Source organism: Tasmannia lanceolata, unplaced genomic scaffold (assembly GCF_043159265.1).
Source record: "Tasmannia lanceolata isolate RefF3 unplaced genomic scaffold, GAP_Taslan_0.1 ptg000006l, whole genome shotgun sequence".
NCBI classification, from domain to species: Eukaryota; Viridiplantae; Streptophyta; class Magnoliopsida; order Canellales; family Winteraceae; genus Tasmannia; species Tasmannia lanceolata.
Window position 1 is genome coordinate 8,335,618 of NW_027518683.1, and position 144,179 is coordinate 8,479,796.

The 144,179-nt window shown below is 38.7% G+C and overlaps 7 protein-coding genes and 1 pseudogene across 13 annotated transcripts in view; 2 read left to right on the top strand and 6 right to left on the bottom strand.

Annotated features, from left to right (window-relative positions):
• LRL1 (LJRHL1-like 1) overlaps positions 1-2,203 on the bottom strand; it is a 3,077-nt gene extending 874 nt beyond the window's left edge. Inside the window, exons 1-6 of one of the 2 annotated variants that reach the window (XM_077381966.1) lie at positions 1,333-2,203; positions 1,060-1,158; positions 784-951; positions 550-615; positions 221-286; positions 39-107 (exon numbers count right to left, since the gene is read on the bottom strand). In XM_077381966.1, the coding sequence (XP_077238081.1) occupies positions 39-107; positions 221-286; positions 550-615; positions 784-951; positions 1,060-1,158; positions 1,333-1,878 (1,014 nt within the window). In that variant the 5' untranslated portion in view covers positions 1,879-2,203. The remainder of the gene's footprint in view (positions 1-38; positions 108-220; positions 287-549; positions 616-783; positions 952-1,059; positions 1,159-1,332) is intronic. The other variant, XM_077381967.1, reaches the window with a different exon arrangement.
• A 9,992-nt stretch (positions 2,204-12,195) lies between these two features.
• On the bottom strand, positions 12,196-52,743 carry LOC143879538 (sister chromatid cohesion protein PDS5 homolog D-like). Of its 4 annotated transcripts, none has more exons than XM_077381968.1 (17): positions 52,587-52,743; positions 52,215-52,386; positions 47,364-47,567; positions 47,054-47,235; positions 40,203-40,329; positions 39,913-40,110; positions 29,122-29,172; positions 28,063-28,998; positions 27,840-27,950; positions 27,609-27,701; positions 27,370-27,462; positions 23,452-23,537; positions 15,102-15,153; positions 14,916-15,002; positions 14,805-14,833; positions 13,281-13,355; positions 12,196-13,201 (listed from the first exon to the last, which is right to left on the bottom strand). In XM_077381968.1, the coding sequence occupies exons 2-17, from the start codon at positions 52,314-52,316 to the stop codon at positions 12,385-12,387; spliced, it is 3,243 nt and encodes a 1,080-aa protein (XP_077238083.1). In that variant the 5' UTR covers positions 52,317-52,386; positions 52,587-52,743; the 3' UTR covers positions 12,196-12,384. The 4 variants fall into 4 exon arrangements, with proteins under 4 accessions (XP_077238083.1, XP_077238084.1, XP_077238085.1 ...); XM_077381969.1 differs by having other exon boundaries at positions 52,215-52,326; positions 52,587-52,739; XM_077381970.1 differs by lacking the exon at positions 52,587-52,743 and adding an exon at positions 47,921-47,988 and having other exon boundaries at positions 52,215-52,292.
• Positions 52,744-57,609: 4,866 nt separating this feature from the next.
• ALDH11A3 (aldehyde dehydrogenase 11A3) lies at positions 57,610-66,583 on the bottom strand. Its single transcript, XM_077381973.1, has 9 exons — positions 66,283-66,583; positions 65,400-65,593; positions 65,157-65,285; positions 60,087-60,206; positions 59,767-59,903; positions 59,499-59,654; positions 59,002-59,380; positions 58,168-58,284; positions 57,610-57,974 (listed from the first exon to the last, which is right to left on the bottom strand). The coding sequence occupies exons 1-9, from the start codon at positions 66,425-66,427 to the stop codon at positions 57,861-57,863; spliced, it is 1,491 nt and encodes a 496-aa protein (XP_077238088.1). The 5' UTR covers positions 66,428-66,583; the 3' UTR covers positions 57,610-57,860.
• Positions 66,584-74,460: 7,877 nt separating this feature from the next.
• On the top strand, positions 74,461-75,323 carry LOC143878168 (NAC domain-containing protein 68-like). Its single transcript, XM_077380470.1, has 2 exons — positions 74,461-74,674; positions 75,175-75,323. The coding sequence occupies exons 1-2, from the start codon at positions 74,461-74,463 to the stop codon at positions 75,321-75,323; spliced, it is 363 nt and encodes a 120-aa protein (XP_077236585.1).
• Positions 75,324-79,667: 4,344 nt separating this feature from the next.
• LOC143879540 (formin-like protein 18) lies at positions 79,668-114,606 on the bottom strand. 3 transcript variants are annotated; one of them, XM_077381974.1, is made up of 17 exons: positions 114,176-114,606; positions 112,449-113,152; positions 111,725-111,946; positions 109,799-111,633; positions 109,540-109,666; positions 107,063-107,134; positions 106,607-106,705; positions 106,418-106,459; positions 98,489-98,569; positions 98,343-98,393; positions 98,165-98,246; positions 92,867-92,961; positions 87,756-87,827; positions 87,545-87,661; positions 85,840-85,908; positions 85,670-85,736; positions 79,668-80,450 (listed from the first exon to the last, which is right to left on the bottom strand). In XM_077381974.1, the coding sequence occupies exons 1-17, from the start codon at positions 114,246-114,248 to the stop codon at positions 80,263-80,265; spliced, it is 3,996 nt and encodes a 1,331-aa protein (XP_077238089.1). In that variant the 5' UTR covers positions 114,249-114,606; the 3' UTR covers positions 79,668-80,262. The 3 variants fall into 3 exon arrangements, 2 of the variants coding, with proteins under 2 accessions (XP_077238089.1, XP_077238090.1); XM_077381975.1 differs by having other exon boundaries at positions 80,279-80,450; positions 85,868-85,908; XR_013251316.1 differs by lacking the exons at positions 79,668-80,450; positions 85,670-85,736; positions 85,840-85,908 and having other exon boundaries at positions 87,603-87,661; positions 87,756-87,833.
• Positions 114,607-119,146: 4,540 nt separating this feature from the next.
• LOC143878169 (PTI1-like tyrosine-protein kinase At3g15890) lies at positions 119,147-123,126 on the bottom strand. The gene is made up of 8 exons (XM_077380471.1): positions 122,679-123,126; positions 122,164-122,196; positions 121,944-122,090; positions 121,700-121,843; positions 121,066-121,281; positions 120,782-120,903; positions 119,681-119,896; positions 119,147-119,338 (listed from the first exon to the last, which is right to left on the bottom strand). The coding sequence occupies exons 1-8, from the start codon at positions 123,124-123,126 to the stop codon at positions 119,147-119,149; spliced, it is 1,518 nt and encodes a 505-aa protein (XP_077236586.1).
• Positions 123,127-126,727: 3,601 nt separating this feature from the next.
• Positions 126,728-130,315, top strand: LOC143879541 (omega-6 fatty acid desaturase, chloroplastic-like). The gene is made up of 7 exons (XM_077381976.1): positions 126,728-126,878; positions 126,985-127,039; positions 128,731-128,853; positions 129,014-129,191; positions 129,403-129,521; positions 129,640-129,754; positions 129,840-130,315. The coding sequence occupies exons 3-7, from the start codon at positions 128,822-128,824 to the stop codon at positions 130,110-130,112; spliced, it is 717 nt and encodes a 238-aa protein (XP_077238091.1). The 5' UTR covers positions 126,728-126,878; positions 126,985-127,039; positions 128,731-128,821; the 3' UTR covers positions 130,113-130,315.
• Positions 130,316-131,835: 1,520 nt separating this feature from the next.
• On the bottom strand, positions 131,836-134,164 carry LOC143878309 (BTB/POZ domain-containing protein At2g24240 pseudogene; annotated as a pseudogene).
• Positions 134,165-144,179: the final 10,015 nt, after the last annotated feature.

Consider the following 144,179-nt stretch of genomic DNA (forward strand, 5'->3'; position numbering starts at 1 on the left):
AGATTTTTAAAAATATATATATATATAAATATTCTTACTTCAGAGGAAATATCAGCCACGAGGGGGGCAACAGCGGCTGCACCACCCAGCCTGCTCATACTCAGAACCTGGAGATACAAACAGTAACCAAATAAATCGAATGAAAAAAACTCAAAAAATAATTTTATAATAAATAATGAAAAAAAAACAAAGAGAGAGAGAGAGAGAGAGAGAGAGTTGCCTTGACTTGGAGTTGTAGGAATTTAACATAGTCGATGATTTCGTCGAGCATGGATGCCTTGTCCGTCTGTCATTCCAACAAGGAAAACAACAAAACGGGGTTAAGAGACAGAGAGAAAGAGGAAAAAAACAGCTAAAGACAGAATTACCCCTGGACTTTGTATAAAGGACAAAATTCACATCTCTTGGCTGAGGGTTTTTCTTTCTTCAGAAGATATAATATTGTCTTTGAGCTACTCAAGAAAGGAAAAGGATAAAGCCCTTTTGACCATAATAACCCCAACTGTAACTCGAAATGACTAAAATCCCCTTGGTTGTAGAAAATTATACCTTGTTCGCGTTGGGCACCAGCTCTTGCAGAGCTTTCATTCTTTCTGCGATTCTCTCTCTGCGTAACTGCAGAAAAATACAGTAACTAAATCAAAAACAGAAGAAAGGAATCAGAAAAAGAAAAAAAACACTAGGCTTGAAATATACTTTTTTTTTCCTCCATTTTTTACATTATTTGAATTAATTACAGGCGGAAAAAAAAAAACTAAAAAAGGCAATCAAGCAGTAGCTTACTCTTTCAGCGATGCTATGGGGATCAGTGGCCTGACCTCTCCTTGCCCTAACTCTCTGCCTCGCCGGAGCCGTACCACCTCCGGTAGATACCGACACCGGCACCGGCGCCGGAGATTGATTGATCGCTGTCGTCGGAGTTCCGTAGCTTTGCGACTGAATAGAACCGGTTTATAACATGTAAATAATACAAAAACATTGCCATTCAAAAATAATAATAATAATAATACAAATATATAAGAAAATTAAAAAAGAGAAATCTGGAAAAGATTCCTAAACCTGAGTGTGATGAAAATGGTGCTGATTTGCTGTCTGAGAGTTCCGTTGCAGAGATCCGGTGAATCCGTTGTACAGACCTTGAACAGAACCTTCTCCCCCCTAAAATTCAAAAAAAAAAAAAAAAAAAAATTGCAAATCTTTAATAATCATAGAATGAAATCTTGATAATTATAAAAAGGAAACAGTTCTAATTCTGATCAAGTCTACTTTCCTAATCTTTCTATCTGATGAGATCTCACATATTGTAATAGAGGAGAAAAGAAGAAAACTTACAGTAGTGGGAGATCTGAACGGAGGTTCAACGTCGGAAGAATCTGCGCTGCCTAGGCTGAGAGGGAGATGTAGAAGGCCGGAATCTCCGGCAGCCGGAGATCTGTTGAGGCCACCTCCGGCGAGACCTCGGGGAACGAGATGGTGCTGAGAGGAGGTCCCGCTTATCTGATGCTGTCTAAGGCGTGATGCAAGGAGAGTAGAGTCATCGTACGGATAGTGGAGATTATTATTATTATTCTCATGAGAATGAGAATGATCATCGGACAAATCTATGTGTTTGTTGGAGAGAGAGATGTTGAAGAGTTTATTGGAAGGGTTGAGATCCCAAGGGGATTTAGGGTTTAGGTCTGACCAAGAAGAAGGGAGGGTTGAGAGCATCTGGTCAAGGAAATCGTCGTGGTGATCGAAATGAGAGGGATTTTGGATCTGTTGTTGTTGTTGTTGTTGTTGAGTGTTTTGGAATTCTTGAAGAGTGATTTGTGAGGGGTTTAAGCAAGAGGGTATTGACTCCATTCCTTGCATTTCTCTACTGGAAGGTTGCTGCATCGATAGACGAACAACAAAAAACAAACGAGGGAGATAAAAGAGAGTAGAAAAGTAGGTTCGTTTTCTTCTTTCTTTGCTGCAACTATTTATAGGAAGATATGATTTTCCGAGAGAAATCCGTCGCTTGAGCGACGGAGATGGGATTTTCGTTTTGGATTGCAAGATCAGAGAGAGAGAGAGAGAGAGAGGATTTGTCTCGTACAATCCTGTATTTTGCTCTCTTATTATAAAGGGGAAAGAACCAGTTGCCAATCAAAAACTACCAACGCACCAATCTTTGTTGGCCGTTTGGCTACATGAAGTTTATAATCCAGGATTGTATAATCCTACATCTTCCAAGTTAAAACATGGATTGCATAAGCTAAAACCGTGATTTTTTATAGGCTAAAACTAGGATTGTACATTTTCAGAAATTTAAAATCGAAGTTTGACATATAAAATCAATGCTTTGGCTAATAATAGACTAATTACTCTTTCTTCCTTAATTTTTTTTTTCTCATTTTTTTGTCCAATTTTTAAGGTTTTTATAAGCCTAACAATCCAGCAAGGAGGTTGAGCATAGGGGGGAATAAAATTGGGAAGAAAAAGAAAAAAAATGAAATATAACAAAATGAGATTTACTAGGGTCAATCACACACGGCATTTCGCAGCTGATCTGTAGCATGTCAGACCCGCCAACCCGTCAATGAAGACAACAACAGCTTTTGTCTCTATCCACAAGGTGTGTGGTCTGACATGCGACTGACCAGCCGCGAAATGCCTTTTGCGATAGATCCTAGCAATTCCCTAAAAAATACTCTAAAAATAGTGATAAAAGAAGAACGAGAAAATGGAAAAGAAAATAAAAATAACACAAGAAACTCCTAAAAATTAAAGAAGAAAAAAAAAATATTATAGTGTGACATCCTAATAAGTGCAAATCCCTTGAAAAAAATATTAACCCTTAAATAAGAATATTTTTTTGTCATTTTGTTAGTCTTAATAAAATTTCATTAGAGATTTGGTGAGGCAATTTTTCAGAGATGAGTAAAATGAATAAAACAAAATCTAGGAGGTGTCTTGTCTCTCCTGAAAAAGTGAGCCCCCAAGTGCCTTCCTCAAAATTGTGTAGCAAATAAAAAAGTAAAAGCCTATTTGTTTTAGATTATGAAAACCCATTGCGGAGTGTACCGACAATAATCGGTTGGGGACTCCACAATAGGTTGTCATAATCTTAAAACAAACAGAGCCTAAGTAATTTGTTTTCATGAATAACGCTTGTGGGGACAAACCCTTTTCCTGTATTAAGCAAAAGAAACTCCCATTTTCACATGAAACAGGACGCATTCTTTTCTCTTCTTTCATGTCGATTGCTATTTCTCCTTTGCCTGTGTCCTTTAATGCTTATGCTTCACAATTCGTAATTTCTCTTTTCTCTGTGCTTGTCTGTGGGAGTATAGGAAGCTTCATCCTGGCCTACCCACAAGTGATTTCAGCATGTTCCCAATCGTGCGTCTGTGGGCCATCATCATGTGGATGCCACATTTGGAAAGTCACTTGATCAAACAATCCTACCCACTCGATCGAAGTAGTTGAATGTGGACTGTTACTGAGTATCTTTTAACTGTTCATTTGTAGGCAAAAAAAAAATAGGGTTCAAAATCATAGGGATTACATGTGGGTGAAGCGGATGAAGATTCTCTCACCATTGGATCAGACATCATAAAAAAAATAATAGTTTTGTTCATATTCAATGGTCAAAACTCAAAAGTCCTACCATTAACTTCCAATTTCTCTTGTATTATTGCATCTATTTCCCGAGGAAATAACAAACCAGAAATGAATGCAAAAGTATAAAGTCAACTTGGTTTTAAGAGTAGGTAAAGTTGAGGCGTATGAGAATCGAAATATGCTTTCACAGCTGGTTAAATAATAGAAGGCAAGGTGGGTTCGTCTAATTATTGAAGCATGGAAATATCTGGGGGTGAAGGTTCGTAGTTATTAGAAACTTACTTTTTTGCCGAGATCAAAATGCCCTCAGCCAGTTTCATCGAAATACAGAGCCGAGAGATCACTGTTTAGTTGCTTGTTTTGGGGGGATTGTAGGAGTTTCAAACGCATGAGATCTCTCAGAGATCTCTCGAAAGCATGTTTGGTTGTCGTTTACACATTTGACCACTAGACAACTTCTAGACATCATTATTGGTTTTTATCCTAGGTGGTGCCTGCCTGGCGGAGATGTTCCCCCCGTAATCTTCTCCCCTTTTTTCACCAAAATAGAGAAATTTGTTGGGGGAATTAGGAGAAATTCTTGTCTTATTCTTTTTCTCTCTTCCACCTATATTTTGATAATGACACCCTACATCTTCCGCTAATTTCCTCGCACAACCAAACACTACTCGTAAATCTCCCTCCTAATATTCTCCCCATCTTCCATTCTCTTCCATTCTCGTCTAATTCTCTTTGACTTATTTTTCTCCTGTTCTCCCAGCCATCTACAAGCAACCAAACAGAGCCCTAGCCGTTGGTTCGATTGCCGGAGTATAGAATGATCAAGAGTATACATTCTATTGGGAAGATCACACAATCGGATCATCCGGTTCACATTCATCAACATAGTCGTCTACTAGATCAGCGAGCAAGGTCCATCATGTATGTATGCTGATGAAGCATATTAATATATTTTATCGTTGATTTTTAATGTGGAAAAAGTACAAATAATTAGGATTGGCAATTGTTAACATAATCTCAATAGCTCGTTTATAAGTTAAATAAATGTATTTTATATTATGAACTACAATTACGACCTTCAAATGAACATTATATTATGGAGACTAAGATCAACACTCCCTTGTTTTGACTTCAAAACTCCTTATCTTACACTTTCATAATTGGGTGTTAGAGCCTCTTAGGACACTAGATAATTAGGATTGGCAACACATGATGTTTTCATATTTTATAAGATACTAAAAAGAGTGATACCGATAGTAACACTGAATAGGCGACCGAACAAATGGGGTCTCGCCACAACATCACAAGTGACGTCAACCACCCCTTATGTTTAGGAAAATCAACAAAAAGTAGATTTTTTTGCACAAAAGGCACATTCTCATTGTTGGGCTCTCCCATTTGGTCATATTCTCATATCATATTCCTATATATTTTTTTAAAAAAAAGGAATGAAATTAGGGGTGAAATTTGGGTCGGGTTGAAGCCAACCCTAGCCCAACCCGAGGACCTAAGACCTAAAACCTCAAACCCAACCCAAGGATCCAAAACTTTTAAATCTAACCCGACCCAACCCGAGCCTTTTGTCAATAAAGGAGCAATCCTATCCTAACCCGCCTTTAAATCTCTCAACCCTAACAATCTTTTTCTCTTTTTCAAATTGGGCCAGGATGGTTCGGCAACGTACAAGGCAAAAATAGAAAGAAAATATAAAAGAATAATGATATATGGAAACCAATTTAGGAACCTACTGTGGAACAAGCAACAACCTGCTTTATGCCATTTCTTAAAATGCCAAGACAATCTCTCTATGCCATGGAGTGTGTAGGGATTTGTTCGGTTCCACTCTCGGTTAGTTGGAAGCCGGTTCCCATAGCATCACACAAAAAAAAGGAAAAAAATAAAAATCCTAAGATTTTGAAATTACGATAAATTCATGGTTAAGTGCATGCATCTGCTTGATTAGGATGTGAGTTCAGATTTTGGATGATTTTCCGTGGGATTTAAAAATAATATATGTGAAATTGATGAGCGACTAACCGAGATTTGATTCCTATCGGCATGCTCGAAACCAACTCTTAAATACAGAATAGAAATTATTAAAATTTTCATCGTACGAAGACGTTAACTGTATTCAGACTGAAATACAGGACATAACCTTCTTGGATTAATCACGTTGATTATCTAAGCAGGGTCAACATTGAGACACCACATTTAATAGGTTTTTTTTTTTATAGAAGTTAAATTCATTCAAGCAAATTTTATACTAGGGACATTTAAATATTAGACAAACTAGCAGCCAATATGATTAGAGTATACTTATTTTGAGGGGTTTTCCAAAAAAATAAAGATTTTGAGTATATTTTAATTATAATTTTTTTTTGAATGGTAATGCATAAATATTAAGAAGGGAGAAAATTTCCCAGAATCGGATTGAGAGGAAAAAAAACAAAAAAAAAAGGAAGAAAAACAACTCCTTATCGGCCGAACCAAATAAATGCTATTGTTTTTCTAGTATTAGGTACATAAATATAATTTATTGCGTAAATATGTTCCATAATATAAATAGAGAAAAGGGTGACTATGGGCTAATTGGCCATCGATCCATCATGGGAAATAGGTGCCACTTCAGTGAAACTTTAGGAGACGATTGGTGCAAATAGTGCCACTTCTAATCTCCAGCTCATCTTGATTAGATTTACCCTAACAAAATTGGGTAAAGACGATTGTTCAGTGTTCCTAAGATGGGTTTTTGGGAAAACAATGCGAGGACATGGGCCACAAAAAGTAAGTAGTACGTACTCTTTGATTGGTCACAGACAGCGGGCCTACGTGGACCCGGCCGCATAACCCCACATGACATTTTGGGTCCAATTTGCGTGTAAACTACAATCTAAAATACATTTTTAGATTGAAGTTCCCACACAACTCTCACCCAAAATCCAATTGGATTGCTCACATAAGCTGACATTAGCTATTTTGGTTTGCATGTGACTCATCATGCAAAATCTAAAGCTTATAGAGAAAAAGATTGATTAAATATAACATGTATATTTGCATATCTTCCTAATTGTTATCAGGATATTGCAAGAATCTGTAGATAAGAGACGTGGAGCGCAACCATGTCTTTTATTTAGAGGAGATTTCTTTTGTTTTTTTGTTTTTTTTTAAATACTGTCCAACGTTAGAAAAAAATGGTAAGACGGTGCTCATTTTCAATATTTCATGAAGTTTACGCGAAGTTTCAGATTTCTCTCTCTCTCTCTCTCTCTCTCTCTCTCTCTCTCTCTCTCTCTCTCCCAAGGGTTCATATCTCATTTCTCGTAGCTCTTTATTCATCTTAATTGAACTACAAAAATTACAAGCTCTTCTCTCTCAGTGAATATCACAGTGTTTCTTCCAATGTTTTGAAGTTAGAGGTGTCACGTTAAAGAGTTTTTCAAGTACTAGTTTCTAATAATTTTTTTCAAGTACTATTTTCTAAATTTTAAAGTTTATGAAGATATTAAGGTTAGCATTATTTCACTGTGCATATATGTAACTGATATTCCCACTTCCTATAGCAGCATTTCCACTAATTACTCTATCATTTTCTCAGAAGAAAATTCGAACAAAAAGAGGGAGGAAATGTAATCATTTTTTTGTTTTTACAAAACTACAAATAAAATGACTAAATGAGATGAAAATGCATTGATGAACAGACGTGCGCGCAAGGGATGAAGTGAAGGGCACCCTTGCAAAAACATAGCCGCCTAAAGGGCACCCTATTGCATCACCCAACGCCATTTATAAAGACATTGAAAATATTAAACTAAAGGATTGACAGATGTCATAGATGGGTGACGTGAATCCAGTGGGGCGCCCCTGCAAGTGAGATTTTCAAAAGACTCCATTCAGATTAGCATTCTTCCTATAAAGAAAGGTTAGCATTAATAGGAAAGGAATGCTAAACTGAAGGGCACCCCCATTAGATCGACATCACCAGTGAGCATTTATATAATGACACTGAAAAAATGCAGAAGTAAAGAATTGTCCTCAATTGATGATGACAAACTGGCCAGCTTGCCAACTATTAATGAATCCCAAGATTACATAACTTGCTAATACAAACGCAACGTTAGCTAGTTTGATTTTTTCCTTAAATAACAGTTATTTTTACTTAATTGCATGGTTTAGCTATAATTATGTTTTCAACAGCCTGTTGTTGACTTCTAAATATTCTGGGTTTTTTTTTCTTGCCATGTTAGTCTATCTTGAATCAGAGTATTCTGCTTACAACTAAGCATGGATTTGGTGATATTTTAGGAATACATGGTATAAAATAGGATTGCGAATTTGTAATATAATCAGTAGGGAATTTTCTAAATAAATGGCTTAAAACAATTGAATAATTATAATAGATTCTAGATTGCGTATCTCTATACAGTATTTATTTATTTATTCCCTCTAGAAAAACTATAATAGATTCAAGATTGCTTATCTCTATCATGGTTTTAAATTTCAACCGAAATCCGGACCGACACCGAAACCACACAAAACCGAAAGGGTCATTTATTTCGGCCGAAATTTCGGAATGTCGGTCGAAATTTCAGTTTTTCCGAAATTTGACACAAAAAATCTGTTTTTTTAATATTAATTTAATGTTTCACCGAAATTTCGACCTAAATTACCAAAATTTCGGTAATTTCGGCCGAAATTTAATAATGAATAAAATATTGTTTTTTTTTTGTACCAGATTTCGGTCGAAATTTTGAAATTTCAAGGTCCGAAACCGGTACCGAAACCGAAATTTTAAACCTTGATCTCTATACAATATTTATTGCCAACTGGGGTTTTTAATAAATAAATGAGTGTATAAATCAGGTATAACATATAATAGATTGAATGTAGTAGTAGATCAAGTATCACAGATAATAGATTCAATGTACTAGTACAATTTTGTTTCAGACTGGGAGATTTTAAGCAGTAAATATGAGAAGTGAAGGTAATTCAATAGTCAATTGGTAAACAAGATCCCCAGCCAGTAATTCAAGAATATAGTTAGATAAGGCGAGGTTTTTTTTTTAATGAGGAAACGTGTCATTTTGCTGCTTTGGCCATTAAGGTTTCTTTTTGGGCTTTTGTTATCTTTAAATGTGTTCTTAATAAAACCCCTTAAACACTGTTTACTTAGTGACTACTTAAAAAGCTATATAGCGAAACAAAAGGAATCAGAATGCGACACCCAACACCCCATGTATGCGCGCACAAACGGGGAAAATTATTAAACAATAGAAACCCAGCATTAGGCTAGTGATATTTCCACCCCCTTATTGCAAAGGTAAATGATATTTCCACTCCCTTCCTAAGCATCTCCACCCCTTTTGTTTGTCATTTTATGAAAATGACTTTATTTTCAGGAGAAAGACAAAACAGAAGTGGGAATGAAGCCATTTTTAGGGAGACAGGACAGACAAAAGGGGTGGTAATATCATTTTCCCCAATGCAAAAAGGAAAAAAAGAAAAAAACACAACGTAAGTACTTAAATTAGGCTAGTGATATTGGCAATACCATGTTTTGATAATCACACTAACTCACCTGTCTTTTATTACTTATCGTATTGCACTCCCTAAAAGCTCGCATAAGCAAATTAAAACGGAAAAGACAAGGCGAGTTAGTACAATTATCAAAATATTCATGATATGGCATGTACAGAATGAAAACTCCATCCTAGAATCTACGAGAAATTTTATGAAAGCGTTTCACATGGTAGTGCCAATATCAGGAGCCTTAAATTAATATAAAGTATACTTTATCCTTATTTTTGACATGATATCCCAAGCCCCGTTCTCTCATGACATGATTTGAATGTAAATGTTGGTGCGCAATGTGCATGGGGAAGAAAGGAAGGAGACACAAATATTCGGTGAGGGAGAATTCAAGAGTAGGGAGATGAGTCTCTTTAGCTTTGCCAGGAGTAGAATTAGCTTTACAAAAGCTGCCTATTCTGAGCAAAGTTGTAGGTATCTGTCCTTTGTCTCGGATCAATCACATCGCAACTTTTTTCAGGTGAACACTCTTTAGTCTTTACACCGCATCATCCCATATTTATATTGTATTGAAAATCTATCTATTCTATTATAATACAGCTTAGACAGGGGTTTCACTGTTCATGATGAACTGGAACTCCTCCCCATCTAGCATTCAATCCTAAGGTGGCATGCGAAATCACTTTAGATTACTATTCGCAAAGCACTTTCTCTAAAAATTCGGCATTAAATCCCCAAAGAATTTCTTACTCTATCAAATAAGGAGTCGGTTTCCTCTTTCACTGTAGTTACCAGTTACCACCCATTTTTGGATTAAAAAACTTGAAAAAGATAATTCTATTCTCTCCAAACCTCTCCTTCCCTAAATCTCTCCTCTTTCCAAATGTTTAGGGTGGCGAAGGTTAATTAAAGCCTTAAAAATGCTAAACTCTCCTTGACCGAAATTTTTTATTGCTATTCCCTAAATCTCTCCTCTTTCCAAATATTTAGGGTGGCCAAGGTTAATTAAAGCCATAAAAACGTTAACTCTCCTTGACCAAAAATTTTTATTGCTATTGAATCTCCCTCCCTCCTTCGTTTAGTTATCGGCGATCTTTTTAAATTGCAAAGATTTCGAGATTTTATTTATTCACGATTGTTTGGGATTTGTCACTGAAAGCAACTCTTCCCACTTCCATTTTTTAAGATATTAGTTGGATCATGTACATCCTAAATATGCTGTTAGACTTTGTCTTTCCCATTACAACAGAGATATCATGCATTCCAGTTGCTAAATGTTTAGACAGGACATGGCAAGAACAATTACTTGAGACAGTATTAAAATCTAATATGATTTCCCACCTCAGTCTTAAACGCTATCAAAGTAACATGCTCTGAAGAAGGGAAATTATTGCAGGAATAATCGCATGATACCAAATTAATCACATTTTATGAGAAATAAGAGCAAAATAATTTAATGTGAATTGCCAGTGGCTCATTGGATGTGATGATGTTAGGCTGCATATTATTACAGATTACCCAACAACTGACTTCATCAATAGAATGATTGTAGGAAGTTGTAGTTTTAAGTTTTAACCATAAATTCAAATCTCAAAATCTAATTTGTTGTTAAGCTGGTCTTCTGAAAAGATAAGAGGAAACTGGCTCTCTCTATTCCATGAACTTTCTTTCTCGGGCTTCTATAGCAGGTAATATCTGTAGGAATGAGTAAAATTCAAGTTCCAACTTTTTATGGGTTTTGCACATCTTCATTTCATGTTTCACTTATAATTTTTCACAGAGAGGGCATGTTCTATATACAAATTAAGATTCTAGGCATGTTTATTTAGAGACCTTTTTTACGCTACTTGACGGTCGGGCATCATATAAAAACTCGTTTATTTATACCTTATTTATCATATCACCTGTACATGATGTCGTTTACTTTTTTTCCTTCTTGTCCTGTGCATTGCACGGGTTCTCTCCCTAGTTTATAAAGATAGAGAAACCTTGCTCATAATCTCGAATTGATTATCCTGTTTTCTAAAATAGTAACCAAAATGGTCTTCTATGATAAGGACATACCTTACAAATAAGTAATTCTAGGATAAGAAAGCCAGTGCACCCATGGTTAGATTCTACTAGCCCATTTGGTATCCCTTCGTCGTTAAGAAATAGAAGAGCACAGGATACTTGTCAAGTGCCGAGGTAGAACAAGAAGATTACGCTTGCTATAAGTTATCTCAAATTGCAAGCCCAGGAGCTATTTAAATTGGGTTTAGAACAGAAGAAATACAAGCGGTACGTCATAGATGACCATGACTCGAAAGAAAGAGAAATTCAAGGACCTAACGAAGACTTTTGCTTAGGGAAATTGTTGGAAAAGGGATGGAATAAAATACTCAGAATCAAGATAAGGAATGATGATGAGCTAGAGTGGCTGTGTTAAAATATATTAAGACTAAAGTATGAAGCCCTCGTGGCAAAATGCTCTGTTGAAACTCTGCTTGTCACTCAATGGTAAGAGAGAACAAAACTCACAATGTACAAAGATTTGAAACAAGCTATTCAAAAGAAAGTACTAGCAATACATAAAGTGGCGATTATGATTTGTTTTCAATCCTAACAACTAGTAGAAGCATTACAGCTTAATTCCACCACACGTCTGCATTAAGGCAAGGATTCAACTAGGGAAGAGGATTCAACTAGTGAAGCACTCCAGGACACAAATCAATGCTACCTAACAATTTTTGGGTCCCATACGGAGACATGATTGTGCAATCGAGAAGGGACAACCCATCCATTAGAGTAGGAACTAACAAAATCAAGGGTTTTACATAACTAGGGAGAATCCCAAATGAGGATTGATGGACCGTGCTACTAGGATCACCCAATTAAAGTGTTCACAACAGCAATTGACCATACTTGCCTAAAAGCCATCGTCTTCTTTATTACTATTTTCCTCCATTGAAACCATAAACCAGCTAAGTGTTAGGTACCATTAATACTAGGAAAGAGGAGTAAAAGCATCATGGGAAGCCGTATTAATATGACTTTGCAACTTCAAGACAGATATATAACCTAAGAATTGAATGCCAAACCTCACAAAAGCCCCATCATCAAATTTGAGATCACTAGCCATTCATGGTTCTTGGAATGTCAACATGAAAGTGCCAACTATTTGGCCAGTGAAGAGCGGTGCGGCTGAAACAACAGGAGCATGCCTCCCAAGCCAGAAAAAAAAGGATGACAAAAATAAATATATTAACTTGAGGATGACAGGACAGACAACTATTTTCCACTTTGCCGTCGTCGCTTCTTCCCAATTTGAACCTCACTTTCCCGGGCCTTTCCTGAACTTGATTTCCCTTCAGAAAGATCCTCAATTGCCTTCTTCCCCTTCCCATTTTGCACCTCACTTTCCTGAGCCTTTGCAGAACTTGATTTCCCTTTAGCAGGATCCTCAATTGCCTTCTTCCCCTTCCCACTTTGCACCTCACTTTCCATAGCTTTTGCTGACCTTGATTTCCCTTTAGCAGGATCCCCAATTGCCTTATTCCCCTTCCCACTTTGCACCTCACTTTCCATAGCTTTTGCTGAGCTTGATTTCCCTTTAGCAGGATCCCCAATTGTCTTCTTCCCCTTCCCACTTTGCACCTCACTTTCCATAGCTTTTGCTGGACTTGATTTCCCTTTAGCAAGATCCTCAATAGTCTTCTTCCCCTTTGACGAGCCTTCTTTCCCCTTTGCAGAATTAACGATCAAATTGGATTTACCGGTTTTTGGGGTATCAACCTTCGATTTGCTGCAAGCTTTTGAGTCCTTGTGTTTGCCAGCAGTTTTAGGTGAATCAACTTTGGATTTAACGGCGCCTTTAGGTGTGTCATTCTTAGATTTACTACTGGTATCATCTTTGGACTTGGGACTAATTTTAAGAGCATCCTCTTTGGATTTATTGCCAGAATTGGGAATGCCATCTTTAGATTCACTGCCAAGTTTAGCAGTGTCACTCTTCAACTTACAGTCAGATTTAGTTGCACCATCCTTCACTTTGGCACCAGTTTTTGTACTACCACTAATGGATTTACTGGCCAAAGTTGCTGTCCCCCTGGAATAGCAATTTACATTTTAGACATCTCTAAAAATTACTGCAGAAATGAATACCGAGATAAGAATGCATAACTTACCTCTTTAATGGTGTAGATGTTTTTGCTTGCTTCGTAGATGAATCCAAGTTTCTGTTTCTTTTCCTTTTTTGTGGCCTGTACATTAGATACAGGCATAAGAATAGCCAAACAGATTTGTCAGAACATAACCATCTCCACAACAATGGAAAGCCACCCAGTGAGCTCAAGGATTGAATTTCAGAAAGTACAACCATACACTTCCAAGCATGCCAATTTCATTTTTTTTTTTTATTAATTATAGGCTCATTAAGAACCAATTTTATAAAACTAATTCATAATTTTTTATTGTGAATTGTGAGAATAGCAGGATAAATTTGGCAGACGTTTTAAGTGGTAAAACGTGTGCAAGTATTTTTCACTTTTTAAATTTTTTAACAAATTTTGTAGTATATTTTTCGAAACGAAACACAATGTTCAATCCAAGGTTTTAAATTTCGACCGAAATCCAAAATTTCGGGTTTCAGTTGACAACGAAATCGAAATTCATGATACTCGAAATCGTAATTTATTTCTGCCGAAATTTCAAAATTTTGGTCAAAATTTCGTTTATCCTAAAATTTCGTCTGAAATTTAAGGGATTTCACCCAAAACCTGGATTTTGATAATTAGTTAATATTTTCCCGAATTTTCGGTATTTTCAGTCGAAATTTTATAGGAGAAAAAATAGCCGTAACTTTATTTCGTCGGATTTCGGACAAAATTTTGAAATTTCAGCCCAGGGGTGACTTGAGCTCCTCTGTTTCTGAACTGGCCTTTTGCAGCATGAGGAGATAAGGACAAGTTATGAAATTGTTCTCACACTTATCCATCTTCTCGAGCCAACAGCATATAGCAGCAGTCCATCAAATATTGGAAAGAGTCCCCGGGGCACAAACCAAATTATTCAATCCGGTTCTCTCGTCAGATTGATTGATTGATCGTCCCAGAGTTGCCGAAATTTCGGTTCTAGAAAGGACCGAAACGCATTATGAAACCGAAATTACCTTGGTTCAATCTAGGATAAATATGAAATGACAACGACAACAAAGGGAAGCATTCTTGAGACGGGGGGATGAGAGAAATAGAAGAAGAAAAACAGGAACCATTTTGAAACAGCAAGATAATACAATTTTTCAAGGAATTATGTGTCATTTTATGACAACATTTCATTTTCCAAACAAAAACAGGAAGGGAACTAAGACCACGGCTACGTAACAAAAGCAATTAAACCCCCATATTAGCCTTTCAAAAGAAAACTATAAGACAGAAAGGTAAGCTCCTTGTGTAAGTCCTACAGAGAAACTCGACAAGTTAACCACAAGTACGAAGTTATGAGGCAAGGTAAGCTCCTTCTGTAAGTCCCAAAGAGAAACTCAACTAGTTAACCACAAGTATGAAAGTCATGAGGCAAGGCAATTCCAATAAAGGTGAAAATATTCAGATGACTGCTCAGAGCCCAAACGTAACAAATCTAAACATATCAATAACATCCACCAAATGGCAACTGAAGCATCACATGGTTTGGCAAAGAAAGTAGACACTCACATTTCAGAAGAGTTAGGACCTGATGGAACCTGAAAACAAAGTCCATTAGCAGAGAGGAAGAATATTAAGCATAAGCCAAAACTAATCAAGAACTAGGCAGCACAAACCAACCTCAGCCTTGGCAGTGAAACTTTTAAGAAACTCCCATTTCTCATCTTTGAGCATCAACACCTCCTCCTCATCATCAAGATAGTGAATCTATAAAAATGATAATAATCAAATCATGCAGAATAACTTTCGAAATAAAATTAAAAAATTATAGCAAAGGCAATCCAGCATCGATGTGACCCATCTTACTGTGTGCTTTCCATTAGATTTATCAAAAGAATCAACAACACCTTCATAAAACCTGCACAAAAAGGTTTTAAAATATGAGAACAACATGAGAATCATTGAATTAAAAATATTCAATGTAAGTATTTGATCAGGATATAGTTCACAATACGTGATATAAAACGCTAAAGCATAAATGGAAGCTGAAGAACGGGGGAAAAAAAACAAGGCCATGCATAAGACGCAAATGAGCTCTCACTACCAGGCTGCCTCGTTCGCTAATCTTAGTTACTATTTGTTTTGGCCCCAATGCCCTTGGGAGACAGTAAATACAATGATTCCAACTTACAAATAGCAGATCTACATCTCGTGATGGTCCACAAGATCAATGGTCTCAAACACCACACCCGTGTGTTGCGCAACTACGCTCGGCACTAATCCAAATCTATAATTGTCATGTGCATTATTGAATACGAATATTGGAGATACTACTTCGAAAATTATGCATATATTATTGTTTTATTAGGTTATGAAACTCCAAATGTTGTACTGGGGAATAGATGCGTGTATGCCCGTGTCTATAACTGTAGTACATTATATCATACACTTAGGGGTGCAACTTGGGTCGGGCTCAACCCAAACCCGACGGGTTCAACACGATTTTGGCTCGGGTTGGGTTGCTTTTCTCTCGGATTGGGTTGGGAAAAGCCAACCCGATTTAAATTTGGGTTGGGTTAGGGTTGAGGCCTTAGTATCCCGACCCGGCCCGAACCCGACCTCCATCCTTCGATTTTATCATGATTTACTTAGGGTTATGTTTTTTTCTTCTTTTTGCCATTTGGCCGGTAGATGAACCCGAACCCAACCCACTTTGGCCCTAGATGAACCCAAACCCAACCCAACCCGATTTGGAAGCGGGTTGGGTTAGGGTTGACCATCCTCAACCCGATGCTGGGGTTGGGTTGGGTCGGGTTAGGGTTGACAGAATGCTATCTCGGGTTGGGTTAGGGTTGGCCTCAACCCGATCCAACCCGACCCGAGTTGCACCCCTACATACACTTTTATAATATATCCTAAGCATGAATCTTTCCTTTGTCATTCATTTTTCAAGGAAATTTTTAATTGAAATTTTTTAATTGTGGATTTTTCACACCTCACACAGTAATGGCTGCAACTTGGATCGGGTTTGGTTGAGCAATTGCTAAAAACTAAAAAGTGAATTGGGATAAACCCGAACCCAAATTAATTTTATGGTAAAAGCTCAACCTGAATTCCAAAAAATCAACCGGGCTGCACCCCTAGCAATCGGTGAGGCCCACCATTTTCACCACATGTATTGATAACCATGCATAGAATCATAGGCGGGGTGGAACTTACCATTATACACATCATGTTTTGATATGGTAGCGCCACCATTTTATCCCATTCTTTGTGGCTGGGGCGGCCCACCATCTCCACCCAAAGACATACATTTGGTGAGGCCCACCATTTTACACCCATGAGTGGACCCACCATCTCCACTCAAACCCATTCATGTGGGGCTCAACATTTTACACCCATGTGAGGCCCGCCATCTACACCCCAGATCCATTTTACACCATGTTTTGATTGGGTGGTCCCACCAACTCCACTTAAACATATGCATCGGGTGGGGCCCACCATTTTACACCACGCTTTGATGTGTCTGTGTCAACAACAAATCTCATGGCAGCCCTGTCCAAATGTGGCACCCTCAGGATGAAATTGTTTTGAACTAGAGCGTGAGGTAGACTAGTACACAAAACTGACTTTACAAAAATAAAAATAAGATAACCCTACAACTCATCAATTATTACGTGCAGAGAGAGAGAGAGAGAGAGAGAGAGAGAGAGAGAGAGAGAGAGATGCTGGTGATGATATGAGACGAAAGTGTGGTATCCAATTGTTACAAAAAGGGCCAATGAGGATGCTCATTGTGCATTCACGTGTATTCATCTCAGGGATGTCTTAATCCACAGTCCTTGTAGATTGTCCACTCCTCATCGGGGCTTAAGTACTTAACAGAGACTCCAGGGACTTCTCAATCCACAGTCCTTGTTTTAAATCTGACACTCCACCATGTGGCATCCAGTTATTTGCAACTAAATCCAAAAGAGACTCAACAATCAATCATGGCTTTAAACCTAAGGTAGAAGCAAGCATGACGCAAGATGTAACAATGACAGCCATTACAACGACATATTGGCAGATAATCAAGAGGGATATAGAACCCAAGGGAAGAGGGAAGAATGATGACCCCGGCAGGTCAAAGAAAACCAACTTATCTGGCTTCCAACCACAAGAGGGATGCAAGCATCTTGCAAGATGTAACAATGCCGGCCGTTACAATGACATATTGGCTGAAAATCAAGAGGGATGTAAAAATTAAGACAAACAGTAATTCTGAAAACATATTGTGGCAACTATAACAGGTTCAAGAAAACAAACTAGTCTAGTTCCCACCCACAAGCAAAATATCCAAACCCCTATTACTACTCCTCATCATACACAGCTAAGGTAATCAATTTACCTAGGCAGTCCTTAGTGATAGCCACCACAATATATCTAGTGGCATGTACCAAGAGAACAGGACCAGGAAAAAGAGGAACATATTTAATGGAAAATATACTTCATTTGCACACTAGCTTTCTACACACCCTGATGCTAAGCAACTGCTTTCGGCAACATTGTGGATGAAAAGTCAAAAACAATTACCACCAGTCACATGGACTAAAATGAAAGATAGGTAATTGAATATGGGCGTTTTTAATATTATTGCAAAACTTTGAAGAAAGATTGCTTTAGGTAGTATTTTTTTTATTTTTTAGCATTTTATTTAGTCTAGATATGGGGCCCATCCTAACTCATTTATCCTACTGGTTGAAACTTCTAGACCCCTTATATTTATTTTTCGTCCACTATAATGAACAAACTAGGGTCCACCAACTTAATAAAAAACGGGTCTCTATATAAATACCCATCACACCCACCATAAGACCCTAATCTAGGAAAAAATGTGAAAACGAACCACACGTTGGTCGACTTTCATCCCTCTCTCCTCTCCCCCCATCTTCTCAATTTCTCAACCCCACTTTCCCCTCTTTCTTCTTCCCTCTTGGTCTATGCAGTCATATTTCTCTTTTCCCCACGACTCCTCCCCTTCCTTCCCACCCCCTCTCGAATGGGTTCATAAACCGCTCCCCCTCAGTTGTGTTCATAAAATGCCCCCATTCTACTAATATATTTCTTTTTGTTTACCTTGATCTCTTTTCTTAATTTGATCTATTTCTTGATCTCCATCTCTTTCCTTGGTCTTAATCTCTTTCTTGTTCTTGACTCCATATTCTTTTTTCTCTTTATCTTGGTTGTGATCAGTCACTTACCTCTGTACTCTAGAGGCCCAATATGCCATCTCAAGTCCAAAATAGTAGCCCAAGCCTCGTCAGAAACCAAATTAGATTAGACCTTAACCTGGCCAAAATTCGAAAACGTGGGGAAAAAACTAAAGAAAAAAAAACAAACCAAATTGCACCCCTAGCATAAACTATACAATTAAAGATGTCACGCTAGTCATCCTAAAGAAATCTCTATATATACTAACTTCTCAAAGTCCCAAATAAGAAAAGGCCATTAATGATCACAAGAGAAAATAATAATAACAATATGTGTGCAAAGAAATCGATGGTCCCATATGGCAACAAACGAACGCATGATAAACACAAGATGCGGACTTGATTAAAAGTTAGAAAAGAAAGAAAGAGAAAAATAAATAAAGAAATGAGGTTGGATACCTGGAAGCGGAATCTAGTATCAATGGGTGGCAGAATAAGCCTTGTTAAGGTGGTGCTAGCGAACATCCCAATCTACCAATTGACCATTTTCAAATGTCACATACGCATAGTCAAGCATTTACAGCAAATTCATCGAAAACTACTATTGTGAGTTGGGTGGGGGGTATCTCAGATGAGAAGCGAAGTATCACCTTGGTTAGTTGGGAGGAAGTATGCAAAAACCTATTAAGGGCGGAGGATTGGGTATAAGAAGATAAAGGAGGTGAACCAAGCTCCTCTAGGAAAATCGCTATGGAGGTTTGGTGAGGAGGAAACACAGCTTTGGGCCAAAGATCAAGTATGGTGCCACTCCAGATCAGTGGCTTTAGGCAACCAGTGGTAACAATGTGGAGATACACTATGCGTTTCATACACAAGTTTGCGGAAGGAACACAAGTTTGCGGAAGGAGCAAGATTCAGAGTTTATTCAGGGGATCGGATAAGGTTTTGGCAAGATAAATTGTGCTCTCAGCTCCCCTTAAAGGATCTATTCCCTGACATGTTCCTAATAGCGGTGCAAAAGGAGGTCCTAGTGAAAGACAGTTTTGATCGGAGAGACGGTAGGGTCGTGTGGAGGCTGATATTCTTCAATAGAGAACTACAGTCAATGGCCAAGTTTCCCGAGACGCTAGAAGGGTGCTACGTTAAGCAATCCGGAGTGGATAAAAGGGTTTGGAACTAAAATTCTTCTGGGGTGTTCACTATCAAATCTATCTATCACCACATTTGTGTCTTGCCATGTGCTCTCCAAAGTAGCTAGAGTGTGGACTACCCAGGCACCACGCATGGTATGTACGTTTGATTGGACTACTCTACTTGAAAGGATCCACATGATTAACTTCCTACAAAAGCGGGAGATGCCGATCATTGATCATTGTGCCCTTGGTGTAGAGGTTCGGGCGTCGGTTGACCACATTTTTATTCATTGCAAATTATCCAGGGAGGTTTGGAGTAGCATCTAAGTAAATTTGAGATGTCTTGGGTGTTCACATCTTAGCTTGCAGACTTATTGGATGGATGGTCAGCAATGCCATGGAAGAAAAAAATGAAAGATCCTTTGGAATGTTTCTATCTAGCAACCATTTGGGTGCCATGGAAAGAGAGGAATGCTAGAGTTTTCAAAGGATTTTCAAAGTCATCGTCCTTCCTTTTCTTCAAAGTGATCGCCCTAGCAATTTCCTGGGAGAAGATTCTACCTTGCTTTAGGTTCGTGTATGCTTTCGACCTATGGAATGCATGGAAAGAGGTTTGCTTTAGCGCAGAGCAATGTCCTGTGACATTGCAGGATTGGGAGCCTCCAGCCCATGGCTGTTTGAAGCTCCATTTCGATGGATCCAGTACGGGAAATCTAGGTCCCGCCAGTATTGGAGGTGTTCTAAGAGATGAGATTGGGACCGTGATTTGGGCGTTTGCAGGCCCCATAGAGGTCACAGATGCCAGCGAGGTGAACGTGTTCGTCGTACATCAGGAGATAAAATTATTAGATAAAAAAAACTTTGAGAGAATAGTGGTCGAGGGGGACTCCCTCAATGCGATACGATGGCTTAGAGGCTTCCATGTTTATCCCTGGAGATTCGCCCAATTCTTTGATGAGATCCAAGAACGAGTGGGAGTCTCGTCGATCGTCTTCCAGCACATCAGAAGGTCCGCTAAAAGATGTTTGATTACCTAGCCCTAGAAGTTTTGCTTTATCTTGTTTATGCTCTCTTGTCAATATGTTAATTGCTTGTGTTAGTTTTATGTATTGACCATCTCGGTCTCACCTTTGATTTTAATGAAAATTATTGCCATTCAAAAAAAAAGTATGAAAAACTATAGGCATGCAACATCCACTCGGCACAACATATAGAAAATTGTCAAAATCATAATTACAAATGCATAAAAATAACACAAACACGAGGACCCAGCACTGATACTATAAATATGGTTAAGAAGTTTGAGTGTAACACCAGTATAGGACTGGTACGGAATTAGCGGAACGCCGATAGATTTTTCCAATTTCATAGGGATGCATTTTAAGTATATTAATTAGTATTATTAGGTACAGGTTGGTATAACATTAGTTCAAGTTTAGCTGAGAATATGTGAATATAGTGGTCTTAAACTGACAAAATGTCCTAAAACTTGAAATGGAAGAATGACAGATAAATGTGGATAGCAATAGCATGATAAAAGAAGGCTACTGATATTGGCACTACCATGCTTTGATAATTGCACAAAATCACCTTGTCTTTTATTATTTAGCCAGCTGTCAAATTTTATTCTAATTCCCCAAAAAAACTCTCGGAAGCCAATAAAAAAGAAATGACGAGATGAGTTAGTGGTGGTGCCAATATCAGTAGCCTAAAAAATACCACATCGTAGTGTAATCATGCTATTGCTATCTGATATTGGCACTACCATGATAAAAGAAGGCTACTGATATTGGCACTACCATGCTTTGATAATTGCACAAAATCACCTTGTCCTTTATTATTTAGCCAGCTGTCAAATTTTATTCTAATTCCCCAAAAAAACTGTCGGAAGCCAATTAAAAAAGAAAAGACAAGATCAGTTAGTGGTGGTGCCAATATCAATAGCCTAAAAAATACAACACTATAGTGCAATCATGCTATTGCTATCTGATATTGGCACTACCAGGCTATTGATATCCACATTTAGCTGTCATTCTTCCATTTCAAGTTTTAGGACATTTTGTCAGTTTAAGACCACTATATTCACATACTCTCAGCTAAACATGAACGAATGTTATACCAATCTGTACCTAATAAAAGAAGGCTACTGATATTGGTGTTTTGATAATCGCCCTACATCACCTTGTCTTATATTATTTACCCAGCTGTCAAATGTTATTACAATTCCCCAAAAAACTCTCGGAAGCCAATTAAAAAAGAAAAGAAAAGATGAGTTAGTGATGGTGCCAATATCAATAGCCTAAATAATAGAACATTGTAGTGCAATTATAGACAAGATCATAGTAAAAAAAACATTAACATCTAGAAAGCAAATGATGGGGACATCAACAACAACAATGCGAAAAAATTCAAGGTTTACAAGCGCAGACGTGGACGAAACTGATGGTGGAGACTCTATCATGGGCCACGGACATGGGCGTCCTTTTTTTTATTATTTATCTTCTATTTTCGTCATTTTATTTGTAGCCTCCTTTTTAGGCATCAAATCGCATCCATTTGACGTGTTGTTGGTATTATTAGAAAGGTTTTTCAATTACCTATCTAATGAGCCCAAGATCACATGATTTGGATGTGATTTGAGCAAGTTATGAGTGCTTTTAGGAAGTGGTACAGATCTATTACGGGATTACTATTTTAGGTAAGTTTTTATCTTTATATAGTTTTACTTTAGATTAGATGAATGATTGAGATTAGTTTTTAACTTTAAGTTATCTTCTAGGGACTTTTTTCTTATAAATACATCTTATGAAAGCAATGTAAGAGACTTTTGAATATTGAATAAGGAATTAAAGTTTTTGCAAAAGAAGCTATTGAAGCTTGGACTTCTTCTCTTCCCTCTTCTTGGTGGCTTGGAGCCATTCTTCTCAATCCCCACTCATTTTCTCATTTCTATTCTCCTCTCAAATCGCCATAAACAAGTAAGTCACTAGTTCTTCAATTATTATTTTTGTGTTCTTAAACCCTAAAATACAAAAATCCAAATATCTCCTATATCGTTTAAGATCTCATCTTGAAACTTTGAAGGATTTATTTTGGGATTAAACCTTAGCCATAGCAATCAAAATTCATAGTTTAACAACCCTTTTCAAGGCCAATCAAATTTTCACACCTTTCAATCCCCAAAACTTGCTTTTGGAGATTGAAAGCGTAATCGGCCAACGTAGCAGCCCCCTAAACCTGAAAATCTAATTTATTTCATCATTTAAACCTATTATCTTTCAACCCACAGCAGTTTACCCAGAATTTCCAGATCTGCAAATTACCAAAATACCCTTTTGGCCTAAATTGGACCGATTTGACCCCGTTTTGTTGCTGCAGAAATTTATTACTGTTTTTCATTGGATTACTGCTGATTTCTCATCTTAAATAAGGTTTAATTCATAGGTTTTGGTACTGTTTTAATTATTCTACCTGGTCGAATTTTTAAAACCCCGTCCATTATAGCCTAATTTTGCCCTTAACTAGTTGCCCGAAAGGTTTTCTAAATGTTGAGTACTTTGTGCAAGGTTTATTTAATTGCTAATTGATATTTTTCCATCTCTTATTGCTGTTTTAAGCCTTGATATTGCTGCTGTCCGCAAAATAAATTCACAATAAATCAACCTAAATGGTTCCCGTAGGTGCCTTTAGCCTTTAGATTCAGCACTAAGAGTTCCTAGAGTCTTTAACCCCATTAGGAGTGTAGGATTTTCCCTAATTTAGGTATTGTCCTGCATCAGCAATTATAGGCAAGATTACAGTAAAAGGAAAAAAAGAGCCTTAACATCAACAATCATGACTTGTAAATTTAATAATCAAATTGACAAGAAATTATGAAAGGCATGCACGTACTTCTCATCGTCTGGCCACCAAACCTTAATCTTCGAACCAACAAGGCTCCCATCAAGATCTTTAACACGAATAAGAGCTTCAGAAGTCTGAAATTCAAACAAACAATGAATCAACAAATTACAAATCCAGCAGATGGAGAAATATATAACGGTGACACTATATTTACAATTATACACACCGGGATAAAAAAAAGCCTTTCACGACCCTTACAAAGCAAAACATTGAAAGATTATTTTGTACAACAAATGCAACAAACCAAAGCTTAACAAGGATAAGAAGAAAAAAGAATATTGTAAACATCAACATTCAAAAGAATAAAGAAATAGAAAACTAGTGAAACAATACACAGAACATAATATAAGAGTCCAGCCACACAACAAATGTTAGCATTAGCCTATCGATCAAACACTTCCACAATCCATTAAACCGTAATAAGTAATTAATAGACTGAAGCTAGCAACGATATCATAATATACATCGGCATATGATGTCCCAACAGCAAAAGATTCATCATCTCCAACGTGAGACTCTACCCTGCTAACACAAATACCCAATGACCACAATAACAAAGAAAGTGCACAGATCTCTCATTACCAAGATAATGAACCCTATGAAAAGAAGGCAGCAACAGAAATAATGACCTCATAAGATTTTACAAGCCCAAAAAAACTTCTAGAAGTAAAAAGCCTTGCCAAAAATAGATTTAGCCACCTCCCTGCTGTAAACAACCCAAGAATTGAATATCATGCTGGAATTTCTACACCATAAGTATCAAACCCAGAAATTTTAAGGCTATGCGAATATCAGATTATCACAGAAATATTTGTGTACAAAGGATCTCAGGTTTCTGAAATTTCCAGAAAACTAAAATATAGACAACATAATATCCAAAACTCAGAGGTTGTTACAAACGAAAAAATTCAAAATAATAAAAGTCTGAGAAAGAACCGATCTATGGTTTGTAAATAACTAAATACTCTGATCTACAACAAAAAAAAAACACAGAAATTTCACAGGCAGAACTTTCAAGTACTGGAATTTCTGCAGTCAAAATTCAGGGGTTGGAGACCACCCTGAAATAAAAATCCCGCCCTAAACAATCACAGCACAGGAGTACCTTCAAAGTAGCAACAAATGAAGAGGAAGAGAATGTAGTAAGAGAACATGAACTGAAGAGGAATATGTGACAAAAATATTCAAGTTCTGAAACTCATCAAGTTGAGAAGAAATTTAAATCTCAGTAAATTCACGAACAACCCCTAGACTCCATTTTAGACGCAAGGCACTTAGAAAAAGGTTGCAGGTCAAACTAAATACTAATGGTTTCTCAGATTTTTTTAAGGGTAATGATTTCTCAATTTTTGAAAACAGAATTACACTCTTGCAAGAAGACAAATCCTAAATCAGTTAAAACTCTTTAAAATCTTCATAACTTCTAAATCCCAATTGGGCACTTTGACTGGATGTTGGCTAAATCCAACCTAGAATCTTCTGAAACCTTTATGTAAAAAAATTTCAACACTGATAGGCATTGGCATAAAACAAAACTGTGGCAGTAGAGGCAGTAGAGGCAGTAGAGGTAGCGGATTCTAATGTGTCAAAGACAGTATGAAAGAGCCCCAACACTCTTTCAACCGTTGAATTGTGCAGGTCATGCATGCGTTCTTTCTCTCCTCCACTCAGACACACATCTCTTTCATTCACCCTTTTTCCGGCCAATTTTGTTAGGCATTGAACCCAGACGCAGATTTTCATTTCCCTGTTGTTGTTCTTTAAATAGGTCTTCAGAGCTTTTGGATTGTTCTTAACCTGAATTTCTACATTATCTTCCCCAGCAGCATAACAACAACAGGAAACACTAACTAACATTTTCCAATGTAATCATCCTACACTCTGGAGTTGGCCTAAATTTGAAATTTCTAATTTCCACTTCAGTGGCTAAGTTGCCTTTGGAAGACCTTACAAATTATTCAAAAACAGCTAAATTCTCGAATATAATATTTAAACATTTGTCTATCCGCATCTGCCATGAAGAAGAACTGGGAGTGAATGTAACCAATACAGATTAATACTAGTAATATTCCAACTTTCCATAATAAAAGTTGCACTCAGTTTGGTCCTCTGAGTTTCCGAAACTACCAACTTTCTGAAGCATTCAGAGCACACCAAACACCATAGATGAACTTTCTTCTCACCTTTCATGGACACACTTTTTTCAAATTGTGTTGGAACACTAAATTAGAATCTATCCCAAGCCACATACTGAGGAATCCAAATTGAGAATGGAGACAGCTTTCGGCTAAAGAACATCGACCATTTGAGCAATTGTAACCTCGAGAATCGCAATAAAAGGCAGGATAACCCGCCATCCCTGTACTTAAATGTACAGAATGTAGATGCATGTGCTTGCATGGAGAAATAATGAAAAAGACGAGGATCGTGCCAATGTTTATAAACGAGCAACAACCAAACATACAAGCATGGCTAAATTCACTAAGGGGGGCTTAGAATATCAAATTTAAGAAATTGAAAATATTTCTATTCTTAATAATGAAATCAACGGTAGAGTAATGTTAAAAATGGACCAATAAAAAACAATTAAAGCTCACCGAAATGTATGATGATTTGCAAGGATTCTTTATAGGCCATCCACAACGAATTCAATAAATCTCAATAATAATCATGAGTCCTGCCATGAGACAGGATAGGGAAAACCCAAAACTGCAACTGAATGTGCATTGAGAATTTAACCAAGCACTGTCTACAATGTCAAACTCCAATTGCTCCCCAAACCATGTTGACCCACCAAAACTATTGATTATGAGGCTCGTATTTAGCTCCACATAGAAGGCATTACAACTGAACATACATTGAGAATTTGAGCAAGCACTTCCTAAAGTGTTAAACTTAATTGTTCCCCGAAACAACCATGTTGACCTACCAAAACTAATGCCAATGAGGTTCGTATTTGGCTCCACACAGAAGGCATTACAAGTGTCACACAAAAGCTGCTTCTCAATGACAGAAAGGCAATAGCTTTCATGCAAACACCCGTACCATGACTCCTCCAATGACAACTGTAATTCTCACAGAAGTCAAGAGTCCATTCCTTTCCCGCCAAACAAGCCATCAACCAATCAATGACATGCTCAAACCATTGGACCCACCAAATGCTCTCAAAAACTCACCAAAATCTACACCAGTGCCAATGGTTCCAAAAATATCCATTAGACAGAGCCCCATCCTTTCACTCCACGTAAGAGACTCCATCAACAAACACTTCCAGCACCAATATTGACAAAAAAAAAAACTTATAAAAAATAAAAGGATCTCCAACTACGATACCAGGATACTAGTAGAGGACCAATGTATCATGTGCGACATGACACAATACTGATACTTGTACCAGAGACTTCGTAGATAATTCTGCTGATCAAAATAATTTCCATGTTTCAAACCTGTCACCCTTTGAATTAACGATCATGTTTGTAGCTTGTTAATGTTACAAATTTGCAATCAAAATTTTGAGTATGTCAGTCAAAGATATACTAATCTTATCATTTGTTAGATCTATTCAAAGTTTATGGAATTTTATTAATAAAAATCTTGTGTGTTATCCCATGGCATGCGATACCCACATCTATATTTTGAAAATGCCAGTGTCGTATTCCAGTAACATGTCCGAGCCCTTATCCTTAACTGGGTAACATAATTCTCCATGCCCCACCAATGCTATTCTTAACCTTCAGTCCACATGCATGCACCAATCATCATAATGAATGTAAAAAAACTCTAAGGAAGTACTAGGGCAAGGGTGAGTACAGAACAAGTTTTCAAACTCAAAATGCCAACCTGCCCAAGTCTTAACAAGCTGATTCTAGCATGTCTCAGAAAGCATCTACTCAAATAAAATGTTACCTCTTCCATCACTGGAGCACATTTTTTCGTGGTTTTCTTCTTAGGGGATTCCTCCAAATGACTCTCATAATGAATTGATGATTTTGTGGAAGCCTGGGTTGTTGACACCGAGCAACATCAAAAAGCATACAGCAAGAATATTACAAGAACAAAAATTGGATCATAACTGGAATTTTACAGTCCTGATAGTCAGACAGAGAGTTTAAGATTGAAAAAAAAAAAAATCAAAGAAATGTTACCTCTTCCATCACTGGAGCTCGTTTTTTCTTGGTTTTCGTCTTAGGGGTTTCCTCCAAATGAGACTCGTCATGAATTGATGATTTTGTGGAAGCCTGGGATGGTGACACCGAGCAACGTCAAAAAGCATAGAGCAAAAATATTACAAGAAAAAAAATTGGATCATAACTGGAATTTTACAGTCCTGACAGTCAGACAGAGTTGAAATTTTTTTTAAAAGTCAGAAATATTACCACAGTCGCTGGAGCACTTTTTTTCTTGGTTTTCGTCTTAGGGGTTTCCTCCAAATGACTGTCATCAGTAATGGATGATTTTGTGGAAGCCTTGGATGATGACACCATTTTCTGTCCATGCATGAAAGCAAAATGCACCCATTATTATAAAGTTTGAAAAATGATGGCTTGTAACATCTTAGAAATTTAAAATGAAAAATAGGTGATCAGTCATAGATATTACCTTCTGACTCATTTCTTGTGTTTCACCCTTTTGCTGCTTTAATTTAGATCCTTGTCGTTTACTGGATGATCCACCCTCTAATGCATCAAGTACCCTTTTCCCTGAGCGCCGAAGAGGTTTTGCTTCTGAATCACTTATACCCTCAACTTCCTTTTTCGAGCCAACATCCACGGATGGCATGGCAGTATCCTCATTTGCATTCCCTGAGTGTACATTCTTACCGTCAGATTCCTTCTTCGACTTCAAATCCATCAATTGTGTGGCATCCCCTATCTGACCACTCAATAAACTTTCCTGAATTTCTGAAGAAGAAGAAGGACGATCGGCTTCTGCATTTACACCTGCTTTCTTCTTTGGTCCAAGGCGGGCCCTTTTGAGACGAGTTGCATCAGGCAGGCTTCGAGTAGGGGACTGTGGAGCGATATTTATTTCATTATGTGATCCAGTTGATGATGAAATCTCAACTTTCTTTTCATTTTCTAATGGCACATTTGTATCCTTGGTAGATGGACATTCAGAAAGTGAATTACCAGCTTCCTTGTTGGTGTGAACATTTTTTATCTTTGTCGGTTCAATACCCTCTTTTTCACTGCCAAGAGTAAGATCAGAATTCTCCACTGATTGCGCAGAGGAATAGGAATTAGCCTTCCGACCCCTCCTCATGCTAACTTGATCGGGCATTGTTTCAGGTTTCACAGTCGTCGGAGACTCTTTGGAGTGATTACTACGGCGAGATCGTTCGGGCTCATTTTTTGGAGAATTTGTATCAACCAAGGAATCATCATTCTCAGTCTGAGCAGTACCATTGCAAAGAGTAACCACTGGTGTTGGTGGTTTCATCAAAACAGGATCAGCATCCTGAGGACATGTCGCTTCTGGCACCATCTTTTTAGCCTCCTGAGGACATGTCGCTTCTGGCACCATCTTTTTAGCCTCCTGGTCAGTAAACAACACAAACATTGCGTAACTGTTCTCAAATTTCAAGTATTTAATAAAATCTTATTGGGAAGCTGAAAAAATACCGGTACAGAAGAAATACAATCCAACAAGATTACATACCGGCGGCGCTTCATAAGAACCGGTCCTTTCAGATAATTTAGTCTCATCTGCCTGAAGAATGCAGTTAATGAACAAGAAAAATCAATTAGCATGAAGATTATATTCATGTCAGATGCACTTATTGCAAGACCAATAAGCAGAAATTAGAATCAATCACAAACAGTGTTTTAAAACACAGACCAAACTAGTGGGACCTACTTAGTTAGACCAGTCCAACCGTCCGAATTGGCAAGTTAGGTGCAAAGAAGGTGGTCCACTGAAATGTTAAACTTTGCCTCTTAATTTCAAATTATTACTTTTATATCTAAAAAATGTACGAACTAAACAATAATCAATTTACCAACTTAAGATTTTAATTAATAGACAATCTAATTTAAGGCTCCTGATTTCTTAATTCCTTTGAACTTTCTCAGTTAGAAGTTAAATAATATTTTAAAATTTAAGATATCATGAAAGTTACTAATGGAAGTAGGGGGAGTCTGGAGGGACAGCTAGTGATGTGAAATATGTGATTCAGTCATCTTAGCAGATATTTTCCTTTTGAAATTTTTTTTTTTTTTTCAATGATCGCCAATTTTATTAAAAAAGCCGAGGTGGTCGGATTACAAACAGACTGTGAAGCACGGGTGCTTCAAATTGCCTAAAGTACCCGTATCGGGTGCGTATCCGACACGGGTGCGCTCGGGTGCGTCCCGGGTGCGTGTCGGGTGCGCACCCAATTTAAAAAAAAAAAAAATTCCAATTTTACGGTGGGGTGCGGGTCGGGTGCGGTTGGGGTGCGCACCCCGACGCACCCGACACGGTTTTTATGTGTTTTAAAAAAAAAAAAAAAAATACGGCTGTCAATAGCAATTTGGGGGGGGGGGGGGGGGTTTAAGTTATATAAAAGGGTTTTTATTAAAACCCAAAACCCACCGACTCTCTCCCTCACCCTCTCTGCAACTCTCTCTCCCGTCTCTCTCTCGTCTGCAACTCTCTCTCTCTCTCTCTCTCTCTCTCTCTCTCTCTCTCTCCCCGCGTCTCCTCTCTCTCTCTACGTCTCTCTCTCTCGTCTCTCTCTCTCTCTCTCTCTCTCTCTCTCTCTCTCTCTCTCTCCGTGAGAGATCTCTCTCGGCCCGGCCCGAGCTTCTCTCATTTTCTCCTCTCATTTTCAACTCTCCGTGAGAGATCTCTCTCGCCTCCGCCTCCTCCTCCGCCACCGTCGGTCGTCGGAGCCCTAAGCTAACCCTACAAAGGTACTCTCTCTCTCTACTTCTCTCCTCTCTTTTTTTTATTATTATCTATACTCTCTTTCTCTCTCTCTTTTATTTTTATTTGTGATTTGCATTATTCTATTTGTGATTTGCCCTAAAAAATAGCCTAAAGTCCTAACCGATTGTGAGTCACATAAAAATCAATTTGGAGCTCACAATCGGTTGGCATAATCTTAAAATGGAATGTGATTTTGAAGCCCTAAACTGATTTAATTTTCAGTTTGGAGGTCACAATTGGGAATTTCGGATTTAGGGCTTTGGGGCCTAAAGCCCTAAATCCCAAATTTCCAATTGTGAGCTTTCAGGCCATGTTAATTTGAGCTTGTGACATTCAATTGGGAGCCCTTTAGGGCTCAATTAGAGAGGTTAGGTCATTAGGGCTTTAGACTTGATTTATATTATTTTTCATCTGAACCATCAAATGCTAGTAGACTTGATTTATATTCTTTTATTGGTAAGAAAAGATAAATAGACATTATGATCATTAATTGTCCATAAAGCTTATCACTTATTATCTGAAAATTGCAATCTTTGCATAGTTTGGTTTCATTTTCTTGATTGGGAACGAAGATATAAGAACTGATGAGCGATCAAAACATAAAAAGCTCAACAAATGAATATATGCTCTTGGAAGATGAAAATTAGGGAATAGACTATCTTTTTGCTAGCTATTACATTGGAACAATTCAAGGAATTAGAGGACAAGTTACTCTTCATGGTTTTGCACTGTAGTATTGTGTGTGATTTTGCTTTGGTGGTTGCCAATATGGCAATATCTTTGCATGCTTGAGAAAGTTATCAATGAAATAACCTATATTCACTAATCAGCTTGGTTGGTTGGGATCATGGGTCACAAGGCTGGTGTAATTCAGTAGTTGATGTTTTTTCTTAATAATCTTCTCCCATTGTTAATTTCTAATTTTGTCTCAATACAAGTGCCACACCACCCTAATCTTGTTTCCTCTCATTCTTACTTGACTCCCAAAACTAAATTTGTGTTTGTTCTTTTAATAGAATGTCTTCATCCGGGGCTAGTAGCGCCGCCCAAGACACAAATGCACCACCTTCTACTTCTACTGATGAAGACCTCTCGAAGCCCTTATGGAGGTATGCCACTAGATTTGATAAAGATCCTAAGGGTGGAGGGAATGTGAGATGGGAATGTAATTTTTGTCATAAGAGTTGGAATAGCTCCTACACAAGGGTTAGAGCGCACTTGTTGAAGGTATCAGGACAAGGAATCGGAGCGTGTCTTAAGGTGAAAGCAAATGACCTACTCGGAATGCAAAGGTTTGAGGAAGAATGCAAGGAGGCTATGAAGCAAAATGCTCCCAAAAGAGTGCCATTGCCGCCATCATCAAGTAGTGGATCATTGAGTTGCCCAAGTAGTATGTTTGTCCCTCCAAGTTTTGATCTAAAGAGGAGGAAGACAAGTGGTCCAAGTGGAAGTATGAGTGCTATTGAAAAGGCATTTAACATGGCGGCCCGCGATCAAGTACATGGTGAGATTGCTCGGATGTTTTACTCCGGTGGCTTGCCATTTCACCTAGCAAGGAACCCACACTATGCGAGTTCATACTCTTGTGCGGCCAACAATCAAATTTCCGGTTATTTGCCTCCGGGGTACAACTTGCTAAGAACGACTCTACTACAAAAAGAGAGGGCAAATGTTAATAGGTTGTTGCAACCCCTTAGAGAGACATGGAAGGATAAAGGGGTGAGCATTGTTAGTGATGGATGGAGTGACTCACAAAGGCGGCCTCTCATTAACTTTATGGCGGTAACCGAGGGTAGGCCTATGTTTCTCAAGGCGGTAGATTGTTCGGGGGAGACAAAGGACAAAAATTTCATTGCCAACTTGTTGAAGGAGGTAATTATGGAAGTTGGGCATGAAAATGTTGTCCAAGTAATTACCGACAACGCCGCAAATTGCAAGGCGGCCGGGCAACTTATTGAGGCACAGTTTCCTTCCATCTTTTGGACCCCATGTGTGGTGCACACCCTCAACCTTGCTTTGAAGAACATATGTGCGGCGAAGAATGTGGAAGCAAATCAAGTTACATATGACGAATGCAGTTGGATAACGGATGTTTCGGGAGATGCTAGCATCATTAAGAATTTCATAATGAATCATTCCATGAGACTAGCCATATTCAACGAGTTCAACACTTTGAAGTTGCTTGCCGTGGCAGAGACTCGATTTGCGAGTGTTATTGTTATGCTTAAGAGATTGAAACTCTTAAAGCAAGGTCTTCAAGCAATGGTTATTAGCGACAAATGGACTTGTTATAGGGAGGATGACATGGGAAAATCGAGGTTTGTAAAAGAGAAGGTGTTAGATGACATATGGTGGGATTCTATCGACTACATACTCGCATTTACATCCCCCATCTATGACATGCTTAGAGACTGTGACACGGATACGCCTTGCCTTCACTTGGTTTATGATTTGTGGGATACCATGATAGAGAAAGTAAGGGCGGCAATATATAGGAAAGAAGGAAAGAGGAAAGAAGAGGAGTCCAAATTTTTTGACGTGGTGCACGAGATTCTTGTTGCTCGTTGGAACAAGAGCAACACTCCACTTCATTGCTTGGCTCATTCATTGAATCCAAGGTTAGGTGACTTTAAATTTATTTGGATTATTAGTTATTTATGTTTATTTCCAAGTTCTAACTTTTGACTTGAAATTTGAAGCTAAATTAGTTTTTTCTTTCTTAAAGGTATTATAGTGAGCAATGGCTTAGTGAAGATTCAAGTAGGGTGCCTCCACATAAGGATGCAGAAATTTATACTGAGAGGATGAAGTGCTTCAAGAGGTACTTCACCAATTCTTCGGACCGAACAAGAGCTAATGTGGAGTTCGCGCAATTCTCCATGAAGTCCGGATTATTCAATGATGTTGATTCCATCAATGAACGGTTCACTATCAAGCCTCATGAGTGGTGGGCCATCCATGGTACATGTGCCCCTATGCTTCAAAGCATAGCTTTGAAGATTCTTATGCAACCTTCATCGTCATCTTGTGCCGAGAGGAATTGGAGCACTTACTCTTTTGTGCATTCTCTCAAGAGGAACAAGATGACTCCACAACGAGCTGAAGATTTGGTTTTCGTTCATAGCAATCTTCGGCTTCTCTCAAGACAAACTCCACAATATAAGCAAGGAGAGACAAAGATGTGGGACATAGGTGGAGATACATTTGATTCCTTCGAGGATGTAGGGGTACTTGAAGTTGCTAGTCTTTCTTTGGATGAGCCGGAGTTGGAGTCCATTGTTTTTACCGACGACGTAGAGGACGATGTTGTCGATATTGGAGCTGAAGCCTGAAGCGACTGACTTCTAGGATTGATGATGCATTGATGCTTTATGTTATTTTGGTGCTTTATGTTATTTTGGTGTTTTAATGATGAACTTAATCACGTATGAAATGAAGAGTAATATTAGAATTTTCCATTTTGGTGAATGGTGATGTTATTGTTATTTGATTGCTTTCCTATTTTTTTTAAAAAAAATTAATAAAAATTATTATTATATTCAACGCACCCGAACGCACCCGCACCCAAGTTTTTTGGAAAATCACGTACCCGCGTACCCGTGTCGTGTCGCACCGCACCCCGCACCCGTGCTTTGAAACAGAAAGAACAGAGAGAAAAGTACAAGGGCACCAAAGATAAGTCAAGGAGGAAGGGAGTCAAAAAGAGCCAAAGATTCCTTTGACACTCCCAATCTAGCTAATCTATCGGCCAACTCATTAGCCGATCTACGAACATGATGAAAAGATAGTACCATAGATCTGGAGCAATCTGAAATTTAGTCAAAGGTGAATCGAATCTCTAAGGGTTCTTTAAAGATCCATTGAGCCACTTAATTACATTTAGGGAGTCTCCTTTGATCACCACGTTGTTCAGCCCATGTGATGCCAATAGTTTGATGCCTTGGTGAGCAGCACGGACCTTAGCTTCTGTAGCATCCGCAACCCCTATAGGCCCTGCAAAGGACCGCAACCACCTGATCATTCCTTAGAACCCCCCCCCCTCCCAATTCCGACCGAGCCTAGGTTTCCCAAGCTAGACCCGTCTTCCACTTTTGGACAACAACTTGCTTCTTCTCCATTCCCAAGCAAACTTCCTTCCAACCCTCCCAGAGATCATATGCCGAGACAAAGGCAAAGGATGGAATAGATTTCACCCAAGCGATAGTGAGGGCAATCACTTTAGTGAAGAGAGAAACGGAACTCCTCGCATAACCTTTGAAAAGTCTCGCGTTTCTTTCCTTCCAAAGAACCCAGATAGTGGCAAGAAGGGTTACGTCCCACAAAATTTTCCCTTTTTTCCTCCAAGCGGCCAGAGACCAATCCTTGTAGAAGCTCCATGAGCGATTGAGGAAAAACCCAATTAATTCCAAACCGGTTGAGTAGTTTACCCCATACATCTCTCGCCACTTTACAATATTAGCAGGTGGTTAGCTGACTCTCCTGCCTCGAAGCACATTGCACAGTGATCAATAATTATCATCTTCCTTCTCCTCAAGAAGTCTATTGTCTGAATCCTCTCAAGACAAGCCGCCCAACCAAATAAGCCCACCCTAGGAGGGACTGGGATATTCCACACTTTACCAATTTTTGCAGTCTCGGGGCAAGCAATGAGTTGAAAATAAACGGACTTTACAGTTAAATCACCTGATGAGTTCCAGAACCAAACCCTCTTGTCCTCGCCATCTTGCTTAATATATCCCTCTTCAAGAACTTCCAGCATCTTAGCCCTAGAATGTCTCTCCAAACAGTCCTATCCTGCCGTCTGAATCTGTCCTCTGATACCCAGTGACTCGAAGAAGCACCATATTTAGCCTCTATGACTTTCACCCAAAGATGATTTTCCTCCTTACCATATCTCCAAAGCCATTTCCGTAGAAGGGCTACATCCATTTCTTTAACTCTTCTTATCCCAAGTCCACCACTCTTCATCGGCTTGGACACTTCTTTCCATTTAACCAAAGGTATCCCTTTCTTGTCTTCTGATCCGCCCCATAGGAAACGTCTTTGGATCTATTCGATTTTCTTGGCTACACCCATACGACAGTTAAATATCGCCATCTGATAAACGGGGATATTCGCCATCACAACTTTTATAAGACTAAGCATGCCCCCTCTCGACACCAAGTTCTTTTTCCAATTATCAAGTCTACTACCCACTCTTTCGATAATATGATTCCAACAATGCTTCTTTGCTCTGACTGCTCCCATCGGCAAACCCAGATAGACTCAGGGGAAACTGTCCATTTCACACCCGCCAGACCACAGAGTGCCTCCACCTCAACGTTAATACCAAAAACTCTTGATTTTGAAAAATTGGACCTTTGCCCCGTAATTACTTCGTAACACCGCATATTAACTTTCAAGTTTAATACACAAAGCACATCAGTAGATGAGAAGAGGAGGGTGTCAATCTGTATGGAGGATCTGCTACTCTCTTGCTAACGGAAAGAAGGGGGAGAAGTAAAAAAACAAGTCAAAAAAAGTTCCCAATGATTTCCGGCATTTGAACTAATGAGCTCTGAGGGGAGGAAGAAATATGCATGGAGGAAGAAATCCGAATGGAGGAAGAAAATCACTCCAAATGGTCTTCCCCCGAAGGTAAATCCTGGAAGATGGCCAGGAGATTGGACTTGTCCATCTTGTCATTATCATAACTTCAAATGGTGCTCGAGATGCCGGTGGTGCTCTCAGCACAAAAAGAAAAGAAAGACATCGGGGTCCATTTTTTCTGGGTCAAATAATCATCAAGCTTGGGCCATTAACAACAATGAGGACGAGTCGTGGCCGGATTCTGGAGAAATTTCCCTCCAGAGAGACAAAGGGGGTCCGACCTTATTGTAGCCAAAAAGGAAGTGGGATCTCGAATTAACATCTTAAAAGCATGTTTAATTGGAAGAAGGAAGGACCTAACGGGAATTTAGATGAGCATTGGGTGTGGGCTAAAAACCTTTGGAGCATCTCGTCCCTTACTTGCCTCTGTTTATTAGTGAAAGATGAAGTCCTCTTTATGTTTGAATCAATAGATCAGGCGTCTAAAATTCTGGCCAAAGGAGTCGAAGCATGTGGTAATCAATTACTATCCCTGTCAACTTGGTCTCGGGATTATATTCAGGGAGCGGAAGAGCTTTGGGTCAACTTCTACGGAATTCCGCTACATGCATAGGCAACCTCAACTGTGGAAGCTTTGGGAAGCTTTTTTGGTCAAGTTCTGGACGTAAGAATGAAGGGAGGACATAGGCAATGTATGAGCTTTGTTTCGGCTAGAATCCTTGCCCCCAGATGGAAATTTTCTTGTACCTTTGTTCTTCTCTGGGTTTCGAATACGGCTTTCTCTATAGGAGTTGAACTCTCTTCTTCCTTAGGAAGGTTGAGTCAATCGGTGGACCCTCTCAGAGCCTCATGTTTCCCTCCGCCGAACCCTTTAGAACTGCCTCCTTTGGTTCATTCAGGCTCCCTGGTTCTCACTCGGCGGCCTTGGTCCTGCCGGAGGTTAGCGAGAATCAGGCGCCGACTGGTTGGAGGTCTTTCGGAAAAAAGACCGTTGTACCCTTGGATACCTCCCTGTTGAATTCAAATTTCAAACCCCATAGGAAAATTAATCAGAGTATCCCCACTTTACCCCCGCCCTCCTGTCTTCCTTCCTCTGGCCTATCAAATAAATCTGTGGAGGGGCCCTCGATTCCAAGGCTTGTGGGTCCTACGTGTGACAGGACAACTTGTCCTGGAAATTTCTACCCTTCGCAGCGATCCTAGGCATGTACGCTACCGACCTGGAAAAGCAGAATCGAGGTACCGATTCGCGATAATCGGTGAGGTCAAAAAGGAAGTGAGGTGTTTCTCCTAAAGGTGGCTCGAATCATCATTACTTATAGTATAACATTTATGGTATCTTGAGATATCTGAAGGGGATGATTTGTACAGTGTCAGAATCTATGCTAGTGCCTTTTTGTCGATGCTTGCATTGTTATAGGTATTTTTGTCTTATTATACCCGGAAGCCGAAGAGTTAGTATCTTTGGTCAAAAGTGTATCTGGCTCCATAAATGCTTTCAAATCAAGCATGGAACCTCCCCTTTTTCGTGGTTGATGAGGGGGCGGTTATTGTAAGTGGTTTCTGGTATTAGTAAGCGGTTACCCCCTTAATATAAGAACCTTTAGAAGCAAAGCATTGCAACGAAATTCCAGTCCTAAGGCAAGCTTTTCTAAGAAAAATGGATCACCAGAATCAACCCCCCCCCCGGTCCTCTTCCTCGGTCACAAGTCGAAAAAGGAAGCGCCACATGGATCAGTCAGACTTGGAGGAGGCATTGTTAAGGACTAGGGGCATGAATTACGATGAAGAAAAAGCTTCTAAGTCCTTTCCTACACCTAGGGAAGGCATCAGTGAATTTGCAAAAAGGGAATGGACTTTATTTAAAAGAGAAGCCAACAGGAGAAGGGAAGTCGTTTTTAGCTTAACTGGGACTTATAACGTGAAAGAAACCCATAAGCCAATCCATAAACATCCTCTTTTCGTTAAACTCTTGATGGACGAAAGAAGAGAAAGGTGGGTTGGAATGGGAAGCGAAGAAAGAGGCAGGGATTAGGAAGCTGGAAGAAAAGATGCTGGGTGGAAATACTTCGGAAAATAGGACTCTAAATGAAGCAGACAAAGTATTGGAAGAAGAAATCTTCTCTCATGAAATCAAATCACTTCTTTTGGAATTGGAAAAATATATAGCTTGGAGGTGCCTTCTATCGAGTGTCTGCGGAAAAGTTTTTGGGTAAGTAGTATCAATCTGGTAATTTGTTAAGGTCGGTGCTATCAGGATGAATGGGACTTAGCTTGTAAAAAAAATCGATGGCATATAGAGACGAGTATGGGGCCTCAAAGAAATGTTGCTAATGGCATGGGGAACAAAAATGTAGAAATGTTACTGTATTTAGATCTTTTCTATTGATCTTACCATTTTTGGGTTCTGGGTATGGCCAATCCAGTTTTTTTGATATCTTGTATTGCAGGACGGGACTCCTGGTCCATAATGCTATTCTAATATTAATGAAATATGTCATCTTTCAAAAAAAAAAAAAAGAGGAGGGTGTCATCAGCGAACTGAAGATGAGAAATGATTAGCATTTTATTTAGCCTAGATGTGTGGAATGTCCACATCACCTATGGTCCACCATACCCATCTTCCCCATGGCCCACCTTCCTCACTTTTTTCCAAGGCCTACCATCACCTAAGCCTTAACCCACATATTACTTAATAAAAACACGGACTTGCTATTATTTGTAAGCGGGAACTTACTATTTTTAGCATGCACGGACTTACTATTGTTAGTAAATCCGCAAAAGACCCCTCCACCCACTTTAAAAAAAATCCCTAAGGTAAGAAGCCCTAAGACTTAGAAATCTTGGAAAGAAAGTGAGAAGAAACTCCTCTTCCGTCAAAGTACGCCTTTGCTTCCCTTGTTTGATAGCTCGTACTTTATTTTACTTTATGAGATATGGTTTGAGAATTTTGGATCTGTATAGAACTCTGACCTTAGATTATAGCGGAATGGATTTTATGAGATTTTCATTCCTGTTATCATAATTTGTTCTGATATCCATGCATACTAACGGAGCTGAGACCATGGTCGTTGCCACATCACCAGCTCGTGTTACCACATCACCAGCTCATGTTACCGGGTTCGGGGCATGACAGTCTATTTGCATAAGGGTTTTAGTGGCTAGATTGTCTCATGATGGGCTTTTTGTGTTTTTGGATGTATCTGTCTATTTGCAGAGGAGAAGCATATAGCTGGCCAACACACTTGTTTAGATAACTACATCTCTAGCAAAAAAAAAGAAGGCCCGTGAGTCCGTCTTTGTTAGCAAGAATCAACATCAAAACTGGGTCCCGGTACCCACGGTCTAGATGGCATTCACCCGTATATCGATTCTATCAAATTAAACTTCGACGAAATTTCGCGACGTAACCTCGTGCCAATAAGAGTGGAGATAAATCTAAAAATACAATGTGTTAAGTTAATAAATCATATTTAAGGCTGATAGGTAATATCTGTCAAGACAAAGTATAGACAATAGTGTAACTCACCAGTCTCCGAGTTTTCAAGGTGCCTTAAAATGGAAATCTAGTGGTGGAAGAAGATTCTAGGAATGTCCTTTTATGAGCAGTGAACTAGACAGCTCGTCTCTGGTAGCTTAATTTTTCATTTGGATTTGGAATAAAAGCTTTCTGTTAAAAGAAAAGGAGAAAGAAAAAAAGTTGCTATTGTCAAGAAAATTAAACTTGGGTAGTAAAGTTAAAATGTTAGCTAATAATGCCAACGAAGTAGATGAATAAATTATAAAACTAATGTCCCTAACATGTTCATGTTATTAAAGAGTTGCGGAACGCCGAAAAAACACAGTTGCATAAACAAAACAAAATATGGAAGAAATAATTAACAAACAGCCTTTAAGTATAACAATAAAATTAAATGTAGACATAGAGAATAATAATAATGATTAACGCACCAAATGTTGCCTTGAAGCATTTAAATCGCTATGCTCCAGGGCATCAGAAGTCTCTTGGCATACAAAGGCAACAATTTCACTGTAATCGTCCAAAGAATTGCCCATAGATTGCACTTCTTGCATCAGGTAAGGTTTGAGCTTCTCAGCACAATTTTTAATTACCTTCTCTCCCAATCTGCGTGCAACGGGCAAAAGAACCTGAAACAAAGACCAATTCCGATCAGGACTGCTGCACATAGAAGATGCAAACTCAACAAAGTGAAAGGGTTTCAAGCAAGAGCTAAAATTACCTGATTTTCCTTCTTCACACTACCTAAGAGGCAAGAGAGAAGCTCCGACGAAATTTCTTCACTCTCCTCCAATACCAGGGTCATAATTGTCTCCATGGAGGAAACAACATTGCCTGGATGACTTTCCCTGGAAGTTAAACACAGTATTTTGTCGAATCATGAGTATACATTGCCAAAGATTAAAACCATGCATTAAACAAAAACACACAAAAAAGCAAGTAACCAGCAAAATAAGTGAAGAATCTAGTCATGAGGCAAGGATTTTATGGCAACTAAATAGCAAAATAAAATCTGGTTAGAGTTTCGGAAACCAAATCATTTAAATGCACAAAACAGTAAAACTAAAACTACAAGCCAAATTAGTAGCGCGGGTCAAGGAAGATGAGTAGCACTTTAATCAAAGAAAACTGTGTCTTGCATGCAGTAGAACAAACTATTATACTAAACGATTGGCTAGAACCACATTTTCCGTCTCCAAAAGAAAAAGTTGCCACTGCGCTCAAGGAAATTACAGTCATGCCAAACAGATAAAACAGGAGACAGCACCTTGCAGACCATGATCCATAAAAGAAAACAGTCATAATGTGTGGATCTTAAACATAGCAGACAGGTGCAATAAACTCTAAATAGTATTTATTCAAGTATCTATGTCGACATGTACTGATTCTGCTGACAAAAGATAAGCTCAGGTTCAGAATTTACTGAAAAAACTATGCAAACCAGTACGGGAATTAACCGGTTCGGATACCAGAAAGATAGAATTTCACAACCACAAACAATGAGGTAATTCAAACCCTAGCTAAAACCATAGGGTACTTAAAAGGGGACCAACATGACGGAGGGAACCAGAGTGAGTATTGGGTTTCTTTTTCTGTGAAAACCAGAACCAAAGAAAAGATAACTTGAATAAAATTAAGATTTTGCAATGCATCAAAAAATCAAAACCACGGAAAGACAAAACACCCTTGAGTTTTGTTCCACTTTTTTTTTTGGGGAATAGCAGCCAATAATATTAATGCTGCACTCCTTTCGAATTCTAAAATTTTGTAATGCATCAAAACCTTTGCAAGACCCAACACCCAAAGAGTTTCTAACACACTTTTAAACTTCTAAGTTAGAATGAAGTGCTAGAATAAGCAAAAATACATACTTAAAAATCATCACATTAGCATAAATGCCACTCGTACTGGTTTAACAATATCATAACCTAGTAACATGCAACCATTCAAAAATAATAATAACAATAATAACCTAGTAACATGCATTGTCACACATGTATGATAATCAAACACATAATACATTTCACATGTAATTTACATAAATATTAAAAAATAATTCATACAGCACATTTCACATGCAATTCATATAAATATAATTATGTAACACACCCACGATTTTGGATTCACTGGGTTCCAATTTCAGAGTCCTGGTATAGTATATCCCATAAGGCAATGTAGCTTACGTAACAAAGGATGATCACAAGGAACTTTCCATGTTCTCATAGGAGTAATATTTGAGTTAGGAATAGGTTGATTGCAATAGGATTATTAAATGGTCCATGTAATGATAGAATTAGAATTTTTTTTATTTGAAATGATAGAATTAGAAGTTTAAATTTAGAAAGTTGGGAAAGCCTCTAAGAAACATGTCATTTTCTAATATAAATTAGCTTTAGGTCTCGGTTTTCGATCAACATGATAATTTACATTTTATTAGGATTTTATTTTATTTTTTTTATTTACATATTTATGGTCCTGGATGTGGGGGGTGTCCACATCAACCAATGGACAACTTTACGGGCCTATTTCTCATGGCCCACTACCTTAACCATAAACCCAAACTCACTTGAAAGGCCTTACTTGCATTTTTATGCTTTAGGAGTAGTTTATTGATGAACACAAAACGACTGAAATATTTCCGTTTCTATTCCCACCGAAACTGAAACGAATACTGAAACCAAAACCCTAAGCGCATTTGTAGCATACTATATAAGTATGTGTTACATAATTATGTTTATATGAATTGCTTGTGCAATGTGGTACATGCATTATGTATAAAAATTTATACGAATTACATGTGAAATGTTGCATGTACTATATTATCAGACATGCGTGGATAGGGCATGCCACTAGATGTTCGACGATGGTTTTATTTTTTTATGGCAAGATGTCTGATGTTGTTAAACAATTATGGATGGCCGTCTGCTTATATGATGATTTTTAAGTATGTATTTGCTCTTATATAATGGTTTCTAAGTATGGATTTGCGCTTATTCTAGCACTTCATAAAGCTTCATATTAAAAATCTATCATTTTTATATGTTTCCATACATTTCCATGATGTCAACATATTCCACTGAAATTTCCAACTGTCGAAATGTTTCCATTTCTGCGGTGACCGAAGCCGACACTGAAACCGAGATTTAAAACCTTGCCTTTGACACTCTTATCACATTGCCCTGATCATAGTAACCGCCAATATTTCAAGCCTAGATAATGTATGGTCTTTAGCCCTTTTTGCAGCAGAGATGGATGAGATTGAAAACCAAACTTGAGCTGGTGGAATGCCATCTTCCAATAAGGTGTGACGACTTATATACTCGGATGTCTTGCCTAGAAGATCTCTTGTGTGATGTTACGGTATTCTTCTTTTTTTCTCTCCTCTTCTCACCTTCTCCACGCATCTCTCTCCTCTTTTTTTCTATTTCTGACTTGCACCATCAACCTCCATTAACAATCATTTCCATCATCTTTAAACAACCAATCCATTGGCAACCCTTTAAGGCCTTAAACCTATGTTTTTCCTTCACCTACAACCAGTCCTCACTCATACCAATTACCGAACACATTTCCATTTAGCTCGTAGCCCTGCGTCAACCTAAAACCCCCACCATAAACCTCTGGACATATTTAAAACCAAGATCTGCCTTGCGATGTTAAAAGATCCAAGAAATGACCTCTAAAGGGCCATTTTTTTAACTGATCTAACAAGGGCTATTGCCTTTCAATTCAGCCATTAACCCAGATTCCTTTCCTATCAGTTTAGACCATTACAAGATCAAGCAACAATCAAGAACCTCTAATCTGATTGTATAGATACCCAGAAATTTACCCAAGAACCTTCCTAAATTAACCCAGACCTTGCTTACAAACATGCTGCCAAACCTATGCTAACCTCTGATTTGTGGACACGGACACGGGTGTCGCATGTCGACACGGACACAGAGTGTCGGACAAGGCAAGTTCCAAAAATTTAGAAACGGGGACACGGCTAATATAGAAAGTGCATATAATCATGATTTGTGGACACACATTCGTGCGCTGAGTTTTGACACGGATACAGGGTATCTGACATGGCAACCCCTAAAAATATAGAAATAGTAGCACTAATACACATGCATACATGTAAAGTTATTGGCACTTCTAGCAATACATTTAAAAGTGTCTAAAGGAGTGTCAACACGTGTGGACACGGGTGTCGTGTCGGACACTGCACGACACGTGTGTCAGCAATAAATTCAAAGTGTCGGCCAAATCATAGATGCTAACAGCCCACCTTCTAGGACAGCTCGAGTTTTAAGAATCACAACCAGTACTCTACTTCCCCCCATACCCATCCCCTACCTTATCCCTGTCCTAAAACCCCCCGTAAACCCAATTCCAATTGCTTGTAGAGTCTACAACTTTGAACTATTTATTATCTAAGCCCTCACCACCTTTTTAGACGGCTACACCCAAACCGCATTTGATAACCTATTATTAAATCCCTTGTTTCAGCTCAATTACACACCCAATACAAACTACAACTGTCCTAAAAACCCTGTCAACACAATTCCAATTGCCTGTAATCAAACCCCTCATACCCTTTTTTTAATGGCAGCAAGAAATATATTAAAAACAAACGGGAAAATCCCGAGACCGAGATTGTCACAATACAGGTACGAACGATACAACAGTACAAATAAGAAACATTAAAAAAAAAAAAAAACAATACAATATCAGAAAAAACTAGGCCCCATCCGAAGGAAGAGAAGGGAACTAAAGAGCAATAAAATATCAAGGAGGAAGGAAGTCAAACAGCTCTAACCCCTCCTTGAAAACCCCATCCCTTGCTAGCAGGTCGGCTTCACCATTGGCAGACCTGCTGACGTGCTGAAAGGCTATGATTGAATCCCCCACTTGGTCTTGAATCTCGTCAAAGAACGGGGTGAATCTCCATGGGTAGGAACGAGATCCCCTGAGCCATCAGATTACATTCAATGCCTCCCCTTCCACAACCAATTGGGTTAGGGAGTCTCGAATCTCGATCTAGAAGTTTGATACACTGATGAACTACTCGCACCTCCGCCTCACTAGAATCGAAGACCCGTATGGGACTCTAGACACCCCATCTTACCAGCCCCGCCTCATCACTGAGCATATTGAGAATTCCAGCTGGACCCGGATTTCCCCCATCAAAGTTGTGCTTCAATGGGTCAGGGGTTGGAGCCTTCCATTCCTGGGTAATTGAATCCCTAAGCTCTGAGCTGAAACAAAGCTCTCCCCGACCATTCCATAGGTCAAAAGCAGACTCAAACTTGAAACATGGAATGGTTTTCACCCATTATATGGTTAAGGCGATCAATTTCAAGAATATGAAAGAGGAGCTCATGGCGAAGCCTTTAAATACTCTATCATTTCTCTCTTTCCATAGAACCCAGATTATTGCTAGCAGAGATACATACCAAAGGATCTTTCCTTTCTTTCTCATGGGTACTAGCGGACAACCCTCTAAGAGATCAATGAGCTTCTATGGGAATACCCAGGATACTCCAAACCTTCCCAACAATTTACTCCATACCTCCCTCGGCAATTTGCAATGAATGAACATATGATCAATCGATTCCCCAGGATCAACACAAAGAGCACAGTGGTTAATGATCAACATATAACAACTCCCACAGTAGATCCACTGTCTGAATCCTATTAAGGAGTTGTCTAGCCGAAAGCGCATACCCTACGAGGAGCCTGGCTATTCCACAGTATTCCACACTCTGGCTACTATAGAGGGTGCAGGGAAAGACATCGATTGTTGATACAACGCTTTGGTAATGAACTCCCCTGAAGAATTCCAGATCCAAACCCTTTGATCTTCACCTGACTGCTCGATGTAACACCCTTCTAACATCTCCATGAAACTGGCCACTGAAGGAAGCTCTCTGTCAAAGAATGCCCTTCAGAAATTCAAATACAGCGAAAATTTGTCCCCTCTCCTTTTTTCTTTTTTTTTTTGAAATGGGACTTTGTCCCCCCTTCTCTCAAAACAATCTCGCACGAGAGCCTTCCTTATTCACTGCCACAACAAACAAGCCCAGAGAAAGTGCCTTCAAGGGCAGCTGATCACCACCAATTATCTATCTAGAACCTTATCCAATCCCCCTTGTATACTCTGAGTCTAATTCCTTCCTTGAACTTGTGCACGAGGCTCGTAATGTCCCTCCAGACTCTCACCCGACTATCTGAATATGTCATCAGCCTCTCAGCGTCTCAGCGAGGAGCCATATTTAGTTTTAATCACTCAAACCCCACATATTTGAAGCTTCCTCACCTCCCATACCATAACAGTCTACAACTTATGATAAGTGGACATAATTTCATGTGTCTAGTGTCGACACAAATAGGAGGCGTCCGACACGACAACCCCTAAAAATCCAAAAACAGGGACACGCCTGCACGAGTACTGACATAAAATTACAGATTAATAATCATAATTTGCAACAAAATAAATATAGTATTCATTTTACAAACTAATAATTCTTACTATTAAACACTAGTAAGCCTCGAAAAAATATTAGATAATCATATAGCAGTGCATTCATTAATCTAATCTAGTTATCTTTAGTCTCCAAAATGCATCGAGAAACAGACCAATTGGAAGAGTGTTTGTTTAGTGCTTAGGTTTGGGGAAGGGGGGTTAACAGCAAATATTAGCTAAAGAAGAGTTAATGATAAAAGAGGAGGTAAACAAAATATTTGATAACAAATAGAATTTCATTTCACACACTACAATAACGTCTCGACACGCCCGCATTAAGTCTGACAATTTTAGTAGTTCGCCTACAAGTGTTGAAACGAGTGTCAATGCGTGCCAACACGCATGTCAGTTGAAAATCAAAGTGTCAACTAAATCATAGTCTACAACTGCAAACTCTTTATCATTTAAACCCTCAATACCAATCCTTTCTACAGTCAAACCCTATTCGATAACCTATTACCTTTGTCTAAAATTCACCACCCATGTTTTAGACCGGTTACAGACTACACCTGGCCTAAAACCCCTGTCAACATAATTCCTATGGTAGAGGACAATATTCTGAGGCAAAGCGCTTCAAGAAGGAAAACAGTCCCCAATGAACAGATTTCAGTACGGGCAAAATTCTTTCCAGATAAATAATTGGAAGAAAAGCACCCATTAAAATGATGTTGCTTAAGTTGTTACATAAGCATAGTTTTATACATGCATACACACGACTGGTTAGCATGTATTACTTAATCGCTAACAGCCAACAATCTTGAGAAGGAACCAAACAAGAGAAAAATCTAGAGTACGTAAACTTACGACTACAACAATTAGTACAATCGATGCACCAAAGAACCAGCTGCCAAAGGTGCAGAATACAGAATAGTCAATCTAGTTCAAGAATGATTTCTGTTAAAAGCTAAAGCTGCAGAAAAATCATGACCTCCAAGAAGAGGAACAGGCTAAAACAGCCTGCAATGTATATAATAATTCCATATCAGGAGCTCTTCCTAAATAGAAACAACCATTACGATGGCAGAACTAACAAAAGTACCATTGTTAACTTTTGTTACCTTATGGCTCTTAGAAAATGGTGGAACATCTCAAGAATCAAAGCATCACATTCGAGGTCCAGCATCACAACACATGACCTAACATTTGCCAGGGTTTCAAGAATTGAAACCCTCTTAGAATATGAGCGACTGGACATATCAGACAAATCTTCAAAGGCCATAACAATCAACCTGAAAATTTCCTGAAAAAAAATAAAATGGACACGTACTGAGAAAAGTATTTGGATATGCATGAAAAATACAGAACTTACGGCTGACAAACAGAAGGGAAAATATAGTGGTGAAAACATGATAACCACAACTTTAGTACCTTCATTGATTCATCATCGTATGGAGCATCTGGTGCCGTTATTCTTGTGATCTCACTGATGCATGATGCCACAGCAACTTTTACATCCACATCTGAATGTTTCAAAAGTTCTTTGGCTACCAATGCATTCATTGACGGTTGGAGGGCATTTAGTGTTAACTTGGGTGGTGATTGTTCCACACACAACAAACAGCCCTCAACTTGCTAGAAACCAAAAGGATAAATTAACCAGTGAATCGAGAAGAAGCAAATGCAGTTCCTAAATGACAGAAAACAAATAAATGCATAATAATTAATTAAATGCCTTAAAATGGCTTAGCTTTAGGGATTAAGCATTCATGCCATGAATGCAATGTCACAATATGATGAAGCCCACACATATGTGCATATGGATAATGCCCCGGGTACTGGAATTTATAATATATTAATTACAGCATATCTACAACTAAATAATCAAAAAATTAAAGTGCATATACAACAACAGTAACAAATAATAAGCATGATAATTATTGCAATGAGTGTGTCTACTATTTGATGAGTGATACTAATGCAGCAACCTGAAATATCCATGTGGTGTCCACTACTAGGACTGGCACCATATCATGTTAGAAACAGTATCCTGGGCCTGCCCATGAAGGTATCACCGTATCAGGGTATCAGCGAACAAATGGAAAAGCCTCAAAGTAAAGGTATACAGAAAAAAAAACTATTACACATTCTCATTTACAAAGGAGTTTAAGAATACTCAGAAGTTGGATTCATATATAATGCCAAAATGGCAGAAAACTAAGAAAGAACTGTAGTTTCAATACAGTCTCAACCTTAGAATGCAACTGAATATACTTTTAGCAAGCCGAAAACACAAGTGTTGGGTGTGGTCCTATAGAGAATAAGACAATAACACTGTCATAATGTAAAATAAAAACAAAGCAGAACCAGTAAATGCAGGCAAATGATCTAAACAAACTTTCATCCGGATCATGGTTCATCGATATTATGGAAATATATATTTGCAATCATCATAAATCATTTATCAGACAAAAAAGAATTAAAATACGAACCTAGCAACGAAAGAAAAAACAGGAACAGCATTTTTTTTGAGCGGTAATGAAGATTTAATTTCAAAACAAATGAAAGGAAAACAAGAAAGAGCCAAGATATTGCTATGTATGAGGTGTCCCAACGAAAAGAAGAAAGTAGAAATACAGCAAACAAAAAAGAATTAAAATATGAACCTAGCAATGAAAGAAAAAACAGGAACAGCATTTTTTTTGGGCGGTAATGAAGACTTAATTTCAAAAGAAATGAAAGGAAAACAAGAAAGAGCCAAGATATTGCTACGGATGAGGTGTCCCAACGAAAAGAAGAAAGTAGAAATACAGCAAAGAGAGACCAAATAAGGAGAATGAATCAATGCTGACTATATTGCTCCTTTCCATCCCACCCTAGCCAATTCATCTGCCATCTCATTTGTAGACCTCGGCACATGCTTGAATCTCATTATGTTGGGTCTCTCATTTCTATTTTTTTATTGGCATTACTATAGTGGGATTTCAAAAAAATGAACTTCATTTTAAGCTTCTCATTAACTGCAGGAGTCCCACTGCCGCTAGCACCCTCTTTAGCACTCCTTGAGCTAATCCCTCATTATTTTCGCGCATTAAGCTCAGGAATACGTTTATTTGTGGGGCAATCTGTCCGCATAAATCTACCACTTCAAAGATATAATAAGCAAGTCTCCAATGTCTAACAAACATTCTAAGGCAGATGAAATAGCATCTGCCAAATTGAACTCAAAAAACATTAATAAATTAAGCTCATCAGTTTGGGTATTCACCTTGGATCTGAACACTATTATGATTATTCCCAGGTTGATAGGGAAAAATTGTGAAGCCTCCTTAACCAAAATTCAATGTATACCACTTTTTCCACATCATTCGCCTGATGATGATGACGAGATTATGGAACGCATGGTTTGAGGCCCCTGGTTGACTCTTTTGCTTAATCCTCTTCGATGGTACTTTTGATTGTGTTCCAAGGAAATTAGTAAGGGGAGCAAGCAAGTTTGCTGCACAAGCAATAAATCTGGTAATGGTAACGAGGGGATTGCCAAGTGGAAAAAATACCATTCGAATTGCCTTGATCGGATCACATAGCGTTAGCGGAGCGGTAAACTTCACAGCAGGAGCAGTCTTTTACTTTACTACAGATAAACCGGTTGGAAAGCAGGCCAGGCGGTCGATTGCAACACGGGCAATCATCATCCAGTTCGGGTGTGACATTTCCTGATCTAAAATTTTGTTAGTGAGCTGGTTCTGTTCGGTCTCTCCCTTAACCGAGGGGGGTTCTTTTTTCTTGAATGAAAGAACAACGAAACCAACCCGGTCAATGAGAAAGGAATAGGAGAGCGACTGGGTCACTAATGGCAGGCTCAAGAAGAGCGGACGGAAGGGCAAAGTCTCTAGTGAAGCGACTAAAGGAGCACAACGCGACAACGCCAGCGAGGCTGTAGACGGTCCCCTCCTGCTTTGGCCTTGGCCAGATCCCCCATCTTTTTGCCTTCGCGAGTTTCCCCTATTCTCGGGAAGATCCAAGCCAGGTCCCCCGACACCCTCCTCCTCCATGGCACTTAAGGTTCTTTTTTTTCACTTTTTGTTTAGGCATGGCACCAGCTCTCCTCCATGGAGGAGTTATGTTATACATATTCTGCTTGTGATTGTGCCAAGAAGAAGCAGCCTGAACTAGCTAATCGGGACAGTTCGAAAGAAAGAATTTCTAAACTGAGACAGAGCCAATGAATGAGCTGAGTCTATACCACTGTTTCCACATCATTCGTTCTTTAGTTCAAGAACATTCTATAAACTAAGGGAGAGGTTTGTAAGAACAGATGAGCAGAATCTGATCAAAAAAACGCAATTTAGTAAGGGGCTGTCCTTTTTTCAACAAAGAAGCTAACTAGAGATAATCAATAATTGTTTACAAAAAACCAGGTCAGATATGAATAGAAAAACAAACGCTGCTTGCAGATCAATTTGTAGAAACACCGAATACATATGGAAGAATTTACAACGAACTCCCATAACATCCCAATCAATGTCAGTTATGATACAGAATAAATGAGAACGTGTTCCAATCTGTTACATAGAGTTAAAAAATCCAAGGAGCAGTCATCCATGAACTTACCATGTCTTGTTCAAATGTCAGGTATTGCAGATTGTAAGTCACACTAAGAAGAAATGATGAATAGTTTGATTATCTTTGTCTGTGGGAGAAATTAAAGGAAGTTCAAGAAATAAGAATGAACACCATTCATAAAAAAAGGAATTGGAAATTTACTAAAGACACCTCCTGCCAGTTGTTGAACTAGATTTAAAATCATGTCCAAGTTTAGCGGCCGTACTTTGCTCAATAGTTTTCAAAGTACATCATTACATAACAATAATCGCATGAATTGATGCACACAAATTGTGTTGAGATTAAGAAGTCCAAGCCTTTGGTATCAATAAACTTAATGGATATAATATTTGGAGTTTGGACAGCAAGTTGAAAGTTAATGTCACAGGTGCTATAATAATAAAAAGTGGGGGAAACCTTTGGCTTCGTACTTAGGATGTGATTATAAATATACTCTTTCGAGGCTCTCTCTCCATCCTTCTTAGCATAAAGCAGCAACAGGTGCTTCACAGGAGCTCTGCTACAGCTAAAGAAGAACTTTATGATTGGTTTCTTTAGTTTTACAGTTAGATTTAGAGTAACCTTTTGGAATGATGAATTACCATAGTATCATCACTTGAACTTCTTGTAAATGGATTTGAATCCAACATCCAGATGTAGACTCTAACCCACTAGGTAAACTTGGCAAACTTTCTAAAATAAGTCCAAAAAAAAAAAAAAGCTGAGTAGTCTACAAGCATGGTGTTAAATTTCGACCGAAATGGCACTTACCCGAAATAGGTAATTATTTCGTACAAAATTTCGGAATTTCAGTCGAAATTTCGTTATTTCCGAAATTTCGTGCGAACTTTTAGGGATTTCGACCATATTTTTAGATTTTTTAATTATTTTGTAATTATCCCGAAATTTAGACCGAAATTACCGAGATTTCGACCGAAATTCCTAGAATTTCAACCGAAATTTCAGGGATTTCATTAACAAATAAAATATAGTTTTTATTAAGTTGCCGGATTTCGAGTGAAATTTCGATTTTTGTGGGGCCTGAAACCGGTAACGAAACCGAAATTTGAAACCTTGTCTACAAGTCACAAAAGACGCGACCAAATGGGTCATACTCAAATGTCTACCCTCCAGAACACCATCTCACATAGGTTCATCAGAGACAAACAGATGGATTTGAATAAAGCCACAATCTCACACATCAGATATAAATTCTCCCCCAGGTACAAAATGAGATACTTGCAAACCCAACACAAATCACGTGACAAAACCTCATAAACTAAAACCATAGTGAGATCCTGCCCTAATTCCCCAAATTCTTTTCACCCATTCTATACAGTATCTCATAAAGCCATGCATTTCCCTAATCTCTGCATATCAAGGAACTAACATCCTCTAAAACTTCCAATGCCGTAAAGAGTAAAACTGAAATACAAACAAACAAGAAGAGGGGAGAGAAAAAATGCAATTCGACATGGAAACAAATGTCTCAATCAAGCATAAAACCCTAAAAGAACCAGAATCAAAAACCCTACAGCAACCCCCATCTTCTACATTCTCGCTCGGATTGAGACAAATAAGGATAAAGGAAATAAAAGAAAAGAAGATAGATTTCTTGAAATAAACAGACAAATGCATTCAAACACGGAGAATGAACAAAGGATTAAAAAGGCTTACATCGAGAAGAGAGAGAAGTTCTTCGAATGTAGAGGGAGGGTTGAGCAGTTTGTTTCCAGCCTCGAAGAGCTTCTCCTCCAGTTCTTTCTCCGCAGATGCCATTCCTCTTGCTCTATATCCTCCAAGATTCAAGGACCGTTAAAACTCACACCATTGAAACCCTAACCAAACCCTAGAAACCACATTTACGATCTAGGGTTAAAAAGAAAGAAGACACATAAAGGTGGTGAAAACAAAATACTGGGGTTTTTTCACAGAGAGAGAGAGAGAGAGGGCAATAAACTAGGGTTTTCAGAGAGAGTTGGGCGAAAAAAACTAGGGTTTTCAGAGAGAGAGAGAGAGAGTTAGCTTTATTGGGGCGCGAGGTTTTACCTGTATTTTTTGGAGGCGAAATGAAATGGATATTTTTAGGTTTTTCCCTTTCTTTCTCTCGAGTCGTGAATATGTTTGCTCAGTGTTTCTAAGAAATGAAACGAGTCGAATTAAGTGAGAAGAATTCTAAAGCGTTTTAAAGAGAATCGGGAATCTCTCGGATTTCGCTCGTTACAATGACTTAAATGACCTTAAATGGTTTGCTGAAAGTCGCGTCTGTCCGTGTCGATCTGTTGTGTAAATTAAATGGCGCGGGTGGGGTCGCCCTCGCTACTTAATTTTTATTCAGACCTGCTAGTGGCACACGCCTGTTCTGCTCAATTTTTCAGTAGAGTTTTTTGTTTTCTGATTTTTCAGGCTTTTCTTGCCCTATCCTAAGTTCCTAACTCAGTCCCTGTAATATCTATCCCTCTACCACTGTCCCTCACCGTTGGGTAAACAAATAGTCCTGAATTTTTATAAGAATTTAACTGTGGCATAATCAGGACACCACTTTTTTTTCTTTTTTCTTTTTGGTTGGGGGGGGGGGGGGCGAGGGGGGCATTTCAATATTTTTTCCTCCTTTAATTCCATTCTGCTGTAGTTTTCTGCCCCTTTAACTACATACATTCTTCTGAACCAAATGTCGGAATCAGAATATGATACCACCATCAATGCCTCGTTAGTAGAATCCGTAATCGATGTTGCATTTAAAGGGCTTAAAAGAGCTTATTGAGAACAGTAATATTCTACTGACAACCCTTTAAATACTACACGACAAGATGCCTCGCCCGTCTTTATTAAATATGGAAGCGTTGAAATCATTTCCTTTTATCTTTTATTTTCATTATGTTTAAAGAGAAATCATAATAAGAATCAAATTAGGATGTCGATTTTGATTTATTATTCCGGCAATCCAAGTGGAGCCACTGAGGAGTTAAAACAGTTGCTTGTCTAAAATCCAAATTGTTACTCTGGTGGGCCCATGTGTCGCTTGAAAAATATTTATCATCGGTTTATCTTAGCCTACTAATTGCTTGATTTTTTCCTTCTTTTTAATACGAGACCGTTGAGGCTATTCTTTATTGGATAGCAACTAGGTTTATTTTATCCTTGGATGAGCTATTTGTGAACCTCCTTGGTTAATTTTGAAGAAGAAATACTATCGGAATTACCAAGGGAGAGAGAATTAATAAAAAACGTTAAAGAAGCACATTGTTTCAAGAACGTGAAAGCAACACTACTATTATTCACGTTGAACCAGTATTTATATTCATAAGTTTGAATAATAAAAGGACTCTCACTAGATACAACTAGTTATCAAGGATAAAAACAAAACTACTCTAATAGTTATCCAACTACAACCGACTCAATTGTGTAAACCAAAAAGAAACCTAAAAGGACTCTCATGAGTCGGTGGTGACATGTTCACACTATCTGTCCTTTTTTATCATGATGAGAAGAGTCCCAACGAGTGCAAATGTATGAGCAGAGGTAGCCTATCCCAAGTTGTTATTCTAAATAAACAAGGGGTTTTTGAAAAATAAATCTTCTACTTTGCGTAAATTGCAAAAACAATATTCTACTTTCACAATTTGCAAAATAGAGTCATCAAATTTGGCTGAATTTTGCAAATCAGGTCATGCCATCAATTTGTGACCAAAACACTAGCTGGGGGTTAGTATGGATTATACATAGACGATAGTTGGAGTCCGCGACTCTCCTAGGGTTCCGTCATCTAGAATCTCTGGGGAAGAGGATCAAGGGCGGGGGAGAGATGGGCCTAGCACGAACGAACATAACTTCCCCGTAGGTCGTTTTACCAATCAATCGATTGGACCGGAAATTGGGATTTGTGATCCGAGCTAAGATCGGTTCTGGATCATGGGATCTTTTTCTATCGGCTAGAATACCTGTGACAGTCAAATGATATGTTTTGATGACCTCCTCATCAAAACATGAAGTGCTAATGGTGGGCCCCACCCAAATGCATGGGTTTGTTTTGAGTTGGTGGGGCCCACCATATCAAAACATATCATTGAGCACATCACGGGTATTTTAGTCATTTTACAAGGTAATTTTCATCTTTTCGGATATAAGGACATTTTGGTTTTTTTTATGAGTTAAAAATCTACCATGAGTATTTTGGTCACAAATTGATGGCACGACCTGATTTGCAAAATTCTGTCAAATGTGGTTACTCTATTTGTAAATTGTGAAACTACAAGACTGTTTTTTTGCAGTTTAAACAAAAAAAAATACCTGTTTTGTGAAAAACCCTAAAGTTATATTTGGAAAACACCCCCAAAACAGGCTCCCATGCTGAAAATAAAGCAGGGGGGCAAATGGCTGATCGAGTAGCCCATTGTCACCTTTTTTTTTCTTTTAAATATTTGTGGGGATACGCCTTCTCTCTTTGGTTTGTCTGCACGCGTGTCACAATGGAGCGCATGTTGCTTTTTTTAAGCAAGGGATCCCATTTTGCAAGCAACCCTCAATAAATTTATTCAAGCAATATAGCCAAACCTAGAAACTGCTTATCCAACAAAGTTGGGTGGGCCTAAATATGACTTTCATTTGGGCTCTCATAATTACCCCCTCAACATGATATCTTTATCGTTGAATGGTGGTCATTTCTCTTTTTTCTTTCCCCTGCTACCTTTCTCTTTAATTTCCTTTTTCCAATTTATAGCTTTAGGGTGTTGGTGCTTGATCACTATGATAATTTCAGGTCAGCAGAGACCCAAATTGGGCCGTACAAGTGGCAGAGGCCTAAAATGGTTTGGTTTTGATTCATGCAGGTGGGCCCTAAAGTTGTAAGAAGATTGCTAGCAACACTTGCCCTAAAGTTTCTTGATCGGTTCTGAACCCAATTTACACCTGACAAGTATGTGCCAATGGTAATCTGGTCAAGCCCAAGGGTCAAGTATTGATGATTACATGTTAGAAAAGCAAGCAAGTGAGAGGAAAATGAATGAAAACTGTTGTTTACAAGGTGTATCCTTTTTCTTAGTCAACTTTTATTTATTGGGCCCACCTCAATTTTCTTACTTCTTTTTTTATCAAATTTGCCCCATTTTCGTTCCCACCTCTTCCATTAATTCAATCATTTAACCCTCCAACCCTCAAAATTCGTTGATGCTTATATGCAATTACGCACTCAAAATATAATCACCTAAAATTGATATCAATCCAAGAAGATCAGAAGGTACAGATTAGTCATAATCTCATATACGATTGAGAATTAGTCTTCATTAGCATGTTCTATATCAAAGGATACGCGGAATTGAAGAGATCACTGGTTGAAAGTGCTGCCGAGATTAATTTTAAATGATCAATTTACAATAATTCAAATACAAAAATTATCCTCCTCTCATGAAAAATCCCCAAAATGCTCTTAAAATCCATTTTTTCCAATTATACTCGTGATATTTTGAAAATTCCCATCTTAACCAAGGTGCATCTAATGCACTTGAGGCAATAATCCCATAAAGGAAATCCTACCCTGTTATTTTGATGGAAAACCATATGTTGTTTCCATTAAAAAAAAAATCCCCCCCCCCCCCCTCCTCTAACGTTTGGATACGCATATTTTAGAATCCTGGTTTTCCTCAAAATTGTAGTCGGGAGACAAGAGAAGAAAGAGAGCAACCGTCGTTTTCTGATTTCTAGCCCTTCTTAGAGTTCTTTCCGACAGCAAGAGAGCTGGCGGTCGTCCCATATTTCTAAGTTTTAGAAATCGCAGGATGCGGGAGAGATTGCTGAAACCTGATTTTCTCACTTAAAATCCAAGAAACGCTGCCAGGACAGCATACCAGCAGCTTGATCACCCTCTTTTACACTGTTTTCAAACTAAAAACCTAGATTCTGAAATCCACGTATCCAACCGCTTACCGTCAGAATGGTTCACTACTTGAGGATATATTCACCGCCTTTAACGTTTTTCCTTACCCTTGAAAGTTACCAGAAAACGTTGCTGGGACTTTATCCGTCGAGAGGGGGGGGGGGGGGGGGAGGGAGCGAGGGATATCATTTCCCCAAAAAAAAAAAAGAGGTTTTCTGAACATGACAAATAAACGAAATGTTTGAGAGATAATTTTTTAAAAACAGCAAAGGCTAATTTTTAAGGGTGATGATAAATCAGCACCCACTGTAGGATAATTCGCACCACTTTAATGTGAATTGACGTCAAAGAGCTTCAAAGTCTATCACATACCTGATACCTCCTTTAGAGAGACGCGAATTATCCTACAGGGGGTACGAATTTATCATCGTCCATATTTAATCATGAAATTCTCTCCCAAATCAGTGCGATGACTGTATAACAATTCCATTAAAAAGGAACACATCACATTAGTTGTGAAGCATTAGCCAAAGCGAGGTCCACTCCTATCAGGTGTACGGTGGGGATCGCATAAGGGGGATGCACGGATGGTGCAGATCACCTACAATGTTGGGTAGTACATTTTTAGATGATCAGGACTGTTAATCTAGTGTGGACCATCCGGATGGAAAATGATAGAAAACGGCAATTTGCTGATGATCCCACCTTTTTTATTAGGATCTTGAAAATGGACGATAAAAAAAAAAGCAAAAAAAGCTGGGCTTATGATTCTAATCCATGCGAATTTTAGCTGGGCTCCAAGACCAGATAGTGTGAAGTGAAAAAAGCTGGTAAAATCTTTTACAGAAACGAAATATAATTCCTCGAGCATTTAAGTCTAAATGTGGGTTGTTGTTATTTCCAATCTCCATAATCTTTCTGATAGAGGTTCTGCTTCTATTACAGGTTATAGTGCAGGCGTCCAAGAATTTCTTAAGCAACAGCAAGCAGTTGCTATTTGTTCTCTCGAAGCTACTTTAATCCTATAGAGTTATAAATTTGTATCATGTTGGGAATATAATCCTTAAGGAGGAGAGGAGAGGAGAGGAGAAAGGGGATGGGTTGATTGCCGATTTCTGGTGAGGTACAGGAAAAAGAAGAGGAGAGAGGAATGGAACTAGAAAAGCAAAGCTGATTGTCACGTATGAAACAAACCCAAGGTTAAAGTGAAAATAAGCAACGCATTTCAGACTCTAGTTATATATAGATACATCTAAATCAATATGTTGCATTAGGGCAGTGGACCACTTCTAGCGGCCGTTGTGCTAGCCCCACCTCGACCCACGACAGCAAGGACATTGTCTCTTATTACATGGGCAGCCCAACTAAACGGATATCAAAATACAAACCACACATGTGATCTTCTCAATTATTTACTAACAAAAAACAAGTAGGAATCTAACTAACTAGCTTCAGCCCATGGTGTATGAAGGCGTGGGTAAGTTGATAACTGTGCTCTTGATCTTTGTCATCATGCTTATACTATTTGTGATTCCCTGCGATCCTATGCCACTGTCTCTCAAGCCCTGCAACCAGAGAGTATATCCTTCAATACAAAGCACAGAGGAAATTCGGAGCTTTTTATACCCCTATGAAATATTGTTTTTTGAGTAGCTAAGCTGGGATTGAACCTCCGACCTCAAGGGTTAGATAAAAAGCCTCAACCAATAACCAACTGAGCTACAAACCCAACCCTGTGGCTATGAAATATCACTATACCTGGAATGGAAAATGATCTGGTCCACGAGCTGGTGCTGAATTGATCTGAACTGTTCCAGTCTCCATAGCGTCACTAACCAGAATTGCTTTGTTTATGTCTCTTGTGAACACACAGCCCTGCATTTAGGTCGGAACTATCAGATGACTTGAGAATAAGGAAAATCCTACCAATTTGGTGATTTTTTTTAATCAAAAGAGCAGTAGTTCAGAGTAATATTTGTAAAAATCGAAAAAGATCAGCCATTCTCTATTTTATCATGTCATTTTCGGTGTCGTAGCTACTAAAGGGTCCATTTGGATGCCACAGAAATAGTGGTTAACAGGGAAAGGAGAGTAAAATGACTTCATTTCGCCATACCAGAGACCTTTGGCTGTCATGCATTGTTCATTCTACTCTCCCAGTCTGCAAAGAATTTTCCAAATATTTCCTTCCAAATCAAGAGAAAAGGGAAAGTAAACAGAGTTTTTACTTCTACTTTATTTGTATTTAGAAAATTATGTCATTTTACTTCTACGTCTAATTAACATGAATATAAAAGGAAAACATATTCTTTTATTTGAGAACAACTAAAAATACAAGTTTTAATATTTGTCTCTCACCCCTTGCCGATAAAACTGATATGATAGAAATGATTTTTACTATATATAAAAACTATTAGACAATTGAGAAATAAAGAAATAAAAATTGGCGAACACCATTGTGTAAAATTAAACCAGTCTCATATCAAGACAGAACATGTCAGTATAAACTTATAAGCTGATGATGTGGAAAATCAATGGAATTTTGGAGATACTGAAGAAATAAAAGTACACAGCAGAGGGGCAATTTCATACCTGTAGGCCGAAATTGCTAGCATTGCAGTGGTGGATGCCTTCTTCAACAGAGTTGATTCTGATAACTGGCAATACGGGCCCAAAAGGTTCCTCCCATGCAATCCTCATATCAGGTCGAACATGATCCAACAACAAGGGCCAGATGAGATTGCCTTCTCTCCTGTACTCCTGGCAAAAAGTAGCACCCTTCTCCTTGGCATCCTTAACCAATCCTTCAATGAAATTAGCCGATGATTCGGACACAACTGGAGTAATATCGCAGTCCTCTTCAGGGGGTCCGACTGTCAATTTCGCTATTTTAGCGTTCACTTTCTCCACAACAACATCAGCTACAGATTCCATTACCAAGACAACCTTAACAGCAGTGCATCTTTGTCCACTGTAAATACGAGAAATATAACAGTTGGAAAAGTTTTAGCCAGTGATTCAAGATGGGTTGCACTCTAGCCTATGAACTGTGGAAATAATTATAACAGAAGGAGCTGAGTCATGTTTACCTATAAGAGAAACCTCCTTTAACAATACTGCTTGCCACTAAATCAAGATCTGCATCTTCAAGCACAATGCATGCATCTTTACCTCCCAGCTCCATTTGGAGAGGGATCATGCCGGCTTTCTTTGAAATTGCTATTCCAGTGTCTCCGCCAGTGAAGCTACAAAAAGAAATGAAATTAGCGGAACACAAGAAGATGGTCATAATCATATACGCAAAGGAAATTGGAAGCCTATGGGCTGTTGATGACCCGAAGGTGAGTGCATGGTTACCTTATGCAATTAACTCCAGGGTGCATTGTGAGAAAGTCGCCAATTTCAGAGCCTTTTCCTGTAACACAGCTGATGAGGCCTTTAGGGAAGCCAGCCAAGTGAAAGCAATGCACCATGTGCAGAGCAGCTACAGCGCCCTATGAAAGATAAGGAAGATTTGAGAATAATTTGATTTGAGAAAAAACAACAACAACATATAATCAAGTTTGATGCATAGGTTTAAAGCCCTAGCAATACATCCATGAAAAATATGTACCCTCCTATAATCGTCTATTTATTAAAGATTGAGTTGTGATTAGGCATGCTTAAGAAAATGATACCTGGGTTGGAGGCTTCAGCACGAGGGAGTTGCCGGCGATCAGTGCGGGACCGATTTTTGAAACTGCAAGGTTGACGGGATAGTTGAAGGGCGGGATTGCTAGAATTACTCCAAGAGGAATCTACATTGGAATTCAATCAAAGTTCTTAAGGAATCGAAACATAGAAGGGCAGCACCAACAACACCACATAATTAATTTTCAAACATGGTTAAACAGAAAGCAGAAACTCAATCTTCTTTTCATAACTGAATTATTTGAATATTAACCTCGGGCACCATGCAAATCTAAAAAAATTCTTTAAGACAGGGCTGTTTAGCATGCCATTTAAGAACAATACAACCTTATTCAATCATAGCAGCATGCCAGTTTAGCTGAATTGGGTTGTTTCAGCAAGAGTTATGCTTAACAAGGGCATTCAACCATATACAGTTTTGAACTTTTTTAATTCCTCAGTAAACTATGCCTCTCTCTCTCTCTCTATCTCATTTTTTGAAAAACTCTTGGCCAAATTAAAGACACTACAAGAATTGAAAACTAAAGTAAAATAAAACATATTTTTTCAGCTGTGTGTTGCATTTTTTTTATAGTATCCTTTTCATTTCATAGTAGAACTTTAAATCCTGTTGTAAATATTTGTTTACATTTCTAAATATTTTACTTTCCAAAAGCATAAGAATACTATTTTCAGTAATATATTAAGGAAAGTGATATCCGCACTCTGACCTTTTGATAACTACACTTCTCATTTTATTAGAGAGTTGCTTGATTAAATGTTGATAAAATTTACTACGGAAATGTAATAGTCTTCAACAAATAGAAATTACAAATGAATAGATGATTTTCATTACTGAAAACTAGGAGTCCCAATATCATTTTCCTATCTTAAGTTTGGTATGATGTTATTGTATTTTTTTATCGGGGGCTGATATTGCTACAGATAAATTTAGGCCACAACTGGATAAAGAATAAAAGTCAAGGCGATTGTGTCATTATCAAAACATGGTGGTGCAAATAAAGAGGCAGTGCAGATATAACTTTCGGGGAACTCTATCTTGTTTTTCATTGTAACAAGGTGAGTTCACCCAATTATCAAAACATGGTCGTGCGGATATCAATAGCCTATCCCCCCCCTCCTCTCTCTCTCTCTCTCTATATATATATATATATATATATATATATATATATATATATATATATATATATATATATATATATATATATATATCTAGAGGAAAGTGTTAGTGAGCTTAAGCTCACCAAACTTATGGTGAGCTTAAGTGCCCCAATCACATGGGTCCCACATTTTAGGTGGTGATCCAAACCATTCATTTGCAAGGCCCTATCATAGATAGGGTGTGTACCAAAAATCAGCTCCATAGGATCATCCTAACCCCTCCATTTGTGGAGGACAAAAATGGGCAGATTTGTGGACAAATAATGTCTGTCCATTTTGACCTCCACAAATGGATGGGTTAGGATGATCCTATGGAGCTGATTTTTTGTACACACCCTATCTATGATAGGGCCTTGCAAATGAATGGTTTGGATCACCACAGAAAATGTGGGACCCATGTGATTGGGCGCTTAAGCTCACCATAAGTTTGGTGAGCTTAAGCTCACCAACACTTTCCTCATATGTGTATATATATATATATATATATATATATATATATATATATATATATAGAGAGAGAGAGAGAGAGAGAGAGAGAGAGAGAGATGGTTTCTGCGCTCGAGCGCAAATAAGCTTATCTATGCTCGAGCATAGAAACAGGGAGGGGCCACATTTTGGATGGGATCCAAAGCATTCATTTGATGGGCCCTTTCATGGGTAGGGTGTCCACCAAAAATCAGCTCCATTGGATCACCTTAGGGTGTCCATTTGTGGGGCAAAAATGGACAGATTTGTGGACAAACAGTATCTGTCCATTTTTTGGCCCCACAAATGGGCACCCATTGGTGATCCAATGGAGCTGATTTTTGGTAGGCCCCCATCCAAGATGGGCCTTCTAAATGAATGCTTTGGATCACCCCCCCCCCCCCCCCCAATGGCCCCACCGCCCTGTTTCTGTGCTCGAGCGCAGAAACCCTTTTCTCATATATATATATATATATATATATATATATATATATATATATATATATATATATATATATATATAAGTGATTGTGAGCGGCCCCTCATATAAGCTTATATGAGGTGACCGCTAAAAACATGGTGGGCCCACATTTTTGGGGTGATCCGAACCGGTCATTTGATAGGCCCTGACGTAGATAAGGGATGCCCAAAAAATCAGCTCCATAGGATCATCCCAACCCTTCGTACTGTGGAGGTGAAAGAGGGGAAAATGGATGGGTAAGTGGGCAAATTTATACCCACCCAGCTTCCCCTCTTTCACCTCCACAGTTCGAAGGGTTGAGATGATCCTATGGAGCTGATTTTTTGGGCACCCCCTATCTATGTCAGGGCCTATCAAATGACCGGTTCGGATCACCCCAAATATGTGGGCCCACCATGTTTTTAGTGGTCACCTCATATAAGATTATATGAGGGGCCGCTCACAATCACTTTCCAATATATATATATATATAGAGAGAGAGGAAACTGTTGGTGCGCTTAAGCTCACCATACTTATGGTGAGCTTAAGCGCCCAATCACATGGGGGCCCACTTTGTTAGGATGATCCAAAGCATTCATTTGAAAGTCCCTTACATAGATGGGAGGTGTACCAAAAAACAGCTCCATAGGATCATCCTAACCCCTCCATTTGTGGAGGACAAAAATGGACAGACACAAATCTGCCCATTTTTGTCCTCCACAAATGGAGGGGTTAGGATGATCCTATGGAGCTGATTTTTGGTACACCCCCTATCTATGATAAGGCCTTGCAAATGAATGGTTTGGATCACCACAGAAAATGTGGGACCCATGTGATTGGGGAGCTTAAGCGCACCATAAGTTTGGTGCGCTTAAGCTCACCAACAGTTTTCTCATATATATATATATATATATATATATATATATATATATATATATATATGAGAAAACGGTTTCTACACACGTGTAGATAAGTTATCTATACACTAGCATAAAATACAGTGGAGGGCATATTGTTTGGGTGATCCAAACCATTCATTTGATTGGCCCTCACATAGATAGGGTGTCCATAAAAAATCAGCTCCATAGGATCATCCCAACCCTACGATTTGTGAAGGGCCAATCAAATGAATGGTTTGGATCACCCAAACAATATGCCCTCCATTGTATTTTAAGCTAGTGTGTAGATAACTTGTCCACACATGTGTGTAGAAACCGTTCTCTCTCTCTCTCTCTCTATATATATATATATATATATATATATATATATATATATATATAATGGGATTTGCTAGCCTCATTTCGCGGATGGGCTGTTGCATGTGAGAGCAGCCACCTCGTAATAGCAGCCTTTTCACTTTATTATCTCCTAGCTGTAAAGTATGGAAAATGGCAGGTGGCCCACTTGAACTTTAAGTCATCTAGCTCCCAAAGGGTACCCCATGACATAGTTTTGGTCCCTACAAACCACAAATTTAATGGTCCATGCAGACCAACCAATATATTTCTAAGAGTAAATATAAAAGAAGTATACACACAAATTGCACCCACAATTCAATTTGAGTGCACAGCCAAACTAGTCATAACCCTTAGCTTTTATCCGGAGAACTAAAACTGCAATTAGAATATGGGAAAATAATAACGATTATTAAGTAATTATAACATCGAGAAAAGGGAAAGCTATGTTGGCTTGTTGAAAGTTGCAACGCCACAAAAATAGCCATGCTATTTAGTCTAGAGCCATTCATGCATCTGGACCATTATTGGGCCCATCTTGTATGGCCAGAGCTAATTATACAATCCTAACCACCCTATTGATTGTTGACGAATGTTCATTTTCGCTACTGTTATCAACTGCCGCCTAGAATTGTATGAATGTTGCAACATTTGGGCCAGCCAGCCAATCTACATTAGGGACCACTAGATGTGACAGTTCAGAGTTCACTCATGTGTTATATAAAAGGCTTCCACAACTAGCCGCACTCACATGGATGAGAAATGAGGAGATATCTACATTCCTTATCATTTGTAAGCAAGCATCGCGTTGAGGGTTAGGTGTTGCCCTTTCTTTACAAGTGCAATTGACATCAGATTTATACATTCATCTGGTGGGCCACACTCTGGGTGTCCCACTGCCTATTACTCTTACCAATCAGACAATGGTAGCTGTCTTATTTGTTAACTTTAAGAACAAAAATGTACTATAGGTCACTTCCTGTTTTAACATTCCATTTAACAAAAAAAGAAAACGAAAAAGGGAGTAGATCACTCCCTGTTCTAACATTCCATTTTCAAAAAGACGATCAGACAACTAAATCATCCAATTGGTCATATTTTTCTGGCCTACTTGAAGTGGGGCTTATCTCACAATCCGACAGTAAAATACTGACATCAAACAGAAAACTTAAAAAATACAAATACACAATGGTAAAAAGCTTTATATGCCTGATAAACAGTGTCAATCCTAACAATCAATTTTTTGGTCCCACAAGGGGACATGTATATGTAATCAAGACCGTTGATCTTGTGGACCATCATGAGGCGAATCACATGGTCATGGACCCATGCAGAATGAACATCCCATCTGTAATGTAAAGGGCTAGAAAATCAACAGTTTAACATTTCTTGACAGACCCTTAAAAGAAGGCCTGATGGATCAAGGTGGTGTCAACACAAATAGGCAGAACTTGTGTTCTCCGGTTGGATTAACAAATCCAACCGCCTCTACATCCCACAAGCTGGGAGCAAAAATTGGCTGTCAGGAAACCTTTCTGGCATTTTTTCATAAATAAAGGACCTACATTGCAAGTAATTATCAGTTTATTATATAAAGACCAAACAGGGTACTGAAATTTGGCAACGAAATCTCATAAGTTCTTATACGATAGTGAGAAACCATTAAACTAGCTAAAGGTTTTAATTCAACACTAAACCCAAGATTATAGATAAATAATCAAGAAAAGAGTAGATACCTTGGAAGTTAGGCAGTACTTGTTCCTCTCATTGCCCGGGAAACTGTCCGAGACAAGACACTTCCCCTCTCCTAGTACCCTAACACCTTCTTCAGCGCAGTAAGAGATGAGATCTCCCGACCTAACGACCTTCACAAAATCAGAGAACAGAGTCATTAAAGAAATCTGACAACTTCAATCACTTCAATCCTACTTAACTTCAGAAGAATAACGTTAAAGAACATTTTAGATAGTTTAATTTACCTCAGTGACTGCATCCTTAGCTGGTTTTGCGATCTCTTTGACAAGGCATTCTGCGATGGGGGTTTTGTGCTCTTTGAGGATCGCGGCTGCCTTGTGAAGGAGCTCCGCTCGCTTCCACAAGGGGATCTTTGCCCATGCCTTTTGCGCAATCTTTGCAGTGTCCATTGTTTTGTTAACCTCTTCTTGTGTACAAGCTGCTCCAACACACAGTCGTTGATGAGTCCAAATTCATTACTTTTTACAAAACCAGATTCCAGATTTCCTAGTACCGGTCCGAGTTAACTCGGCCGAGTAGGCAACTCGGTTCCAAAAAGCGAGTTGAGAACTCGGCTAATTCCTCTTTTTTTCCTATGGCAGGAAATGCTCATTTTCGATTTTACTTCAAAAATACTATAAAATCGATTTTACAGCCGTGCAGTCATTGAAATCGAACGATTTTATCACCGCGTCAAATGTCAGAAATCGCGGTAAATTTCCGGCAAAAAGACGTTTTTTTTAAAAAAATGGTCGGCAAAAAGACGTTACCTATTGATCTAAAAAATCACAGGGAATTCATGAACTTTCAAGCATCTCTCCTCATCGAAACCTCAATTCCAACTAAGATGTATTCAAATCCTACAAATCAAGGATAATCCTGTTCCGCAACAAGCGATTTTCAGCAAACCTCATTTTCTAACTAAAACGCTAAATTCTAAACCCATAATTCAAAATTACAGTTAAAATTAGAGTTGAAATTCAAAGGAACAGATCAACACTCGTAAATACCAAAAAATTTCAAACGAACACGATAATCTCCGTCACTATTCCTCACAGAAACCTCAATTCAACTAAAAAACTCGAAGAAAAAGCCGAAAAGAAAAGGAATGAAGGAATTAGAGCTGACCTTGGACCTTGTACTGAGGCTTTCTAGTGGTAGGGTTAATGATCGCAACAGATTTTCCCGATGATGATTTCTTCCACTCTCCTTCGGAATAGTATTTGTAGACATCTCCGTCAAAAATCTCTGCAAAAACACCAGTCCCTGCCATTCTTTTAGAAGAAAAGTAGGGCTTCGAAAGTAGGCTTATTCTTCTTATTCTTCCTAGGTTTTTGGTTTTGAGAAGTGTGTTTAGCGTTTGAGAGAGAGAGAGAGAGAGATAGGGTTCGTTGCAGGGTTTATATGGGCGAGGCGGTGAACCACGATTCTCCGATGACCTGGGGCACACCTACTTTAGGTGGTTGAAGGCGTGCCAAGTGAGCGGATGAGATAGTACCAAATGACACTTCTTCTTGTTTAAATTACACAATTACCACTGGTGCAGGAAAATGAACGCCTCGTTGTAGGTGCAGTTCTACTGTCAGTCGAGGAGAATGAAATTTTTTCTTGGTTTGGGTACTTTGATCGAGACCGTTGATGAGAATTTGATCTCTTCTCGTGGGATGAGAAATAAAGTCCCTGGTCCCACCATTTTGAATAAAAAATCCATCCATTTACTTTTTCAAAGTTCTTTTCCGCCATTAACAAAATTGCTGACACCTTGAGAGGTACCAGGTGTCCAATGATGAATGACTCAAGGCAAAAATCTCGGGGAAGTCACTGGTTCAAACTCTTTTCTTAAATTTGACCCTATTTTTTTAGTATACGGAATATTCGAGTATTCCCTTGGTACAATCTTAAAGAAAGATAAACGATAGTTAACCCCTTTTGGTTGTCTCTATGGGGTGGGGTCCCATCTTAAACTATGCCAATGAACACTCTTCTCACGGTTAATTTCATGGGAGCCATGGTCGCAGATGCAGACAATGCAAAATGGAACCCGAATACATTAATAGACTAGTGTTTGCAGTGGCAAACTATTACATAAGATATGAAAGAAATTCCAGAACGTTTGAAAAGGATACAGAGCACAAAAAATACATTTTGTAAGCTAACATAGACAGAGATTAGGGTGCTATTCAATGAAGAAAGCACACTTTAGGAAAGTGTGGTTCAGATAGCTCAGCTGGTTAGAGCAAAGGACTGAAAATCCGATGTTTTTTGGCAATTCTATCATGGCACCGAGGAATAGAGCTAGGACTACCTCCTCGACGCCTATCCGAGAGGCATCTCAAACATTGATTAGGGAGGAATCCGGCTTTCATTAATACAACATTCTTTTCATCCGAATGGCCCCAACTAGAGATGGAATTCCAGAACCTAAACAACTCAATTGAGAGCTTCATGACTGGTTCAAGGGAAGGTCCACCAATGATAGATAGGCCATTCCCCCCATCCAATTTCATTCATTTTTTTTTCTGATTTTTCATCGTTTTTTTATCCATCAACTCACTTGCCTAATCTACTACAAAGATGACCAACAGTGAGATCTACACCAAATTCAACGGTTGGATCGTAAATATTCTAACAGTCCTCACTTCTCTCCAAAATCGCTTTGCACTCTTAAAGCTGGAAGACAGAGGCAATGTTTGGAGTTTGGAGATAGCTGCAAATTTGGGCTGTTTAATTGTGCCTAGTGAAGAAGTAAAAATAATATATACAAGTGGATCAAACAAGATCAGGGAACGGTCAAGCTCAATACCGAAGCCTCACTTGACCCAAATTGAGAATCCATTGTAGGCACCATGAGGGACTTAGCAAGGAAGGTAACCAATTGCCATGATTCTCTTGATACTGACCCTGAAAAAAAATCTATGCATTGGAGCTGAATGCAATCTTTTAGTGGATCCTTCTAGCTAAAGACAGGCAAATAAAACACATCTGGCAACAATGGGCCGGATTCGCTTAATGATGTCAATACCATAAACAAAGTCCATAAATGTCCTTGGAGAAAATTGCCAACTTCATAAAAGATAAAAGATGCATTTACATCATTCAATTCGGGGAGGTCCATCATACACTTGGAGAGAATCCAACTCGGCCGTGTATTACTTAAGATTGTTCATATGGATAGAATCGGGAGAGAGTATAATCGTTTGTAAACATTCTATATTTGTTTCATATAACTATACTGGTAGGGGTCCGCCGAACCCCGGCCTATCTACCAAAATAAAATCTATAGAACTTTATTACACAGAATATTAGTGGCCCAATTCAGAGATGTGCTCGTGAATAGAAGGAAGATGAAGATACCATAGCAGATTGGAGCCGAAAGAGCATGAGAAATCCATGAAAATAAGTGAAAATAAATACTCTACTTAAAATTGAGTTTTTTTCTTCTTGCTTTTCAGAGGCTTTTCATGCTCCTCTCACACCCATGCTCCCAATTCTCCCCCTCTCTTGCCATCTCTCACAAGTAGCCCTACTGGTTGGGGTTACACGCAAAAGCAAATAGTCCCACATCGGATAAGTGAAGTGGATGGGGACGGGTTATAAGGGCATGGGCACCCTCCCTCTAACAACTAGCTTTTAGGGGTGAGTTCTACCCGGTTAAATTCTCTACAAATGGTATCATAGCTCAGGGCGTGGTAACCCCGGTTTGCCTCCGAGTGTGGGATTGTCCCTCGGGGAAGATCTTGAAAACCCTGGTGTAATATCTCGTAGTTCCCATGTTGCCGCTGTGTGGAGGGGCGAGATGGTCCACGTTGCTTCCGCGTGGAGGGGAGATTGGTTGGGGTTCCACTCAAAAGCAAATAGTTCCACATCGGATAAGTGAAGTGGATGGGGACGGGTTATCAGGGAATGAGCACCCTCCCTGTTAAAGTATAAAAGATTAATAACACCTTTCTCCAACAACTTAAGCTTTTGGAGTTGCTGGTAGTTTTCACATGATATCAGAACAAATGCCTGGGTTCAAACCTCCTTGATAGCAAAAATCCACATGCAATGGCCAAACCCAAAAGAGGGGCCACATGTGCCACGTGCAGGCCAACCCAAAGAAAGAGGGGCCACACGTGAGGGGGAGTGTTAAAGTATAAAAGATTAATAACGCCTTTCTCCAACAGCTTAAGCTTTTGGAGTTGCTGGCAGCTAGCTTTTAGGGGTGAGTTCTACCCGGTGAAATTCCCTACACCTACAATATTCCATAGAATATTTTTCCGTGGTTGCCAAACATGAACCCAAGACCTATCATTAGCGTATAGTGATGCTGACCACTACTGCATGCACTTTTCATACATTGCAATTACACAATAACAGGAAGCGAAATGACACATTGGCCCATTTTTTTCTTCCACGGGACACCCGTTGTAGTGTAAAAGCATATTCATATATACACTTAGAGGGGGCGGGCCTAGGGAAAAAAAAGGGGGCGAATATAATATATCACCTCGCTGATAGGAAATGCCCCTAATTTTATATCGATTCAATAGTCACTCGTTCGAGTTGACTCGACCCACTTTCCAGTCGAGTCTAGTTTTTGAACCATGACAAGAAAAGATTCACAACCAACCTTATCAAGAAATTGAATGCCTCCTTACTTACTCACACTTCAATATGGTTAGGTCTAACAGTCCCCTCAAACACCCAATTCCATCAAGAAACTAAATATCACAGCTCCTTGAGACAAGACACAATGTATCCTTTCTATTGCTAGAAGATGATGAAAATAGCAACATGACACACTTCTATCAGCAGAAGAGATGCTGTTGATGGACCACAAAATAATAGTAAGTGAAGAAATAGAGGGAACAAATTGTGTCCATATATAACAAGTCCCCACCCCTTTCTATCTTCTTCAGGCATGTAACAAACAAAATACCAACCCTTCTACCACAAACTGACATCCCATTGATGGACCATAACAAAAACAAGCCAAAAACAAGTGGAATACAAAGCTCTCCACTTCTTTTTTTATCTTCTTCTAGATGCTTGGCAGAGAGTGAGGGAGACAATACCAAACCAATGACCCCTGTGATCTAGCACATGGGCTAAGTCTGGCCAAGTAATCCAAAGAGCCTTGGGACATATTGAATTGAGTCTGACCCTTGGGAAATAGTTTTATTTATTGTTAAAAAATCCATACTCGGATAAGAATTAAACAAAGGCAAAGCCGAGTCAACTCGTGCGTGGTGTCAATGGGTGATGGCGTGAGAATTTATGGTGAATAGGTCCAAACCGAGTTGACTCGAGCAGGCCTAAGATTGACTCGGTGTGTCTGTACGTAGTAGAGGTTTTATTCTAGGTTAGCTTAATTTTGCAAGGAATTGTAGTTTGATCAAGATAGGAGTAGCTTTCAACGTTAAGACATGGTGATACCAAACGGCTTAATACCCCAAATAGGCTGGGTCCGGGACACAATACAACAATTCCATGATTTCTCAATGTTGATTAGTGCTCTGTTGAGCAAAGGAAATTGTTAAATTAATAGCAAAATAATGAAATAATATGGGATTTGCTAGCCAATTTCGCAGAAAGCCATTTCACGGATGGCTTTTGCATGTGAGAACAGCCACACAGGTTGACTTTTTGGGAATATTTTGTCCTATTCATTTGAAAGGGATTTGCTAGGGACCATCCCATAAGGCATTTCGGGGCCGGCTGTTGCATGAGAGAGCGGCCACCTCAGATGAATTACATGAATAAGACAAAATCAGTTGAAAAGTGAGCCTATGTGGCTTCTTTCTCATGCAACAGCCGGCCTGCAAAATGCCTTCTGCGATGGTCCCCAAGCAAATCCCTATTTGCAAAAAATCATATTTACTTACTAGTTTTTGCCAATAGTTATATCTAACATCTAAACTATTTGCATATAAGATTATTTGCAAATATTTGTTAGAGGTATCGAAAGATGCTCTAAGCCTCATATGAGGCAAGCCCAACCCGAATGGATGCTGCCTTACCATAACACTAACGTAACGATAATAAAATCACGTGCGCGGTCCGCATTTAGAGGCCCGAGTTTTCTTTTCTCTGTGGCTACGGTTTAATTCTGAAGTTCTAAATTTGGTTGAGTAGTGGCATAGTTGTTAATTTTGCTCAAACAGGGGGGTGATTGAACCGCCTCTGAGATGGAATAAGGAATCCGCAAAGGGTTTGATTCGGTGTTTGGTCGGCGGGTGGATGGCATGCTGTTGACGGGTTGCTATGCGTGTCTCGCGTCCAACTAGGCCCAGGCCAGCTCAAACCGCTGCTGCTATCCAAGCCAAAGCTCAGGCCTGGCCCGGGTCTATAAGGCAAACCCGCATGGACCCGGTCCATGCCGAGTGGACATCCAATTCTAAAGACAAGGGAGTACAAGCTAGGTGTCCAACTTGGTCAACTTCTGAGAATTTTGGTTGAGCTTTTAGCCAAACAAAAAAAAAAAAAAACCCAGGTCGGTTTCAGGTTGATTCCAATTCATTTGTTAGCAAATGATCAACCCAACCCGACCCAACTTGTAACCCCGTGTAAGGGTGTCAATTTTAGCTCGGGCTCGGAAGCTCGCTCGAATCCTAAACGAGCCGAGCCCGATTTAGGCCAGGCTCGGCTCGGCTCGTTAAGGCTCGTTAAGAATTTAAAATATTTAAATATATATATTATATATTAATATATACATTAAAAGGGTTGTCCAGGGAGTGAAAGGAGGGGGGCAAAATATTTCACTTCATTTTTGGAACCCCATTTGTTACTAGGACCACCCTCCGCAGTGTAAAAAAAGTAGTCAAATTACACTAGTAGGGCTGTCCAGGGAAGATGAAGGGTGTGAACTTAATATAACCCGAGCTCGGTCAGGCTCGCGATGAGGGGTGTGAACTTAATATAACCTGAGCTCGGTAAGGCTCGCGAGCCTGACCGAGCCGAGCTTTTGAGCTTAACGAGACGAGCCGAGCTCGGCTCGGCTCGGCTCGTTTTCACCCCTAACCCCGTGGTATAAGCATCACATTTGTAAGATAAAGGAGTACAAAAATCATCTAATTGGGCTGGGTTTGGGTTTGGGTTTGGGTTTGGCAATTCTGATTGGAACTCCAAAATGAGACTCGATGCATCAAGGGCCTAGGATCATCTAATCAAGGTGGGTTCAATGCCAATGGTTCAGAGTTGTGGTAACGGGTCAGATAAATGAATCCGACTATGTCTACATGGCACACTTGGGGCCCAAAAAGTGGCAGTTAGATTGCAATTATCATTAGTATTTCTTGAAATTCTTGTTAACACCATTGCAAGAGAAAATTAAAATGTAGAAAGAAGTTAGCCAGGCATAAACGACTTGAGGGGCACTTCCATGGAAGTGCTCCTCTTTGGTGACCACTACGAAAATTACACATGCAATGCTAGACCTTGCAAACGGGCGGGTTGGGTTGGGTTGGGTTACCCGTGGGTGCGGGTCAAACGGGTTGGGTAAAAAATGATCTGCATGTCTACAGGCCAGCACTTGGGTCAACCCACGGGTAACCCCCAATTTTTTGCCAAAGAGACTTAGAAAAAATGCCTGGAGTACCTCCATTGCAAACGAACCCTTGTCCCTTTTATACTAGGTTGTATTTCCTCTTAATCTAGAACGTCCATTTCACCTCGTCTCGTTGCGTCTTGAGAAGTTGCCATTTATAGCACATTTGGCCGCCACTCGCCGCTAAGTGGGTTGGTTGCTAAAGCTTTTTACCCTGAGATCTTGGTTGGCCATCGAGTGGTGCATTGCTAGTGCATATCTTAGTAGGGATTACATTCTAGTCAACGGGTGATGGGGGACCCTTAGGAGTTGCAGACCTTTTTGGCATAATACTATTGTAACTTGTTCTAGAATCATCAATAAAGCTTAACATTTGCCTACACTCGCCGCCAAGTGGGTTGGTTGCTAAAGCTCTTTATCCTGAGAACTTGGTTGGCCATCGAGTGGTGCATTGCTAGTGCATATCCTAGCAGAGATTCCATTCTAGTCAACGGGTGATCGGGGGCCCTTAGGAGTTGTAGACTTTTTTGGCATAATCCTATTGTAACTTGTTCTAGAATCTCAAGGTTCGTATTGATTGCTTCTCAATGAAGTAACACAAAATACCTGGAGTACCCTCCAAAAGAGAAAAATCCCCTCTTTTATCTGAAAGAGGCCCTTTGTTGCAAGTTAGGGAATGCGGCCAGTATCTACTCAAACAAAAAGAAAAAAAGAAAGAAATGCGAGTATCCGCGGGTTCGCCCGTCCCAACCCATGTTTTGCCATGTTGGGTGATCTGTGGGTCAATTTTGACAGGTCACTCAAATGCCAGCCCATATACCCGCAAATTTGCGGGTGAGTTGGGTCGACCCGCGGGCACGGGTCGATTTTGCCACGTTATGCAATGGGCTCAGTTGGAAGACAATGTGGGATAATTTGCTTTTCGTGTGGAGGTCCTCCACACACGGCTGGAACGAGGGGACTACGAGATCTTCCTCGAGGGACTTTTCCGTCCTTGGAGGCATACCGGGGTTTGTCAGGACCCTGTAGAGCTCACCCTAAACAACTAGACGATAAGGGAAGGGTGCCCAAACCCTTTTAAGCCCATCCACATCCTTCAACTTTACCGATGTGGGATCTTTGCTTTCAGGTGGAACCCCAAACAGAAAATACCAGAATTTTGCATTTCACATTGTTGATTGTGTAAACAAAATAACTCCAATCATTTTAGGGGTTTAGCATTTTAGGGATGAGGGTTTGGGGACTTAGAGAGAAGATCAGGAGGTATCAATTGGATACATAGACAACACCGCCATAAACCCCAATAAGTAAAAAATCAAAATCAACTTCAAGAGTGATAAACAGAAAACTCCAACCCATTTAAGGTTTTAGCGTTTTAATGGTTAGGGTTTTGGGGAGGTATCGATTGGATAGATTGCAAAGGCAGAAACTCCTTAAAATTCTCCCCTTATTCGACATAACCTTTAAAACGAAGGTTTAGGCAGAGAGAGAGAGAGAGAGAGTCTCCTTAAAAGTGTCCCCTTAATCGACTTAATCACAACCACCTTTAAAAACGAAAGTTTAGGCTCAGAGAGAGAATAAATCTCCTCTTTGGATTGCGAGAAAAACATTTCAGATACAATTTTATTTTTCTTGGAAAAAATTTTCTTTCCAAAATTTAGAGGGGAATGATATGATTGTGGTTAATTTAGAGGGCCTTTAAATTAACCGGGAAAACAAGTCTACGTCTGGTTTAGTGATTTAAAATTCTCTGCCTCTTGGTTTCCTAAATCCTGGCCATGGATGGTGGTGACGTCTTGTCTACCCAAACGACAGATGGTGTTCAAGTAAAGAGCAGTGACGAGATAGAAATACCTGACTGTTACAGATTTAAGCCTTTTGATCATGAACTATTCATCCATTATCTTCAAAACAAGCTTCTTGATCGTCCCCTTCCTTACAATAAGATCAACGATGTCAATCTTTACGATCACACCCCTTATGATCTCGCAGGTATGTTTACATAAGCATTCATATTTCTTTTCTCTTTTTTCTTTTTTTTTACTTTTCTTATTTACCACTACGGTATTTTGATGATGGCACTCCTCAGTACGGTATGGCCCTTACCATAGGATGATCCAAAATTTCCATTAGATGGGCTACAGCCTAAATAGGCTGTGCCTAACGCTCCAGCTGATCCTAACCCTCCAATGTTAGAGGGTTGATCCTGACCCTCTATAGATGGGAGGGTTAGGATCGACCTATGGAGATGATTTTTGGGGCTACTGAGGCCCATCTAATGGACAGTTTGGGCCATCCTATAGTGAAGGCCATACCGTACTTTTAATAATGTGAACAGTGCGATCATCAAAATACGGTAGTGGTGATATCATTTCCCTATTTTTATAGTATGTATGTATGTTGTTGTTTTTTTTTTCCAGTTTACAAGCTTCAATTCTTTGTATAAATATTGTTTTTGATTAAAGTCAGTTTTTGTTTATTAAAATTTAAAGAGAACTACAAGCCTTGGGAGGAGAAGCAATGGTACTTTTTCACGCACAGAAATCGGAAGTATCGGAATGGGAAACGTCCACGACGGGACGGCGGAGATGGCTATTGGAAAGCTACCGGAGGCGATAGGGAAAAATGGACAGATTTGTGAAGGTTTATACACATCCATTTTACCTCCACAAATCATAGGGTTGGGATGATCCTATGGAGCTGATATTTTGTGGACACCCTATCTATGTGAGGGGCAATCAAATGGATGGTTTGGATCACCCAAACAATATGCCATCCACTGTATTTTAAGCTAGTGTGTAGATAACTTATCTACACGTGTAGACACCGTTCTCTCTCTCTCTCTCTCTCTCTCTCTCTCTCTCTCTCTCTCGTGTGTAGATAACTTATCTACACGTGTAGAAACCGTTTTCTCTCTCTCTCTCTCTCTCTCTATATATATATATATATATATATATATATATATATATATATATATATATATATATATGAGAAAACGGTTCCTACACATATGTGTAGAGAGTTCTCTACACACTAGCTTAAAATACAGTGGGGGCCCACATTGTTCGGGTGATCCAAGCCATCCATTTTAAAGGCCCTCACACAGATAGGGTGTCTACAAAAAATCAGATCCATAGGATCATCCCAACCCTACGATTTGTGGAGGTAAAATAGATGTCTTTAAACCTTCACAAATTAGTCCATTTTTTGCCTCCACAGTTCGAATGGTTAGGATGATCCTATGGATCTTATTTTTTATGGACACCCTATCTATGTGAGGGCCTTAAAAATGAATGGTTTGGATCACCCAAATAATGTGGCCCCCACTGTATTTTAAGCTAGTGTGTAGATAACTTATCTACACATGTGTGTAGGAACCGTTCTCTCTCTCTCTCTCTCTCTCTCTCTCTCTATATATATATATATATATATATATATATATATATATATATATATATATATATATATATAGAAAAGGGTTGCTGCGCTCAAGTGCAACTAGGCTTAGCTGCACTAGAGCACAGAAACAGGGGGTGGGGCCATTGGGGGGGGGTGATCCTAAGCATTTATTTGGAAGGCCCCATCATGGATGGAGAGCCTACCAAAAATCAGCTCCATTAGATCACCTTAGGGTGTCCATTTGTGGGGCAAAAAATGGACAGATACTGTTTGTCCACAAATCTGTCCATTTTTTGCCCCACAAATGGACACCCTAAGGTGATCCAATGGAGCTGATTTTTGGTGGAGACCCTACCCATGAAAGGGCCCATCAAATGAATGCTTTGGATCCCACCCAAAATGTGGCCCCACCCTGTTTCTGTGCTCGAGTGCAGCAAATGCATGCTCTCTCTCTCTCTCTCTCTCTATATATATATATATATATATATATATATATATATAGAGGAAACTGTTGGTGAGCTTAAGCTCACCAAACTTATGGTGAGCTAGCTTGCCCAATCACATGGGGGCCCACTTTGTTAGGATGATCCAAACCATTCATTTGAAAGTCCCTTACATAAATGGGGGGTGTACCAAAAATCAGCTCCATAGGATCATCCTAACCCCTCCATTTGTGGAGGACAAAAATGGACAGACACAAATCTGCCCTATTTTTGTCCTCCACAAATGGAGGGGTTAGGATGATCCTATGGAGCTGATTTTTGGTACACCCCTATCTATGATAAGGCCTTGCAAATGAATGGTTTGGATCACTCCCCAAAATGTGGGACCCATGTGATTGGGCAAGCTAGCTCACCATAAGTTTGGTGAGCTTAAGTTTCCTCATATGTATATATATATAGAGAGAGAGAACGGTTCCTACACACACGTGTAGATAAGTTATCTACATACTAGCTTAAAATACAGTGGGGGCCCACATTGTTTGGGTGATCCAAACCATTCATTTTTAAGGCCCTCACATAGATAGGGTGTCCACAAAAAATCAGATCCATAGGATCATCCTAACCATTCGAACTGTGGAGGCAAAAGATGGACTAATTTGTGAAGGTTTAAAGACATCCATTTTACATCCGCAAATCGTAGGGTTGGGATGATCCTATGGATCTGATTTTTTGTAGACACCCTATCTATGTGAGGGCCTTTAAAATGGATGGCTTGGATCACCCAAACAATGTGGGCCCCCACTGTATTTTAAGCTAGTGTGTAGAGAACTCTTTACACATGAACCGTTTTCTCATATATATATATATATATATATATATATGAGAAAACGGTTCCTACACATATGTGTAGATAAGCTATCTACACACTAGCTTAAAATACAGTGGGGGCCACCTTATTTGGGTGATCCAAACCATTCATTTTTAAGGCCCTCACATAGATAGGGTGTCCACAAAAAATCAGATCCATAGGATCATCCTAACCATTCGAACTTTGGAGGCAAAAAATGAACTAATTTGTGAAGGTTTAAAGACATCCATTTTACCTCCACAAATCGTAGGGTTGGGATGATCCTATGGATCTGATTTTTTGTAGACAACCTATCTATGTGAGGGCCTTTAAAATGGATGGCTTGGATCACCCAAACAATGTGGGCCCCCCACTGTATTTTAAGCTAGTGTGTAGAGAACTCTCTACACATGTGTAGGAACCGTTTTCTCTCTCTCTCTCTCTCTCTCTATATATATATATATATATATATATATATATATATATATATATATATATATATATATATATATATATGAGAAAACGGTTCCTACACATATGTGTAGAGAGTTCTCTACACACTAGCTTAAAATACAGTGGGGGCCCACATTGTTTGGGTGATCCAAGCCATCCATTTTAAAGGCCCTCACATAGATAGGGTGTCTACAAAAAATCAGATCCATAGGATCATCTCAACCCTACGATGTGTGGAGGTAAAATGGACGTCTTTAAACCTTCACAAATTAGTCCATTTTTTGCCTCCACAGTTCGAATGGTTAAGATGATCTCATATATATATATATATATATATATATATATAGAGAGAGAGAGAGAGAGAGAGAGAGAGAGAGAGAGAGAGAGAGAGTATGTGAGATCTCATAAGATCTCATTGGTGGATTGTGTCAAGATCTCACCGTTGGATCATCTTATTATACTAGGCAAGTTGGCTAGTAGAGGTAACCTAGATAGATTAGGAAACTAGATTTGATTAAGATAACTATGGAAGGAGATATGTGTAGAATATTCTAACCTAATTCCCAAAAAGCTATCAGAAGCCGATTAAGGAAGAAAAGACAAGTTGAGTTTGTGCAATTATTAAAACAAAAAAGTAGTGCCGAGACCCGGCTTCCACATATTTGTCCTTTCGGGGTGGGGGGCCTTTTTAGTCGTGTATGCATCCCACTCTCTTGCCTTTGCTGGGTTGGAAAAATGTTTTTGGTCCTAAAAAGTAAGTCTACTGGCTCTTCAGTTCACTGCCCGCTGCTCTCATTAGCTGAGCGGAGCAAACTGGGGTGTCTACACTTAAGAATGGGGTATCTACACTTGAGATTAGCACGGCTTAGTTTGTGAAATTTGTACTTTTGGTGTCATCGAATTTTCAAAATATTATTATCAGAAGGGAAATGATATTTCCACATCTTTCTACATTTCCAAATTCCAACCCGTTTTCTGCATTTCCACTTCCTTTTGTTTGTCTTTAAAGCTTGAAAATGGCTTACCAACAAAATGGTTGAAATTCTGGGCAAGGGGCTTCAAATATTATTACCCACTATGAGAATGATAATTTCTTATGAGGGTCCAACCAAGATGAATGATGGTTGAGCAGGATGCAATCTCATTCCAATACAATGAGGCTCGGACAAGTACTCCACAGTGGTCTCCACCATTGATTGATATAAAGTTATAAACCGTCTATGGATGTATATTTTTTTACTTGTCAAATGTGAACCATTGGCTATATATAAGTTTGACCACCAGTCATGAATTTTGAGCCATGGATATCCATAGCAAGGTCTCTCCAATGGACAGTTCAGATCAGGGAAAGGTGAGGCCCCACCATGCCATAGTGGGGACGCCTCATTGTATTCCAATGAGATCGTGCCCTAACCAAGCATTTCTCGTCCCACCAAAACCATCTTATACCCTGTAAACAAGAACGAAACAAAACAAGGGATATTAACGATACTGTGGTAATGTTATAATTGTGAGAAGTGAATGGTTTCTAGTTCTATAGTTTCAAGGGGGGAAAGGAGGATTGACACCAAAATAAAATATAATAATGATATTTCCATACCCTTTTTCCAGTATTTCTACCCTCTCGTGTTTGTCTTTTTCCTAAAAATAGCTGCATTTTCACCCCCTTTTGTCTGTTTTTTTTTGAAAATAAAGTAATTTCTAATGGCAATTTTTCAAGAGCTTCATAAATAGGCCTGGGAAATCATTCATTACCATTTTCTGTTCTAATCCTCAGGTTAAGTACGTAATTCTTGCAAGTAACTAAGAAACAAACATCAAATAAGTAAGTAATTCTTGTAAATAACTATGAAACAGACATCAAATACATTTTCAAATAAAACCTACAAGAAATAAATGGAGAAGAATTTCTGAAAGCATTAATCCAGCTTCTTTACATCCACTGTAATTCAAATATAGACAAGGGAAAGAAAAAACAAAAAATGAAGAACCTACAAAAAATCTATTTTGAGCTACAGTTACAACTTACAACAAAGACAATTTTGCTAAATGCATATTTTACAGGGTGCCCCACTAACGGACCTACCCAAACCTCCCCATCTCTGCCCAATGGAACACGCGTTATATTAATATGTGGCACAGAAGAATCCTTGAACCAAGTTGCTTGAAAAATATTATCATACAATTGAAACCAGGAGCATTGAAGAGTTGAAAATGGCCTACCTCATGAAATACAGATCTGACCACTTTGCTTGCAATTTACCATGACACTCACTTGAGCTTATTTTCTTGGAGGAGTCATTTTGCTTCGCCCTTTGGTCAACAAGATCCTTTGCATTTCTGTTCTCCTTTGCTTTTTTCTTCACTAAGGGGAAGTTTCCACTCTGAGGCAGGGGAATGGTTGGTGTTGTTAAATTGAATCTAACAGTATGATAATATTATTTCATGTTCCCGCTCTTGATCAGAGATTGTAACAAATGTTCGGATTCTCTTTTTGGTGTACTCATCTTCATTTTCTCATTTTCGGCTTCCTTCTGAGCTTTCTTCCTTTCAAGCTCAATCTTCTTGCAGTTTTCCACATGGGCATGCCCAAACATTCTCACAAAGTTAAGAAGCGTAGAAATAACTGCATTTATAATTCAAAAGAACAGTGTTTGAGAAGAGCCAAAGGGGAGACATTCATCAAGTATCAAAGGATTTGCGACTACATTCACATGTTGAACAAAACGGATATGCTGGAAGAAAACAATGAGTTTCAACTTTCAATCATGACACAAATACATGCATGCATGGGACAAATATAAAACAAGAAAGTTTAATTCAAGAATGAATATATATATATATATATATATATATATATATATATATATATATATATATATAGAGAGAGAGAGAGAGAGAGAGAGAGAGAGAGAGAGAGAGAGGTGGTGGAAGTCCAAATATCTGCCAGGGCTTGCTATGGACGAGCATGCATCAAAATCCACTCCCAAGGGATAACCCTACAATTTGTGACTGTTAAATAGACTATGAGAAAACAATGGAGAAGTGTTATAAAGGTCTGCGGAGGAAGGGCTATAGAAGTATGTAGTTGAGAGGAGGTATGAGCCCTTGATGGGTGAGAGGAAAGGATTGATATGGTAGGGTCTAAGGTATGGAGGGTGGTGTCTATGGCTGAAAGGAACTTCAGAGGGGGTTTGGGACCTTGGGTTTCGAGTTGGTGTTGGCAATATGATTGTAAGTTCTACGTCGACTTCTTATGTGATGGCATTCCTTGTGTGAGGAGTTATAGAAACATAATGGGATAGTTCTGACTAATGGGATCACTTAGAATTGGTGTTGTGGATCAATCTTCTTTGACACTAGGACAAAAAATTGTCTCATGAGATATTGTCATTTCGGTGGAAAATGAAAAGGGAAAAAAATTTAGTGACGCAACTATAGAGAACTGCCTACCATTTTTATAGAATGACTACGCCTAAACTTTTGGATTGAGAGGGATATTGAAATAAACTGGCGGTGTGGATGGAAGCGTTAGGAAATCACCTCGCTACCCGATTAGGGGTGGAGGAAGTTCTCAAGGGCTCTGAGTGGAGGAAGAAATGTGGGTGGAGGAAGAAATTTGAGTGGAGAAAGAAAACTGCTCCAAATAGTCTTCCCCCCAAGGCGATTCCAAGAAGATGGCTGGGAGATTGGAGTTGTCCATATTACCACTATCATAACTTCAAATGGCGTTCGAAATGCCGGTGGTGCTCCCAGCTAAAAAGAAAAGAAAGAAATCGGATCCTCTTCCTCCTGGATATATCAATCAACAATCTTGGGCCACTGTCAATGATGAGGGGGAATCATGGCCGGATTCTGGAGAAATCTCCTTCCAGCGAGAAAAAGGGATCCCGTCCTTATCGGTAGCTGCTAAGGAAGTGAGATCTTGAATGAATATCTTAAAAGCATATTTGGTCGGTGGAAGAAAGGACCCAAATAGGACTCTGGATGAGCTATGGTTGTGGGCTAAAAGCTTTTGGAGTATTCCGCCCCTTACATGCCCCTGTTTGTTAGCGAAGGATGAGATCCTCTTTATGTTCGAATCAGCAGATTAGGCGTCTCATATCCTGGCCAAAGGAAGGGGAGCATATGGCAACCAATTACTATCCCTCTCAGCTTGGTCTCGAGATTACATCCAGGGAGCAGATGAAACCTGGGTCAACTTTTATGGAATCCCCCTACATGCATGGACAACTTCAATGGTGGAAGGTTTGGGAAGTATCTTTGGTCAGGTCTCGAGGGTAAGGATGGAGGGAGGACATAGGCAGCGTATATGAACTTTGTTTCGGCTAAAATTCTGGCTCCCGATGGAAATCATCTTCCTTTGTTCTCCTCTGGGTCTTGGATGGGGTTTTTACTATAGGTATTGATCTTAGCATGGGTCAATCCTTGGATTCCCATAGAACCTCAAATTATCCATCGCCGAACTCTCTTGAATTGACATCTTTGAATTGTCCCAACGTCCCTGGTATTCGGCGCCCTTGGTTCTACCGGAGGGGATTGAAGATCAGGCGTCGTCCGACTGGTTAGTGGGTGAAAAGACCGTTGTTCTTGTGGGTCCCTCTCTGTTGAATTCAAATTTCAAATCCCATAGGAAAATTAGTATTTCCACTTTGGCCTTGCCCTCCCATCTCCCTTTCTCTGTCCTGGCAAATAAATCAGTGGAGGGGTACCTGCCGAACATTCTTCCAACGAGACCTGTGGGGCCCATGCGTGATTGAATAACTAGGCCTAGAGGTCTTTACCTTTAGGAGCTATCTTATGAATTCTAGATGGATTAGGTTTTTTGGGAATTCAAAAAGTAAGTCAGTCGTGTACGCTACTAATCTGGGAAATCAAAATCGAGATATTAAATCGTAGTCATCGGAAAGGACAAATAGGAGGCGAGGCGTTCCTTCTAAAGGTGGCTGAAGCTATCATTACTTATAGTAGATCATTTATGGTGCCTTGGGATATCTGAAGGGGATGATTAGAAGCATGTCAGAGTCCATGCTAGGGCCTTTTTACCGATGCTTACATTAATATAGGAATTTTTGTCTTATCACCCTTGGAAGTCGAAAACGTAGTATCTTGGTCAGGAGTGTATCGGGCTCCATAAATGCATTCAAATCAAGCATGAGGCTCCACTTCGTGTGATATGGGGGCGGTTACTGGTTTTAGTAAGTGGTTTATGATCTTATTAGGCGGTTACCTCTTTAATATAAGGAACATTGGAAGCAAATCATTCCAGTCCTCAGACAGTAAGGAAAATGGAACATCAGAAACAACCCTCTCCCTCTCCCTCCCCTTCCTCCCTCCGGTAGGTCTGAGTCGGAAAAGGAAGCGTCCTTCGGATCAGTTGGACCTGGAGGAGTTTCTACTAAGGATTAGGGGCATGAACTACAACGAAGAACAAGCGTCAAAGTCCTCTCCAACTCCTAGGGAGAAAATTGGTGAATTCATAAAAAGGCAATGGACTCTATTTAAGAGAGAAGCCAATAGGAGAAGGGAAGTCTTTTTCAGCTTAACTGGGACTTATAACGTGAAGGAATCCCATAAGCCAATGCATAAACACCCTTTCTTCGTCAAGTTCATGATGGACGAAAGAAGAGAAAGGCGGCAGGATTGGGAAACGAAGAAAGAGGCAGGGATTCGGAAATTGGAAGAAAAGATCTTAAGTGGAAAGGCTTCGGAGAGTAGGACTTTAAATAAAGCAGATGAAGTGTCGGAAGAAGAAACTTTTTTTGACGAAATCAAATCTCTTCTTGTGGAGTTGGAGAAATGTTCAGGTTAAGGGTGTTTCTTTGACGGTTTTTTTGTCTGTTGCTCGGATAGATGGAAAATGAGCTTTTTGGGCATATTGTCTTTGGTTTTATGAACATTTGATGCTTTGTTAATATTGGTGCTAACAAGATTAATGGGATTTGGCTTGTAAAAAGGACTGATGATATAGAGAGATGCTTTTGGGGCCCCAAAGTAAAGTCTGCCAATGGCATGGTGAAGGAAGAAAGGAGAATGTTACTGTAAATGAATTTGTTTTGTTAGGTTCTACGCTTCCCTAGTTCCGGGTATGTCCGGTCCAGTTTTATTGATATCTTGTATTGCAGGACGGGACTCCTGGTCCCCAATGCTTTTCTAATATCAATAAAAAATGTCATATTTCAAAAAAAGAAAAAGAAAAAAGAATTGGTGTTGTGAAAGGTGAGAAAGTTAGGTACAATGGAAATTTAGCCACGGGATGAAGAGATTGAGAAGTTTTTGCTACTTGATCATATCCTAGCTGTTTTCCATCAATCAACCCTATCTAGACTCCACCACAATACATCATATATATTACAAGAGAACGACTACACAGAAAGTTACTTTCACGACCAATGGTAAAAGGCAATTTTTTTGTCCCATAGTGGGCATGTATATGAAATCAAGACTGTTGATCTTGTAGAACATCATGAGGCAACCCAAATGGTCTTGGTCTCATCCGGAACGGTCATAAGATAAAGGACTGACGAGACGGGCACAAGATAATGGGCTTCAAAATCCACAGCTTAGCTTTCCTTGGAGGAACCTTACACGAGGCTTGATGGATCAAGGGCCTATGATCATTCGATCAAGGAGTTTTCAATGGCATTTAACCAGACTCATGGCTGTCGTTCGGATAAACAGATCTGGTCGCGTGCACGAAGCAGTAGTGGGGCCTAATAAGTGTGTCTTATGAGGAGCGTAACAGCCCTTTCTTTTTAGCATTTTCTTATTACATAATTACAATGATGTGTCATGCATGATTCATGTATGGGCAAATAGTGCTCCAAGCATTATTTTTCACAAGAATGTGAGAATATATATTGTACACAAATATAAACTAACATCTCTCTTGAAAGATGAGTCTTTATTTAAAAAAAAAACAAAAACAAACATAAAAGAGTAGAATGGGGAACAGACATAAAAGAGTAGAAAGGGGTTAAGCTGACCCTGCTTCCTCATTTTGATAATGTATACGGTAAATGAGCAATACAAACTAATTTGATTTAATTAATAACAAAATAAAAATTCAACTCTTCAAAACAAATCCAACAATATGTCACAGAATGAAAACAAAGATTAACTCAATCAAATGGATTGATGGCAAACAGATGCCAATAAAAGGTGAGTATAAAATATTATCAACAGAACACGCTGAACTAAACAACAACACGATTGTTCATCAATTTTAAAATTTGCATGTGCTTATACAGGACTGAACCAGAAATACTGAGAAATGAATTATCCACACCGTAGCATTATAGGATTACAGTTTGAAAGGGAAAGAAGAAGCATATTAATACAATATTCTGTTAATAGATATCAGATGAAGAGTACATGGTTTTATATTTCGACCGAAATCCGAAATTTCGGGTTTCGCTCGAGACCAAAACTGAAATCGGTAATACCTGAAAAGGTAGTTTATTTCGGCCGAAATTTCGTTTACCCCGAAATTTCATCCAAAGAATTAAGGGATTTCACCCAAAAATTGAGATTTTTGATAATTATTTAATATTATCCCGAAATTTCAGCCTAAATTCTATATGAGAAAAAATAACTGTTAATTGATTTTGTCGGAAAAATTTCAGCTTCAGTGAGGACCGACTGAAACCGAAAATTTGAAACCATGCTTGAAAAAAGGAAATGATTTAGTGACCTTAGATGAATATCGTGGATTTACTGACAGAAAGAAAATGATAAATGACAATTTAGAAGGCCAAAAAAAAATCATTATACTTTTCTTATCTTGTTGGTTTCTAATTAATAGAAGTAGAATAGACTAGTAAAAGGTAACAGGCTAAGAAAGACCTTGCTCAAATGGGCAACGAGCAGGATCTTCTCCAAAATAAACGGCCAGTGCATCTGCATTTCTGCCCTGCAGAGAACCCAACCCCAAACTGTGTCAGGTTATATATATATATATATATATATAAGGAATGTACAAATTTAAGTTACTTTCATTGAAGAAATTGACATACCACCCCGGAATATAGTGAAGTTAAGGACCTCACTTCAGCTTCAGCAACAACAAGAAATTCCTTCAAAGTCTGAATAACAAAAAAAACTTCAAAAGGGCAATACATATAGAAGTAAAGAACTATAGACCGAACAGAGAACAAACATCACATATACATCAGAAAAAATGGAATACAATAATTTTAAATATGTAATGGAAGAACGATCTAATTATCATACATAAACTTGTAACGGTATCCCATTGTTGTCTTATTCAATGGCTGTCAGAGTTGCGAAAATGGAAGGATGAATTACATTATAGATACATGCTTCCTTCGTAAAGGATGTGTTGATATTCATCCAGATGTCGTATCTTTTTGCATTTACAGAAGAAACATAGAAATACACAGCTCATAAATTATAGAAAAGAAAAGCATTTTTAGAAATTAATTAATGTTAGACGTGTACAAATATTGTCACATTATATTGCAATTGCCAGATTCAATTAGAGCTTTGTGAAGAACCTTCAGTATTTGTTTAAACTAATCTAGCATGGAGTGCCGAGTTCGTGCTAGGCATCTGCACGGCCTAGATGAGGTTATAATTGATTGGAGAGCTCCCCATTGGAAGTGTCATGCCTTTCAATTGATCATCGACAAGAGTCTTCTTTCGACGTAGATCAGCCTATGTACTCAACAAGTCGAGCCATTTCAAGCGGTGGAGAATGAAGACTGAACTTCATTAACAACCAAAGATGAGAACCAAAGGATCCACCTCCAGCACTTTAGTTGGTGTCCATGTCTTCCTTGATTTCATAGGGAGTCTAGGAGTCGACCATGATTAGTAAGACTTTGATTATTGGTTTGCTTTGAGTTATTTGTTTGAATAGCTATGATTTGTGGCCACGGACACGGAGTGTCGGACATGGCAAACCTCCTAAATTTAGAAACGGGGACACAGCTAAAATAGAAAGTATATATAATCATACTTTGTCGATACGGATTCGTGCGTCGATTTTCAACATGGATATGAATTGTCTGACACGGCAACATATAAAAATCTAGAAATGGTGACACATACATACACACAAAATTATTGATTATTAAACAAATACGTGTCCACACGCCCACATTAACTCTAACACTCCAAGTAATACATTTAAAAGTGTCAAAAGGAGTGTCGACACATGTGGACACGAGTGTCGTGTTGGACACAGCAGGACACGTGTGTCGTGTCGGACACAACAGGACACGTGTGTCGACAATAAATTCGAAGTGTCGGCCAAATCATAGTTGAATAGCAATTGATGTAACAGATTGTGATTTCTCTCCAAGTTATAGTCGAAGTCCATTAGCTGCCATCAAATTCTAATAGGAGTCAGTGTCAAATCCTAATAGGGGTCTTGTTAGTTTTCTTTTAGTTAAAGGAAGGGATTCTAGAATGAGATAAAAAAATTGATGAATAAAGATTATTGAGCTTTACAGCTCATGCTGTTGTGTCGATTCATAGCTTCTTCAACAGTGTTTCAAAATGTGGATGCGGGTACAAACGCACCCAAAACAAAAACTCAGCACAACACAGTTGAGGACTCAGTTGACGCGGTCATGAAAATGTAACATTTATACATGTCATCAGCCATTTCTTTGTCATGCCCTATAAATATAACAACGAACAAAAGATCAACATGGAGAAATTTGTTTGACAGAAAAAATTGCAAGCATTAACTACCTTACGGAAAGTTTGTGATACAGGGCCATCATTTTCGGATGCTGCTAATTCCTGTTCAACTTTCTCTAATCCTTTGCTTATGGCTTGCATCTCTTCGGCCAAAGTTTTCAATTGTATCTGTATGCCAATTAGTTCTTTGACTCAATAAGATGCCAACCAGAATTTTATAAAAGCGTTGAAACAAGTTACAACCATAATTTAACAAGAATACCTTTGATGCAGCTTCCAAGCTGACAAGGTCCTTCTGGAAATCTAGAAGTTCTGGTAGTTTCTCAGCAAGCACCTATAGCTTCTCAAGTGGAAACAATGAGGGGAAAAAATTTCTGCACTAAATTTATTAAGATAGGGAAGCTTCAAGCTCCACCCTACCAATAATTGACATGGTAAGATGTAAGGAAGTCCTTTCTTTAAAATACATTTAAATTGCTTCAATGCCTGGAAAGCTAATAAAATTGGCAGCACACACAAATGAGGACAACTCGCTACAAGAAGCACCTACTGATTCACAAATACATTGAACTTTAAATAAACATCACCAACAAGTAATCCATAGTATATCAAACATAAAAGAGCAGCACATTCAGAAATCGGTATCCCTTTTTGTTGGTTTGAAGCAAGGTTTTAAATTTCGGCCGAAATGCTGAAATTTCGGTTTAAATTTCGGATTTCGGCTGGGGGCCGACACCAAAAGTACATATTTCGGTGATACCCCAGATTTCGGCCAAAATTTCGGCATTTTTGAATTTTATAATTTTGTTCGAAATTGAATTATTTACCAATTCGGCCAAAATTTTGGTTTCGGCTATGGCCAAAAACAATACGGAAACCCAAATTTTAAACCTACGTTTGAAGCTAAGAAAAATTGATAGCACTCAAATGAGGATAACTCAGCTACAAGAAGCACCTACTGATTTTAAAATACATTGAACTTTCACTAAATGACGCCAACAAGTAATGCATAGCATATCAAACATAAAAGAGCCGCACATTCACATATTAGTATCCCTTTTTGTTGGCTTTCATTTTATTTATTTTTTCCTTTTATGAAAATAATGAAAGAAGTAATTAATAGATGACGAGCAATACAACATAACCGATGAGTCAATTAGAAAAAGAAATACATAAAAAGATAAAAACACGGAACCAAGAAAATGGATAATGCACTAGGAAGGTGACTAGACACTTCCGAATCAGCTTCACAACACCTGGGTTTGCATTAACTATGGAAGAACAACACTTGAAGCTGATTAGCCAAACCCAAGATTCTTCAATTGGATTGACAAGTCTTCAAGGAAGACATGTCCTCTTTGATCCGCAATATATGATTATCTTCAACAATATAGGATCCTTCAAATTTGGAGTCAATCTTATTTCTTGTGTCTATGCATGTACATATGCTTCACTAGAATCCTTGATTCCCAAATATGCCAATCAAACATCAATCAAGTAGTCATTATGATAAACCCAACACCCACGAAACCTGGATGACCAAAATTAGACCTATCAAAATTAAGTTTGAAATGATCTGCCCATAAGCCGGTAACAGCTTGCACCTCTTCGCATCTATCGCATTGTGGATGTTTCTTTTATCATCACCTCCCAACTTACACCTTAAATCCACCTATTCTAAAATTCATTCCTGATACTATCCCACTAATGAAATGCCTCCAAATCTGTTCCCTAATTGTGATATTTCTTCCCAAGTGAACCAAATCAGTAACATCGAACTTACTCTCAAACAGGATGAGCCCATGTGATGGGAAGGAAGCAAACACTCCTGCTTCAAGAAGCTCCACAATCAACATTAGAATAACTGAATAAACACTAAATAAGGAAAAAAAATGCAATGACGAAAAAGGGAGCAGAAGAAACAATAAACAAGAAGATGGTCCATCAATTTCTTCGAAACTCTGCACATGATGCATCGGTTGGGAATGCGTCGTCTTTTTTGGATAGTTAAGGTGGTCCATGGCGGGTTTTTTTTTATCAAGTCTTGTAGTCCAACAAAAAGTAGGTGAAATGTCTCGCTGAAACCTGCAAACCTATCTAAGACCCAACCAAAAAAACCAGTAGGTCATAACATCCAAATCCTAGAGTTTGGAACCAACCTATGAAAGTGTACGACCTCTAGAAGCAACGAAAAACTCTCTAGGGACTCAATTTCAAACTTTCTCAGAGAACACGAAAAGGAGGATTTCCAAACAACCAATCCTCTGTATCAAAGACCTCACAAACTGTGACCCACACACACACACACACACACACACACACACACACACACACTTTGCTCACCCTAGCTTCCTACTAAAGCGGGCTAAAGGCAAACCACCACAGCATAAGTTCTCCATGAACCTAATCGTACTGCTCACACCTACCCTAACCTGATCCCAAGTTGTCCACATTGTAAACAGCCTCCCAAGTATCTGATTGCACCCTTGGTACCCCTAGATTATTCCAATGTGTTCTGTATATTTCCTTCCGACTAATGACTTCCATCCATAATGCATCCCCCCTCATCCCCACATCTCTAGAACCTCTTGCCCATTAAAGCTAGATTGGTTTCTTTTAGCCTTCTAATCCCTTGACCCATTTTTGAATTCCAGTCCTCTTCCCATCGATTCTAACCAAATGATATTTTCAGTTGTCTTCTCTACCGTTTCCTAGAAAGTCCTATATAGCTTTTCTAGATGATCCACTACACTTGTTGGACAATTAGTGAGAGTTACAATATATATCCAGCTAGGGGTGTAAACGAGCCGAGCCGAGCTTGGCCAGGCTCGGCTTGGCTCGTTAAGCTCAAAAGCTCGCCTCGGGCTCGAACCAGGCTCGGCCAGGCTCGCGAGCGGCTTGCGAGCCTTACCGAGCTCGGGCTATATTATGTTCACACCCCTCATCTTCCCTGGACAGCCCTACCAGTGTAATTTGACTATTTTTTTACACTATGGGGGGTGGTCCTAGTAACAAATGGGGTTCCAAAAATGAAGTGACATATTTTGCCCCCGCCTTTCACTCCCTGGACAACCCTTTTAATGTATATATTAATATATAATATTATATTTAAATATATTAAATTCTTAACGAGCCTTAACGAGCCGAGCCGAGCCGAGCCTGGCCTAAATCGGGCTCGGCTCGGCTCGTTAAGGATTCGATCCCAGCTCGAGCGAGCTTTCGAGCCCGAGCCAAAATTGACACCCTTATATCCAGCTATGATAATGTCATTTTCAACAATGAACTCACCATTAAAAAAAATTTATAAAGGAACTCCTCTCTTTTTGACTTGCATACCTCTTCCCATCTAACCAAATGGTATTTTGATTTTTGAGATTTTATCTCATGTGTGGCTGTAAAGTCAAGTGTTTTTTTTTTTGAAGTACAGTGCGGCCAACTTTGTAGGATGATGCAAACCATTCACTTGTTGGGCCAATATGTAAATAGGTTGTGCCCCGAAAATCATCTCCGTAAGATGATCCTAACCCTCCGATTTATAGAGGTTTCCATAATGTGCAGGCCTTCTATAGATTGGAGGGTTAAGATATGGAAATGATTTTCCGGGCAGAACCTATTTACGTATTGGCCCAACAAATGAACAGTTTGGATCATCCTAAGAAGTGGTCCGTAGTGTACTTTTTTGAAAAAAATACTGGATTTTCCGGCCACACACCATATAAAATCTCCTCCTCTAAGATCCCATAGAAAATCCTTTCATGTCTTCCCCAGATGATCCACTACACATGATGGACAATAAAAAAGTGATATAGTGATATACGGGCTGCTTGGATGCATGGAAAGTTTTTCCCAAGAATTTTTCCATGGAAAATGATTTTCCAGCATTTGATAAACTTTTTTCTATGGAATTTTTTTCCAAAATCGAATATCTTCCCTACTTTCAAGAGAAATTGCAAACCTACTAGACCCTATAATTTGTTTCCATGAAAAACTTTTTCCATAATTTTTCCCCTAGATCCAAACACCCCCATACTGCACAAGTAGGTTAGATAATAACAAATTCATCAAGGCAATCCTACCACCAGGTAAAAGATATCCCCACTTCCATAATGCTAACTTATTCTCCACTAGAGCTCATAGTGATTTTGTTGGTTTCCAACACATTGGGGAAGACCCAAGTATGAAGAAGGAAGCTGATTGTTGAGATGCTAGTTTCCAACACACACACACACACGCGCGCGCGCGTGCGCGCACAAAGCTGATTTTGCCCAGAAAGGGCTAGACCGCATAAAAAAGTTAGGAAAAATTATGCCAATTCTTTTCAATTTCAAAATAGTTACCTTAAATAGCCAACGCACTGCTAAAAGGACCAAAAGGAATGATCTAGCAAGAAAATGCGGAAGTCACATAAGAGGAGGCTAAAAGCATGGTTTTATATTTCGTCCAAAACATTTCGTTTCGGCCTAAATATTTTGATTCCGGCTGCTAGCAAAATAAAATCCACTTGGATTCGGAAAAATAAAAGATTTTGCCCGAAATTACGAAATTTCAAGATTTCGTTAATGTTTCGGTCGAAATATGCAAAACATACAACTTTTTAGATAAAACGCAAAGGTTCCGTCAAAATGACGTCATTTCTACAGAAACACTGACAAAAATCACTTCAGTTGCTAAAAAGAAAAGAACAATAAGATTTTTTTTTCTTTTTTTAAATGGAAGAAAAGAACAATAAGATTCTTTTAAGATATTTCTAAAAAACGAAAAAATAAATAAAAAGAAAACTTCAGAGGCGAAGAATCATACCTAGATTTCAGTTGTGATTTCGTATCGAAATGTTTCTATGATTTTACAAGATTTTGGCTGAAATTTCATACCAAAATTGAAATGTTTCCATTTCGCCGGTGATCGAAACCGAAACCAAAATTTAAAGCCTTGGCTAAGAGTAAATATGGCCAAGGTCAAAGAATGCACTCCAATTTCTCCTGGCCTTCAAATCACTAATCCTTCAATAAAAATGAGATATTGCTACTTAATCACGACATGGAATTGTCCTTAAACTTTTCTATATCTGAGAAGCATAAGATTGTTCAAATAGTTAAGCCCCATTTTTGTTTGCAAATTGCCACTGGTTTGGTCTACCTCGAAAACAATCCAAAACGAACTTTTAATAAATGATTTGGCATAGTAGCCGCTCAATTTCTATTTGTGCAACCCTATTCATATTATGCATTTTTTGTAACTATATCATAAATTTATATAATGCATGTACATATGCATACCTATGCTATGCATGTTTGCATGGACAGACATATGTAAGCATATATGCATATATAACTGCATATGTATGTATACTTTGTATACATATAAAAGTTGTACCTTGCAAAGATAATGCATGAGAGTCATCTTGTTGTTAAGGGCACGTGTATCAATGAGTTTAAGGAGGCTATCCAACCTAAAGCCAATAGCAGAACCTACAACCATGGAATATGAATTTTGTTATACAAATGAAGCAAGAACAACAAGATATTTGATTCTAAAGCCAATAGCAGAACCTACAACCATGGCATATGAATTTTGTTATACAAATGAAGCAAGAACAACAAGATATTTGATTCAGAAATTAATAAATGGTGTTTTACAATGTACGAGTAGGAATGTAAGGCACAAACCACATGATCCCATGGGCACGAAAACTTCAAAAACAAAATATAAGGCAATACAACTAGTAGATATATTATTTGCACACTTAACTTTTCCCCCATGCAGACAATTGAGGAGACTTGGACACTCCTTGGTAACATGTTCAAATAAAGTGCTCTATTGATGCCATCAAGACTCATTCCATGATGAAAATCTTAGCTTTATTAATATTATTAATATTATTATTATTTTATTAATATTAATATTAATCATTATTTTTGTTGATCTCGCTTTTGTGAGCTCACCTCTACACTCAGTATGTTGCATGGATTCTTTGCCCCCCTATGCCGAATTTGTGTCTGCACGACTCTGCATCCGAATCGGACATGGATTCACGTGGGACACACCCGGATTCTTGTCGTAGTCGTGTCCTGCACGAATCCTGTTTTTCCTGGGTGAATCCGATTCATCGTTGTCTCTTTTGAAATGCAAATCCTGTATATTTTCCCTTTAAACGTATTTTCTTCTGAACTTTTTTCATATGAAAGCACAACCCGTACTCTTTTATAAAAACCCTAGCGCCTCGACCCTCGAACATCGACCCCCTTCCTCCTTCAACTCTCTTAATACAAAACTTGCCTCAACCCTCTACCCTCAAAATTTTCATGAATATATATGTAGACACACATAGGAATGATAGATGCAAGGGCCGGAGAAGGGCCCTTGAATAGATCCATGTCATTTTTAAAGTCAATTGACAAACTGAATTCGGTTGCATTTAATGACGTGGTTCTATTCAAGGGCATATAGATGCAAGGACCCTCATTATACAAGGGCTAAAGAAGGGCCCTTGAATAGAACCACGTCATTAAATGCAACCGAATTCAGTTTGTCAATTGACTTTAAAAATGACATGGATCTATTCAAGGGCCCTTGCATCTATCATTCCTATGTGGGTGTGCATATATATTCATGAAAATATATATATATATATATATATATATATATATATATATATATATATATATATATATATATAAGAAAATGAAGTATGTGCAGCTGCACAGATAAGCTATATGTGCATGGCTGCACAAACCATAGTGGGGGCATCCAAAGCATTCATTTGGAAGGCCCTTCCATGGATAGGGTGTACAAAAAATCAGCCCTTTAGGATCACCCTAACCCTGCCATTTGTGGAGGGAAAAAATGGGCAGAAACAGTGTCTGTCCATTTTCCCCTCCAACTTTGATTGGGTTAGGATGATCCTATAGGGCTGATTTTTCGTACACACCCTATCCATGGAAGGGCCTTCCAAATGAATGCTTTGGATCCTCCCAAAAATGTGGCCCCCACTATGGTTTGTGAGCCATGCACAGATAGCTTATCTGTGCAGCTGTACATACTTCATTTCCTCTCTCTCTCTCTCTCTCTCTATATATATATATATATATATATATATATATATATATATATATATCTGTGTGTGTGAGAGAGAAAAGGGTTCCTGCACTCGAGTGCTGGAAACAAGGGTGGGGCCACATTTGGGGGGTGATCCTAAGCATTCATTTGACAGGCCCCATCATGGATGGAGGGTGTAACAAAAATCAGCTCCATTGGACCATCTTAGGGTGTCCATTTGTGGGGGAGAAAATGGACAGATACTGTTTGTCCACAAATCTGCCCATTTTTCACCCCACAAATGGACATCCTATGGAGCTGATTTTTGGTGGACACCCTATCCATGAAAGGGCCCATCAAATGAATGCTTTGGATAGACCCCCCCCCCCAATGTGGCCCACCTCTGTTTCTGCACTCGAGCACAGAAACCCTTCTCTCTCTCTCTCTCTCTCTCTCTATATATATATATATATATATATATATATATATATATATATATAGAGGAAACTGTTGGTGCGCTTAAGCTCACCAAAAGTTTGGTGAGCTTAAGCGCCCCAATCACATGGAGGCCCAATTTGTTAGGTGATCCAAAGCATTCATTTTAAAGTCCCTTACATGGATAGGGGGTGTACCAAAAATCAGCTCCATAGGATCATCCTAACCCCTCCATTTGTGGAGGACAAAAATGGACAGACACAAATCTGCCCATTTTTGTCCTCCAAAAATGAAGGGGTTAGGATGATCCTATGGAGCTGATTTTTGGTACACCCCCTATCTATCATAAGGCCTTTAAAATGAATGCTTTGGATCACCTAACAAAGTGGGCCCCCATGTGATTGGGGAGCTTAAGCGCACCATAGGTTTGGTGCGCTTAAGCTCACCAAACTTATGGTGAGCTTAAGCGCCCAATCACATGGGGCTCACTTTGTTAGGATGATCCAAAGCATTCATTTGAAAGTCCCTTACATAGATGGGGGGTGTACCAAAAATCAGCTCCATAGGATCATCCTAACCCCCTCCATTTGTGGAGGACAAAAATGGACATACACAAATCTGCCCATTTTTTGTCCTCCACAAATGGAGGGGTTAGGATGATCCTATGGAGCTGATTTTTGGTACACCCCCTATCTATCATAAGGCCTTGCAAATGAATGGTTTGGATCACCACAGAAAAGTGGGCCCCCATGTGATTGGGGAGCTTAAGCGCACCATAAGTTTGGTGCGCTTAAGCTCACCAACAGTTTGGTGCGCTTAAGCTCACCAACAGTTTCCTCTCTCTATATATATATATATATATATTTTATTTATTTTTTTTTAATTTTATTTTTATATATATTTTTTTATTTTTATTTTTTTTGAAAATTTTATTTTATTTAAAAATTACCGAATCCGAATCCTAATTTTGGGGGTTTGCCGAATCCGACACCTCGAATCCATGCCGGATCCCGACACGCGAATCCAAATCCATGCAACACTGCAAATAAACTACCATAGTCGACCCATTTTCCATGGTTTACTTTCAATTTTCATATCCCAAGGCCAAATATTAAAGAATACAAGAATTTTTAAGACTGCTTTTGTTAGTTTCTTGGGGGGTTCTCTAAATTTTCCCACAGCAATTGATTAACCATTTCATGATGCTCATGTAAGCTGTGAGTTACTCAAATAGATACGCATGATGTTAAGTGGTTTTTAACTGATTATCTGCTAGATAACATTTTGCTAATTGATAATGACTGGAACAATGTTTTAATTCTTTTTTAAGCGGAATTTTCTCCATTTCTTATTAAATTCACTTGTTATTTATTTATGCATACAGAAACATCCCATGTCTATAATTTTTGAAGCAATAGCGTTAGAACTTTCACTTGGAACCCAGTGCCAATTGCCAAGTATCCAAATAATAGCATCGTTAGGCATTGTTGCCGAAATTTGATATACGACCCCCAGTCTTCCAAGCGAGGGTACCAACTGGATATTTACAAGCTTGTTACAAGCAGTTCATTGAAGATCAATCTAAGCCCCTACCATATGGGAAAACTTACTTGCAAGATAACCTACTTGCAATTTGTAAACTTTTTTGCTAATTGAAAAGGATTGGAACAATATTTTATTTCTTTTTAGGCATTGTTGTCGAAATTTGATATAAGGCCCACAGTTGTCCAACCGAGGGCACCACCTGGATGTTCACAAAAAGTGTGATGCTTCACATTAGGTTAATTTTCTTTCAATCCTTGAGATCCTCTTACACTTTCTTCTCTTCTCTCTTTCTCCTAGTTCCCCTTTCTCTTCTCTTTTTCTTACCCCCACCCCCCCCCCCCCCACACACACACCCACGCACCCACCCACCCCACGCTAACCAACACCCCCCACGCCACTCGGTTGGGTAACTCCTTTTTTTTCTACCTCTATCTCCCATCTTTCTTGATCTTGGTCTCCTTAGTCTTGATATCTTTCTTGATCTTGATCCATTTCTTGATGTATGAATTCACATCAATTTGTTATCAGAACCTAATGTTCACATCAATTTGGTATTAGAGCCTAGGTTAACGTCATCCAATATCGAAACTAGAAATATGCAAACAGGTTGGGCCCATATTCTAAAAAAAAATCTAATCTCTAACAACATAATATGATCATCACATAACCAATTGTGTTGATGCAACCCTCTATTATAATTAAGTAGGTATAGTTCTTGATTCTAGGATTTACTTGGCTGACAGTCTCAAGATAACCAATTTTCCATACAATTTGTAACATGCAAGTGGATTTTGATCCATATGCATGGTTTCTTTTCAGGTCGAAATCCAGAGAAAAGATATATGGGAACTCAAAGAAACATAATTTGGCATAAACCCGATCATAGAAAATCTGCCATGCAGTTTCTACTGCCAACCACTTTTCTCGCGTAGTTATATTTTTGCATCACAACTTGGGAAGTTAAAACCATCTTTAGTCACCAACAAAAAAGTCGATAATTTCTTGATAGGTCCATTCAATATAGATTAAGAGAAACAGCATGAATGGAGATTAACTTATCAAATCAATGTTATATTCATCAACGACTTGTTTGATCATCCCAAGGAAATTGCAGCAAACAGCTCTATTTTTTCCTTCGGAAACAACGATAACAGATTTATTAGAACAAGAGGAACAAAACATCTTCAACAGCTACTAAAAATTTATGATAAAAGACAACTACCAGCATGCTAGCAAAACATATAATAAGAGGGGCAAAACATTTTCAACGGCTACTGACAATTTATGATAATAGACAACTATCAGCATGTTATTATGATCTACAATGCATTAGCAACTCTTTAACTACCATTCAAAAAAAGTTAACTCTTTAACTATATTTTTTAGGATGTTAGGTACTGTATACATCATGGAGGACATCTTGTCCCCCAATTTATCCATTTTGCTTCTTTAATAAAATCAGTTACTAGTTATCTTTCAAAAAATGCATTACCTACTCTTTTAGAAGTTTTCCATATATTATAGTTTCTAGGTGATTTATCAGTTGTTTGAATGGGAAATAAAAAATGGAACCTCCTGATAGCTTTTATATCAGCATCAAAGCACTGCATTCAGTAATTACTATGAAAATTGTAAGCAGATCAAATTTCAGCTCACCCCTTGCAGTTCCCTGGTTCAATGCATTTCCCAGTGAAAGAATTGTCTGCATGATTCTCTTCAATTTGGCAGATTTTCTGACCTGATGATCGCAAGACTTTCAATGGAATATGAGATGCCAATCTTTGACAAGACCATAGAATTAAAGCAAGGAAAAATAAGTAGGATAAAGACTTGCCTCTTCCGCTGCAGAATTTACAATGTTCAGACTCTTACTAAGGTCAGACACCTGAAATGAAGAGCAAGAGCAGAACAGACGAAATTTAGTAAGAAGATTTTACAAGGAAAAATACCTATGAAACTGGGTTTATGGTTTCCACTAACCTGGGAAGAAAACTGAATCTTGAAAGAGAATACTCTAAGTTTAGATTCCACACGGGGTACTTTCATCAACTCTAAGAAAAACTGTTTTGCAAATATGTAATGCAGGTCAATCAATGAACAACTGTAGCACCTTAAGTACCTAGGTATAGGTGCAGGTGACAATTACAAAATGTGCACTGGTATGTAGATAAAACAACCTCAAAAAAAGAAAAAAAGAAGAAGAGAGATACTTGAATATGGCTAAGCTTATTCATTTTGTGTACAACTTTTAATAGATATAAGAAACTAACTATGATGAAAAAAATTGCAAGACAAACTAAAAGAATAGTCTAAGAGTTCAACTAGTGTTTTTTTTTTGTTTGTCAAATGCAAGAAAAGGCAGAGGAAACAACAGAGCTACACAAGAGAATAAACAAAGAAAATCAAATCAAGGCGGAAGGAAATCAAACTCCTCAAAAGCCTCCGTATGAACTCCAGCCCTAGCAAGCCTATCCGCCTCACCATTGGCAAATCTCCTTATGTGGCGAAAGTAGATAGAAGCATCGCCCACAATGTCTTTTATCTCATTAAAGAAATCAGCAAACCTCCAAGGAAATATGTGAGAGCCAGTCAACCAACGAATCACGTTGATGGAATCCCCCTCAACCACAACTCGATTTAGATCTTGACCCCCTAGAAGCTTTAAACCTTGGTAAATCGCCCTCACTAGAATCAGCGACACCAATAGGTCCCGCAAAAGCCCACCTCACCACTACGTCTTCGTCTCTGAGGACACCAACAATGCAAGCCGGCCCGGGTTTCCAAAGCTAGAACCGTCAAAATTGAGTTTAAGGAAACCAATAGGAGGAGGCTCCCAAACCTGAACGATAGAAGGTCTCAACTCCGAGCTGAAACAAACCTCGCTCCACTAGTGCCATAAGTCGAAGGCAGAAACAAAATTAAAGCTGGGCAGAGACTTAGCCCAGAAAATAGATAAAGCCAGTACCTTAGAGGAAAGATAAGAGACACTTTTAGCGTGCCCCTTAGAAATTATAGCATTCCTCTCTATCCACACCACCCATATAACTACAAGGAAAGATATATTCCACATGATCTTTCCTCTTTTCCACCTAGGCACCATTTGCCAACAGTCCAACGCATCTATTAGATGCTTTGGGAATACCCAAGAAATTCCAAATCTCTCCAAAATGCCACACCAAATTCCCCAAGCAACCTTACAGTGAATAAATAAATGATCCATTGTTTCCCCATCTTGAATTCAAAAGGTGCAATGATCTACAATCTACATCTTTCTTTCCCTCCAAAAGTCCACTGTCTGGATACGATTTCGAATAGCAGCCCAGCCAAAAACGCCAACTCTAGGAGGAGTTGCGATAGACCAAACCCTAGCAATTCAAGGGAAGGCTAATTGTACCATGTATATTCCAAATTAACTAGTATGGGCAAGCTCATTGTACACATGGCACACATGTTTGATCGGAAATTATGTTGCATGGATTCTTTGCCCCCCTATGCCGAATTCGTGCCGACACGTCTCCGCATCCAAATCGGAAATGGATTCACGTGGGTCACACCCGGATTCTTGTCGTAGCCGTGTCTTGCACGAATCCTGCTTTTTCCGGGCAAATCCAATTCATTGTTGTCTCTTCTGAAATGCGAATCCTGTAAATTTTCCCTTTAAACGTATTTTCTTCTGAACTTTTTTTATATGAAAGCACAACCCGTACTCTTTTATAAAAACCATAGCGCCTCGAACCTCGAACATCGACCCCCTTCCTCCTTCAACTCTCTTAATACAAAACTTCCCTCAACCCTCTACCCTCAAATTTTTCATGAATATATATATGCGCGCGCGCGCGCACACACACACACACATATATGAGGATGATAGATGCAAGGGCCCTCCTTATGCAAGGGCTGGAGAAGGGCCCTTGAGTAGATCCATGTCATTTTTAAAGTCAGTTGACAAACTGGATTCGGTTGCATTTAATGACGTGGTTCTATTCAAGGGCCCTTCTTTAGCCCTTGTATAACGAGGGCCCTTGCATCTATCATTCCTCATATATATATATATATATATATATATATATATATATAGAGAGAGAGAGAGAGAGAGAGAGAGATTATATGGTGGCCGACCGTGTAATCACAAGGGCAGAGAGAGAGAACCTGCCACCTTGATTTTAGATCCAAGAAAAGTCAAAAAGGGGGCTTTTGATGGATTTAAAATCAAGGGAGGGGGTGTTTTCTCTCCGACCTTTACATGTAAAGGTCGGCCACCATATAAAATCTCATATATATATATATATATATATATATATATATATATATATATATATATATATATATATAGAGAGAGAACGGTTTCTACACACAAGTGTAGATAAGTTATCTACACACTAGCTTAAAATAAAGTGGAGGCCCACATTGTTTGGGTGATCCAAACCATTCATTTGATTGGCCCTCACATAGATAGGGTGTCCACAAAAAATCAGCTCCATAGGATCATCCTAACCCTTCGAACCGTGGAGGCAAAAAATGGACATATTTATGAAGGTTTATACACGTCCATTTTACCTCCACAAATCGTAGGGTTGGGATGATCCTATGGAGATGATTTTTTGTGGACACCCTATCTATGTGAGGGCTAATCAAATGAATGGTTTGGATCACCCAAAAAATATGCCCTCCACTGTATTTTAAGCTAGTGTGTAGATAACTTATCTACACTTGTGTGTAGAAACCGTTTTCTTATATATATATATAAATTTTGAAAATTTTATTTTATTTAAGAATTACCGAATCCGAATCCTACTTTTGGGGGTTTGCCGAATCCGACACCTCAAATCCGTGTCGGATTCCGACACGCAAATCCAAATCCATGCAACACTTGGAATATATGATCTCATGGGCCACCGCTAAGCAACACTAAGGCTATAAGTCCCATGTTGATCAGAGATCACATCGGTCAAATCAAGAGATGAAAAATTCATTGGTAGAACTCTTTTTGGAAAACCTTAAAAGGACCGTTTGTTGGGTTTATTGGGGAATCAACGGTAATTTACTGGATTCAAGTGGTTGACCAGATCAATTAACCCAATCACCTACAACATCCTTCCAAGAGCTAATGGGTCATGGATATCTAAGTTAATTTCTACAGCGCTTTCCAGAAAAGATAATTAATAAAATATGTTAATATGATCCCGGAAAGTCAGCCCCTTTTCGTTAGAGTAGTTCAGGTTATTCAATAAGGAGTTTAGGTCTTATGTGGTCAATTGGTGGAATACCAATTTTTTAAGGGAGCCCGAATTAAAACATTTATGCATGCTTAGAGACCTCAAAGCAGCTCTTCATAAATGGAATAATTAAAGAAAAGATGGAGTCCCAAGACAAAATGGAAGTCTGCTCCCCGCTATCTCTCTTCGATAGAAGTAGGGGGGTGTTGAAAAGGAGTGGATAGACATCAATGATCAAGACAAAAGGTGTAGGAGATAGAGACCAAGGACGTTTGGTTGAAAGCAAGAGACCCCAATGCAGACTTCTTTCATTGCACTACTACCTCTCAGGGTACAAAAACGATAATTTCAAAGAGAAGTGGGCAAGGAAACTTTTGAAGCTAGGAAAGGGATGGAGGAGGCCATTATAAACAAATTTTCATCGCTTTTCTCTCCGAGCCTAGTGTGTCATCCATGGATTTATAGGGACTTTCCTTCTTCATCCCATACCAATAAGGACAATCTCAAGGTACCTTTTACGAAGGAGATTCATTGAGCATTTTTGTTAATTTTTTTTTTGAGAGTTGACAAATATATTCATACCAACAAAAAATACAACGGGGACCGGTAGTCCCACTGGATGTACATAGTACGAATTACCCAGGAGCATTCTCCTAGGCCAAAAAAAAATCCATTCCCCCTTGAATTTAACTAGCATCTTTACATTTTCCTTTACAATTTTCCAAAACACTAAACGAAATTATCCAGCACAAGAGCTTCCCATGGAAGCCCAAACCTTCATAGTGGATGGTCGTGGTATCTACATTTCCTATCGCTATAGAATGTCTTCTTCTAATCACTCCCAAAGATCTTCAAGCAGGAAGGCCAATTTGCTCTATTGCCTATCCAACCTCATAGTCCTGAACCATTATCGACGGTTCATCCGTCAAAAAGGAGAGGATCTCTAACTTTTGAGAGCATTGAGTTCCCTTCTACCTCTTCCTAGGGTTTTACCTGTTTTTCCCGGAGTCCCTTTTTCTATATCTAGGAACATTTTCTTTGTTTCTTCAATATTTTCCCGATATTCTATTCCAAATGATCTCCCAATTTAGTCATTTTTTCGAACTCCTCAGAGTATACCCTTTCTTCTGAATCAGATGAAATTCCTCTTTCCTCTTCTGAAGTATCATCCTCAGGGGATTCCATCCCTCCTTCTACTAATAGCTGCTCCCTCCTCTCAATACAGGATTTAATTTTCCTTCTGAGTTCCACTTCCATTGAGTCTCTCGCCGTCTTGGAACCTTCATCCGGGGGTATTATCTCCTCCTTTCCCCTTTCTCCTGCCTGATTAGTCTCCGGCCATTCCTTACTTTCCTGCCAATGCTTTTCATGTTGTTGATTGGGTAGGGGCATCCTGCCTAAGTTTTGAGAGCTGGAATTTCTTGAATTCTTTTGCAATTTCACTTCTTGATAGGGACGCATCTTGAAATCTTCCATGCTTTTGTCCCCGACTTCTTTTTTTATGCACCCTTCCTCTATAATACTTACCCCTCCTTCCTCCTCATCTGACTGCCACGAACTACCAGACTTCTCATATTCATCTAGAATTTTTATTACATTTGAAACAAAGTGTTTCCTTTTTTGGTTTTTTCTATTTGAGGCACTTCTCCTCCACCGATTTTTATGAAGCTTGTGCCCAACTTTCCTACCTTCTCGGGGAGGGTACGAAATTTTGGTCTTATCAAGGCGGCTTAAAGAGGGAATCTTATTTTCACGGAACCTATGCACTTTGCATTCATTTTCACCTTTCCAGATGAGGTGACTCTTAGCAGAAGTTCCGGAGTCTCAACGGCGCGAAATCTTTTTAAAACCAAAATTCGCCTTTTTATCCTTACCTCCTTTATGATTGTAGGCAGCATTTTTAAAAGTCTGGCGTTTTACCAGGGACCGATTAAGACCACCACAATTTGGGTACTCCTGACCAGGATCTACAGGAGATTAGCCATTTAATGCTACCTGTTCAGTAGTCTCTATCCTTGGCCTAAGGGATCCAGCTAGTTAGGTATCAGCTACCGAGTGGTTAGGTGGATATTTGAATTTTGAATTCAACGGTTCCTTTTGACCCAACGGTTCTTGCCTCAACCTACCGGGTTTTTCTCCCCTAGAACTATGCCTTTTTCCGGTGCCAGGGGAAGAAGGCAATGGTATTGTTTCCCAGTTGGCTAGTTGATTGAGATGATGCTTCCTCATTTTCCGCTTATGGCATGCATTTCACTTGAACAAGGAAGGATTTGTTATCCACTTTTAACCTAACAAAAGGTGGTATCAATTTCCAGTGCTCTGTTAGGACTTTCACTGAGGCAAAGGCCACACAATAGCCATGGTTCCCTGATTATTGAACTTTAGTCACCTGCCCGAAAAGCTTCCCCAAAGCTTCAATAGTTCATAGTGACCATGCACGGGGGATATCATAAAATCTGAGGCATAACGTTTTGGCTCCAGAATGTGTCGCTGGATTCTAAGAGAACAGGGAGGGATATATTTAGGCCCCCGTCCCCCCCCCCCCCCCCCCCCCACGTAGAATTCGCAGTGCTTGTTGTTCAGAGTCAAATCTAAATAACACCTCTTGGTTATTAATAACAAGTGGTTTTGGTAGTAATGGTAGGTGCCACTCTTCAATAACCCACTGCCATATCTCTTCAAGGTCCCATGAACCAGATTTCATACATCCAATCAGACATTTCTTGAGCTCCTTTTTACGGTCACCCACTTCTTTGCTAGCCACTTCAATTTCTGGATATTTCCCCAGGGTCTCCATGCCAAACGGAGTAGAGGTCTCTCTCTTGCCTAGTCTTGATCCGTCTCTTTCTTCCTTTTCTTTCTCCTTTTCTCTGTTTTTAGAGCACCTACGGCATCTATTACGCGAACCGAAGTTGTAATACTCACAGGTTCCACAGGTCCAATTGACTGAATGATTTCCAGTCCAATTTCCTACTTGTCGTCTTCGATTCAGAAGAATTTCTTCCGGTGACCTTTCTCCTCTACTTCCTGTAATTGATTCATAATCACGAGGGCTCCTCGGCATTGTTCTGGGAGATGGTGACCTACAGCCATTACCCAGAAGAATTAGGTTTCTCCTACAACACTCTCTGTCAATCTCCAACCATTGCAGAGCTTCAAAAATCGTATAACCAGCCTCTATAATATCTTGGTATAGGCTTTAAGACTTTCTATTCTATAGCCATAGGTGCAGGTTCCGTTCGCTATGTTCCTTCAAAGATAGAAAATATCCGTAGGACTTACCGGTCGTTTTCCAAAGTATTCCCTTACACCCATCTAATAATACCGATGCCGAAGCCTCAATAATTTTACCCACAGCAGTCTCTAAGCATCAGATTTTGATGCTTACAAAATTCACATATCTCCGCATTTTTGTTAATTTTAACAAGGGTAAGCACCCGGGTCCTTATGGATTTTCTTTGGATTTATTCCAAAAAAATTTTGGACATGATCGAGCGAGAAATTATGAAGGTTATGGTGTTTGTTTATTGCCATCAGTTGGCTACGGCTTCCCTTACTCCTAGGGTAAGGATCACCAAGAATATCAGGGAATATAGGTCTATAAGCTTAGTTCCGGTGAGTAATAAAGTCATCTCAAGGCTTTATCATTGAGGATTAAGAAGGCGATGCATTTCATAGCAGCACAATACCGATACTGTTTGTTTTTTTTTATAAAAAAGCACAATACCAATACTGTCCGTACCATAAAAAATATTAGCAGAACTATGGCAGGAAAATAATTGGCATTACCAACCTTGTCCCTACGGAAACTAGAAACAAATCAACTAGATAATAAACCTACAAATCTTAATTTCGTCTTCCAATATATTTGATATTAAAAGTTGTTTGTCTGCATGTGCACACACACAAAATATGTATGTATGTATGTATACGTAAGACAGCACCTCTCAAACAAGACCCATGGACCATTTTAGATCCTAATCCTACCCAAGCTCAACTTCCAATTTAAGTAAATCGCTGCAGACTAAAACTAGAAATGAAAAACCTCTAGAAATGGAAATAGATCTCATGAAATAGGCTCTCTCAGAAAACCACCTATAACAGTACTAAAATTCAAACTAAATCCAGGACAACGACAAGTCATGGTAAATCAAAATGGCATGGGAAAACCCAATGTTCTGCCAACAAGTATGTGGCGGCCCCCGATGACTTCAGCATCGTGTCATAATGGTCATGGTGACATCACCAAGAGGAACATGTTGTGGCCTGTTTTTCTTATCCTTTCTTATGTAAATTCAAATTGGGCAAGGAAGTTGGTTCAGAGGCTTGCAGGGCCAGCAGGTCCACTACTTTGCAACAATATGCCGATCCGAAAATGAAATATTGTCAGCTTTTCACAGTTACATTTACAAATGAATGAAACTAATGCAAGTTCTCTTTTTTCTTGAACATAACAAGGTAATTGAACCAGAAAAAGAATTATCCAAAGGTCTAACATTGCATAGCAAAAGAAAAGCCCATTGCAGTTGTGTCACCTAAACTGACGTCTAAACATGAAATATCCTGTAGATAGTTAGAAAATACTCATAATTCTCATTCTACTGACAACTTTAAATGCTGACTAGTTGTCATGATTAATTATTATTACTAGAAAGTGAAGATAAAAAAAGAAGAGGGAAGGAAGCCAACACACCTGTTCACATCTTCCTAAGCTTTCTTTATCACCACTGAAACCCTAAAACATGGAATGACAAACACCAGCTAAAAGGAATAGAAGATAGAAATATAGTACTTGCATGTAAGTGAATTTCAATTCTTTAAACCAAAGAAAATGGAACTATTGATGGTGTCAATTAAATCGAATTTGACAATATAGCTCTACCTTAAGTAGTTCCATGTCCTCTTTTGTTGGACAGTACTTTATGAGGTTATCTACCTGGTCAACATCTAAAGCTGAATCATCCAAGGCAAGCACTGTACTCTGTAAACACCCATTGAAAGAGGCAGGGGTGAGACACACACCAGGAACTTTTTATATAGTACATTTTTGGGATGGAGACATCCAGAGATTTTGTATAAAAGTATTAAAGACTGATCCATGCTTGGAGAACGGACACTACACTAGTCAGATCAAACAAGATGAAGAGCACGACCCTAAAATCCAAATGAACAGCCATCAAAGTTTACAGAAACACCATCCTTCACAGGATTTCACTAGCTTGACCATCAATAACTTTACAATACATTGATATTGTATGAGAACTGATATAGGACATATATGTGATTACAAATTTGTGAGGAACCTCCTGTTTGAAAATTATAAGCAGTGACAACTTACCATTAAATCAGGCAATGGCATCTTAACCTTTGAAAGCATGATTTCGCAATTATATGCCCGTCTCATATCAATCTGCAAAAGTGCATGCAGATTATTAAATATCAAATGGAAAATTGAGGCCATTGTCATGAGAATTATGCCATCAATAAGACGTGAAAGAGAAATTTTTGTGGGCCTAAGTGCACGAGTTATTTTGGTATGGTTTGATGAAGGGTGAGGAACACATCGACCATGGAGGTCGCTTCCTCTACTAAGAGTAGCTACTTTTCAAAAGCTCATCACAAGACTAATCTCAAACCGAAGATTTACTGCACTTGTCTCCAACAGTGATTTTGTATGCCTTTGCATTTCCACCATGACTTTATGTGGCTTTCCCCACCATTTTTTAACTTTTAAGAGTTTATGTCCATCCGAACCCACCATTCATTTTGTTAAAGTATAAAAGATAAATAACGCCTTTCTTTTTTCTTTTTTTTCTTTTTTTTTGAATGGTAATAAATAACGCCTTTCTCCAACAGCTTAAGCTTTTGGAGAAGTTGGTAAGTTAACATGGTATCAGAGCCAAAGGTCTCGAGTTCAAACCTCACGGATAGCAAAACTCCACATGCGATGGTCGGCCCAAAATGGAACCACATGTGCCACGTGTTTGCCAAGTGGGCCACACGTGCGGGGGAGTGTTAAAGTATAAAAGATAAATAACGCCTTTCTCCAACAGCTTAAGCTTTTGGAGAAGTTGGTAAGTTAACACATTTGATGTACATTTTCCAGGAACACTAAAGATGGTGGATTCTAAGTTCAAACACGATCTTTGGAAAAATATTGACACCTCTGATGTGGATATTTTAATATTAAGTAGATTTTCCGAGAACACTAAAGATGGTGGATTCTAAGTTCAAAAACGAACTTTGGAAAAATATTGACACATCTGATGTGGATATTTTAATATTAAAATTATCATATTGTAACTAAAAGTAACAGACTAATTTAACTGACACATAAAATCATCTAAATAAAATGTAATAAAAATATATATCATAAAATCGCATCCCCTTTGATGCATGTCTCTAAATGTGGCTAAGGTGCATGTTGAATAATTGAAGCCAACATAGCAGTTTAGATGGTGTTGGGTACATAATATTGCAAATTGTTATCAAGACCAAACCCAAAACGACTGTAACATAAAGCGGTTTGTGAATTGTTAGAATTAAGAGGGAGCTTCAAAGTCTAGGATAGATTATATAAAATTATGGATGGTCAAAGTGTCAAACAATGAATGATCATATTACGCATGAAACATAAAAAACCATATTCGCAACAATTTAACACCTTCAATCTTTTTCTGTTTTGCTTTACTTTTTAATTTTTATAAACCTATTCCAGCACCTCCATTTATCTAGTATAAAAAGAAAAAAAGTAACTGCATTATAGCTTCTAGATAACAAACATAATTGTATGGTTAGCTGTGCACCCATCAAGGTTTTAAGTTTCGGTTTCGGAATGCGTTTCGGTCCTCACCGAAACCGAAATTTCGTTCGAAATCTATCGAAATCAATTTGGGCAATATTTTATCCCATACAAAATTTCGGCTGAAATTTTGGGATAATATTAAATAATAAATAAAAAACAGATTTTTTGGAGTTATCCCTTAAATTGGCCGAAATTTAGGGGAAAACGAAATTTCGGTCGAAATTTTGTAACATTTCGATTTCACCCAATTTCGATTTCGGTTTCGAGCGAAACCCGAAATTTTGGGTTTCGGTCGAAATTTAAAACCTTGGCACCCATTGACAGAAACAGTGAATCATTAGAGAAGTCTGAATCGCAAGTCTGATTCACTAATTCACAATGAGTTAACCGTGAATCTATGAGTTGCAATTCTCAGATTAGAACTTGACCTCTTTGTCATTCAGTTTTCTTAGATGTGTGCGCCAAAAAGGGTTGCATGAGTGGCAACATATTCAGATTGGTTGTTGCTGCTTCCAGCAAAACCTTGTAGCAACAGACAATGTAAGTTTTGCCGTAAACTGTCAAACAGCCCCTAAAATCTATTGAGTGGAATAAATGCTAGGATGTCACCTTCGGTTTCATACAAAGTTACCAGATCATAAAGGCTATTTAGAGGAGTCAGTTGTGAGGCATGTTAGTTCCAAAATAATTCCAGGCAATGATTCCTTTCATTCTTCAATTCAGTTTAGTATAAGAGATGTCAGGAGAGAAAATCCAGTGAGTTTTGGATGATTGGCATCCTAAGAGAACAAAAAGTTCTCAAGCTTCAAATTGTTTGCATAGTTCTACAGGTATATCAACATAAGCATACAAGACAGCTAACAACCACCACACTATTCAAAAAAAAAAAGACAACTAACAACGACCACCACCAAATCTTAAATCGATGGGTGAAGCTTGGTAGAAGACAACCTCGAGTAACAGGAGACAAAAAAATGTGTCACCTAATGTAGAAAAAAATGACTAATTACCAAATGGATTTTGTCAGATTTAGGCCCAAGTGATGCGCGTCGATTTGATTTTTCACCTGAGCTCCCGGTATTTGGCACTGCAGCAGAAAAAAGACTCTCCAGTTCTGACAAGTCAAACTCTGGAGCCCTAGCAGACATTTAACAGTATGATCATGAGCTTACATCGGCTGCATAAATCAATAAGCATGAGATCTAGGGAGAAATTATCCCCACGCTTAGTATAAAAATAATAAAGACCCAATGAGTGAAGTTCTGATACTTGGAAAATTCGTCAGACTTTTGTGACTCGGCCCATAAGCTTCCCTGCATTGCCCTTGTTACTTTAACCCAATGCAATGGCTTTAGAGAAGCCCTTTTTGAAGTTGATTGAGCTCCTAATGGATTCCTTGGAGTTGTAGAACGTGTCAAACCCCGCCCATTTGCACCAAGTGGTGGTGATGGGGTTCCAACACCAGCACTGGCTCCTCTACTGCCAGCAGGGGTGGATTGAGGAGAAGCAGCACTAGATCCCTTTGTAGGTCCCTGACCTCCAAGAGGAGGTGGAGCAGGTGGAGCAACCGGAGGACTTGGAGAAGCAGGGCCACCACGATGCTTTGATGAGAGAAGGGGGGGAGGGGGTGGTGGCGGTGCCAAAGGACCTGAAGCAGGTCCAGAATGTAAAGGTGGTGGGGGAGGGGGAGGAGCGCTGTGTGTAACAGCCGGCTTCTTCATGGGTGGAGGGGGAGGAGGAGATGGAGCTGATGAAGCGGTCTTAGGTAGAATCTGGGGAGGGGGAGGGGGAGTTGATGATAAATTGGTCTTGACTGTAGATTTTGAGGTGAAAGGTGGGGCAAATGAAGGATGTGGAGATCTATCCAAGCTAGAGATAGCAGAAACCCCCAGTTGGGAAGGAGGAGGCGGTGGGGGAGGAGGGACTGACATTGATCTACCGCTGCCTGGTGAAGAGATTCCAGCAAGTGGAGGAATTGAGGGAAGCATAGGAGGTACCACTTCTGAAGCTGACGGAGGCCGAGATTGCTTTTGTGGTGGTGGTGGCGGTGGCGGTGGCGGGGGGGGAGTCCAGCTAGGAGGAGGAGTTGCAGAAGTTCTACCAGTAGGCCCTATTGAAGGAGGGGTTACTGATGGTTTAATTGGTGGCGGTGCAGAATAAATGGGCTTTTTAGGCTCAGGTAAACATGTCGTATCAGCAACTGAAAGGGGTGGAGGTGGAGAAGCAACCGGTTGGAGTGTAGGAGCTTCAGAAGCTTGTGACTGTGGTGTAGGAGCTTGAGGAACTAGTGTTTGTGGTGGTTGTGGAGATGAGATGGGTTTCACAAACTGGGGTAAAAATGTCCCATCGGCAGTCGAAAGGGCTGGAGGTGATGGAGGAGGAGCTAATGGTCTTACATGTTCTGGAGATGAAATGGGTTTCGCATGCTCAGGAAATTTTGTCCCAGAAGTAATCGAATGGGATGGAGGTGGTGGAGATGTTGTCACCGAATGAGTGACTTCTGCACTTCCATATGCAGCGTGGTCATGCAAAAGAGCAGTAATGCCTAAAGCTGAGGGTGCACTATGATATCTAGACATAGGCAAAGGTGAGCTTTGTAAAGAATTAGAATAAGAAACTGGATTTGATAAAGATGATTGTGGAATCCGTTGGGAAATTATTTTAGATTGGGCAGAGCGTTGAAGTGCAACCAGTATTTCTGGCGGCTGAACCTTCTGTTTGGTTGGTTCAGACTCAGGAAATGGTTTGAGCAACTGAGCAGATTGCTTTTTCGGTGCCGAGGGGGGTGATCTCTTGGTTTTATCTTCTGAAACATCAGATTTTAAACTTTCTTTATGCGTATCGGGGCTCAATTCCTGTAGCAAAGCACTACTCTCTATACTCTTTCGAGAACTAAGCTCCAACTGTTCTTGGAATGCATTTGATGAAGTTATTTGCTGAAGCATCTGAAGTGCCGCATCCCCTTGTGAATCTATCCAATCCACACTGCTAAAGATCTCTTGCACTTTAGCAAATGCTTCCATCGGAAGCCCTTCCTTCTCCTCGGTGTTAGCCAATTCCATACTGATTAGAGAAGCAGCAGCATCCATTTCTGAAAGAAGAACCTTCACCCAAAAACAAAAAAGAATTTGCTAATCACATTAAAAACACTAGAATGCAGTTAAATTCATTCACGAATGAGAGATGGATACAGACCTCTGCTCTGAAGTCCTTAGGAAACCTATCCTTAGCATTCCACAAAATGTCGATTTCATCACGATTAAGCATCAAAATATTCGACCTAATGAAGGCTGTGTTGAACATGACTCGAAACATCATCTCCTCACGTTCCAGATCTTCATCCAAGCTAATGCACTCAAGTACAACGTCACCTTGAATATGGCACTGAATGTCGATTTTAACTAGCTCACAATCAGACTGGAAATAATAAACATAAGAGTCAGAATACTTCTAATCTGCCTTGTGAACTATGTGGTACTTGGACAAAATGGTAGAAGTTCAGTTCAATATGATACAGAATTACTTCTAATCCCCAGGGGAGAAACATTACGAAAGATATTGATCTCAGTTTTCCTGAGAGCAGTTTCCTATTAGCTAAACAAGTATCTACAATTGACATAAGTTGTGAAGTCCCAAACTACGAAATTAAAACAAAATATATTAATTGAGAATATAAAATGAAAATATTCTTCTTAAATTTCTTTGTATTTGATGCGAGTTTATAGTTTTTAACTCGAATTAGTACATTGGAAAAGCAATAAGGCATGCAACATCAAAAGACCAACCTAAGAAATACTAACAAAATAAACTGAGTGAAACTTGAGAGGATTTCATTTCTAGTATACCAAAAAATAAATAAATGCAAAGGTTTAAGACAAATAAAAGAAAATTATTAATAACTACATGAATTTAGAATCACCTGTTTGTAAAACCGAACACTTTTGCTCTTCTTTGGCGTAGAGAACAGAACCTTAGGAGTCTGATCAGTAGCAGCAATAAAGGGATCCTTCCCATAAATCCGAAATATCGGCCGACAGCCTCCCTCTCCATTAAAGTTAGGAATCATTCTGAGAATTATGCAATCTAATGTAAGCGCCCTATCCAATGGTGGCCATTCCGTACCCACATTCCTCCTTGAAAGATATTGCAAGTATCTCAACTGTGATGGTTGTGGATTCAATGGTGACAACAGCTGCAAAAGCTCACGTGGAGCTTGCTTGTATATCATGTCCAAAGTCTTCTGCTCTCCCGTATGATGTTTTCTATAAATCAAAAGCCCTGCTAGCATGAATGCCAGAACCGGCCACCCACCCCGCTCGCAGTGCATTAATATAATATTCTGCGGACCTAGAGAGAGCCAGCTCTCACTCGATCTCAAGAAATGGTGGATCATTTCCATCGTAAGTAATGGGCACCCTTCATAATGTCGCGGATAGTCCATTACAGTCATGTCATACTCGGACAGGATGTTGGAAATCTGGTTATGCCTTTCTCCCTCTTTGAAGCTGAAGACCATGAAGGTTGCATCAGGAAAATGGTCACGAAGTTGACCCACTATACCTCCCATGTATACTTTATACTCATCGTCTTCCAAAACATCAGTGGAGAAACAGCAATCGAACACTGCATTGACAGAAGAGAAATCTCGAATTCAACTATTTCAAATTTATTTTAACTTAGAAAATGACAGAAATACACTCAGTTCCATTTTTTCTATTCTCTATTCTATCAACTGAAATTTGATATCTTCAAAACACATAAATAATGTAGAGCAAAATGAACAGAGAAGAACCAATTCATCACAAATCAAGCCTCCAATGTGCACAATGCACAGAGCATTTTAATGTAGATTAGGAGAAGAACCACAGTATCTGAAAATTGAGGTTTCTTTTGATTTCTTCCAAGTTACTAAAAGACATGTTCGGTGGGTAGATAAAATTCCACTCTGTCAGAAGAGCTTCTATTCACACTATGCAGGTTTTACTCAAAGTGTGTACTGGTTTAACGAATAAAGTTTGTATAGAAAAAACCTTGACATTGGGATGTGCCAACTGGAATTTCATTTGGAGGTCAGCCATGGTAAGTTTTGCCTCCGTAAGTCTAATTGGATCTTCTAGCACAGATCCTTCATTTCGTTTCGTTTTGTAGATTGTTAGTGTTCTTATTCTTCTCAGAGTTGATATTAAACTTCTTTTCTTCTTGTTCTCCTATGCATATTGGTTTTTTACGCCAAAAAGTGGTAAAAGAATACGACTATAAATTTCACATGCAAGAAATTGTACATTACACAAAACCAAAATGCAGAACCATCAACGTGAAGAATAAGATGTTTCCCAAATTCCAATGATCGCATCACAATATAACAAAATAATAAAAACAAAAGCAATGAAATCTACATTCTACAACACTGAATTCAAAATTCTCAATGTCAATAAATATCATTGACAATGAAATCTCAAGCGATTAAACCAAACTCGTGCAATGTACATAAATGCTAAAATTGAAAATCCTAAAATAGAAATAACAAAGAGAGAAATGCATAAGAAAAGTCATTCGCTTCTCGCATTATGGAACAAATCAATCAATAATACGAATCAAATCAAACGAAAAACCCAAATTATCGAATTTCAATGCATTCCGACATACCATAAACTCCCTCCGACATCTCCAGAAGTCCATCTGGAGGCTTCCGATAGAATAACTTTAGAAACCGCGCCATATACGAGATCTGACCAAATCACCAGAAGAGGAAACCCTAGAACAGGAAAGAGACGTAAAATTCGGCGAGAATTAGACCTAAATAAGAGGAGATCTAAAGGAGAGAGGGGGAAGAATCATCATCTTTTTTTCTTTTTGTAGCAGGGAGTGTGGAAACAGGAATCAGAGAATGGATTTTTGCTGCAACTTTAAGGAATCATCGTCCTTTTTCTTTCAGTTATATAGACTTCGCTTTCGATGGGAGACAAACAAAAAGATCTGGAAATGGCGGAATTGCTAGGTTTTGCGTGAGATTGAAAGGGTTTTTTTAAAAGGGAAATCTCTCTCTCTCTCTGTTATGATGATGTCTTATTTTTTATCTTAACATAAATCAGATAGCTGGTATTTTAATCAGGCTGTTTGATTTGATTTGATTTGATTTGATTAGAGTTTGTGGGGAACTTTGTTGCGTTCGGCACGTGTGCTTCGGGGAGGGCGACAGAAAGAGATAACTTGTTGAATGAGGGTGTTTTGGTCATTTACGCAAATAAATGGAGGGTGAGTTTGTCAATTCTGAGTTTAGAGCGGTGTAAAAGTAAAAGATCCGTTTGTATCCGCATATTATCAATCACACCTAACGCGGTGAGTCCCTTCTCACTTTATTTTGAGGAGACAGAAAAAAAACAGGCGGCGTGGAAATACTGGAATAGGGGATTATGGACATAATAATTTTCCAAGGTTTTCCACTAGGTTTTCAATTTTCCTCCAAAAAAAAAAATTTTAAAAAGAAAGAAATGATAGATGTAAGGGCTCCCTTGCATGAAGAGCCGGGGAAGGGCACTTGATTGGATCCACATCATTTTCGGTAACCTTTTAAAATCGGTTGAGAAATTAAATTCGTTGAACCTAATGATGTGGATCCAATCAGGGGCCCTTTTCCAACTGCGAGAGCACCCCTTGCTTCCATCATTACTCGATAAAATATAAAAAGAAAGGGATTAGCTAGGGAGCATCTCAGAAGGCATTTCACAGGACGGCTGTTGCATGAGAGGGCAGCCACCTCATATGAATTAAATAATACAAAACCTTAGCCTGGCTGCACTCTCATGCAACAGCCGTTCTCCCATATGCCTTTTGGATGCATGTTGTTTAGTAGTAGAAGGAATGTGAAATGATGTCACTTTTAAGTAAATAATAAATAAATAAAAGTAAAATTCCAGTGTACTTTCTTCCTTTCCTCCTCATTTGAGACTGAAACGAAAATGCCCTTCATGAGTGCTATTTTGCAAACTTGGCCTAAAATTCATATTCACACCCTCATACAAAGGGCTTAAAATTCATATTCACACCCTCATACAAAGGTCTCTAATCGGCTATTCCGTGTAAACCATTCTATAGTGGGGTATGTCTGTCTTCGTTAATATATATCTCCCCTTTCATGTAGTTGTTTGCACCGTTTGCACTCGTACGCGCAAGTGCTCTTTTTGTCTGATTTTCTTTTTCTTAGATTTGGCTTGGTGTGCCTTGGGCCAAACTCATGGGTCTAAACTAGTGAAAAGAAAGTCCAGACTGCACTGCACGTGCCCGAGATGTGAATATGAGAAGATGAAACTAGGGTGATAATAAATTCGCACCCCCTATAGGGATCATTCCCACCCCTTTAACGTTAATTATGTGGCAGACTTTTTTTTACGTTTAAAGGGGTGCAAATTATCTTACTGGGGTGCGAATTTTTCGTCGCCCTAAAAATAGCCCCAAACAAAAACAGTGGTGCTTAATTATCCGAGCGTGATGCTAGAAGAGGAATGCTAGACCCACAGGAGCCCTTGCAAAAATTCAGGGAAAGGGCACCGTGATTTCCTCCGCATCCTAAATTGGTTTCGACCAATAAAGGTGCCCTTTCTCTGATTTGTTGCAAGGGCTCCTCTGAGTCTAGCATTCCTCGTACTTAGAATAAGTTCATATTATACAATAAAAACACGGCTACTGATATTTGCACTACTAAAAGCCTTGTCTTTTATTATTTAACCAGCTGTCGAGAGCTATAACAATTCCCAAAAGCTCTCAGCAGCCAATTAAAAAAGGAAGAGTACAAGGTGAGTTGGTGTCATTATCAAACATGGTTGTGCAAATATCATTAACCTAAAACATTTCAGAATAACCCACGACAAATTGTCCTATGTCATCAACTAAACAACTGTTCGATCTTGATCTTAAGGTCTCTGGTTTTACAACTATTTCGACGTTGGTTGATACAGAACTTTTGTGCAATCAAACCACACATATTCATTGTTTTGTCGATTTGCCTAGATCATAATGTGATCGTTGAGGATTTGATTGATTTTGGGATAATCCAACCTTGAATAAAACCTTGTTCTGGATTACATGTTGTCGCTGAAATGTTTTTGTCTTTTGTTTGTCGACTTTATTTTCTATCTTGAAATTAATTTTGTATGTGTCGGTTCCATGTCATACTATCACTGAAGAAATTATCTAGAGGAATTATAAAGTGACAGGCACCCTTGTAAGAGCCCAACGACAAGGATGCCTCGTTGGATCCACGTCACTCATTGCAAACGGACCATCCTACCTCATGAAAAATGACTAAAATACTCATATCTAAAAAAAAATGGTTGAAACGCCATTATCTCATGAAAAATGACCAAAATGCCCATCTCATAGAAAATTACCAAAGTGACCATATCTCGTAGAAATAATCAAAATACTTAGTGAGGTATGGGTGAATGAAAGATGAGGGTATTTTGGTTATTTTAAAAAGATAGGAGTACTTTGGTAATATTACGTGAAATAGAGGTGTTTCGTTCATTTAAAAAAAAAGATGTGTATTTTGATCATGAGAAGAGTATTTTAGTCATTTCTTGATGAGGATGGTATTCTGGTCATTTCCTGTGAGAAGGTTATTTTAGTCATTTACTATTTAGGTAATGATAATTTGGTTATATAAATGTGATATGAGCATTTTGGGATCTTTTTCCTCTGTAAGATTTTTTTAAAACTGTCTTTCATTTTTTATTTTATTTTTATCATATTTTTCATTTTATATCAAATTTGCTATGAATACACTAACTTTGTATATGGATATTTTGGTTATTTTCTACGAGATAAAGGTATTATGTTCAAATTTCCATTGAGATAAGGTATTTATAAGAATATTTTGGTTATTTTCTATGAGATATAGATATTATGTTCAAATTTCCATTGAGATAATGTATCTTGATCATTTTCTATACTATAGGTAAATATGTTGATCATTTTTCTATGAAATAGGGCTCATTTGGTTAGTTTTTATCATATGGGGGTGTATTGTCATGTTCTGTGAAAAAGGGGTGTTTTGGTCATTTTGTATGAAATATGAGTTTTTGGAGCTTTTTTCCTATTGAGGAATTTTTAAAAAAAACCATGTTTCATCCCGGGCAAATGAAATTCCATCTCCCATATGGAGTATCAGACTTTCAGTTGCCCTTATTTTCTAGGTTAGTTTGTCCCACTCAGTTGTCCAAACAAATTGTGAACGAGAACTTTTTCTAGAATAAGTTTTGCCCCCTAAAAATTATCCTACAATAAAAAAGATCCTAAGTGTGTCAAACTAAAACACTGCTCCATAGCCATGCATTATTTCAAAAATAAATGTTTGGAGCATAGTTGCCGGAAACTCCTTGGGCGGGTGGGAAACCCGTTTCCCCTAAAACGCGTTTCTTGTGGGTGGAAAACTTGTTTCCCCTAAAACACGGGAAATGTGTTTCAGAAACGTTTCCAAAACATGATAAAAAAAAATTTGGAGAAATGCTTCCGAAATGCATGGGAAACATATGAGAAACTTATGTAAATAATGTGTGAAACGCGTGATAAACGTATGCAACACACGTAGAAAACGCATGTGAATTGTGTAGGAAACATGTGTGGAACCTACGAAAATCATTTTGGGAAAAACACAACAAAAATTGTGGAATAAAAATTGAAAAAGAAAGCAATAGCATATATTGTAATATAAATGAAAAAAAAGTAAAATTCAAATAGAAATTTGAAATTAACAAAATTTAAATCTACAAAACCATGTATTTCGTATTTTCCTTGTGTTTCATGTGTGTTTTTTCTATTGTTTTTGAAACGCTTCTAATGCGTTTCCGAAGACGTTTCTCATACGATTTCCCCTATATTTTTTTCACGCATTTCCCGTTTCCGTTTCACACCCCTAGTAACTATGCGTTGTACCATGGTAGGCTTCAGCTATCCGAGCAGTATGTGTGGACTTGTTCTACAATAATGAAAAATGTCTATTGGTGCAATTCGAGTCAGAGGACTTGCCAGAGGGTAGCAGTGTGTCTAGACGTGGCCTTGACTCTAGATGGATATAGCAATTGTGTGACACTAACGGTCCAAAAGATTGGTTCACGTCATGGGTCCAAGCATTGGACAGTTTGATTGTCGGCATTTGGCAGACTTCTATGTGGCATGGGCATGCCTTGTACTTGGACAAATTTGCATAGGGCTGTATGTATTGTGTTTGGTTACTTGTGATGCAGGTAGATCACAAGAAGTGGGCTTAAAGTGGAGCATGAAGAGTGTAAGCTACCACCATGGATGCGCTTGAGCGGCTTGTAATTCTTGAACATACATAAAAAGACAAGGGGTGGCAGGTGTTTAGGGATTTCGAGGCCTTGCACGCGAGCAGGTCAACCTTAGCATACGGTATTCTAGGGCGCCTCAACAGGCGTATCAAATCAATCCTGGATCACATCGAATCTGGTCACCATGCTAGGAGGTAAGTTCTTATTCTGCATCAAGTTTGATCACTCTCAGAATGGCTTCCAATCACTGTATCACTCTTTAAATAAACAGAAAAGTAGTACAAAATAATACAAAATTAGAGTGGAATCTCTAATCAAATTCTACACCGTTCTAAGAGAGAGCATGAGCTTCTTGGAGCTTAAGTAGAGTCTCTTCCAAGCTCGGTCTCTCACGTTCGGATGCCGCTGTACAAAGAACACCCATCAAAAGAACACGTTGAAATGCAACTGAATTGTATGACCCGTTCAACCGAGGATCTGCGAGTGCACAAGGATTTCCTCCTTTAAATACCATATCCCTTGCCTGTATTAGTGAAAACTCGCTTGACTAGGTCAAATCAATTCATTTTACCGAATCATAAGAAAACTCGTATTTGTTCATATGATAGGATTTTAAATTCCAATTTATTTAAAGAAAACATGTATTTGTTCGTGTAATAGGATTTTAAATTCTAATTTATTATTATAAATATTAAACTACCGATTGCATTGTAGTTGTTCTTATGATTACCTTAGAAACCAATAAATTTCATGGTCATTTTATGAATTATGTGATCTGGTGGTACTCATTCTACCAGATCATTCTACTAAAATAAGTTCTATCAAAATCTTGTTTGAAGAACATTTTCAGGTTACTAAGCAGTACCTCGTTTACCAGATATCGCGAGCCAGAAGCACTAAAATTGACTGTCTTCCTGCCTGTCAGCAGCTGAAGAAGCACAACCCCAAAACTAAAAACATCACAGGGTTTTGTGGCCAAATCATTGTCCAATAATCCATTGGTAATTCCATTCTTGCAGTTCGATAAGCCGTAGTCTGAAAGCTTGGCTTCCAGCCTCTCATTCAGGAGTATGTTTGTTAGCTGAAACACATTGATGTTTAGTAAGATGCATGCCCAAGAAAACCAAAAACCATGACCAGAATGTACGTAAGACCAATGATCACGTGCAAAAACTATACACCAAAATCTAGAGTGGAAATCATTTCAACTATCCAGTTGGTTCACATGGCATAGTCCATTTGATCAGACATATGCCAAAATTTGCACTGACAGAATGAGCCTGACCATCCAATCTATCAATTTCTTTAGGCCGTGGCTCATCCTCGATGTGGCCTATCAATTGTGCAATCCAAATTGGTCAGATGCAATGACTCTTGTGTTTTTTTTGGTTGAAGAAATTCACGAATAATTAGGAGACACAAGATTATATATCCACATCAGAGGTCAGAAGTTGCCCAGAATACTAAGCTATGTTTGTTTTGGATTTTGAGAACCATTGTGACTCCAACACTGATTATTGGACTCAAAATTAAACACAATTTTGAGTTAAATAACCAGTTTTGGATTCACAATCAGTTCTCAAAATCAAATACAAACGAGGTCTATGAGTTTCTTGTAGAGCCCGTTTGGGCTAAAACGGTCAGCCAAATCAATAGCACTCCTAGGGACAAGAGCAAAATAAGTGGTCTTGAGGTCGAGATGAATGGGTCATCTGCTAACTTTTGACGTATAGCTAGAAAAAATGAAAATGAGTGAAATACACCAAATTGTTCTACAATCTTTCATTTTAGTTTTGGATTTTGAGTCCACAACCGGCAAAAATGGGTGTTTGGTTCGCAATGTAGAATCAATTTGAGTTCTAAATTGATTCTACAACTATGAACCAAACACCAATTTTTGTCAAGAATCGGTTTGGACTCAAACTCGTTTCTTAAAATCCAAACAGACAGGGACTTAGGGAATTACCTTCAGGTTTCCATGAATCATTTTTTCCAAGGGGTTTTTCTGTAAGAACCATAAACCTTGTGCAGTCCCAATCGCAATCCATAGCCTTTGCTTCCATGTTAAAGCATTTGACTTGCGGTTACCTGATTGATAGGAAGTATTGCATATTGGTCAGCAAAAAAAAAAAAAAAAAACAATCAATTTGAGATTAATTATAATGAAGATGACCATGATATCTATTATAGGATTACAAATATACATCATGTTGATATTCTGGAAATTTGCAGGTATAAAAAAGAGCTCACCTAAAAGCCAACTCTCAAGATTGCCATTAACACAGTAGTCATAAACCAACCACTGTTCTCCTCTGTCGCAGTAATCCAATGTGCTGACCAGATTGGGATGCTTTACCTTTGCCACCTTTCTTATCGCATCAGAAAAACCTTGAAGCTTCATTTCCTTTTTAATTCGCTTCACTGCAACCTTCTGCCCACTACGCATCATTCCTATAAAGACTTGACCTGTTTAAAATTAAATGAATAAGTAGCTTGCAATAGCCTTAGGCCCTGTTCGTTTAAGATTATGGCAACTGATTGTGAGAACCAAACCTATTGTTGGACTCAAAATTATGTTTAAATTTGAGTCCAATAATCGGTTTAGAAGTCAAAATCGGGGTGTCATAGACTCATAATCTTAAACGAACAGGGCCTTAGTAGTCTGTTCTGTTTCTGTTAGTGATACTGGTAAACTCCATAGGAGAAACTGAAGCATTGTGAAATGACCACACCAAATTATGCTTTGTGACATTTTATAGTTGCCAGATATTGCTCAATAGGTGTTGCCCCAGTTGAGAGCTGCAAATTTTACACATCGCACTTCACTAATGGTGTTTGTTCTAGATTGTTTCCTCTGTTTAAATACATGGAATTCCAATCATACCTAATGTCCCTTCTCCAATCAAGTTGGAAATGTTGAAATTATTTGTAGCTTTGGAGATTTCTTCTTGCGAAAACATGTAGAGACCAGAAAAGGTAAATGGGCTTGCAGTTGCATAATCATCCGCTAGTGATTTCATGACTGCAACTGCAACAACAAGAAAAACATATATTAATTATTTGATATCCGATTTAGGCACGTATGACCGAATAATTTTAGAATTTATACTCTTACTCTTTTCTCTAACCTGATAAATTTTCTATGTCCTCTTGGCTTGAATCTCTCAGTCGTTTAGTTGTTATCTTGTAAAGAATAGGAGCCAATACCACCAAAAACAGTGCCACCATAATTGTTGAGACAAGGAGGATCTTAGGGCCTATTAAAAGTCCCTTACCTTCCACATTTAATCAAAATATTTGTTAGAACTCAAATTTTGTTGCATTTCTAGATCTAAATGGCAATTTTACCTTGTCCGTGTTTTTCTGTAGGCCATGTAAAGCCTGTAGAACATGCAGAAGAAGATTTAATCAGTCCAATTACCCAAGGAGGAAAATATTATTTCATTCATTGAAATTATTATTAACACATAAAATAATGACAAGACCAAGTAAGAAACAACATTCGGCATTAATACTCAAAAAATATCAAAAAAAAGGAAAAAAAGGAAGTCAATCTTGATTTTATTTTTTGGATTTTCTTATTAAAAAGTTCATAAATAATTATGGGTTAAGTGTTGAAGTTTCTAATAAAAAGATAGATCAGTATCCTTCCTCACCAAACTGTATTTCTGCATGTATTATTTACATGCATATGTATGTTTTATATTTGATAAAATAAAAAGGAAAAATTAAATATTTCATCACATAATGGTGGGTTGAGATTAAAAAAAAAGTACAGAGAGAGAGAGAGAGAGAGAGAGAGAGAGAGAGAGAGAGAGAGAGAGAGAGAGAGAGAGAGAGAGAGAGAGAGAGAGAGAGCTTACTTATCTCTTCCCATAAACAGGAAAAAATCACTTGAACCCAATTAACAGAGCCAGCATTAGAGCTTGCAAGAGCAACAAGTAGAGATTGGGAACATACACTCCCACTCCATGGTTCCCCTCCTCCCTCTCCATTACCTTCTTTCAGAGCTTGCAGAGATTTCCTATATGAATCCAGGCAACTGAAACAAGCGTCATTGCTATACTGACCCATCGACAAGTTTCCACACTTTGATTGAAGGACATTGAATCTATCTATCCCAAGTGAACCCACAATCGAATTGACATTTCTTGAGCACATGCTCATAGGAGATGAAGAAGAGATGAAGTCCTGTAGTCTACAATTTGAGAGGTTCATTTGAGTATGGAGCCCCTGGAACATGTCAATACAGTCATTAGCTTGAATTGGATCGAGAAAGATGGATTGAGAGATGTTGGCTTTTATCGCCATTGCCTCGAAGAACTGTTGGAGAGCTGAGTGACAACATGAAGGCAATGTTTGAGCTTGGTATGAGTTCATGGAGTCGCCCAAGCACGCCGCTCTTCCTTCGAATGAGATTTGCTTGAAATCTAACGTACATGTATCTGAAGAAAATTGAAACTTTGTTAGAGATTGTGGAGAATTTGGACTGTGTACTTGTGTTAGAGAAGTGGGTGTTTGTTGTTGTATGTGGGTTGTGGTACTCACTTGATTTGGTTAGGTGGAGATTGCATTGAATGATGGAGATCAAGAAAAAGATGGTGTAATTCGCCATTGATGTTGGTGATTGAAGGTCTGGTTTTGGTATTGAAGGTTTGGTTTGTCTTGTAGATGAGAAATAAGAGCCGTTGAGATTGGGATTGTGAATTAATAAACCTGTGTGGCTTCATTAGCACTTAAATGAGGGTGGTTTGGTAAGAAAATAAAGAAAACCATCAAATATAGTTCCCTCAAGGGAGAAACATCATGGGCATCTTCTCTTACTTTTTCAAAGCTGGTAGAATTTTTTGAGAGGAAATTACACTGTTACTAACAGACATGGTCCCAATCTCCCAATTGACCATTGACTAAGGGCCTCTTTGGACACCCATAAAAATATTTGTATATGATCTTATATGCAAATTGTTTTGAAGCTAAATACAATTATTTGCAAATAATGGTTTTACTAGTTTCAGAAATGTTATAGTAAACCATATTTGCAAACGAGAACCAACTCTGGAGGCATCCGAAGAGGTCCTAAAACAATCCGATGAACAACTCAATTTCATCAGGTGACTTTGTGGGGCACTAGCTGGCCAATTTTAGTTTTTCGTGGTCAGTATTGCCAAATTCATTCCGGACTATTAATAGCTTGTGGGTATTGTAACAATCTCTACAAGTAACTAGGAAACTGTAAGAGCAAGCGTAGTGCAATTACTAAAACATGGGTGTGTGGAAATCATTCGCCCTTTAAAATCAATTTGGGCATTTGCATTATTTCCCAAAGTCCTTTCCCTTTGTGCAGTACCACTGTGAGTGGTAAATTAGTTAGAACTAAGAAGGAATGGGTGCCAAAGTTAAGAGATCAATTCCAAGCTCACTTATAGAGGGACAATCATATGAGGCCGAAAAAGAGCCAAAACTCTCTCTCTCTCTCTCTCTCTCTCTCTCTCATAGTTTTAAAACCAGCTACAGTTTCTAACAAAACACATATCTCCAGTGTCCCAAGTGGGTGGGGGGCAACTCTCACAAAATTACGAACACTAGCTGAAAGTTTTGCACCTTTTTTATTCATTCAAACTACCATTCTTCTTACAAGTGTTCTCAGGCCGGCACAAAGAAGACAAGGAGACACAAAATAAAAAAGGGACACCCGTCAACCATTGACTTGAATCTAGCGGTTTATGGAAGAGTTTCATGCAATAAATAAAGGAAGTTTGAATGGTTCCTAGTGTTGTTTGGGAACTCCTCACCATCTGGACAAACAAGATCTAAGATAGATTCCTGGTTTTGTATATGTATGTGCCGACCCACATTAAATGAGGACTAGATTGGCTTCCATGAAAGCTGGTTAGCTTTAAACTCCATTCCATGATAAGCGTGGCTTCAAATGGCCAAATGGGCCAGCTAGCTGGACAAGTGTAGCCCGATTCGATCCATATGAGGCATCATTAGGTCACAATTTTGAGTCTAATATTCAATTTTCGACTCTTACAATAAAATTAAGGAAAAATTACATTTACACCCCCTATAGTTCTGACACATTCAATTCTAACCCTGACTTTCAAAACGTGACAAGTACACCCGTGAGGTTTCAATTTGTATCAGTTAGACCCCTCCGTCAATTGTCCGTCAGTTTAACCTGACGGAAAGACTGAAACTAACCATGGTTAATATTTTAAGGATAGAAATACCCTAATTTGCAGAGGGATTAGGGCTACGCCATTTTCCGCCGTCGCCTCCACCACAGACAATCAAACCCTACCCATGGCTACATCAAAACCCACATTTCAAGAAAAAAAACTTTGATAAAAACAAAAAAAGCCCTAAAACATTACGGTTTTTGTGCAAATCATTATAATGATATGAATGGAGACAAATAAAACTCCTAAATTGAGTGTTTATGTTGATAAATAAACAAGAGTTTGAATCAAACCCTAATCTTTTGTTTTCAAGTATGAAAACCTAATTTTCAGTTGGGGAAGATAAGGGCATTTTGGTCATTTCCCCCTCGCCGTCTGCTCCGTCACGTTAAAAAAAACTTCAGGGAGTGTACTTGTCACGTTTTGAAACTCAGGATCAGAGTTGAATGTATCAGAAACTAGATGGGGTGTATCTGTAATTTTCCCTAAAATTAAGGCAAACTAGTAAGATTAGATCGAGAAATTATATGGTGACCGCCCTTTACATATAAAGGGTGGATAGAGAAAAAATCAATCACTTTGATTTTCAATCCCTTGATTCGAACCAGACTGACCCACTTCCCATCTGACATCAGATGAAGAAGAAAGTGGTCCAACGAATCCAGCTGAGCACAGATCCACTCTTCGAATAGCAAGCAACAATACAATAGCAGCTCAACCCGATCCGTTCAAAACGGGTACGATATCAACGAATTTCGGGGGCCTTCCTTCGGGCATAATTTAAAGGCTGGCTTCTATGCCTTTAACAGAACAACTTATAATTAAAATGGATGGAAGCCGCACGCTGCCTGTCTCTCCACCCGAACCGCTGGGTGGGAGGCTTGCGACCAACTAAGAGTCTGCGAAGGAAGTACGCCACTCGAGGGAAGGCATCAAGCAATGAATTCTTCTCACCGAAAGCCCTGCCTCCAAGCCCGGAACGGAAGTAAGTCGGCACTCGTACCAATAGGAAATAATCCTACCTCTCCCTGCCCCTTGTAGGGCCACCATCCCTGGAGGAGAGAAGGGGATCACGCTGGACCCCTCTGGCGTACAAGTTAAAAGTCGAAAAGGGGAGTTTGACCCTCATAAAAATCAAGACACTAATTTATCATGAAAAAAATATTCTTTGATCCCACACATGGTTACAGTAATTATGCGGAGCTGATTTCACCTCCATGGGACTAAGTCGGTCGCCCAAACTCAGCCCATTCACTTCCTTGAATTCAGGATGTAGGTAAAACAGCCTTATTTTTGTCAGCCAAAGTTTGGTGTATCAATTAAGGACAAGTTGGAAACATTTTTCTTAAAAGTTAATTTGGCCATTACATTATTTTTCAATGCCTAATCAGAAAATACTTTTCATCTATATAGGGATTTAATGATTTATAGGCAAAAAATCCCAAAAGAAAAAGATGTTTTGTTTGATGACCCAAATAGATTATCTGGTGGGCCATGCCTAAATCATCTCCATTGTCAAGTAATCCTAACCCTCCAATGAATGAATATTTCTCTCATTTGGGATAAATAGCTTTGCTTTATTCGAAGTTTCGAACCACCTTCATCCGATTGTGATAATTGTGGGCCCATATGCCTCAAAATGGACGGTTTGGATCATTCAAAACTTTGCCACGTAAACCAATGAACGGGTATCACTCTATCCTTTCTTAATGGCTGCTATAAGAGCAGAAATACAAGCAACAAGGTGCCTCTCTTTTCTAATCTCACCGCTAGAGCTTCTCTTCTATCTCTGGACTTGGGGGACTTTTGAATTGGAATTCCTGGAATTTCTGCTTTCTGCAGATGGCTTGCAGACTTGCAGATTCGAGATTCAATTTCACTGTAACCAAATTTCCCTATCTCTAAGCTCCAAAATTGTTACAGGGGCTTTTGTAATTACTGTTTCTTCTTCTTCTTTTGTCTTCTTATATACCATGTTTGATTTCAGGTCCCCCATCCAAGAGCAGTTCGTAGTAGTGCATCTGCACTGAAAAATTCTCCTGGTATGTTCTGGTCACTTTTTTAAAGAGCCCTTTTTCGTTTTTTGTCGGTCTCAGACAGTTCAATCATTTAATAAGGAACTTTTTTCTTTGTGATTTTTCATACTTTGGGTTTGAATTTAACTTCTCAAATAGGAATTGGGTTTTCTTTGATTGAAGGGATAGTTTGATGAATGAGTGCATTTTCATGGGAATATTGATATTAGATAAGTCATTTTTTAAGTGCTGTGACATGGTTCATTTACTTACATTGTTCTTTTTTCATCTATAGTATTATTGGTAGAAGAAAGTGAAAAGAACTATGTATTGCTGTATATTGATATAACTGACTCTCATGAACGCAAACTAAACGTATGACCATGATGGAAAATCACCACTTATGTCTCGCATTGTGATGACTGGATGATATATTGTTCCTTTCTACATTTAAAGAATGCATGCCCTTATCGCCTCTTTTGATACCTCTACAAATTCTTTGCACATAATCTTATGTACACATGGTTTTGAAGATGGATATGATTTATTGGTTGCAATTTTTTTTATTTTTTGTTTTTTTATCTTGTTTTTTGCTAGGTAAGCTGGCTTGAACCCACAACCTTGTGGTTGCCCCGACAAGGGACCTTCCAAATGAGATATGGATCATTCCATTTGTTTGCAAATATTGGTTATAATGGTTTTATAAATGATGTACTCAATGACTTCGAAAGAGACCTTGGTGTCCAATTTGTAAATAAGATTAACTTAGAAGCTAGAACTAAATTTATTTGTAAATAAGAACCATTTTTGGTGGCATCTAAAGTGGTCCTTAGTCTCTAATTGTATCATCATGATAGGCAAACAAATATGCATAGTGTGAACCTAATCCCAGTTTGAGACCATTGGTAGTTAGTCTAAGTCAGTTTATACATATCAAAATGGGAAACTTCTAGAGGTTGCGAATTTCATCACTTCCAAGGAGTAGCTTTCGTACTTATGATCTGCTGTTGCACTTTTGCTATTGTCATAGATCCAATAACCAAGAACTTTTTTATTGTTTGGTTACCTTTCAAAAAAAAAAAAAAAAAAAAAAAAAACCAAGAACTTTCTTATGCCACCATTATTCTTGGCTCATACTTTGACCAGCCAAAGCGTTCATTTGATGGGTCCTGACATAGATAGGGTGTCCCCAAAAAATCAGCTCCATCGGATCATCCTAACCCTTCAATCTACGGACAAACCTTCAACTGAGGGGGCAAACCTTAAACAAATTGAAACTACAGGGGTGTATTTGTCACGTTTTAAACTATAGGGGTGGAAGTGGATATGTCAGAAACTAGAGGGGGTGTAAATGTAATTATCCGTATTTTAAAGCAATAAGGAATCTGGCAATCCAATTTTGGGTTTTGTACGGATTCTGATTCTATACATAATGAGTTCAGTTATTTTCCAAAAAGAAAGAGGAAAGTTGCTATCCTGACATGCTAACCATGTTGACATGCTCTGACCAGCCGTTTTAGTGTGTCAACATGGTCGGCGCATCGGGCTAGCATCCTCAACAAAATGTTTGCACTTGAAACACAAAATATGAAATAAATCTGTTTATCTATTTGAGGTTCTCTTTTGCTAGGCCGGGTTTCTTCTGGGTTATTGTATTTATATAATTTCCACCCATCTTTGCCAGTTTGCCTAGACAACTTTCTTTGTTTTTCTTTCAGGTTGTCCGAAGATACTGCTTGGCACCCTGTTCGGAGAGAAGAGATTGAATCATCCATTGCTTTACGCAAGGGAATTATATTAGGATATGGCATGTTTCGACCTTGGATGTCTATATCTCACTGGTATGATATGTATGAACTTCAGAAGGCGAAGAAGAACAATGTTTATGATGTTTGTTGGCAACCTAATGTGTATATTCTTCATAGTAATTTTAGCATTTCTGAATTTCAAGTATTTTCATTTGATATTAGCATCTCTCAACATCATTAACCATCCTGGTAGGTTGCTGTGGCATTTCGATTTGAAAAAGTTCAGACCAAATGAAATTAAAAGGGTGGAGATAAGCTTGGCATGTGTCTTTGCATTCATTGCAATTGGATGGCCATTGATTATCTACCAGACGGGGGTCATGGGATGGATAAAGTTCTGGCTGATGCCATGGATTGGGTATCACTTTTGGGTATTACTTATTTTCTTCTTATTTATCGTTTAACTGTATTATTTGTAACTCATGTGAATACTATGTTCATTGTTCAATATGGAACTTTTCTTGGCTTTCTCTGGGTGGTTTTGATGTGAGCTAGAAATTTTACTCCTGATTGGTAGCATCTTATCATTCAAATTTTAAGTTTCAGTTTATCCCTAATCTCAGTTAACCCATATTTTTCCAGATGAGTACTTTCACAATGGTCCATCATACAGCTCCTCATATACCTTTCAAATCATCAGAAGAGTGGAATGCAGCTCAGTCCCAGCTTGGTGGGACAGTTCATTGCAACTATCCTCGGTGGTAATCAATTTATCCTACTTTGATGCTATTGTCTCTTTGGCTGTTAAAATGGGTGAGAATGTATTCTTAGTTCTTACCAGTTGCACTCATACACTTACCCCATCTGACTATTGGGCAGGATCGAGATTCTCTGTCATGATATCAATGTGCACATCCCACACCATATTTCTCCGAGGATACCGAGCTACAACCTCCGGGCTGCACACCAATCACTCCAAGAGAATTGGGGCAAGGTAAATTTGATTTTCCTTAGAAACTGATTTTGTGTACAACGAATCTGATTCACTTACATTTTCCTATTTTTGGGGCCATCAACAGTATCTCAATGAAGCGACATGGAATTGGCGTTTAATGAAGACAATAATGACAACATGCCATGTTTACAACAAGGAACGTAATTACGTGGCCTTCGATGACATTTACCCAGAAGATTCCCAGCCAATTACATTCCTTAGGAAAGTGATGCCTGATTATGCATGGCTTTGTAGCTTAGTTTCCTGGTCCCATTTGATTCTTTCGTTTTTTTACCGAAATACTGGTATTCTCTTATTTTATTGTATATCTTGTTGGCTTTTTTGTCTACTAGTATGAGGGAAGCTACAGGAGAGTTTCATGTACGTCCATTACTTGCCTTTGCTTATAAAGTTGTCAGATGCCAATTAAAAAAATACTGTGCCCAAACCAAAAAAAATAAACATTATGTATTGCTTCACAGAAAGTAGGTTACAACGAACCCTTTCATATGGCATGTCTGCTATATAATATATGGAATCCAATATGATTTTGTGTGGCTATATTTTTCCCCCCTTTTTCCATGTTCCAAGTGAAGAAACATTATTTAGTTAAAATACTCTGGCACCTATAATATGTATTTGTATGTGTTTCTGCTTATAAAATAAGAATTTCATGGCTTAAGTCCTAAATTAATTGACCTACAATTAAAAATTCAGCGTACCTAGGGACTTACTGTTACATAAGGAACTATTAAAATATTTTTATGATAGAGTTAGAAGGACAGTGGAAAAATTCAATGTACCCATCATTAGAGTATGAGTGATTAAATTTATTTAGATAAGAGTGGTGAAAAGAAAAGAGCTTTGGACCAGTCAACCCATGTGACAAGCTGAGCAAGAAGAAGGTTCAGCTCATATCTAACATAATTTCTTGGAGCCCCACTATCACTGATGTGCATTGGACAATTTGTTTATCTGCTGACAGTGATATAATCTTATTAGACCTGATAAGATTACCAAGGCCTTGTTCGTTGTGTATTTTAAGTCCAAAGCTGATTATTGGACTCTTATTTAGATAAGAGTGGTGAAAAGAAAAGAGCTTTGGACCAGTCAACCCATGACAAGCTGAGCAAGTGGAAGGTTCAGTTAATATCTAAAATATTATCTTGGAGCCCCGCAGTCACTGATATGGACAATATGTTTATCTGCTGACAGTGATGTAATCTTATTTGACCTGATAAGATTACTCATGACATGTTCGTTCTGGATTTTGAGTCCAAAACTGATTCTTAGACTCAATTAAATGCAGTTTTGGGTCCAATAATCAATCTGCTGTGGACTGATCTAATAGGAGCAGGGCCTTAATGAAGATGGACAAACTATTAGCCGGTTGCTTATTGCAATTTAAAAAATAATGACAAGAAACAACATAGCTTTGAGCGTGGGTTTCTATTTGTCCTTGGGTGGTATTGAATGGTTGATGTTTTTCATTAATTATGCAGCTTAATGTCCAAGTTCCAGTTTGATTTGGGTTCTATCCTCTGTCACGATTCCTTTTACCAAAGTCATTAATCAGTAGCTTGGAACTGCAGAGCCAAGTCAGTTTGGACTGAAAAATTAGCATTTACAGGAGAATCAAGCGCATTGTAAGAATTGAATCTGTATAAACCCAGAGGCCTTTTTCAAATTGAATGTGAACAATACCAATTTTGGGGTCATAAATAGGGAAGAAATTAACCAAGTTTAGAGAATGGATGTGGGTATGGTGGGAAGCAGTTTGGCCCCACAATGGAACTTGTTTTTAAGCTAAAGCAACTTCACTGAACATTTAAATTACATGACATCATGGTCTGATGGGAAATCGAAAATGCCTGAAATTAAAGCAAACATATCAACTTTCATTCAAATTTACTTCATGTAGTGAAGGAACTTGGCAGTTGTACCTGCTCACATGCTCCTGGAACAATCTTTTTAAGGTATAGCTGTTGTGGAATCAAACAGGGAACATGGTTGCCTAGATCAATGGAAAAAAGAACCAAAGAGCAGATTACATATGGATTTGAATCCAACTTCAAAAGAAATAGGTGTAAAAGAACTGGTCAACCCAAAAAAGTAAAGGAAAAAATACGTACAGCTGACAGCTTTCTTTAGCACAATCTTCAAAAATAAATAAAAGCAAAATTGATAAAGAGAAAGCCTCTCAAATTACAAATTACAAATTGTGGTAGTTAAGCAAGCCATCTGTTTTTACTACAAAGCCACTCATTCTACATCAAGAAATTACACCCAAATCATCAGATATTGCATAAATTCTCCAAATCAAACTCAAATATACTTCCTTTTATCAACTAACACTACACTTTCCCTCCCCTTTTTCTCTTCACTGAGATTATAAAAGAGCCATGAAACTTGACACAGAAAATACTCAATTGAAGAAACAACTTCTGTTACACTAGATAATTGGAGAAGGCCTAGTCTCCCACACATCATACACATTCTCCTCACTGTGAAGAACAAAGAGCCGACCACCCCCAATTGAAAAATCACAAATTGAACCTCCATAACTTCTTTGTAGCCTAGATGTTAACACCCAATCTGGCCCACAAAAAACCGAGATACTATCATTCATGGACAAGAAAAGCTGGCCTCCATATGCTGCTAACTTGGGATAACATAACTCATCTGGCATGTTCCCTTTCATAAGCCTACTTCTCGAACTCCATCTCACACTCCCACCATTTATCCTCAAATCCATGAACCCTAAATCATCATACTGATTCACCATACAAACAGAGTTATTCTCCTCCATCACAGTGGCATCAAGAACCCTCTTCTCATCAACAGTGCGAGGAGCCCCAACGTCAGACCAAGACCAAACCATACTCTTCTCTCTAAAATCTATAAGACTTATATAACAATTATCTTTCCTAGGAAACAAAGTTGCAACCATCAAACAATTACTACCATCAAGCCATTGGAGTTTGTCAGCATCACCAAGTGACCAAGCAGGAGATTCATAAAAGAAATCAACTTGTTTTCCAGTCACTTGATCCCAAACTCCAATTCCATACTCATTACTCCTACCTCTACAACTAGCAAAAATTCTATAATCTGAACTAAAACTCAAAGACCCAGCAGTAAAACTCTTAAACTGATCATCATGGCTTACCTGAAACTTATGTCTAAGATCACCTGTAGAAGAACTGAATAGTCCCATCCCTCCATAACCGCAGCCCAATCTCTCACACGCACTTATAACAATGTTATCTGAATCAATGTACCCAACGTCGTTAACTCTCTGATAATCAAGATTAATAGGTGGATGCTCTTCAAGCATCCAATTATAGACATGAACCATACTGCCATGGGCAACACAGCAGCCGCCATCGGGGCCCGCACGGATGGCTGTGCCGTCCCCGGGCGCCTGACCGGATACCGAGCTAGCCAGCCGGAGGCGGTTACTGTCGAACGGCCCCCACTTTGCGGCCCTGACATGATCAAGTAGGCCATAATATAGAGCCTCTCTGTAGAGTAGTTTTTCAGGCATGTTGGCTGGGATGTGGAGTTCGCCGGTCCGGAGAAGGTCAAGGAGGACGGAGAAACATGCCGGATTCCGGTCAATGAAGTACTCCTCATGATCAGTTAAGTTCCAGTGTTCGTCCAGCATCGCTCCGAGCATCGAATTCCGGCCGGCGTTGGCAAGAGTTGTGGAGGATGTCTCAAATATTTTGCCCCCAACGTTTAGTCTCACCCTGTCTCTTCGAATTGCCATTGTTTTCGCTTCAAATCTTGAAGACCCAGACGAGATTTTTGAAGAAACGTGGCTGGAAAGAACCAGAAATTGAAAGAGATATGAAGATATTGATCTCTAGAAATGGAAAACTGATGAGTAATATTTGTAATTGACAGGATTATAAGGAAAGGGAACGAGGTTAAATGCTGAGAATTGATGAGGCGGATCAGAAAAACTGATGAAATTGGAACAGAAAAGATTAGAAATTTTGTGTAAACAAAAGCAAAATATGAGATTGAGGGGAAAACTGAGAAAACAAAGCAGGGAAAGCTGATGAAACCATGAGATTACTGAAGAGCCCTTATAAAATTGAAAAAAGTGGGATCTGGGTATTTATGAGACAATGATTTGGGAGATGGGTATTCATGTTGGTGTGATTTGGTGAAGTGGATTCGGAGATTTTGGAGCCGGTCTGATTTCGAAATTGATTCTTCTTCTTCTTCTTCTTCTTTTGCCCTGTTTTTATGGGGTTGGTCAGTCTTTCCTAACATTTGAAACTTACTTTATTTATCCGAGTAGCAGGTTAGTTAAGCCTGCAAGTTTTTCTCATAAGGTCAGCTCTGTCTCACTTACCGCAAAAGAAAGCCGGTCATTGGTCTCTCCGGAAAATGAGAATATAGTAGACTTAAAATTCAAGTCATACACGGAAAGTGAGATACCAGACACCTTAAATAAAATTAGCAATTTAATTTCATGTTTTCTTCCATGAATTAGAGAAAAAGTAAAGCAAATTTGATTTAATTATCCATCTTGAGCTGTTAATTTGATTTAATGGGTATTTTATTTCTGTGGCCCTTAATAACAGCTGACAAATTCAAGTCATACCCCTCTACATGAGCTGCTGGATCTATTCAATTTCTTTTCAAAACTCAATTCCAAATCTAAATACAAAATGGGAAATATCCCAACGTGCCGTTATTTTAAAAAAATTACTTAAATTAACTTGGAGGTAATCGGTGGGGTTTCCCCCTTCTTTTGATATCAATTTAATTCTTTGACATTCAAAAAAACAAGTTGAGGTACCATTCCTTTAGCTCTCGTAAAAATATCACGAGAAATGATAAAATAGTTCGTACTATATTTATGAGATCCCATGAGTGAGTTCTTAACCTAACTTTTAACTTTCATATGAAAATCATCACCCACCTGATTGCTTTGGTGGTGACAATCCTAACCATCCAATTTCCATTAATTAGTTGGCTGAGATCATCCGCTGTTGGCTGTCGCTTGCCTTAGTGGGGCCCAATTGATGAACAGCTCAGATCGCCCGATGTAGATAGTGGAGATTGCTCATAGAAGAATCTAAGGAGAATATGGCTATATATTTTGGTAAGGTTGTTTGCTATCATTATGTAGATAAGAAAAAAAGAGATCAGTTACATTGCTTGACATTAATGGTATCATTATTAGTAGTTTGCTTCACCTTAAAGAGACAATCTCTTAAAAAAGTTAAGTGATATATTCACCCCAATTTTTTACTTGAAACATCCCCCACTAGTGTATTTATGGCTATTCTTTTACAGTAGAGGGAGCTGTGCTAAGTAAAAACTAGGGCTGCAACTCGGGTCGGGCAGGTCGGGTTTTGGAGAACCCAACCCTACCCGAGAAATATCTTGGGTCGGGTCGGGTCTGGTTTTTTTTCGGAAAACCCACGATTCCCAAACTCGGCCCTAGAGATGATAAATCTCGGGTCGGTTCGGATTTTTTCAAGTTGACGCAATTTTTTAAGGAAAATTCTTGTTTGGCAAGGCAACTCGACTCATAGAAGCAGAAATTACACTCGCATCACACTTGAATCAAACAATGTTGTAATTACACTCGCATCACACTTGAATCAAACAATGTTGTAATCAAACAATGTTGTAATTACAATCAAACAATGCTGAATCAAACACTTGAATCAACTCAACTCATAGAAGCAGAAATTACACTCACATACAGTAATAGTGGGTGCGTGGGTTTTCACTTTTAACTTTTAACTAACAATAGAAAAAAATGTACATACTATAACTTATATAACTCGGGGGTCGGGTCGGGCCCCTTCAAACCCGGCTTGACCCGAGATTCATGCGGGCTTTTGAATGCTCAACCCGGCTCGACCCGAAACCCATGAAACCTGAACCCAACCCAGGCTATTTTCTGGTTGGGTCGATGCGGGTTGAGTAAAACCCGGCTCGAGTTGCAGCCCTAGTAAAAACAGGAGGCACATATTATTTCTACTAAAAAACATCATTATTGTTTATTGACACGCTACACTAACTTTGCTCTTAGACACTCTAAATTGAACTTTTTTTGATAGATTATTCTAAGTAACTTGAAAAATGGGATTGCATTGTGTAGATACTTCTATGAGCATTTTGGCCATCATGAATAGAAAGATGGTATGCATGGCAAAGAGACAAAATGAAGAAGGTTTTATCATAAGAAAAATGAGGAGGGAATATCGAGTCTCTTAGATCACTATTTTGTTTGATTTGTTTAATGGATTGCTTTGAAATGTTTCACTTAAAAACGAAGAGAGAGATTGTAGAGACAATAGAGACAGCACAATGATGCGCGCACTCCACGACAGGAGTAAATTTCTCGATGAAAATCCCGAGGCCCGAGCTCAATGAATGACCGGGATCAATGACACGTGTTAATGCATGTATGCATCATGAATATATCTTTGTTTATACGTTTTAGGCCAAAGTTAGGTCAACCTACTTAATGGAAAATGGAAAATGGTAAAAATACTAGCTTTCCCAACATCCACTCCACTCTTTAGGCCTGAGTGTGCCCCGTAGCTGTGACTGGATTACTAACTGGCCAAATGTCCGTTGAGAACACCCTGATTGGGTGATCTTAAGCCCTTTGTCACGCTCTGACCCCACCGTGTAAATATTATCCGGTTCTAGGTCTTTTACCCTCCTCAGTTTTGTTTTCCAGCAGCACTATCCTGACCCACCCCGTAGGGACCCGTCCCTTGGAGATGCTGAAAACACGTGGAGAGGGAGAATCCACGACTTTTGTTCCTTTTCTGATGTGGGATCTCACACCCATGATCTGTCAAGCTCATTTATGGCCCTTTCGATCCAAAGAAAAGTTTCTGCTGGAGATGAGCTTTCCAACGTTTGGCTAACTAAATTTTTATGGAAAATTTTCATTGTTTTCTAGGAAAATACCTACCCTATTGGATCTAGATCTTCTTTCCATAAAACTTCTTTCAATAAGTGTATGTTGTAAATCTAGGATCGGGGCAGTCAAATTTCATGCAAAATAAGGATCTGTAATGTCATGATCACAAACAATGGATCTATAAAATGGAGGCTTAAGAGTCATCAACTGGGATTGGATTTGGATGCATGGCATATCCATAGTGGGGCCTAACAGATATGGTTTGAATCGGTTGAAGCTTATATATATTCTTCCAAGGAAAAATATGCACATTCGTTAAAAAATACCCCCCATTTTTTATGGGTTCGATGGATGTGCAATTTTTTTCAAATAAAAATATGAGCAGCTAGAATGATATAAGAATGGTTTGGATCATGAATCGGGTACCCAATCTAAGATTGTTGCAGGTGAAGCTGGTAAGCAAGATGGGCTTAAAAGGTCACCCATCCTACTTCTATTCACCCAAATTTTACTTGCATGTTGTCATTTTATTTCCCTAACTTTCCATTTAAAGGCCATAAACACAAGAGGGCTGCGATTGCATAGCTCATCCTTGACAAGGCCTGACAAATAAATGGTTGGATCATTGAGTAGTTCGGTTCCAATTGTAACTAACACGACGTGAGAAACATCAAGCCAAAAAGACATGTTTAAAATGTCATCAGCCTAACAAAAAAGATAGAAAAAGAATGTAAAAAAATAATATAATCGAGAACTAGTTTCTGATTTATTTCAGCTTATGAACTATGGCAAGAATGGTCAATGGTGTGTGGTAGTAGGAAGGCGAGGTCGGTTATTGCTCTTGTGTGGGAGCCTCCTAACATCATATTCCTAAAATTGAACTTTGACAGCTCAAGCACGGGAAACATAGGACTGGCGGGGATAGAACGCATCCTAAGAGATGAAGATGGCAATTATGTATGGGGTTTTTTCACCCCTATTGGAGTCACTGATTTTAACAAGGTGGAGATAAGGGTGTTCACCAAGAAAAAAGGATGTTGGAGAAAAATTGTTTGGACAGAGTAATAGTGGAGGGCGATTCTTTAAATGTGATCGAGTGATTAGAGGGTAGAGCATCCCCTCCGTAGTGGTTTAGTCAATGGATTGATGAACTATACAACCGGATGGCATGCTCCAATATTTCATTTCATCATGCAAGGAGATCGGCAAACTCTGATGCCGATAGGCTAGAAAGAGATGGTTGCTCGAGGTCGGATTTGGAAGTCTTCGATTTCCTCCCCCCTTGAAGGTTTTTCTTGTATTACGTCGATCTTCTCGATCGCAACGATCGCTAGGGGTTTCCCGTGTTTCTTTTCCCTTTAATATAATTCTTTGCCATTCAAAAATAATAATAATTAAACAAGAACAGGTAAAAAGAGGAGATTTAAAATGACTACATATCATTAAAAAATTATTTTACATCTAAAATTCTAAAATACTTGTCAACACATTTTGTCAAGTTCTATGAAAAAAATAATAACCCATGATTCAATAACTCCACATCATATTTATGAAATGTTTGTTTACTGCATGCAATGCAATGTAATGCTAGATTTCAATTCAACTCATCTTAGATTTGGAGTGCAATGCAATGCAACTCATCTTGAACCCATGATTCAACTCATCTTACTACATGCAAGTATTTTGAACCCATGTGTTATTATTTACAAAATGCAATGCAAGATCTCAATTCAACTCATCTTAGAATTAGTACACCCATGCAATGCAATGCAAGATCTCAATTCAACTCGTCTTAGATTTTACCCAAGACCTTAGTATGTTTGGATACATAGCATAGGGTCGGATAGTCGTGTAATAAGAAGTCAAAAGAGATGAGACAATCATTGGATTTGTCTAGAATCACCTATGACAGAATAATGGAATAGACTTACAGTAGTGTTTGGTTGCACGACATAGACTTGGAGAATAGAGGAATAAGTAGGGGTGTCATTACCAATATAAAGAGTGGAGAGAGAGAGAGAGAGCATATATATTCATAAGATTTTCAATCAAAATTCAACTATTTTTGTATAATTTGGTTTGAAAGTTAGACGGAGGGGACATTAATGCCACATAGGTATACATGCAATAATTATGTAGGAAACATTTCTAAGAGAATTCAAATTGCAGGAATCTTCATGAAAAGTTAAGAGGAAAAATGTATCTATTTTTCTTACCTTTTTTTTTCATGCACACACAACAACAACAGAAAAAGGAAACTTGAACCAAATTTATTCAATTTTACTTAAAGATTATTTTAAAGAGATAAATAAAATCAAGTTTTCTTAATTTTTCGAAGGTTTAAAATTGGGCAAATGATGAAGAAAATGCAAAGATTATGCTAAATTGTTAATAAAGGGTAGATATTTAAAAATTATGAAAAAATGGCTGTCAGGTGAGAGAGTATAAGTATTATGACAAATATACCCTCACTTTCATTCATTTTCCCACCATTTCTTAAGCTCATTTTCTTTCTTCTTCCTCACCTTACCCAGGGAACGTAAAAAATACAGAGCCATTCCCATCCTTTGGAAGGTCTAATCCCCACGTTTTTCTTTCTTCTTCCTCTCCTCACCCAGCCAACCTGAAAAATACCAGTGCAGCCATTGTCATCCTTTGGAAGCTCTAGTCCCCACGTTTTTCTCTCTTCTTCCTCATTTTTCAGAGAATCGTGTAAGAGGTAATTTGCAGAAGAAATGGCTATCGGGTAAGTAATCTCACATACCCATTTCGGATTATATTTTTTTTTCCTTTTAAGGGTTGGTCGATTGTCTAGCTGCTGAAATCGATGATCGAGATACATTTAAACTAATTAAAAAATTAGATTTTGATTTTTTCGGTTCTTCCAGTATGTGAATTGCTTCTGTTTGGTACACAAGAATTTCAGTTCTTTCAGTAATGATAATAGATCTTTGATGGTCATATGTTCCTTTACAGCCGTTGGAATACATCGAGTATGTGCTGGTTTAGTATTAATTTGTAGAATCTTCCCCCTTTTCATGCATTCTTTTGAGCTTGCCTCATAGTATTTAAATTTTGTTTGATTAATCTCATTCTTATATTTTTCATGTATTTGTCACAAATTCATGTTTTTCTTTAGCTATCATTGGACTGCATTATGAGAGTGGGGTCTTGAGTTCATTGGTGGAAGAGATTTTAATCTCTTTTCTTTTTCTTTTTATTTTTTTGAAACTAAGCCTTTTCTTTTCAGGATTTAGAGGAGGAAATAACTGTCATGTCTTATTGGCCCAAAAGAATTATGATATTCCTTCGTTTGATAGCTTTACCAGTGATTTTATTAGATGTTTCATAGTTAGTACTAATATATTTCATAGTTGTGTGCTTGAGTATATGATCCAGGTCTCTTTGATTCGGTAGAGCATCAAAGAATGGAATGATTCAACAGTTACCCTTATCACGTATAGATCCCATCATATCAATGCTGATATACTTGATAGTTGTGTGCTTAAGTCATGTGTGCCAATTTGTTTGGTTGTTGCCGTCATTCCTTGAAGGTGTTTATTGTAATTTGTTAGAGAAATCCATCCATCTATTGTGTTAGCAAATGTGGGGATGCTTTCATCATATTAAGTATTGTGAATGAGGTGGGATCCACAATTGGATGATCAGGATCGAAGATCATATCATCCATTCAGTTGTTATACTAAGAATAGGGGAAGAAGAGATATAGAATGCCTTACCATTCATTTAGATAGTATTGGAAGGAAAGATCAAGAGGTGGGTCTGTTCTGCAGCTTCTCGTAGCATTTTTTTCGAATTTCTGTTCATAGTGCTTAATTGAATATGGGATTATACATATTAATTGAACAGGGAGTTAGGACTTTAATCTGATTTTTTTGCAAATAACAGTTATTATAGTTTTAGAAACAATATAGTTATTGCCTTCGAAAAAGGATTTATTGTCCCATTTACAAATAAGAACTAATTTTTGTGGCAGCCAAAGAGGTCCATGGAGTATGTTCATCATCTTCTTGTGCCTGATTGGATGATCTTAACCATCCAATCAATTGCCTACGAATGAACAGTAATAGAAATTTGATAAGTTTTGATCCATATTCAACAACTCAAATGCATTTAATCAAATAGTTTGAATTTTTCATTATATGTGATTTTGGGGCCTTGGAGGATCAGAGACGTACTCTGCCCGATGGGTGGTATGAAATGATCTACACTAGAGCTCGATATGCACTACATATGCACACCATTGTAACTTAATGAGGTTGCTGCTCAATCGATCTTTCCTCTTTAACCTTAAAACCTAGAAAAACTCTTCTTACATATTAGTAAATGCATAGGAAAGGTCATGTTATTTAATATTCAAAAAAAAGAAGGAAAAGAATAGGTTGATTCAAGGAAACGATTATGGATCACTATCACCGGCTCGAATTTTAGATCCAATCATATTTTCCCCATAATTCCATTTTTTATGATTATTTATGCGTGGTTATTTTCTTATGTTCTATTAGGCTCAACATACAAAATTTCACATATGGCAGTGAAAAGTAGTTGAAGCTGTGTGATCTTTTGTATAAGATTTTGAGGATGCTGCCCATTGACCCAACAAAGAGGAACTCTTTCCAGCGCTGCATATGCAATGGGGACCTGGTTCTCGTGTATGAGAGGCATGACATCATGAAGGCCATCAAAGTATGTGAAGGTTCAGAGCTCCAGAATTGATTTGGTGTTTTTAGGCATTCTGATTGGGTTGGGAGGCCTTTTGGATCCAAGGTGCTGAGCAATAAGGGGGGATTTGTTTATCTGTTTCCTCCTACTCCTAGTTGTGGACTCTGGTTCTAAGCCATAGTCCCCAGATTTTATATATTGTGGATATTAGCTTTGTGATTTCATACTTGGAAGTTATCCCTGGCTGTCTGGTTCTTGAGTCGGGCACTGGAAGTGGTTCTCTAACAACCTCTCTTGCAAGGGCTGTTGCTCCTGTTGGCCATATCTATACATTTGACTTTCACGAACAGAGGGCTGCCTTAGCCAGGTAATCCATTGACTCACTGGATGACATTGATAGAATAATGTTGCTGTCTTGTGAGACATTCGATATGCCAGTTTCTAATATGTATCTTTGTTTTTCTTATTCCCTGTTGGAAATATAAAGGATAGTCTTTGTTATTTATAGATCTTTTTTTTTCAGTAAGAGTTGAGGATAAAATGGAGGGAAAGAAGAGGGAATTTGTGGTTCATTTGGCGGGAATTGGAGGCGAGAAGACAGGAGCTGCGAGAGCCATTGAAAACTTTGCCTTTTCCCTTTTTTCCTGCTTCGGAGAAGACGAATGAATTGGGTAGTAAATGGAAGCGAATCTTTTCAAAGGAGATTATGTTTGGACCCCGTTGTTTTATGCAGGGCACCCCCTTCCTTCCTGTATTTGACTACTTTGTAAGGTAAATAAATGAGAAAATCATACATGTGCATAAGTTGGTGCTTGGTGGTTGTCACCTATCCCTGCTCACTGTGACATTCCGTTTTTGGAATCTATAAGCGCTATTGAAGAGTCAACAACTCACTAGCCGTTTCATCGAGTCAATCAGCATTTGGACCTTTTAATTACTAGCATGTTTCATTGGATTTAGTATTGCCCAAAAAAGCCTATCAGTTCTTATATTTAGCTGTTTATGAATGCTAACCCAGTCATGATGTGAGTTTGGACCGTTTGGTAATTGGTTGAATAGTGCCCCAAGTTAATCGTTAACTTGAACGACTCGACTAGGTTTTACTTTGGCCATGTTTTTTCACTACAAAATCAATCAATTTTTTTTTCCTTTTGGGTCGCCTAAATTAGTAAAAGGTTGGCAATGTCAGTTCATAAACTCGTACAATTAGGAGGAATGATAGATACAAGGGAGCATACAATCAAATGTGGTTCCGAGGTATCAAATGTGGTTCTGAGGTATCAAATGTGGTTCCGTAGAGGTTGCGAGGTAGAAAATATGGTTCCGTAGTGGTTACGAGGTATAAAATGTGGTTCCGTAGTGGTTGTGGGGTATAAAATGTGGTTCCGTAGTGGTTCTGGGGTATAAAAGGTGTTTCCCTAGTGGTTAGGAGGTATAAAATGGGGTTCCGTAGTGGTTGTGGGGTATCAAATGTGGTTCCGTAGTGGTTCCGGGGTAGAAAATGTGATTCCGTAATTCTTCGGAGGTATAAAATGTGGTTCCGTAGTGGTTTTGGGGTAGAAAATGTGGTTCCCTAGTGGTTCCGAGGTATGAAATGTGGTTCCCGAGTGGTCCCGGGGTAATAAATGTGGTTGTGTAGTGGTTCCGGGGTAGAAAATGTGGTTCCGTAATTCTTCGGAGGTATAAAATGTGGTTCTGTAGTGGTTGTGGGGTAGAAAATGTGGTTCCCTAGTGGTTCCGAGGTATGAAATGTGGTTCCCGAGTGGTCCTGGGGTAATAAATGTGGTTCCGTAGTGGTTCCGGGGTAGAAAATGTGGTTTCCTAGTGGTTCCGAGGTATGAAATGTGGTTCCCGAGTGGTCCCGGGGTAATAAATGTGGTTGTGTAGTGGTTCCGGGGTAGAAAATGTGGTTCCGTAATTCTTCGGAGGTATAAAATGTGGTTCCGTAGTGGTTTTGGGGTAGAAAATGTGGTTCCCTAGTGGTTCCGAGGTATGAAATGTGGTTCCCGAGTGGTCCCGGGGTAATAAATGTGGTTGTGTAGTGGTTCCGGGGTAGAAAATGTGGTTCCGTAATTCTTCGGAGGTATAAAATGTGGTTCTGTAGTGGTTGTGGGGTAGAAAATGTGGTTCCCTAGTGGTTCCGAGGTATGAAATGTGGTTCCCGAGTGGTCCTGGGGTAATAAATGTGGTTCCGTAGTGGTTCCGGGGTAGAAAATGTGGTTTCCTACTGGTTCGGAGGTATAAAATGTGGTTCTGAGGTATAAAATGTGGTTCCGCAGTGGTTGTGGGGTAGAAAATGTGGTTCCCTAGTGGTTATGGGGTATGAAATGTGGTTCCCTAGTGGTTCCAGCGTATAAAATGTGGTCCCGAAGTGGTTCCAGGGTTGAAAATGTGGTTCCCTAGTCGTTCGAGGGTATAAAATGTCGTTCCGTAGTGGTTATAAGGTATAAAATGTGGTTTCGTAGTGGTCCCGGGGTATAAAATGCGGTTCCCTAGTGCTTCCAGGGTATGAAATGTGGTTCCCGAGTGGTCCCGGGGTAATAAATATGGTTCCCTGGTGGTTCCGTGGTAGAAAATGTGGTTCCGTAGTGGTTCCGGGGTATGAAGTGTGGTTCTCTAGTGGTTCCGGGGTAGAAAATGTGGTTCCTTACTGGTTCGGAGGTATAAAATGTGATTCCGTAGTAGTTACGTGGTATAAAATGTGGTTCCATAGTGGTTGTGGGGTATAAAATGTGGTTCCCTAGTGCTTCTGGGGTATAAAATGTGGTTCGAAAGTGGTTCCGAGGTATAAAATGTGGTTCCGTAGAGGTTACGTGGTATAAAATGTGGTTT

Bases quoted from the DNA above. Each gene is read 5' to 3' on its own strand.
- LOC143879538 (XM_077381968.1), bottom strand. From the start codon at position 52,316: ATGGCATCTGCGGAGAAAGAACTGGAGGAGAAGCTCTTCGAGGCTGGA. The intron at 23,538-27,369 runs GTAACATTTTAT...TTTGAATTTCAG, and splicing joins GTGCTCCAGTGATGGAAGAG to ACTTCTGAAGCTCTTATTCG. The intron at 13,356-14,804 runs GTGAGTGTCTAC...TCTAATGTACAG, and splicing joins GGTCCTAACTCTTCTGAAAT to GCCACAAAAAAGGAAAAGAA.
- ALDH11A3 (XM_077381973.1), bottom strand. From the start codon at position 66,427: ATGGCAGGGACTGGTGTTTTTGCAGAGATTTTTGACGGAGATGTCTAC. The intron at 65,594-66,282 runs GTCAGCTCTAAT...GTGTTGGAGCAG, and splicing joins GCCTCAGTACAAGGTCCAAG to CTTGTACACAAGAAGAGGTT. The intron at 58,285-59,001 runs GTATGAAATTGC...ACCTAAATGCAG, and splicing joins CTAGCAATTTCGGCCTACAG to GGCTGTGTGTTCACAAGAGA.
- LOC143878168 (XM_077380470.1), top strand. From the start codon at position 74,461: ATGGATGGTGGTGACGTCTTGTCTACCCAAACGACAGATGGTGTTCAA. The intron at 74,675-75,174 runs GTATGTTTACAT...TAAAATTTAAAG, and splicing joins CACCCCTTATGATCTCGCAG to AGAACTACAAGCCTTGGGAG.
- LOC143879540 (XM_077381974.1), bottom strand. From the start codon at position 114,248: ATGGCGCGGTTTCTAAAGTTATTCTATCGGAAGCCTCCAGATGGACTT. The intron at 113,153-114,175 runs GTATGTCGGAAT...CTGTCAATGCAG, and splicing joins GATGTCGGAGGGAGTTTATG to TGTTCGATTGCTGTTTCTCC. The intron at 98,247-98,342 runs GCAAGTCTTTAT...TGCGATCATCAG, and splicing joins TAAATTCTGCAGCGGAAGAG to GTCAGAAAATCTGCCAAATT.
- LOC143878169 (XM_077380471.1), bottom strand. From the start codon at position 123,126: ATGGCGATAAAAGCCAACATCTCTCAATCCATCTTTCTCGATCCAATT. The intron at 122,091-122,163 runs GTAAAATTGCCA...TAAATGTGGAAG, and splicing joins TACAGAAAAACACGGACAAG to GTAAGGGACTTTTAATAGGC. The intron at 120,904-121,065 runs GTGAGCTCTTTT...CCTATCAATCAG, and splicing joins TCTTGAGAGTTGGCTTTTAG to GTAACCGCAAGTCAAATGCT.
- LOC143879541 (XM_077381976.1), top strand. From the start codon at position 128,822: ATGTTTCGACCTTGGATGTCTATATCTCACTG. The intron at 129,522-129,639 runs GTAATCAATTTA...ACTATTGGGCAG, and splicing joins CATTGCAACTATCCTCGGTG to GATCGAGATTCTCTGTCATG. The intron at 129,755-129,839 runs GTAAATTTGATT...GGCCATCAACAG, and splicing joins TCCAAGAGAATTGGGGCAAG to TATCTCAATGAAGCGACATG.